Source organism: Lutjanus erythropterus, chromosome 11, assembly GCF_056507025.1.
Source record: "Lutjanus erythropterus isolate fLutEry1 chromosome 11, fLutEry1.hap2, whole genome shotgun sequence".
NCBI lineage: Eukaryota > Metazoa > Chordata > Actinopteri > Lutjaniformes > Lutjanidae > Lutjanus > Lutjanus erythropterus.
In genome coordinates this window covers 38,958,750-39,077,959 of record NC_139327.1, presented here as the reverse complement: position 1 = coordinate 39,077,959, position 119,210 = coordinate 38,958,750, and the positions used below count along the sequence as shown (strand labels likewise).

Sequence of the window (119,210 nt, the reverse complement as noted above, 5' to 3'; positions counted from 1 at the left end):
TGCACAATAAGTGCTTGTTTTTTTCCATTCGTCTTACCATGGCTCTGTAACAGAGACTGTAAGTCTCTTTTTCTTTCATTCAAGAATTTCATTGGACATATGAAACAAACCCATGTAGGAATAATAACAACACATTACCATCAATGTAGTACCATCTCAAGACCAGCTGATGAAGTTCACCATTTGGTTAAATACGTGTGAAACGATACAGAAAGTTTGTGTAAAAATTACAATTTGTGTGGTTTTATATTGGGTTAGTGCTAATATGTTTCTACTGTTGACCATAAATATGGTGTCCAATTGACACACACCTTTTTGCTCTATTCTCCAATGACAGTTGAGCTAGCTTGGTACCTCAGTCAACTTTCTCCTTTCTTGTTTCCTTCAATAGACTAAATTTTAAAGATTGGTTAAAATATTGGGGGTTGCAAGCTGTAAAAGTGGAGAATCTGACAAGTTTTCATAATTTTACTGCTTCCCAGTTGATCATGAACTAAACACAGCTAGAAAGTGGCTGAATGTTAGTATTTAGTCACTTCCTAGTTAGTGTTACCAACATCATTATTGCCACACAAAATTCTTGCAACACACTTGTATGTTGGATGTAGCTGTTGTCTCACAGTAGCAAATGAGTTATCAGATATGTTGTTTTCCTTTGAAATATGGCCTGATTTCTCTCCAGATTTACACAATGTATTGTGTTTTCTGTTGCTGATCAATCAAGAAGTGGTGAAATAATAAGGATTTATCAGATTTCTTAGATTAATATGAAATGTAACCTAGAATACAGCAGTACAGCATTTAAGCGTCAGAGAAAAATGGCCGCTGTGTGAATATGATGAATACTTGGATATTATGCTAAGTAGATTTTAGTAAACTTTAATCAGCTGGTCTTGAGATGATACAACATTGAGCTTCCCCACCCTTGGCGTGACATCAGAGGAAAATGGCTACCGTGTCAATATGGTGAAAGGACTGTACGCACACACACGCACGCACGCACGCACACTTGCACATACAGTACATACAAACCATACACTAAAAATGGATATAAAAATATTCACCTGCTTTAGATGACACATCAATCATCCAAAACATGCGTCTCCCCAAAGTTTCAAGGTTGTGAGGCCATGTCAGAGGTACAGCTGTGCCACAGAATCACACGGTGAACCGTGTTTTTCATTCGCTCCAGTTACTTTAATACCATAAAACAATTAAAGTGAATTCATCTGCTGTACCTTTGTCCTCAGCTGCTCCACTGAGAGCGAGACATACACGCAGAAAAACTTGTTTTTAATTTGTTTATTTGCCTCCAAAGGTCACCCTAATGTTTAAAGCCTCTTCTATCCCTTGGGGGTTATTATTTTATTATAGCCCCGAGCTAGTGTGGGTGCTACTGTGAGCTATGATTAGCTTGGATGAAACTTCAGGTATGAGCATTTGTCCGTGGCCCATATCCGCCCCGTGGCGACAGCTCCCCCTGTCAATACGATGGACAACAATAGAAGTTTTATGGATGATGAAGATGGGTGTGAAGTGTTCAGGCTCTATAAGGCAGGAATATCTGGGATTTTGATCCACCCACTATTGTCTAAACTTAGCCCAGGTGGCTGATGTGGTGGTCAGGTCTATAAAACTGCAGAGGCAGACTCTGAGGTGATCTCTCTCTCTCTCTCTCCTGGAAACTGAGAACGTACTGAGGAACCCGTCGCCATGGTAAGACATGCCTGTCTCCTTCTCCTTCACATCCTCCTCCTTTGTCTGTTCTCCTCACACTGCTGTGTCAGGATGCTCCTCTTGGAGTTGCTGTAAAAACACTGTAAAAAAAAAAAAAATTTTTCCTTTAATTTAAAGGCTTTTTAAGTTGAATAAATTTGAAACAATTTGAGGTAATTTTGAAATTATTTAAAGCAAATAAACTTTTTTAGTCAAATAAACTTGTAACTGTAAACTTGTTAATTAATTTCTACTTTTACTTTAATGTTTATTAAAGGGGTAGTTCACCTAAAAAAATGAAAATTCAGTCAATAACTACTAATCCTCATGCTGATTGAAGGTCAGCAGTGTTTCAGAATCTCCCAAACAGTGGAAGTGAATGGAGGCCAGTTTTCAGACAACAACAGAATAAAAATATAAAAAGCCTCCATACTGCTCGTCTGGTGTAATCCACGTTCACATGCACACTGTCTGAACTGGGTGTGTGTGTTGCGACGGTGTGCAAACTGCATGTCGGGGCTTTAGGAGACTTGGATCACACCAGACGAGCAGTATGGAGGCTTTTTATGTTTGAAAAACTGGTCACCATTCACTTCCATTGTTTGGGAGATTCTGCGACACTGTTTTCCTGTGAAACTCCGGCAGAGTTTTGTGGACTAACAAAATAGTTCGATCCCTCGACTCTGCATGTTGAAGTATCTTTGAGTGAGATGCTGCCCTCAGTCTGTGTGAATGGTTTGATTAGAATGGCACCCTTTGTCATTGGTGTGTCACATGTTGTAAAAGCACTTTGAGTGGTTAGAAGACTAAAAAATATAAATGAAGTCCCATCAACCTCTTGGTGAGTGTGTGGGAAAGATTGTCATGGTTAAATGATATAAATGCTCAGATGCACTCAAGAAAAAAAAAACGAAATGTGTTTGTTTTTAGGCCATTTTCAATGTTTTCGTAAAGTCTATAGATTTAGACGTCCAGCTCAGTGAGTGTTGCGCGTCTCATGTGACTCCTGGGACACGTCGGTGTCATTGAACTCAAGCCAAATACATAAATAGATAAATGTCCTTGTTGGAGCATTTCTTTCGAGTACAGACATGCACCAGGTGACAAATGGTGAAGCACCTACTGCAATGACGCCACCACAACTTTTTTTTGTTTACATTACAAACAGCAGGCAGCTTCACAACAATGTACATGCAGAATATATAAACATAAATAAAAACACATGAAGTCCACAAGAGTAAAAAAACACAACAGTTAGCCTAACAGTTAATGTAGTGACTAGCTTGGTTAGCAAAACTAAATCCCTACTAAATCACAAATCATGAAACAGCTGTAGTGAAGTGTGTGTCTGCAGGTGATGCTGCAATAGGGGCATTTTGGAAGCAGACAAAAGACATAATGAGATTTTTGCTTAGTCACTGATCTGACAAAATGGCCGACGTGTCAGTTAAACTGTTATAGATCTCTGCAGGTGTGGTGGTTGCTATAGAAACAGAATGTTCAACTGTAACCAGCTGTTGGTGGTGAAATAAAGGCGAAATAAAGTCAAAAAATTGCACAGACATTCATGGCCACAAGGAACAGTTTCATATACAAACAAATTCTCCCTTCAGGCACCAAAGAAGGCAAAGAAGAAGACGACCGAGGCGGGCTCCAACGTGTTCAGCATGTTTGAGCAGTCACAGATCCAGGAGTTCAAGGAGGTGAGACGACATCTGGTGTTGTATCATAAAAAAAATGTCTGAGCAAGCAGACTAAAGTAGATTTCTGCTTTAAGTTTGCTCCACCAATTGTACTTTTTCATCTATTATACACAAAAAACATTCTCAAGCAACTAACACTCCCTAAGCCCCGCCCCCTTTTGCTCTGTTCTAACAGTTGAGCAAACTTTTTTCTGCTTTTTCTGTTTTTTTTTTTAAACAAGACATATGGAGTCACATCTTAAGTGAACTAATGTTACTAGGATGCTAGCTAACTTGCCAGCTTATGTTGCCAAACACTAATTAACTAAATAGCTAATGATTTATGTAAATTAGCTCGAATTTTGTTAATTGTAACTGACTTAAGATGTTAATATATGTGATCATTCTTGCTAAACTGTCATTGGAACACAAAGCAAAAAGGGGCGGGACTTAGGAAGGATAAATTAATTACCTATTAAATTATTATGTATTAAATAACTTTGGTTAAGGAAGAATGGGACTTGATGGATCAACATTATTGCAGTTCATCTGACTCAATTCAGAGCTAACAAATCCCCCAACTACTGCTGGAAAATACTTTTATTTTGTCGCATGCCAGGGAGCACAGCTACAATCTTTATGCCAAGATAAGCAAACAACATCCTAACTCCAATTTGTCCTTTTACTGTAATTTTACATTAATTACTTTGTAGATTGACATTTTAAATTATTTTCTTATATGATGTAATAGCTACTTAGTTATTCATTAAACCAGATTAAACAGCATATAAAACCTAAACATTTTCTCCAGTTGGCTAACACAGTAACAACATTTTGCTGGTGGCACCTTTGTACTTTTATTCATGAAAGATTTTGAATGCATTACAATTGCCATACAATTTTTTAACTCAATATCGGCTCAGCAGTTTTGAAAATCAGGTCAAATGTGTCTTAATGGATTAAATAAGCTGCTGTAGTGTTTGATTTAAGTGAAAACATGCACACCAACAAGTGAAGTGACTTATGATATCATATAAAACTGCAGAAAGATGAAACTTGTGTGTGTCTTTAACTGCAGGCCTTCACCATCATGGACCAGAACAGAGACGGTTTCATTGACAAGGGTGACCTGAGAGACACATACGCTGCTTTAGGTGAGCTGCCTCTTACTGTCGCTTATTGTACGCTACAAATCAAAATGATAACGTTTTACCTACTAAGAGCTAACAAGCCGTGCTTTGTACCAAATCAGACAGAAAGTCTTTCTGTGTGTTCTGCTCTGTGTGCAGGTCGTCTCAATGTCGGCAATGATGAGCTGGATGAGATGATGAAGGAGGCTCCTGGACCCATCAACTTTACCGTCTTCCTCGCCATGTTTGGTGAGAAGCTCAAAGGTCAGTCGGGATATTACGTGGAACATACAAACCCCTGCTACACCAGGCTAACAAGAGCAGTGCACGGGCCACATTAATGTAAAAAAGACATTAATCAGATAATTATGGAAATAATCATAAAAAGATGTGTATTTTAATTCTGTTCAATATATTTTGTGGCTTGTTTTATGAAGCTCATAAATTTTGCACATAAATAAAACCATTGTCTTGCTTTTTTGGTGTTAAAGGTGTATGTTTTAAACCTTTTTCATCATTTAGGAACTGACCCAGAGGAGACCATCCTCAACGCATTCAAGATCTTCGACCCTGAAGGAAAAGGCATCCTAAGAGGAGAAGAGTATGTGTTTTCTTCATTTTCTTCACAACAAGATTTTCAGCTGCTTAAATCTTTGTATTTATAATTACACTGAGCAAAATGCTAATGTCAGCATGCTACACTGCTGCTTGTCAAACAATGCAATGCTTTGTTAACTTTTTCGGTAGGAAATAAACAATATACTGTTTTTAGCTACCAAACAATGTAATGTTTTGCTTTTTTTGCTTGCTAAGGAACAGTATAACATTTTCTTAACCTTTTTTGCTAGCTAGCTAAAATGTAATTATGTTAACTTTTTAGCTAGCTAACAAGCAAAGCAATGTTTTGTTAAGGAATACAGAAAAGCTGAAGGTTTATGATTAAACTCTAATTTTGTTTTACACATTTACTTAACTGAGATTAGTTTTTAACTGTGCAACAGAGCTCTGCTTACTTTTAATTATTTTATTTTTAAAAAGTATTTATAGGATAATTCATTTTGTTATTTAAACGTGTTTGTGGTCATGCTGCTTTATTTTACAGGTAAAGCAAACTCTTCGTATTGTTCCTAATGTGACAATATACCATCACATACATATAGTAGGTCATATATAGTAGATGCAGAAATAGTTGAAATTATGTGTTTTTCCACTCAATAAAAATTCTTAATCTGTTCAAATTATAATATATATTATTATACGATTGTTTTCCTTTCACAGCATCAAATACCACCTGATGTCTCAGGCTGACAAGTTCACAGAGGACGAGGTAATGAATGTCTCTGACAGAAAGATGCAGGGACCCTAACCTGATGAAAGGGTTACTTATTAATGGTGGATACACATTTTAATTATATCGTAAACATATTGTAATTATTAATATTGTAAGACACGAGCCAAGGGAAAACCTGTGTGGCGTGCTGCGCTGTGGTAAACCATTGATCAAATATTGGGACACTCACTTATCATTGGAAAACTTTTATTGTGAAGTAGAAACAGGAAATGTTCAGTTTGCAGCAGCAGTAAGTTATCTGAGCTGAAAGTGATGTCTGAAACTGAGAACGGGGACATGGGAGTGAAACCGAATTCCAAACCTCCAATTTTCACTTCCAAGGTACAAAAGCAGTGAGAGGTGAAAACAGAGAGCTTTGCCATCACAGCCACACGTGCACTCATGCTGCATGAACACAGCGTGATTTAGACTGAATATCTAATCAAAAAAACAGCTGGAGCTTCTAATTCTGAGTCAAACAACAGTGACATGTTGAAAATAACAAGAGAGGTGTCAACAAACTTCTAAGAAGTTTCTAGAAGTTTGTCAACAAACTTCTAAACGTGAATCCAACATCACTGGAAGTTACATCAAATAAAATACAAATTAAACACAAATACAATAGATTCAGTTAATTTTAAAGAAGGTATACACAAATTATTTGTATCTGCTTTCCTTTGTAAATCACTCCAAATTCATATTAATGATTAATATGCTATGAGTGCAGGACAATGTGGCGAGTTATATTAATTTATTAACAATAAAATAAACTTACTCTGAGAAGTCTGTGCGAGTTTATTCTTTATTTTACCTCATAATGGGCTAATTATGCTAATTACTCAAATTGCCCAGCATGCAACTCTTAGCAGCTAAGTTGAATTTCATCTCCGAGGCCTATAGAAGACATTTCAATCATAAAATGTTCACAAGAAACAACATAAGATTTCCAGTAGACTAGTAAGAAAGTGAACCTGTGTATTTCCCAAAATGTCAAACTGCTGTTTTCAGGACCATTATGGGGATTTTAAATTGGGAACTCTTCAAACTTGCAATTCACTGTTTGAATGTTTTAATATATATTTTATTTCATATCGCATTTTGCTCTCTGAAAAACCACACACATGCAGCTCAGTGTGCTTTTACATTTCAAACATGCATAGATCAAGTGTTTTTGCTCCCTTCTACTATAAATCTGACTTTTCATTCTCCTTCAGGTAAACCAGATGTTCACAAACTTTCCCCTGGATGTTGCTGGAAACCTGGATTACAAGAACCTGTGTTACGTTATCACCCACGGAGAGGACAAGGAGCAGGAGTGAAAGAGTCGATAAAAAACCCATCAATATCACCCGTCAGTAACATGCCATCTTCATCCAAACATCATCACATTTTGTCTTGTTTCATCCACAGATTTAACAATAAAAGTTTCCAATAAAAGTGACACATCACATCCTCTGTCTGTCATTTTAATACAAGTCCTTCAGTACTGTATCTGCTGATTTACCTTTAAGTTTATTAAATATATATCTGACATGTTCATGTAACTTTTTTCACAATTACACACTCTAATTTTCTCAGTCATAAATGCAGCGAAATATTCGCATCTGTCATTAATTAAATTCATTAACTTGTAATATTTCATTTAATTTACCTTTTTAACTTCAATAAACAAATGTCTGTGTCTCCAGTCAAGAAGAATACGGCGTGTTGCTATGTAAAACTACTATGAAATGAAATTATACATTTTAGAAAAATCTTGAAACAGGTCTGTGGAGAACAAACGGCAGTTATCAGAAACTTTTTAAAGGTATAATCTGCAACATTTTGCAATAAAAAAAAATTACCTAATCCATTTAAATAATCACTTATGATGCACTAGAAGTGCCTGCATCAGCAGAGACCCTGCAGCCCACTGCTTTGTATTTCCTTATTTTTTCCTCATTACTTTCTGTGCTCAGGATGCTTTACCAACCCAAAACATCTGCATTTGATATCCTGATGCATTTACAAACAGCTCGGAGAAATCCTACTGACTGAAGTTGTTTAATAAATTAATCATAGATTAAATACATTAAAATATGTGGCTTCAAGGTAATTCATGCGAATTCCACTGAAGTCGGAGTCTGCTATGCTAGGCTAATTTGTTTTACTTTTTTCACCTCCATTACTGTCTTATTTATGTAGTGTAACAAACTCAGGTACAGATGTTGGAGAATCAAAATTGATTTCCATTGAACAAGAAAATGTGGATGAACTCGTGTAACTCCAAGGGGGTTGTCACCTGAAATTAGGCTAAACTAGGTGACATGCAAGCTTTAATAAAAGATATATTTATTAATCCTTTTTTTAAGGGAGTATTCTGTTAAAGATACTGCACAAACCTACACTTCAAATAAAAACACTAGAAGAGGTCATTCATCAGCGAGCAGCTCTCCACTGAGCAACAGATGATGAAGCACCTACTGCAATGTCACCATAATTGTCATAGGGAGATTTGTAAAGTTCAAAATTAACATAACCTTCACGTATGTTGTCCTGAGCTGAAACGCAATTTCAAATTGAAGCAGCTGTTGGTCACTTGTGTCCCATAGAGGCCAGTTAAGAAGAGAGAGAAGTCAGCTGTTAATGGTACAAGAACGGGACAGACATGAGGTCACAGTGAACTTGACCTTTGACCACCAAAATCTAATCAGTTCATCCCTGAGTCCAAGTTTGTGCCAAATTTGAAGAAATTTCCCCAAGGTGTTCTTGAGATATTGCATTTGCAAGAATGAGATGACCAGACAACATAACGCCTCTGGCCACAGCTGTCGCTGGCATGGAGCATTAAAAAAAAGACTTTGAATCACAGAGATCCACCAGCATACAGACATGAATGTCCATAAAAAAATTAGCCTGATTGCTTCAGTAATATTCGAGATTAACGGAAGTCACTCACGCACACATGGAAGCAGTCACCTGGTGAGGATAATAAAATGTGCCGCCACCATCAAAAGTGAAAGAACGCCGACAGTACCTGTGACCAGTGGCTTCCACTGGAAACAGAGAGAAACAGAACTAAAACCTTTTACTGTGTAAAATCAACCCTAAAGTGAAGATCACCATAAACAATAAGATAAATGAGACAAAACGTGCTGCTAATGTTAGCTACACAGACAAACCAATAGCTGGACCAACCGCTAACATAACCTACACAGACCAACTGCTAATGTTTCCAACACAGAACAGCCAATACCTACACAGACCAAGCACCATCTTAAGCTACACAGGACAACCAATAATTTTGGCTTCACAGAACATCTGTGAAAGTTAGGTGCACAGAACAATCACCAACCTTAGCTACACAAAACAACTGATAACATTAGCCACACAGACAAACCCCAAGATAGACCAACTGCTAACACTGGTTACACAGATCAACCACTAATGTTAGATACACAGAACATCTGCTTAAGTTAGCTACATGGAACTATTGCCAACTTTAGACACACAAAACAACTGCTAATGCTACACCGACAAACTAATAGCTAGATCAATAGCAATTGTAAGTAACATACATAAAAACATATGTTTGTGTTTCTTCTTCAGCTCTCTTGCCCAGTGTGCTAAAGACCTGCTTTAATAAATGAATCACGTCACATTAAAATATCTGATTTAGTTCGACCAAACCCTCAGTTGCTCTGCTAAGCTAGGCTAAACAGCAGTTGGCTAGCTTATAGATGGACTAGCTAGCTTTGTTACACCCCTCCATTATGATTAAATGTTCAGCTACTGTCTTATTTATGCTATATAACAAACTCAGTTTCATGTTGGAGCATCAAATTTGTTTTTTTAATTCCATGAAACAAAAAAAGTTGGTAAATTAGGTTTAGCGAACTCTATCTCAGCAGCTAGCCTTAACTAGCTAACTCTGTTTTCAAGTTCTTGTGAATTTGTTTTCTGCTTTTTTCCACAAAAAATGTAATAGTCAATTCTTCAAGGTAAGTTAAGTCAGATTCATCTTGAACTGAATTTTGACCACTAGCTAGTAGCGTTTTGTCTTTTTGGACAGAAGTGACATATAACCACTGAATAGGACCATTAAAACCATCATTTAGCAGCTTGTGTCTTAAATTAAAACACCAAACAACACAAGCAGTTAATGGGAGTCATGTTTTTGTGTCCACTTCAAACCACACAGAGACTGTGTGTGTGTGTGTGTGTGTGTGTGTGTGTGTGTGTGTGTGTGTGTGTGTGTGTGTGTGAGTTTCAGGGAGGTCTTCTTCTTGAGTGTGTGGCGGATGTGGCGAGGTGTTGAAAGAGGAAGCACATCTTGTTCTGCTGCTGTCTGAAACTGGAGAAGAATGAAGGCAGCTGGACCACTGAAGGTAAAACACAGCAACATTTTCTATCAGATATAAATCTTCTATTTGTGAATAAACAAATCTTTGTTTTAGTCTCACTGAGAGCTTGAGGATGAAGGTGGAGAGAGTTTCCTCTGTAGGTGAATGTGGCTAAATGTAACCATAGTGATGATAAAAAGGAGAAGTTATGAACAAAATCTCATTTCTGTATGAAATTGTAACCACACTACTGAATGATTTTGCAGAAGTTGGATTTTTTTTCTTTTTTCTTCTTTTTTTTTTTTTTTTTTCCATACAGACAGAAAGTTTTTTATTTGGGCTAACACAAATACTCCAAATATAAGTAACAAAGTATTTCAATTCTGAGGTTCTTTACTTTATTACATTTATCTTAATACTTGTAGTGAGCAGTTAAGATAAATATTGTCTATAAAACATGTCAGTTATTATAAATTAAACTGTAGTCAAAGAGTTTAGAGCCTGAAGTTTTTCTCCTCCACAAGGTGAAACATTTTTAAGTATTAACATGCACCTTCATAAACAGATTAGTAATAATTGTCCAAAATAATATTCTGCTGCTGCCTAATCAGTTCTTGTGTAATTTTACTCATAGATAAAGTCATGAATACAGAACTTTAACTTGTAAAGGAATATTTTTACAGCAACATCTGGCTCTCTAACACATTGTAAATACAGAAACAGTGAGTTGAAAATTATATTATGTATTTTAATTTAAGCCAAAAGTTAAAAAAAAAAAAAAAAAAAAAAAAAATTAAAAAATATATACAGCAGTGTTTCCCAAACTTTTTTCCTGGGGACCAAAGTTTTCTGACGTGACAAACCATCGTGACCAAAGTCACAATAATCCTCATCAATAAATTATGTGAATTCTTCATTTGTGCATAAAATCTTGACGCTTTTTATTGAAAAACTTTAGGAATGAGAAATGCATTTCAGAGCTGCTACTAACGATTATTTTCAAAGTCAATTAATCAGTTGATTATTTTCTCAATTTAACTGATTAATAGTTATTTTAAAATGTCTGAAAAATGTTGATGAGTGTTTCCCAAAGCGCAGGATGACGTCCTCAAATGTCTTTCTTTACTCACAGCCCAAAGATTTTCAGTTTACTGTCATAAAAGAGTCAAAAAATAAATAATAATTTAAAAAAAAATCACATTTAAGAAGCTGAAGTCAGAGAATTTAGATTTTTTTTTTCTAAGAAACCAATTAAGTGATTATCAAAATAGTTGGCAATTAATTTAGTAATGGATAAATACTCATTAATCATCACAGCTCTAATGCATCTCATTGTTTTTATTTCCTTTTATCAGGAAAACAATATAGAACATTTTAACCAAATTCATTTTTTACTGTCATCAGTAAAACAATACACACATTTAAATGCTTTATAAAAGCCGTACTGCAGATTGAAATATTAAATTTGCAGAATTTCCTCCACAATAAGTTATTGAAGTGGAGACCCAAATAAAATCTCCTGTGACCCACAAAAACTTTGTACTTTTACTCAAGTAAATTTCTAACACCAGTGCGTTTACTCCTAACTCAGTAATATTTCAGGAATGTAGCAGTACTCGAGTACAGATTTTCAGTACTCTGCTGCTGGCGGGTAAAGAAAGAAGTCGAGGGAACAAGGAGGCGACAAAGTTGCATTTAGGAGGCAAATTAGACACGACACTGAAGTACATATTAAAAATGTATTTATTTATATTTATTTGTTTATTTTATAACAATATACAGATGTATTGTATGTGGGGTTCCTTGTCACGGTTCATTTGCATCCCTCTGTTCCTGGTTGGGTTTTTCAAGTTCAAGTTTCATACAGACAGAAATCAGTGATCAGTGGTCACAGTGTGGTTTGAAATTACAGAGGAGCTAAAAACGAGGACAAAAACAGGAACAGAGGGGGAGCCTCAAAGACCGGATCACATCGTCCTCCAACGTAAAAACAAATGTCTCACTGGGTTATTTTTTAATTTATTTTTAATTTGACACATGTACAAAGTATGAAAAACAAGGTCCATGTTCATTCCTATAAACCACTGGTTCCCAACCTGAGGTCCAGGCCCCCTTAGGGGGGCGCCAGAAATCACAGTTTGTCTTGAAGACTTTGTCTGGTCTGAGATCCTCAAAACCAGATTTGCACGTCTTAACTAAAAACTAAACTAAACTAAACTAAAATCACAAATTCAGTGTTGTGCAGTTTTTCCAAAGTCAAATTTTTTTCCAGCTGTTTCCAGCTGTTTCCAGCTGTGGTAAATAACATGTTTATACAGAAAATGATTATTTCACTTCTTCATCACATTAAATCAGATGTTATTTATCAACGAAAATTATGTTTAGTGACAGAAAGTTTAATGTTTTAAAATGTGTCACCTGTCTGTCAGTAGATTTGACTTCCTGTTAGAGTGACAGATTTTACACACTTTCCTTATTCAATAGTTGAAAATGCCAACAATTGATTACTTTTTTTTTTTTTTTTTAATACATTTCTTTATTAATTTTCAACTTCTAACACATAACATCTCTTTTCAGCATAAATTGGTAACATTATGGGATTCCCTTGAACAACATAACCCTCCCTCCCTCCACCCAACCACCTATGAATTCTGTGACATCATTGAAGATAAATAACAAAACAAAACAATAACAGTTGACAAATAATACTAACAATAATAACAATAAAAATAAATAAGTTAACAATTGATTACTTGATTAATCATTAATAAGAATTAAGATATGAAACACACATTTTCCTCTTTTTTCTCATTTTCATTCTTTTCTTGTTTTTCTTTAATCTTTTTTTCTTATTTTAAATTTAATTTTAAGTTTCCTTATCCAATGAACATTAAACAGTGTCAAATGAGACACAATTAATGCCATTGATTGATTGATTGATTGATTGATTGATTGATTATCAATTATTACATGTTTAACTGGTTAAATTTTATTTGGCAATTAATCAATAAATGATCAATCATTAACTTGCTGTACAGTCTGACTCAGCAAATATCCAACTTGTTTTATTTATTGATCTAAAAAGTGAACTAACTAATCAAGTCAGGGAGCAATTTATTATCAAAGTAATGTGATTACAGTTTCAAGCAGTTACAAACACTTTTCAAAACTTGAAAACATTAAAAGTGTTTTCCAGGATTTTCAGCCCCCCGAACCTACAATTTATACAAAAGTCTGAAATATAAAACTATTACAAAAGATAAGCAGATTTTTTGTCTTCAACGACTCTGTGACTCTGAGTCACTGTCGCACTTTTTGAATGAATGAGTGTCTGAACTTCCCCTCGAGGCTCTTACAAGAAATCATGTTTAGGTTACGGTTCTAACGATGGAAACAATTTACTTGATGTTTATTTTGGACAGTAAACTTTGGAATTAATCACACAAACTACATACAGTCACTGTGGCCTTGTAAAGAAAGAAATTGAAAAGGGAAAGGAAAAAAAAACACAAGAAAACAACACAAAAACAAACAAAACAGACAAACAACAACAGAAAATAATAATGTTAAAAATGCATGAGTAGGTCTCATTGCACTGAGTGTATCATGATCTTTTTTTTTTTTTTTGTATTTAAGTCTGCATTACAAGATGTAATCTACTTAGTTACTTTTAAAATCATAGTTGAGTTCTGAGCATAATTTGAATTAATAGCCAAACCTTTCATCTGCATTTTAGTAGCCAATCAGGTGATCTGATCACAAACAGACTCATTAAAAACCAGGACATATGGATGGAAAAAAAAACAAACAAACAAAAAAAACAAAAGCTGCAGCAGCTCAGGCTTGGAGTAAGGATGTTCGCGATCGATCATTAATCAATTAATCACTATTAAGAATTTAACCAATTAAAAATGTATTCATGGATATTTAATCAGTAAGTGATGGCAGTAAAAAAAAAACAAAAAAACAGTTCATTATCAATGAACACAGTACTGAGTCCTTTCAAAATAAAGGTCTGATATCAGTTTAATGGTCAGCAAAGTGCTATTGACTGTCTTTGCTAGACTTTTAATTTTGGTATTTCCGTGATGACCCCGTGGGCCCCGGGCCGCGTTTTAACCAGACCTGCTCTCCAGTGACAGTTGAGCTGCGTTAAAGGGACACTCCACCCAAAAATGAACATTCAGTCATTATCCACTGACCCGCATAATTCTTACCATTTTTTGTTTCAGTGGCAGAAAAACTAGGATTTAAAGGGTTGAACAGAAATAACAGAATGAGGTTGAACAGGAAAGTAAAATCTAGCTACGTCCATCGATCCACAGTAAATCAAAAAACGTTGGATTCAAATTGAGTTTGTTTGCGGTGCTATTTGGAAAAACTGGTGCACAAAAATCACAAAAAACTGCAAGGCACTTTCCTTTAAAGCAATTAAAATGCCTTTATTGTGATGTTCTGGTCATGTTAGAGCTCCAAGAAAACAAACAAACAAACAAACAAACTTCATCCTCTCTTGACTACAACTACATATCCAAATAACACTGATGATAAAAGGGTCTGTTGTTTCATTTGATGTGTTTGACTCTCTGATGAAAACTTGATGCTGAAACACGTCACAGTTTGTTTGTTTTTAAACTCTAATGACTGATGTTTTATGGTGTTTTAAAAGAGAGATTTTAAAAGGGGGGATTTTTAATTGATATTAAATGTTTTGATTTTGAAAAGAAAGATATTATTATTATTATTCAAATATTTTTGTTGACTTTGTTCAACTGAAAACATAATAAGATGGAAGACATGGAAATACAAAAAGTGATGTACCACTTCAATACAATACACAGTAATTAGCAGGTATTTAAATAATAATAATAATAATAATAATAATAATAATAATAATAATAATAATAATAATAATTACACTTTATTAATTTATATGCATTAATTAGTATTATCTGTCAGGTATTATACCCATAAAACTTAAAATTAAGTCATTATCTGCTCACCTTCATGCTGATTGAAGGTTGGGTTTAGTTTTTTAGTCCAGAAAATTCTGCTGGAGTTTCACAGGAAAACAGCGCTGCAGAATCTCACACAGAATAAAAACTGTATAAAACACCTCCACGCTGCTCGTCTGCTGTAATCCAAGTCTCCTAAAGCTCCAACATGCCGAGCTGACTAAAAAAAAAACACCATGTTTTTATTCTGAATCTTCACTGTAGATCTTCAGCTTGGAGCCATGTTCACGTGCACACTGTCTGAACTGAGTGTGTGTGGTGTGACGGTGTGCAAATGGCATGTCGGGATTTTAGGAGACTTGGATTACAGCAGACGACCAGACGTTTTTTTCATTTGAAAATTGGTCACCGTTCACTTCCATTGTTTGGGATTTTCTGCAACACAGTTTTCCTGTGAAACTCCAGCAGAGTTTTGTGGATTAAAAAAATAAACCTGACCTTCGATCAGCATGAGGGTGAGCAGATAATGACTGAATTTTCATTTTTGGGTGAACTATCCCTTTAAGGAAGAATGAGGAAAAACTGCAGGGTTGAGATGTGTAAGGCTGATCTACCTTCAGGTACGTAACTTCCTCATCTAAGCCTTTGCTAAATGTTTATTGGTTAGTCAGTTAACTACAGAGGCGTGAGATGGAGAATAATTATACCCACATCACACTGGTGCAAGGTTATCAGAAAACAGCAGCAAAGAGAACAGGATATTTTTTAGGACTAAAATTCAGATTATTGGATTTTAGACTCTTTAAGACTTTTTAAGGGCCGATCTAAACCCTGCTGATAGGACTAACTTGGCGTTTATTCTTGGTAAATTAAGCTTCTTCAAAAACCTGCCGGCCAAGCAGCTGCTGCAGAAAGAAAGGAAACGTGGAGTGATTTTAAATGCTGCTGTGACTGAGCCTTTATTGTGTTTCCATATTTAAATTCACTGTTTTCATTTAAAGAATCAGAGTCAAAGAGTTTCATAAATCCTGATAAAATACATCTGTAGATTTCATCACAAACTTCAGATGAACATTGAGATATGAAGTCCATCTCAGCTCATCTCTTGCTTTCTCATGCAGGGTTTCTGCAGATTTTAACAAAAACCTAAGACTTTAAAAGACCTTTATTAATGTAATTTAAGACTTGTTTTACGACCATACTTGCAAAAATGTATTAAGGTTTCAGTGATGTAAGAAGCGGGGAACAGAGTTTGCAACAACTTATATGAAGCACACTAAACTTTTCCCATAAAAATCGTATTTAAGACAATTTAAAGCCTAAAATTCAGATTATTGTATTTTAGATGTTTTAAAAATCTCTTTAGAAATCCTGCTTACAGGACTAACTTAGTGTTTATTATGGGTTGCTTCTTCAAAACTCTGCTGGCCAAGCAGCTGCTTCAAAAAGAAAGGAAACGTAGAGCGGCTGAAGAAGTGGGTCAGCAGCGGGTTCACTTTAGAAACACAGACGTTAATTCTGCGATAGTTTGGGTCTTTTTCCTGAAGTTCCATTCGCCAGGACTCTTTACCGGCCGAGTCAGGACGGGGGCCTTTGTGAAACCAGCCCCTTGCAGAGATGCACAGATACAAATAACTTAATGACTTGTGTGACGTGTGTTCAGTGAAGCTAATCTCTTGTCTGGAGTAGTTTACTACACGCTTGTCTTGATGTACTGTATGTGATTCTTCTTAAATGTCAGTGTATGTAGGTGTCAGCCTCATGTTCAAACGGCAGACCGGGTTTCAGTTTTGTTTTGGCCAACCACATCCTGTGGTACACTCGATCATGCTCACAGGAAAGCAGCAGCTTCTTCAACCATGACAGTGAATAACTCTTCGTAGTTGACCAGTTAAACTTGCGGTAATACCATCTTAATGACTCAGTAATAACTTTAAACATTTGAGCTGGTCATCAGTTATTTAAACCTTATTTTAACCGTGTTTTAACTCATATTGCAGTTGTTAATTTCTGTGTTTTGTGTGTCTTTTAGGTATGATAGGAAACTCCAGTCTGTTGTCTGCAGTCCTGACGGTCGTGTCAGTGGTGTCTCTGAGTCTGCTGTCTCTCCTCTGTCTGCGATGCAAGAAGAAATCCAGTAAGTGTGTTTCTCACAGACTGGCCCAGTGCAGTTGTGTTTGATGTGTGTGTGCTGTAGTCGTGGCAGCAGATAAGATCGACTCAGTCTGGGTCAAACGTGGTTTTGTTTTCGCCCCTTTTAACTTTATTTGCAAGCCGATTTGGGGTAGACAAGTTTTCACAGTAAAATTTCTCCGCTGCTTCTTCTTTAGATTATGGCTCACGTCACATCAGGCTGTGGACGAAATCTTTACATTGATTTGGAGACTGACATGGCTGGATAGCCAGCTAGTCGTGTTGGTAAAGGGACGGTTCACCCCAATTGGTTTGACTCGGCTTTTGGTGCTCATTTGAAAAATTCAGCACCAGTGTCTCTTTCCAAAATTCATGACCCGGTAACCCAAGATGATCCACAACCATTGGTGTGAGCAGTTTCATGTTGGAACTACTTTCTTTCAGCTTGAAAGGGTCATGATTTCTGGAAAGAGACACTGCTGTTGAGTTTCTCAAATGTATTTTTCAGGTTCTTTGAGCATCACTGTTTCATATGTTGGGTCAAACTAAGGCCTCGAGGTCATTGGGAGGCCACAGACACATCGCCTGTCCGTCTAGACAGTAGACGCAGCTGTCTGGTCCTTTTGGTGAAAACAAGACGCAGTCCCTGATAGTGTTGATGTGGCGGCCAAGTTCGGGGACATGTCTCTCGTCTCTCTGAACAGAGAAAACATTACTGTAATCAGGGATTGGATATGACCGACCCTGATGAATGGGAGCATAAGGTTCTGAACTGTGGTCTCAGACTTGTGCAATCATACTTACCTTGTTTTGCAGACCAATACACTAATTCTATATACTTTAGATGTGTTGGGTCTGACTATATTTGGGCACAGAATATTTTATAGCATTATCTATTATCCAAAACTCCAGAATCGAAGGGAACATCAGGACAAAGCGTGTACTGATTATGCTTTCATTCTCCTTGTTTCAGCGTAAGACACATTAAACTCCCGTGTAATTTTCTCCTTTTGATGTATGAGCAAAAGATCAAATCTACAACAACCACAAACTAAGTGCCATTTAGTCCCGTTACATCAGAGAGAAGACAGACATCTCTACGGCTGATATCTCCCAAACAACTCAAACCAAAAGAGTATAGATGGATAAAGAGCGCTACAGTCCAGAGGAAAAATATTCAAAACTGTCCCTTTGGAATCTGCTAGTGTGACATTAGCTTTCATTACCGTCGGGTAAAAGGCACAGAGTTGTTGTATTTAGTCTTTTAATTGATCAAAGAGGTGTTTTACACTTAACATGAATGAAACTAATCAGAGTGTCATCTCCCGTCCCCTTTAGGTGCAGCTGCTCATGGGACAAATGATGCACTTGTAGTGAAGCAGATCTGACATCATTTCACAGATGATTTAATAATCAGAGAGGCTGCATTCAGTTTCATTTCCACGTGTGCAATAATGTCACTGCAGCAAATATCGCTAATATTTCATCAGAAAAGCTTCAATTGTAGCTATAACCAGACAGAACAGATAATAATGTCTCTCCCACCTGCAACCCATCTGCTCTTAATAAGAAAGTAAATTTTTATGACCTGTGGATCAACTGCAGTGCCCTGAGAGCAAAGTATACACACACTGTGAACCCGCCTCTGTGGGAGCATCTTACTGTCCGAATAACGCATCTTTTAAATAGCTGGAAAATACTGAGTCAGTGATGTAAGACCAGGTTTTTGTTGGTAATCACTTTCCGCTGCTTCAAGATAGCAAAGCGCCCCACCATGCACCTCACCACACCTCATTTTAAGTACAACTACATTTGCTTCCCACACGATGTGGGTGATAGGCGTGAAAAATTGTAACTAACACTGAGCATTGTGTGCTGCTTTGCTCTGAGCAGAAGATAGAGCCCTTAGGTCTCTTCAGTGGACATTTAAGTCGATGCTTTATATACCTCATTATTTATTCCCAAAGTCAGTTTCTGTTGGACTTTGTTGCTTTGTTGCAACATTAGTCTTGTTTGTTATTCGAGTTGCTGCACAAATGTGTGCAGGCCCGGCTCTACGAGGGTGTGCGAGCGTTCATTGCACCCTCAGTCTAATATTTTGCACCCGCAGATGAAATCTGAATAACGAATGCCAAGTGCAAGATAGCAGGTCGCACATCATTTTCTCAGCCACACTACGTGCTGTTATTATTATGTTATGCCTTATTGACTACTTTCAGATACAATGTAGAAATGTGAAACCATTGTTATTATCGTCATTTTATTGTTTTTGATTTGTAGTTAATTGGTTATTGTAATTTTTTGCTGTTGTTGATGTTTTATTTTCTTTTCCCATGGATTTTTTCAGTTGTTTTACATTATATTTTTTACAAATAAAATAAAGTCTGTTTATGCGTCCAGCACGTTCTGAGCACATGGAGTGTACGTGTCCATGCGCACCTTCGATTCTAGTTCATGCATAGTCTGTGCAGCAGCCCAACGTGCAAAAAGGGCTGCGTGAATATAGATCTGAGGGTGTCGTGAATATTAACTATTCTTTCTGCCGGCCACATCACTGGTCTCTTGGCTCTGAAACAGCTGTGAGAGTCACAGTTAAATGTCATAACAAGGCGAGTGAATGGAAAGCTTTACATCAAGAAACGAGCAGATGATTCAGAGTGTCTCAACATGAATAACAAGCCGTTGTTTTCCCCTCGTCATCATAAAACAATAGACACATTTTAAATCCTTTAATGCAGAAATAAATCTTATATTTCTTCCATATTCTTTTATTTATTTGGTGATCCAAATACAATCTCATGTGACCCACCCGCGGGTCTCGACCCAGTGTTTGGGAACAACAGCTGCATGCATTGCAGACGGTTGCGTTATTATTGCACAAGTTGAATTATTGCACACAGAGTAATTTCACTGTTCAGTTATTGCACAAGATTACTGTGAGCAGTGTGCTGTTTAAGTATGAATTTAGGATAAATTATGGGGTTATAGTAGATTAAACCAGACTAACACTAGTTTAGTAATAAAACTAATTTATCTCACATAAACATGAAATACTGTTGTGCACAACAGCACTGCAGTCTTTTTTTTTTTTTTTTTTTACAATGTTTAACACCTATCTGACTATTTTTCATCACTGTTGCTGATCTGTTTGTTCATCTGGCAGCTTAGATCAAAGTTTTACTGCAGGTTCAAATGTCACACGCTAACATTTCAGTGCTTTGTGTTTCTTGCAGCGATCATTCAAGAAGAGACTCAAATATACAACCCGCAGACATTGTGAGCATGAAGTATTTGTTATATTTGTTATACGACTATATAATATATATAAAATGACAAACATATTTTAACCCTGTATAAAAATGTTGACATTAAAATGCTCTCCTTACAGCCAGCGTGAGGGGAGCATGTTTGCAGTGACACGATCAAAAACAGGTGAATAAAAAAACAAGATCACCACACCAGCAGTTTGTTTATTCATCATTAATCATTATTAACTAACTTTAACTTTTCTTTATTTTTCAGTCACCAGAACCAATCAGATAACTTCAACCACAATGTACGTTTACACACATCAGCTAATTTCATGTTATCACACGACACACTGATATCAGTCTGTGACACATCACGTCCTCCTCTGCACGTTGTGTAATCACATTCATAACGCTCTGACGAAGCTCGAAGTCGAAACGTGACCGTTCTTCGACGGTGATGTAACCAGAATTAACAAGTGAAACGTGACTATTTTCAGTTTGTTGGAATATGTTCTCCACTCAGAGTCCTTTTGTCGAAGTGCAACCTCGTTTTCTAAATACATTTTCTATTTTTCTGGCTCCTGTCTCAAATTTGGTGCTCTGTTGGGCTCAGTTAGCTTGAGTTTACCAAAATGAGTTCACCCAAAAATCAAAAATACTTTTTTTCACTCTTCCCTGTAGTGCTGTTTAATCTTCCAGATAGTTTTAGTGTGAACGGCAAATTTCACATGTATTTTTGGCACTTTGAACACATTATACTGGAAAAAAAAGGCTCTGCAGCTCACGTCAGAAACTGTCTACATGGATAAACAGCGCTACAGGCCAGAGGAAAAATATGTGTTTTTAATTTTTGGGGTGAACTGTCCCTTTAACACAGATACTGAGTCGAGTTTGAGGCTCATTTTTATTCTCAGGCAGAACTCGACTCGACTTGTGTCGTGGCTCAATGTCATGAAGCAACACACTGCGTTAGCTAATCACATGTGTGTAAACACACTTTCCAGTTAGAATGTCAGTGATGCAATAAAGGGAAAGTTCGTAGTATTTGTTTATTTGTATTACCTACAAGTTTGGAGAAGCAGACAGGAGTGAACAATGTGCTGCAGTGGACAGAATCCGAAGCTAAATGAATTTTAGCCACCTGAAAACGTCATTATCAGTTTAAATGTGTCCTGTATTTATTTTCTTGCCCAGTGCTTTAAATAAAATAATTTAAAATAAAAAAAAATGAAATAAAACAAAATAAAATAAAAAATACTTAAAAAGATGACATCACAAAGATTAAGGTTTAAGCCTCATCTGAGGATCTAAGGCTGCTTTACTTTTCTGTCAGACAGACTTTTTCTGAAGGGAAACAAATCGCTCTTTCTCATTCAACCAGACTCCATTTGGAAAATCAGTCATTTTACCAAACAGACCACAGGAGGCGCTGGTCCACCGCTGCCTCGATTAGTTCGTGTTTTTGTGTTACTGTGTGACTTTGGTGAATCTGAACAAACATTTTAAAACACCAAAGTGGCACAATAACACAAACAAACAAAGCCATTGAGGCAGCGGTAGACCAGCAACTACTGAGGTAAAACTGATGATTTTGCCAATGGAGTTTGGTTGGTATGAAAATATTCAACACAGCCACTAACATTTATTCAAAGGGATTTTGGGAAATGTATATCTATATTTTTTGCTTTGTAACCAACTAGAATATTGAAACCATCTTATGCGTTCATCACAGAGCTGTTGGAACACAGTTAGCCTAGCTTAGCATAAAGACTGGAAGCAGGTGGCCTCAAAAACACACCTAAAACAGCACCTACAAATATCACCAGTTACCACATTTTTTCCTCCTTTGTTAAATCTGCACACTCACAGAAATGTAAAAGCAAAAATTAATGATTTACTTAATTCACTGGAACTACTTCTTCACAAACAGCAGCGTATCCATCCGCCCAGTGTGTTAATTAATGAGCTTTAGAGGTGTTTTGTTCTGCTACTTTATTAATGACTCTCATGTTTTTTCAGTGAAACTCGGGAGGAATTTCATGAAGGTAAGATCCGCCAGTTTTTCTTTAAAAGGTTTCACTTTAAAACTTGAAGTTTAATCTGCATAAATCTGAGGTGAGCCGGTCCGGTTTAAATTTAATCATTTTGTTTTACTGCTGCAGTTGAGGAACAGGGAGAGTATGAAAATATCACAGATGGTAAGTTTACATATGCAACACACTATAAACACATCATATATTTATTTATTATAGTGATATATTTATATATTTATCATTATATACCTGCATTATTGCTGAATCTTTGATATAAACTGTTTCACACTGTTGTTGCAGCTCAAACAGGAAGTCTGGAACATACATACGTGTGAGTATTAAACTATTTTCTTGTCTCATTTTAAATAAAAAAAAATCCAGAAAAGTGACGTATCAAACCAGAGCTGTATTTGCATAGAAAAAACCTAAATGTGGAAACATTTATTTTTTAAGTTAATTAGTTCAATTCTGTGTTCAGATGATGGAAGACCAAGAACATGTTGATCTAATTTTCTTTTAAAAATCACCATTATTTGGTCATTTTTCCAAACAATCAACCGATTGCGTGGTGAAGAGAAGTGCAGAATATTTCAAACAAAGTCTGTTAAAAATGAAGTTGATACTTAAAGGGATAGTTCACCCAAAAATGAAAATCCGGTCATTATCTCCTGACCCTCGTGCTGATTGAAGGTCGAGTTTCTCCCTAATAGTTAAAGTGACAGTTTTCAAATAGAAATAAAACAAACATAAAATGTCTCCATGATGATGATGACACCACCACACACAGGTCAAGTGTCCACAGTGACCACTAGCATCAAACACTGCAAAACAGTAAAGTTCTACCTGAGAGTTGAATATTTTCTGAAGTTTTAAAAGGTATAAAAAGTTTCAGAAACACTCGTCTGATCAGTTATGTGCTCTTGAAATGTACATATCTATTTACACACAGAGCACAATTTTTAAAAATGTAATGTTTGTGTTTTGCAGCGCTCCACTCCCAATGTTACTATATGAAAATGAACAGACTAACGGGGGGATAAATGGTGAGTATTTTTACATGTTCTTCTGCACTATAACCTTAAATATACTGTATTAGGACGACTAACGTGTACAATATTGCTTTTTATTACTTTGCAATATTATTGCCAATAATACTTTTCTATTTTAGCTTGTTTGAATGGACTTATTTTAGTAAAAATCTATCTTATGTTTTTTTTGTTAATCTTTCAGGGACTGGTTTAGATTTATGCCTTATCCACTATTCAGTCCACACATTATAACACTTTATGTTTATTACTCCATAGTGTTCATTCTTATGTTACTGCTCTCAGAGGAGCTCTATAACACCCCTAATAACACGTGTCATATACATGCACACACAGGGAAGTGCACGGTGGCGAGGTCAATTTCAGGGTTACTGCAAAAAACATTACGACTGCAGACAGTTAATATTGTCAATAACATTTCATAAAAGCTAAATAAAAAAAAGATAAGAATGCATTTATTATCACAGGCTGTTTTTGCTGCTTGCATGTCCCCGTCTGTCCTCACTGACTGTCCCTTCACCTCCCTGTCATTTACCTTCTGCATGAGGATTGTTATAATCTGGGCCAAAAGTTTCATTTACAGCAACGAAAAACAAGCAGATAAATATTCAGAAATTATAATTTTATGAGCGAATAAACATGCAACTTGCAGACACACAGCATATGTTTATAATTATCGATTTATTTCAGGGCCGTGATGTTTCCCTCAAATGTCCCAAAGTGAACTTTCAGGGGAGCTCGCGTCCTTTTTAGCTCCCCTGTGATTAAAACCGTGGTTACTTTCATTTTTGTGCAATCTGTGGCACAATAATTTCCTTTGGGGTTATTTTATCTCATCTTGTCTCATCTCTCTTGTCTTATGTCTTATAAAAAAGACTGTGACATGCTCTTTTGTTTCTACAGAGGCCGATCAGGATCCAGGTGTCTACGCAAACATCACATCAGAGTCCAGAGACGGTACGATCAATCAAAGAATCACTTTAACTGTATGTTAGGTTGCAGGAAAGTGAACGATAATATCAGCCGCTAAAACTTCAGACTTCTGTTTCACCTAACAGACGAGGACGACTACGAGAACTCTGAATTCCTGGACCAAGTTGTGAAGGAGCAGAACACAGGTGAGAGTCAACAACAGCATTAAATATAATTAAAAATAATCTAAAATGTCCTGTATTTATGCTGATTTCTTTTGGCTGGATGAGTACGAGAAACTTGAGTTGTGCTTCAGAAAGGGAAACTGTTTTGTTGCAGATTATTTGTCAAGCTTTGGGAGAGAAGACAGAATATTCAGTTCAGATCTGAGCCATGAAATGAGCTTCAGTTTTGCATTGAAAGTGAAAATGTTTGAACACTGCAGCTGTACCTGGTGTCTTATAAACCCATGACACAAAAATAAAAATAAATCAAATCAAATGTAGTTCACCTGAGCGGAGGTGAAACTACAGACTGAATGAACTCAACGTCAGAACAGGAAGTTCATCAGTAACTAGTCTGATCACTGATTTGTCACCTCTAAAGTAAAAATGCCTGTTTCCTCTTTTCAGACTGAAGATTTTCTGCTTTTCTTTTGTTTTATATCATTTTAACTTCAATATATTGACATGACGATGTTACGTTGGATTCTGGTCCTCTATTAAAAGGCTGTAATATAAAGTCCATGTTTTACTGTTTAGCTGTGAAGAGGATGTGTTTTACTTCTTAATGACAAATAATTAATCACATGACATAACCAGGAAATCCTGTTTGCACTGCCTGTTACCATGGAAACATGACACTTCAAAGAAAGCTTTAACAAAAACCCAGTTTAGTTGATATGGACAGTACACACAGGAAACTGGAACTGGCAACAACTAAACTGGGGAGAAAAATGAAAATGAATTTAAAAATAAATAATAACAGTGCAGCCCGAACCCGACTGAGAAATAACCTGTCAGGTCCTGTTGTGTTCGGGCACAGATCTCAAGTTCTAAGACCAAGTGAAAATTGCAAAAACAAAGTTTCAAAATTAAAACCAAACTCTGCATTTTTTCACTAAACAAACAAACAAACTGGACTTTGGGGTCAGATGTACTCGGATCAGGGTCCGGGTCCCTCATGTGAAAGGCCTCCTAAAAAAACTCAGGATTATAAAAGTTCCCCCCAAAAAATCTGCTTTATGTGTAAATGAAGAGTCTGACCACCCTGTTTTGCAGAAGAGGAGCCAGATTACGTGAATGAAAATGGGGAATGAACGTGATGATGATGATGATGATGAAGACGCCGCTGACGGCACCAGAAGGCTTCAGCTTCAGCTGTACTCATTGTTGTATAAAACAGCAAAAGTTGTTTTATTTTATTCCTGCTGTCTGATGTGCAGCTGTGTGAATAAAATGTTAACAGATGTTGATTGTGATGAAAACTAAGGCTGTAAAAAAGGGAGTTTTATATACTATTTTTTACATTTTTGGTACATTGATGTTGCTGTGGATCTAATTTTAACTGCCAACCTTTTAAGAGTGCATCATATTTTATCAGATGTCCACGTTTTTGTCTGTAAAAAAAAAAAAGTCGCCTTATAAACATCTTAATTCTTTACACAGAACTTTTTGCTCTTAAGCCCAGTGCCCAGTCATTTACAGTTTTTTTTTTCTCATTCGCTTTGGCTCATGTTGTCCACAGTTTGGTCAGTTTGGTCAGTTTGGTCAGTTTAGTCTCGCTGCTGGAAATAAATGGATGATTCTCAGTGAAATCTTCAAACTCTTCAAACTTGGAGCAACTTTCAAACTCTTTATCATTTGAGCCGTCACGTGCAAACGTGTCAGACAGACGTGGGACGTTTCTGATGTTGCAAGGTGACGACGATGAGCTCAGAGTCACATGGTGTTTTTGTCTGTGATGTGATTTTACATCAAAGATCAGATGTGAATGAAGGGGTGTAGTGGAGCAACAGAACCCACATAAACTCAGAGTGGAAAGATTGTCTACAGTTTACCCACCTCTGTATTTACCACCACACCCCTGCATCGCTACAAAAATAAATTTACTGTAAACAATCAAATGTGCCGATCCTTTTTTCCGTGCACCACAGTAGCGTACAGTGTCCTGACTTCTCACAGAGGTCTGAATCTAAAAAGCTCAGTTGTTTAGTCTATAAAACAGCAAAAAATAACAAAAACGCCCCTGGTTAAGTTTTTTTCTGACGCAACAATCAATCAGTTTACAATAATGTCAAGATGACGAAAAGCTGTAATTTCTCACATCTGAGGGACTGGAAATGTTAAATGTTTGTCATTTTAACTTTTTCAATCATTCGGTAAACTGACGACCCCCGACTAAGTGATATATTTCATGCATATTTCTTATTATATTCAACATGTGACAGTAACAGCACAGAACAACTGATTAACTGCACAGTGACACAATAACTGCAGGAAGTTCAGCAATCTGGATGAAAATTGAACAGATTATTTCCTGTGAATATTGCATGAGGTGAGATTTCCTGATATATATGTGTGTATGCAATTCTCTTGTGTTATGTTTCCTATTTAATTTTTAATAATTATACAAACATTAAGTCTTATTTTGACATGTTTTGTTTTCTTCTCTGTGAAACGTGGAAATTATTCTCCTTGCTCTTTGACTGTTTTTTAAAAACTGCTCTTTTCTAACGCAGGACGAGGCTGAATGTTCTGTTTGTGTTCAGGTCTTCACTGCGACCCGTCCTGAGATTTTAAGTTTATATCTTAAATAATTAGAATCTAACAATTTCATTTAGATTTTTTTCCTTGAAATGAATGAATGAACAGCTGAGATATAAGCCTGCTAATATATATATATATATATATATATATATATATTTTTTTTTTTTATTTTTCCAAGTTTTCTTTCACTCCTGTAAAATCAAGGCAGCCTGATGAACATCACTGAAGCTTTGGCGCCCCCTGGTGGGAGTCGGGACCCCACAAGTTGGGAACCAGTGACCTAAAACGATTGATTGATAATCAGATTAGTTGACAATTACTTTGCCAGTGAGTTTCTACGAGTTGACAGGTGATCAATGCCAGAATTTAACTTTGATTTAATTCGTCTTTTTGAGAACACAGCAAGGACAAAAAAACAGCGGTGTGTTCAGGTACAGAAAAAGTGAAAAAATGACTCAAGTCTTGTGTAAAACACTGAATTGTTGAAATGTGTGATACAAATAAAAATGCCTTGCCTTAATAAACAGGGGATTTAAGTATCAATACTTTTGACATCCTTCGTCTCAATAAGTGCTGCTCTGTATCACTGAGGGTCTGACTCTGGAGAAAGACGAAACAGTCAGAGAAAAGTTTTTACACAGAGACGGTTTTATTATCCTGAACAGATCAGCTGAGGTCGTCTCAGTCTGAAGCCGCTCAGAACCAGAGCAGACGAAGAGCCGACGTCAGTGTGAGCAGACAGAGAACATAACACACACACAGACACACACACATAAACCGTTTCTATATATATATATACTGTGTGTTCACACACACTGAGGGCGGTGCAGTGACGTTTCCAGGGAGGCTATATGCAAAAGTGACGCAGCAGTACACACCTTCACACACACACACGCACACACACACACACACACAGGAGAGCCAGTGTTGAAGTTTCTCAGGGTGAACGGAGCCGAACGTCACAGCAGGTCCTGCCGTGTTTCAGTCGTCCATTCAGCAGGTCGACAGGAAACTTTTCCTCTGAGCAAAAACAACTTCCACCTCAATGAACCATCTGATCTTTCTGTCTTTACATGGTTGCTCATCCAGCAGTTTGACTTGTAGCAGTAAGGCAGAAGGATCTACTGGTTACAGACGGCGTCGACACGTCTGAGGCGAAAAGGAAATTATCCTCCTCAACTTCAAAAGTAAAGACTGAACTCAAGATTAAATGGCAGGTGAAGTTGTTGTTTTTGCAGACTGAGGAACTTTAAGGAGTAAACAGGAGTCTGGCTGAGTCTCTCACACACACACACTTTCACACACAGACACACACACTCCAGTGGGCTGGTGGGAAGTTTAGACGCTGCTCAGTGCGTCCACACCAGGCAGGACTTTACCTGAGGACACAGAGAGAGACGCACAGTCAGCATCATCATCATCATCAAGGTTCAAAACAGAAACGTGTAACGATTTAAAGGGACAGTTCGGATTATTTGAGCTGCTTAACCGCAGTAGATGACCGTCGACCGAACCTGCTAATCCAGGAGACTCACATTTTTCCCAGTTCTCACACATTTCATGACAATTTTTTTTCCTTTGCGTTGTCTCAGCCTGGCACTTCACAGCATGTTTAAGCCCTACGGCGAGGGCTGGGCGATCAGACATATTTTTTTGGGACGATTTTTAGGGCGATATTTGTCATTTTATTTTTTCCTAACCTAATGGTCTGCAGAGTGAACGCCACACTTCGACTCTTTCACTGTTTTCATGTGGTGAATTAAAAGGTTGGAGTTGGTGATTGTTTGACGAGTGGACAAACTAACAAAGACGGTTTTGGTGAGTTTTACACGTTTTTCTGTCGAGTTTGAATGAAATGTGTTTTATGAGGAGTTGATGAGCCAATTGAGCTCCTCTTAGTTTAGTAAAATATAGAAGGAAACTTCATATGCAGCATACGTAACAGTGAGTTCGCTGCTTGTGCACATCTCACAGCTGAGAGTCGAGCGGACGGGAGGATGAGGGAGGGAGATATCGCCACTTGCTGACAGATGGACCAACAATGGAAAATTTTTACAAATCGCCAAATCCTAGTCGGCAACAAAACGTATTTTACACTGTAGTTAGAATATTTTCACCTGTTGACTCTGCCATCAGACAACCTTTTCCACCAAGAAACCGCTGTTATATAATTCAAATATTACTCTCTGCAAGGCAACCAAACTCCACTGGCAAAAACACTAATTTTACCTCAGAGAACAGGGGAGCAGTCTGCTGCTGCCTCAACCTGTTTATGTTACTGTGGGACTTGAGTGAATCCAAACTAACCTTTTAAATCACCAAAGTCACACAATAACAAGAATAAACTAACAGATGGAGGCAGAGGTAGACCAGAAACTTTTGTGTACTGTGAGGTAAAATTACTGTTTTTCCTAAAGAAGTTTGGTTGGTTTGGAAAGAACGATACCTGGCTTATATAACAGCAGCTCCACGTCGGAAAAGGCCGTCTGATGTTCTACACTTTTTAAGGTGGCTAAAATACATTCAGCTGCTGACCCTGCTGGTTCTCCTCTCTGGAGTGATAACACACTGATCATCAATAAGCAGCTCATGCAGCTTCACCTCAAATAATCCAAACTATATATTTACAGTGTTTTAATTTGTTCTTCATCATCCTGTCAGTTTTTTCTGTCACTCACCCTCCAGCAGCTCCAGACTGGCGCCGCCTCCTGTGCTCACATGGCTGACCTTGTCTTCTGTGTTCCACTTGGCGCAGCAGGTGGCGGTGTCGCCCCCACCTGGACACAAACAAACACAAACAAACACAAACACAAACACAAACACAAACACAAACACAGTCATCCAGGATTTAAGGTTTCATCTTAAAAGGGTTGAACAGCTCACAACATGTGATCTGGGCAGGACTGGATTACCAAATCTGTTTTGGTAGAATCAGGATCACATATCCTGGTTCTGCCCCCCAGTGGCTGATATGTGTCACTTCAAACTGAACTCTGAATTATCAAAACACACCTGCCCACATTAAACATAAACCAGGACTAAAATCATTATTTATCACTGTTAGTGTCCCAACATGCAACAGTATTCTGGACGAACACACAAACTGCTAGAAACAAACAAATAAATAAATACAAAAGCTCCCCTGTTGTTGTCTTTCTTACCGATAATTGTGACGCAGCCTGTCTGGGTCACGGCGACCACATTGTCCATCAGGCTCTTTGTCCCCTTGGCAAAGTTGTCCCACTCAAACACACCGACTGGGCCGTTCCACACGATCTGCTTGGCCCTGAGCACCGCAGCAGCGTAGGCCTTGGAGCTCTCTGGTCCACAGTCCAAACCCTGCAGAGAGAGAGGGGGACATTCAGGAGAAAACTATAACCGAAACACAAACAAACAAACAAACAAACAAAAAAAAGCGAATGTCTCTCTGTCCATGAGTGAGAGAAATCTTGTTCTTCTCACCATCCAGCCGGCGGGGATGCCAGCAGCGACGGTCGCAGTGCCGGTGGCGGCCTTCTCATCGAACTTGTCGGCGGTGATGAAGTCGACGGGCAGCGTGATCTTGACGCCGTTCTTCTCTGCTTTGGCCATCAGGTCCTTGACGATGCCGGCGCCCTCCTCGTCGTACAGGGAGTTACCGATCTGACGGGGAAGAGAGGAGAAAGAGAAAAATCATCACACAGCAGATCTTTGCAACTAGTTTGTCATGTGCTGCACAGAGACAAACAACAGAAGAGAGATCAGACAACACATGAAAACATCTGGTGAGCAAAAAGAGAGCTGGTATTCTTCCTCTGAGCGTTGAGGTTTGGTTGGCAAAACTTTGTCCAACTTTGACCAATTACTATGTTAAAAAAAACAAACTTTTCAGGCTTCTTTTATTGACAGAAGGACGTCTGTTCTACCACAGGGAGAAATACAAAGTTTGATAAAGGACGTGTTGGCGTGAGGAAATATGAGGTATTGAATGTTGGAGGTGTTTAAACAGACTTGTGAAACTTTTATTTTTTGGTGCTGCAGCAGAGATAAAGGAGTTGAGACATATTTCCACACTGTGGCGGTATCTCGCCATGCAGATGGTTTTGTTTTATTTGTTCATGTTGTAGAAGTCGGTCTCTGATTCCACCCCGATACAACAGAGGTGGAGTTTTTTTTTTTTTTTTTTACAGAAACGACTTCCAGGACGTCTCCAGACTCTCTACTTCCACTGGGACTACTTTCTACAGCATCAGTTGTAGTTTTACTCGTCCCCTCTGACTTTAACGTGTCGGGGATGCAGGACACGTATCAACATCACTGTCCTCAGGAGGAGTCCATCTAAAAATATGTTCACCATGTTTGTTTGTTCAGATTTGACAGTTCTGACTATAAAGAAGGAGTATGATGACTCCTGATGATAAACCAGTGTTTTTTCTTAATTACCTCCAGGAGCTGCTGTTTCACCTGCTGACTGTGTTGCTGACACAGAGCCAAACTGTAATAACTAACTTCAAACACCAGCATGCACCTGTCCCTTTTCACCTCACAGTGTCTCTGCCTCGCATGTCTTCTTGAGTGCCTTTGTTGAAGTGATTAAATCGCTTAATTTAAATTTTATAATGCATTGAGTATTGTATCATGGTGGTGGATACAGAAGTCTCAGAATCTGGGGAAATAAAACATTTGGCTCTGCTAGATACCACCTGAGAAGTGAGAAAATATAGGAGTTTGAGTGAAGTGACCCTTTAAACAAAAGCTTATCTTTTCCAGTCTTTCTGTCAGAGGTCAGACTTCGGTCATGGACGTGATTCTCAGTCTCCTCTGTGAAACTAACAAAACAAAGACGTTTCACAAGCGTGTTTGAACACCACCAACGCTCAACGTTTGCGCTGGCCGAGCGATGACGACACTGTACTTGTGAAACACATGAAATTTCACACTTAAGTTTTTCAGTCAGATGGGATTCATTCCAGATACTCGTCACAGAAAAGTAAGTCAGGTTTAATAGATTTTACACCGGCTATTCAGTGGTCACGCTCTTTTAGATTTGTTCTTTTTTTAACCTGCACCTCTGGGGGGAATATTTGACTCTTTAGCTGCTAAATGCTCCACAATGTTCACCAGGTCGTATCAAACTGCGTCTTTTTGCTTTTTGCTGCAGCCTGTAAAACCAAAACATAAACCTTTCACAAATACGTAGTCATGTGATCCGTTGATGGTAAAATAATCTTGACTAAAGCTGCTTCAGGTATGAAGATAATAAAGTTATAATTCTGTCTTTAAATGTGGCGTTTGTGACACTCATGTTCTCTGCGTCGTCTTCCTCACCTCCATGTTGTTGAGGACTTTGAGGAAGGTGAAGGCCATGCCGCCGCCGATGATCATCTCGTTGACTTTATCCAACATGTTGTTGATCAGCTGGATCTTATCTTTCACCTTCGCTCTGAAACGCAGACAGAGAGGTGGAACATGTCAGTACAGATCAAAAAAACACACACATACAGACAGAGAAAGGACATTATGAGAAAAAATAAAAAATAAAACATAAGTTAGACTGACGTGTTCACACAGATCAGATCAGATCTGGGCTTTAATCATTTAAGATTTATTAAAACTCTCCTGTGATGCTCTGAATGCTGCTCCTCGAACAGTTTACATTCTAAACGTCTGCTGCAGCAAACATCAATAATGTTCATTATCAATTAATCTGTCAATCTATTTTCTCCATTAATTAAAGCTGGGGGTCTTTCAGAAGATTGTAATTCAAACTAAAAACTTCTGCTCCTCCTCCTGGTTCAGTTTTTTCTTTCAATGATATTTAACTTTACTTTTCATACATGACAAAGAAAAGCGGTTTAAAAAAAAACACAACTGAGAAACTTTAATTTGTGACTTTTTGACATTTTGACCTAAAAAATAATGAAAATCAAAACAGTTGCTGTAAGAGTAATAAACTTTTTTGTGCAGCTCTTTTCAGACATTAGACGTTTTCAACGGTTGAACCAGGATTAAAACTTTTCAGAACTGAGTCAAAAACTGTAACGAAATATCTCTGACTGCAAGTGAAGAAGACAATGAGCTGGAGTCTATTTGTTCTGTGCTGTCGACCTACGATCCTCTCCTACAAACAAACCTGATGACAATTAACAACAAAATAAAAATAAAAGAATCAACAAGAACATAAGATTTAAAAAACTATAACACAGACGAGGCACGTTGGAAATAAAACACTGTGCTAACTTTAAGAGAAAAGTGTTGAAGTTTTGATTTAAAAGACGTCACTGATCCTGCAGCCTCAGATCTTCATTCATTGACTGATCTATTAATTTATTGATTAATCACTGAAGCCCTGTACTGTTTACTGAAAGATAAAACAGGTGCCGCTGTGATAAAGAGCAGTAACGTTCTGTCTCATATTGTAATAAACTATTGTGGCCTCTGATAAGCTTTAATCTCAACAACGTCTTATTGGCTCCTGAAGCAACACACCTGCACTAGCCCCGCCCCTTCCACCTGAACACCCACTAATTCATCGTTTGGACACAAACAAACAAATAAAACAAAGGTTCAAATGTAGCTGTCACCCACAGGAGCTCAACGACTCTTTAATGAAAATATCTGACAGTTGAGGCAGAACTGAAATCCTCACACACAGATTTAAAGTTTCCCTGCTGCCTGCTGAACCTGCCGGCTGATCATTACACTCTAATGGTCGCCGTCCTCTGTCTGTGAGCTGCAGGAAGGTGATTGGCTGCGCCGCTCGACGCTGAGCGGGAGCGACAGTTGCACAATGCGCTCGGGCTAAAGTGGACTCTGACACGAGGCCAAATCCCACATGTGGCCGCCGGCAGCTCGGTTCAGCTGAGCGGCTTCAGCTCGGTGTTGTTTTCTGTGGGTTCACCCGACCGTGGAGCCACGACTTGGACCAACGCAAGAAGAAAAGATGAACCGGCAAAAATAAAAACCACCTGCAGCTCCACAGAGACATTAAACCACAGGAAACATGGCTGCTTTTATTATATTAAAATGAAATCAGTTTTCTTCAGTCTGCTTTAGTTTGCTGTAGAACATCTGGATGCACTTTATTTTACAGAACATTATCAGATTAGACAAAAACTACAAATAATATGATAATTATTTGACTTTTTATTAGACTTTAATAGAGGTAATTAGACACGTTACAACAGAACTGTAGTGTAAACTAAAGTGTAATATTTTAGTTTCATATTTTGTAAGCTTTAGTTTACTATACTGTTCTGTTGTAATTTGTCCCTAATTACACTCTAATTATGTCTAATAAAGGGTCTACTAATAATAATGAACATATTTCTAGTTTTTGTCTAATTTAATACAAAGTACAGCTTGCTATGTCTTATTACTGTGCTGTAAAATAAAGTGTCTGAATTCCTTCTGGGAAATTGGTCAGATTAGAGAAATACACTGATCCCTGCAGTCCAGCTTGATGCTAAACACTGGCTGTAGTTTCATGTCTGTTGATACATGATCTTTTTATTTTCAGGTGAAACAAAACTGCCCTTTACTGAGACATAAATGAAGTTTTAATGCACTAACGCACACATTAGAAAACATGTTAAAAATGCCTGAAAACTTCTGCTGAGACTTAACTTTAAAACTACATCAACCCTGAAAACACTCGGTGTTTAGCCTTCATGCTAACTAACACTGTGTGACCTGTCATCTCTGCACACTACGAGCTGAGCAGCGATGGTGTCTTGAAGAAAGCAGCGTGCTGTCAAACCACAGATTACATAATGAGCTTATAGTCTCTATTCCTGGACGTTCACCTGCGCGTTTCAAAAAGGACGCTGCTGTGTGACCGCAGGCGAGGAAGAAAGTCAATGCAGACGAGTAGATTTATTTTTTAAAGCGAAAAGGTACCTAAAAAACAAAAAAAACCAAAAGGTTTTGTTTTAGTGTTTGGTCTATAGGGAAAAGACTCCTCCTGTTTTTGGCTGTAAAACAGATTTTAGTCCAAATCCAACCAGGTAGACGATGAAAAAGTTAAAAATTAATGTTAAAACATTCCTGAGAGGTTGAGACAGACTTTGGCCCTGATGCTAGGACTGGGTATTGTTCAAATATTTTTGATACCAGTACAGATACTGGTTCCTGAACAATCCCCTTTTTTGACACCAGTTTTATGAAATCCATTTTTACTGTGTGCACTTCAGTCAACCTGGATGACTGGACTAAAATCTATCTATACAGTACTGGACTATAGAAAACTGTCTAAAACTAAAAACAGTCAAAACTCCTCAGGTAGAGAGAGTAACTTCAGAGTACAGAGAGAAAGGGCCTGGGCGATATCAGTCGATATCGATAATTATTGATCATGTAGGTTGGAACTGACGACAGGTTGTGTACTGGAAGCAGCTGAGGCGATTAAATAAGTAAATATCACAATATTTTTGACTAAATACCTCGATACTGGGACAATAATGTGGGGATAACTCTTGGTGCTTTTAAAGGATTTTAAACCAATGAGATTTTTTGATAAATAATCATCAGCTAGGTGGAAAATTACTATGAAAATTTCAGAAAAGCACATAGTTTTATTGTAATGCAGCTTTTTGAAGCCACGAAAAGACAACACTTAAAGTGTGACTGTGGCGAGGGCAACGTGTCTAACCAGAGGAAACACCTGGTCAACCACAAAATACCTAAAATCTGAAGAGTGTAACATGTGAGAGCCTGACAGCCGACCATGAACCAACCACGGATGATGAGCATGGGATCAACGATTAATTAGCTGGAATTTCGTCACAGTTTTAAATACGACAATGTTGAAACTGAGAAGTTCAGACTTATTTTTAACAACTGAAATTACATTTTTAATACTACAGAGAGAGTAAAGTACCAGTATCTGTTCAGATGAACAGCACCCAACCCTCCTCGTTGATCTAAGTGCAGTCAGTCCGCTGGATTCCAACGCAGGGGCCTTTTTTGTCCAGCAAAAAAAAAACTTGCTCACCTTCTGCTTGTTTCTTGGGTCGATTTTTCAGGTATCTGTACTTAACTCTTCTGTCAACTTTTTACTTTTACCCCCCACATTTTAACACAAATATCTTTCTACTCCTTCCATCTACAATACAGGTTTGTTACTTTAGTTTTGATCCATTTGAGGAGAATTATTGATTATTTTTATTTTGCATCATTGTGACAGATTTCAACCTAAATGGATGGAGCAGTAAGATACAGAAAATACTCTTCCTTGGTGTATCCATCAGAACACACCAAGCACAACTGGCTTAACAAGACGAAACCGACTCAAACGCAGAGAAAAGGCGGCTGGTAGAAATGTCCTTCAGACGGCGACCTTTTACTTTTATTTGACTAAAGAGGTTGAATCAGTAATTCTACTTTTTCTACACAAATATTTGTACTTCTACAATCTGTGTGCTCTTGCCACCGCAGATATTTCTACCATTTACCTCAACATCATTGGTGTGAAAACTTTCCAGCGTTGTGAAATCATGTGTAAAAGTGTTAAACCTGTGTGCATTGGTTTTTTCGCCTGATACGTTTTCAAATTCTGTTTCTCAAACTGGATTTCCTGGACTGTATTTTTGTACACGAAGCGACACGTCCCCACCAGTGAAGTTCCCTGCATTGTTTCGATGGAGGTCTGTTTACAGTCTGAAGTTCAAACTTGATGAATTGCTGAAATGAACTGCTCTCACCCTCCGAGGATGGCCAGGAACGGCCTCTGAGGTTTCTCCAGAGCCATGGCAAAGTAGTCGAGCTCCTTCTTCATCAGGAAACCAGCCGCCTTCTGAGGAAGATTCACTCCGACCATGGAGCTGTGAGACAGGAAGAGGAGGAGGTCAGATATCATTATCATGTCATGACAGATATGTCCTCCTTTAATCACGACTGTATCCAGACGGTCTGCTCACCTGTGGGCTCTGTGGGCTGTGCCGAAGGCGTCGTTGATGTAAACGTCTCCCAGTTTGGACAGAGACGCCCTGAAGGAGTCAATCTGCTCCTGGGTGGCTTTAGTCTGAGGGACAGAAAAGACAGGAAGGAGTTAAATTCACAGCACGTACTTCCTGCAGCTTTGGGTCTCTCTCATGTCAAAACAACTCTCTGATGTATCATCTGGTGTTTCCTGTGGCTCCCTGGAAGTTAAAACAACACGCGACCAAATTTGTTGGTCTATAAAATGTCAGAAAAATCTTCATTATTGTGTCCCAAAACCCAGGATGACATCCTCAAATGTCTTGTTTTGTCCACAATTCAAAGATATTCAATTTACTGTCATAAAGGACTAAAGAAACAAGAAAATGTTGACATTTAATCAATTAATTGTTGCAGCTCCATTGGAGACATTTGGGATCATGTAAATCAATAATCTGTAATCAGAGTTTCTTTCCCGATGTCTCTGTTTGTCCCTCACAGGGAATCGGTTACTATTTGACAACTACTGATTGGAAACTGATTTCTAAGAGGCAGTCTGTCTTTTTTATTCTTTTTAACGGCTTCAAAGTGTTCAGATTTATTAATATGGTTCCATTTTATTCCAGTGGCATTGTTGCATGAAATTCAGGCTTTAATTGATGCATTAATTTCATTGTTGTGAGCTGCACCTGTTGGATTATTATCCTGATGAAAGACTCAAAGGATGCTTCCAATCTGTTTTTCTAACCAAACCAATTTATAATAGCCTTAAAAAAAATACCAAACAGGGTCCATCCATAGCATCAGGTCTGATGGTAAGATCATTTTAGGGTGAAATTAATAATTTTTAGAACAGTGTGTGAGACAAATACGTAACAGAATGAATTAAGCATTTACAACAAAACTATAAAGAATGACACACCCTCTCTGTTCACTGTGATCCTGTCTGACCCTCCTGCAGAGGTACAGATCAAATGCAAAATCAAATTATTTCTAATCATTTAAAGGGGTCATCCTGTATTTGATCACTAGACAACATGCATCAGAATCCGTCAAACTCAGGAATTAATCAGAGCAAATCAGAGGCAAACGTCTCTGGATTCCCACCTCCACCAACTAATTTCCTTAACGTGCATCTGTTGCAGTATGTGTGTCCGTATTATCAGTCATTGTGGATCAGGTTCCTGCTGCACTTTAACAGATGAAGGTCGTGACCGTGTGACTAGAGGCACGAAAAAGGTCAAGAGAGCTCTTCAGTGTCGTTCAAATGTCAGACGAGTGCTGCACGCTTCGTTAGTGCTTCCTACAGTTCACCCTTCAGTCCACATGTCAGATTAGAAAGTTAAAAACTGCCGTGTTTGAGTGGATACTGTGCAGATCTGCTGCATTATAATGTCTCCTATTACCATGTGGACTTTGGACAAACTTTGTGATTCTTCTGCTCCAACTCAATGCTTGAAACATTTAGATGATGAACTAAAAATACAGTCTGATACAGTACAGCAGTACAGTAGAAACCAACCCACCACACCGCATACCAACCAGGCCTCTCAGGACAAGAAAAGCAACACGTCCAGTCGAGACAACCCGCTGACCTTCAGAGTAAATGTCAGCAGGTCAAAGCTGCAGATCAGCTGCAGGCCCCCTGAGACCAACATTCATATTTGTCTGAGGACGGTCCTGAGCCGGAGTCTGTAGCTATATGAGACCATCTGCATCTCATCTGGATGTCAGTTTAAGTTAATTTTGCACGCTGGACTGTTGTGATGTAGCTTTTGTTTGTGAGAGCCGTCCAAGAGTTGATGGTCGGCTTCACTTTTAGCTCATCCTTGTTTTTTCATTGTGTACCAGCGGCTCTCAAGGTAAAGTTACTGATCTAGCTCTTTGAATCCATTGCCCTCTAACATTTTACAAATAAAATAATTTAGCTTTAACACAGTTCACTACAGGAGGCTGAAAATGGGAGGGGATTTCAGACACAGCCTGAGTCTCTGCACCACTCCTGACCATGACATCATCTCCTGATGACGCAGCTGTTTCAGAGGGACACTGCAGCTGGAGTGACTGTGCGTTTTCCACCAGGTGACCCAGCAAAGTCTGCAGGATGGAAACTTGAGAGAAGACAGAGGATCATCTCCAGTCTTCTGTTTTAATTAGAGGACTATAGGTTGTTTTTTTCAGGGCTGAACACCTGAAACCTCGGTTATATGTTGCTGTATTAAAGAATAGCCTCCATCAAGTCTCACCAATCCCTGCCAGTCTCTTCTTCTCCTCTTTAAAGTTGTAGCAGAGTGGACACAGTGACAGTGTCTTTTTGGATCTCTCTGTTAACTGGAGGAGAGCAGGAGCCAGTTAGAGTGAATAACTGAACATCCAAATGGTGCACAGGAGTTAGGGTTAGGCTATCTAACCATATTTACCCGCCTCATCCAATAAAATATTGCCCAATTCGGCAGAGAAATGCCCAGACTGGCGTCACCGAGCACCACAATGACATCATGTGAAACAATTCTCTTCACTCCAATGGATGAGTCAGAGTCCAGGCTGCTTACATTAATAAAATCGGTCCAACAGGCTGAATAAGTTGTAATAACATAAACATAAGATGCACCAAATCCTGCCAATCATCAACATCCGTGCTCAACCAGAGCAGTCAGACTGTTGGGAGACTCGCCTTGTTTCCAGAGGCGTCTTTGCCTTTTCCCTCCTCAGCGACGTGGAAGCGGAGGTTCTCCAGCAGGATGACGGATCCGGTAGCGGGGTTAGCGCAGGCAGCTTCCACCTCCGCACCCACACAGTCCTTCAGGAAGGTGACGTCCCTGCAGAGTCACAGAGTGGACCAGTGAGGAGGGTGTGTGCACAATAAGCAGGAGAGCAATAATTTATGTTGTACTGAACTGTAAAGATAAAAGGTAACTCACACCTCAACATGTGTGGTCTCAGAAAAGAAACAATAACATCTAGTTTATTTTTCTGAAATATTAATACTCTGTAACTCCCTCTCTAAATGGTAGTTTTCAATGTTACTGATCATCAGTGCAGCGTGTACATGACTTGCTCTTGCTGCATTTTCCTGTTCTCTCTGTGCTGTACTCTCGACATCATTCAGATTTTAAATAAGGGTTGAACAATGCAAACCAAACATTTCCTGTTACTGCTGATTCGCATTAAAGCGTTCAACCTGTGGGGTGGCTTTTATTGAGGCCACAGGAAATGCAATGTATCTTCCACAAACATGAAGGATTCCAACTTTAATTTCCTCGATATAAAAATATAAATATTCCAGTTATGAGTTTATCACTCGATTTCTATACTTGAAGAAGTGAAGCCAGTTATTCTGTCCATCAACTCACTTCCCCAGCAGGGTCTTGAGCTCGGCGGCGACGGGCTCCAGGGAGAATTTCTCAGGCACGAAGTTTCCGTCGGGACGGCCCAGATGGCTCATCAGCACGACGGATTTGGCCCCGTTGTCCAGGCAGTGTTTGATGCTGGGAACGGCCGCCTTGACCCTGACAATCAACACACACAAAAATTCACCAAATCAATCCATACACCTTTTACCTAATTCATTAAAGAACATTACGCTTAAAGAAATCTTGATTTACCTCTGGTTGTTTGTGATCTGCTTGTCCTTCATTGGAACGTTGAAGTCGACCCTGAAAGAGATTTAAAAAAAAAAAAAAAATCATCACCAGAAAGAAATAGATCAGGTCTAAAGAGACTTTCCATCTTTCTTCCTTCTACAAACTACATGTCTGATGTTCCTCAGCTGTGAATTGAACATATAGTCTAATGTTATATCAACAGAGGGTGAGGATATTTTGACAAAAAATGTAACTTAAACGCTGTGTATACTTCCTGTATCTGGACTGTATGTCACAGACCGGCAAATATGTCCATTTATAATAAGGACCACATGCACATCAATGCCTCCATTTTGGGACAACAGCCGCCCCTTCACTGTCTTACACTTTTTGATAATGAAACAGGCTTAATTATGCTCTCAAGCACCCTTGTTTTCATTCCCTTCTTAAACATATTTCAGCTTAGATGATCTTAATTTGAACTAAATCCCTTTAAGCAAAACAAGGAAAATGTTTTTTGAATGTTCACAAGCATTTTACCCTGAGATTCTGTTGATTTCTGAGCGAGTGCATCCAGTGTACGAGTCCATTTTGGAACAATATTAGACATGAAAAGATTACTGATTACATGATAAAAGTCCTGAAGGTTTAAAATTTAAAGTAAAGCTAGAAACCATCTTCCAGAGGCAGGAGAAACATGGGTTTGTTTTGTATCCATGAAACTTTCAAATCGTTGATTTCAGTGTGTGTTTCAGCACTTTTTGAACATTTTCAGCACATTTTAACACCATTATGATACCAATTCTGATCATTTTGGTCATTATAATCATGACATGAAATTTTCACAACGTGTCATCTTTAAATAATATCCACACCTTCAATCTCTTACACAATGAACAACCTGTTGCTGAATTGAATTGAGGTGTGATGTGTGATTATTGGGCATCAGTAAAAAAGACAACAAACACAGACTTGTTCAGATACGTCCATTTTATCCAACGTGCAGCATTACAGCCTTTATGTTGCCCCACTGAGCTGGTTGTATATGCAGAGATGGACGCCTGCAGCTCCTGAGAACATGCTGCATCCCTCGTACTCCAGTTAGCAGTTACATAACCTGCTCCCTCCCTCCCCTCCGTCTGAGGACCTGATGCACTGAGACGCATGATCGGCCTGGACACACACACGCGCTGCACCCACTGCCATAATAACACCAATCCATTGTCTTAGCCTGAAACCCAACTGTCAGCAACTCAGCGGCTCAACAGCTCCCGTATCCAGAGAATCAACTAACAACTGCAGTAGTTTTCCGCTCTGATGTCGCTCCATCTGTTGCTCTCAAGTGTGGATCTGCATCACTGAAGGTTTTGTTTCATCGTTTAAACAAACAGACACTGGACTCAGGCATTTCTCAGAGGCAGAGCTGCTCTGAATGCAGAAATAAGCTTTCAGACACCTGCCAGTTAAGTGTGCACTATATTTAGAATATTTTGACCCCTTTACAATGCCATCAGACAGCCTTTTCCAATGGAAAACTGCTGTTATATAAGATAAATATCATTTTATCCAAAGAAACCAGACTCCTTTGTCAAAATCAAACATTTTACCTCACAGAACACGGGAGTTGCTAGTTTACTGCTGCCTGAATTGGTTAGTTTGTGTTATTGTGTGACTTCTACGAATCCAAACCAACCTTTTAAAACACAGAAGTCACACAATAACACAAGGCAGTGGGTGGACCAGCAACTCTTGTGTTCTGCAAGGAACAATTACTGATTTTGACAAAGGAGTCTGGTTGACAGAGAAAGAAAGGCTGTTTGACAGCAAAATAAAGCAGTGAAAATATTCTAAATATAGCGTACACTTAAAGGGACATTTACTCTTTTAGATGAGCCTTTTTTAAGTGGATAAAATTCCTCCATGAAGTTTCCTGCTACTTGACAAAACTTTGGGCAGCTAGTGATATAAGAATTACAGTGAGCATGTGAGATGCCTCTCCAGGAATTTACTTCCTGGCCTCTGCTGGATTTGGCTCCTGGACAGATTTCTGTCAGGCACTACCGGGTCTCTACAGCAACGTCCCGCCTTCCTGCTTTTGAATTCTGGACCAGCAGCTCACACAATGAACTCACTCTGTCTGGAGCTGGAAGTTTGTAACACAAACACACAGCAAGTTATGGCAGGCCCTGTGTGTGATATGAGGTAAGTTATCGTCTAATTGTTGGACTCTACACGGAGCCTAACTCAGCGTGGAGTGAATTTGACCTTTTAACACTGAGCAGTGTGAGCTGGGGGCTGCTGCTGCTGGTGAACCTTGTCCTATGCTGCCTGTCATTGCATCACCAAGCTGAGCAAACCAAAAGGACCCTTTGACATTTCCACAGAGGGTGTCAATTTCAAGTGCTCTTTCATCGTAAATGGCCAGAAGAAGTATCCTGCAACTAAACTATTAAAAAACTACTTCAGGTTCTGTTCAACCAGGCAGCAGGACATCGTTACAGCTAAAGAGATTGTACTTGGACTAGATAGGAAAGGATTAAACCTATATGGACTACACTGTCTTCGAGCAAGACACTAAATCAGCTTGTTGCCTTCAGTGAACTAGTGCTGAATCAGTCAGTCTGTTAGCACTAAACTAGTCAGTTCCTCGTTTGATTGATAACCAATTAAACATGAGGATTTGCTGCCTTTATGCTCCACTTTGGTCTGTTAGTTGGACAAAAGAGGCAATTTGAAGACATCACTTAACGATTAATCATGGAAATAATTGACAGATTAAAGGTGCAGTAAGCAATTCTGGAGAAAGATATTGATTGGTGAGTGTCACTCCTAGCTTGTCAAATACTTAGGCTACCTTTTGGGTACGAGACTCAGCAATCAACTACCTTGACCTGCAATTGCCAAAAGTCTCACATCACATGACAGATTTTTTAAAATTTTAAATCAAGCCAAGAGGAGGAGCTGAAGTCAGGTTTTCTCTCAGGCTACTTGAATACAATATGCATAAAGGTTATTATTGGTTTATTGATAATGAAAATAATTGTTAGTCCCAGTCCAATTAAAACTTAAAATCAATCCACTAGTCTGAAGTGACACTAAAGTAATGATAATTAATCATTTTTAAGTGCTTAAGTCTAGTTAATCCAGGAAAATGACCAAAAATTTGATGATTTGAACTGGAGTTGCAACAATTAATCAATAAACGAATACTAGTTGCTAACTATCGTGATAATAGCTTAATCAATTATCCATTTTTCAAGCAAAAATATCAAATCTTTGGTGGTATCATCTTGTTAAATGCAAGGATTTGCTGTGTGTGGACTTCGTTGGTCAAATTAATTGATTTCTGTTTTGATGAATAACCAGTTATTACGTGTTTAAGCAGTTAATCAAGAAAACCACATAAAAAAATGGTGTTGCAACATCTGAGGTTTCCGCCTTCCTCTTCCTGCATGTGTTAGTCATCGCTTAGGGCCCAGAAAATCAAGCATATTCCATTAATTTGAAGGTTTCACGGTCAAAATTATATAAAAATAATACCTGAACGACCGGAGGGCTTCCTTGCATGATTAATGCAGCATCACACGTACATAGCATTTTATCACACCTATAAACGTTGGATTATTGCAGTGATGCTGCTGTACTTTATTTTTAAGGTCTGACTCTGACTGGATGGAGGGATGCGGTGGGTTTCATCCATGCAGCATCTCCTGACGGGCACGTAGCTGAGTGAACACGGATGAAAACGTGACAACCAGCAAGTTCACTTCCTGCTCTCTGCCCAATGGTCTGAGTGACTCACACTAACCGTTAACCATCACTTTTACCTCCTCACATCAACACTGTGGGAGCGCCGGGCAGTTTGTGAGACATTTACGGACCAGAACATCTCTTAAAATGTCAGCTAACTAGCTAGCTAATGTCAAAATAATCGCGTTTAACATTAGCCGGGTCAGCTAACTAGTTTGGCAATAACCGCTCACCTCATGATGACCCTCTTCCCCTTGACGTCCACCTTGTCCAGGGTGAGTTTGTTAGACAGAGACATGTTTGCTGGTTTTTGCTGGTTCGTTCCTGCACCTTCCTTGCCGGGTCTCCTCCGCTTCCTTCGGCTGGTTAGCTACCGAATGACAGCAGTGACCTTAGCGCAGCGCGGAGGAACAGCGGCAGGGCGGGACGCAGCACACCCCCTGCTGCTGATTGGCTACCGCTGTAGCAAGGCCTTGCGTTCGATTGGACACGGTCCTCTGACGTAAACATCTTGTTCTCTGGTGATTTTTTCAGCCTCAACTTCATTATGGAAAACCTCCGTTTACTCAAGTACTCAAGTAAATTCAACTTTGAGATCGAAGTAGTGTAAAATCTAGATAAATAAATTTAAATTAGACCCACATTTACCAGCTGTGATATTAAAAGTGATGAACACATTAATATGTGATGTACTTGAAATAGGCTGTAATGCAAATTAGTAGTCTACTTTTATTTTTAGTACTTTTTGAGGCTCATGTTGTGCATATTACATATTATTAAAATTAATACTTTGTTCTTAAGTGGCAATACCACAAGTAATATTTTTATTCTACATGCACAGAAGTGTCAGAATCAAAATATGCATTAAGTATTTCAGAACAATGATGATTGAATTACTGGATTATAATCGATGATGCACTGTAAGCTTGTTACGTCACTACCTCAGGTCTGAGTTTTGATGTGTGGTTTTCTATTTCAGGTACTAAGTTTGAATAGATGTTTTTGTTTTATTGTGGATTTTTGTATAACATGTTGTAATTGTTGCGATCAACTATCTTGGCCACGTCTCTCGTGTAAACAAGATTTTCAATCTCAGTGGGACTTCCTGAGATTCATCTGGTGACCCTTAACAGGAAGTCGACCCAAAGGTTGGGAACCACCAAACTACTTCAACTTTATATACAGTAAGTATAAGTGGCTCTACCTCGACCAGCTACAGCAGAAGAATGTTTTTTGCACCTCAGTGAATATAACATCAGTTACAGGGGTCATTTTTCTGCAGAATAAGTACTTTTACTTTAATTACTTTAAAGGTAGAATCAGTATGATTTTTCAGACTTGTTTGTAAATGCACCAGAAAAGACAGATGATTATTGAGGCTTATTGCCAGGAGTTTAAATACAGATGGTTGGTAAAGCATCACAAACACGAAACACGCAAAATAATGAGCAATACAGGTAGAGGGCAGGGTCCTTGAATGTACCACCACCACCACCCTCTTCCAGTGGGTTATTAGCGATGATTGAAATGGTTTATGTTTCCCAGTCTATTTTTTTTTTTTAGGAAAATGTTGCATATTATGCCTTTAAGTACATTTTGTTTATAATATTTTGGTGGATAAAAGGCAGCTGCTGTTTAAAGAGCGGTCACTCAGCTTAAAGAAGAAACAGTGATCAGTAGAATCACACTTAATTTATTTGGACAAAGTAACATGTTGGAATAAACACAGGCATTCATTGTCTGAACACGCAGATATTCATCATTCATCTGTACAACCAGAAGGTTTATTATTAGGTGGGACGCAGGTCCGTCATGGCGGCTCTTCACTCCTCGGCCTCTCTCCACTCTTTGGGCATGACCTTCCCGACAGGTGAGAAATTCCAGGTGATGCCAGTCTGAGTCAGCACCTGCATGAAGACAAGACACTGCTTTTTCAAGAGCAATACCACACATTTTATTCTCTATAAGACTTTGTTATTGCAAAGAAGTTCAACTCAAAATCCATCATCACGTCAAAGTTAAACTCAATACTTTATAATCAACAGTTTATATATCAAAGTTTTTAGCAGTAAAAGACAGTGAACAAACAAATAAAGATTCAAACACCTCTGAGCATCCTTAAGGCCTTTAATTGTGGTAAAACAAAAAAACATTCTTAGACTTTTTGGACCTGTCAGTAACTCTGCTCACTTCGCCCTCCACTGGTCAGTAAATGTGTTCATGAACAATCGTCCTAACAAACATCCTTTTTATTGCCTGTTTTTGATTCAATTAATTCAGTAATTAATAGCTCTGAAAGCAGAAGTCTGGAGAAAATAACAGCAAGCAGACATTCAGGTGTACAACTATTATACTATTGATTTAAAGAAATATATAAATATATATACATATATAAAGTCATATAAGCAGGCTTAATAAAGTCAAAATTAACAAGGGTTTTTTTTCAGTTTGTGTAGCCTACAGGCAAGACTTCAAATACAGTATGTGTATTTGCTTAAAAAAAAAAAATGTCTTTTGGAGATGGACAAATCTAGTGTATACTGACATCTAGTGACTAGACGCCTTCAGTGTGTGGATAACAAAATTGTAATATACTGGGACATGTTTATGGACGCTGTACTTTTGTAAGGCAGCATAGAATTGTACTGCACAAATTACTTCTAACAAAATTCTTTGCAAGGTCCCGAGAGCCACTTAAAATGAGGTGCCGAGTTTGATTAGTCTTAAGTTTGACACCTGATAAGATCAGGACAGACTTTTGCTGACCTGTGCCCAATAAGAAGCTTCAATATTTGTTTGCAATTTTCTGTCCACTTTTACATAAATATAAAGTTTTCTGTATTGTGACCGTAAACTCCAACATCTTTCTTTCCCACCCCTAAAACCCTGGAGTGATATGTAGCATTCACCTCCCTTGACTTGAAAATGTGGCATTTTTGATCTACAATTGTAAGCTTTCACATATTTATAAATGAGTGTGACATGGTCTAAACAGGACAGCATTACTTACGTATGACCACACAGCTACGCAGAACACTCCTCCACCAACCATCACACCAGTGCCATACTTGCTGTGGAAGTCCGCAGGGGCAGTGGATCCATGCCTCACCTGCCTCGCGGCCTGACCTGGACAACAAAAACAACAACACTGTCTTTATGGAATGCTTATTGGACAAAAAAAGCAATTTGAGGACGTTACTTTGGACTCTGGGAAATTGTGAGGAGTATTTTCCATATTCCATAGACCAAACGATTAATTATGAAAATATTTGGCAGATTAATCAGTCATAAAAATAATCTTTAGTTGCAGCCATAAAATAGACTAACTAACTCAACTAAGGGTGCAGTTACAAGAGCAGTGACAGAATCTAATAAGGTCTTATAGCTGGATATTTTGATCAAAGTGTCATTATGATCCATGAGCTCCGTTACACAGATGGGTAACACAATAATTCATAATGTGGACACATGGTGACCTTGCGTGACCCCTCTTACAATGAGCTATCTTTAACTGGCTTGAATTTATCTGGTGCTTAAAATTGTTCAGATTAGGGCTGCACAATTAATCAAAATATTATCAAAATTACAGTATAGCAAAGTGCAATGTCCAAATTGCAGAAGCTGCAAACAGCATTATAAAAACCCCCAACAGATGTCACAGGTTTTTCAGTGAAAACTGTCAGAGAAAAATGATAATTCCCCTAGTCGTGAATCATATCGCAATTAAAATATATCTGTCAAAACAACTGTAATACATTTTCTTCGTCATATCGTGCAGCCCTAGGTCGGATGTAAGTGGATATCTGTGCAAGTCATTGCTTTCACCAAAAAGGTAACATTTGCAATCATGACAGAGAAATGCCATTTCTTTAGTATTGGTCATATCATACCAAAGTGCCACCTGAAAAACGACACTAAAACTACAAGAAAATTACAATTTCCTCTTCCGTTCAAAATGGTTTCTGAAATAGATAGTCAGCTGATGATTGTCCTTACTTGCCCTTCTTTACTCCGTCAGTTAAATTTCAGGGGCATCATCTGTATAGTTTAACAAAGAGTATTATTTAAATTACATAAGGATAATTCCGTAACTACGTGTAAAGGAAATCAACGTTACATATGAGTTAGCAAATCAGTATTTGAGGTTAATCAGGTCTGTGCGTCGTTCAGTTACATCGAGATGAAGAACTAATCAGGTTTACAAAGGCTACTTCGAGAGTAGTTTCACCCAAACTCTAAAACAACGTAGTTTATTTCACGGAATACAATTCGATACATTTGACAGTATTTTAAGGCACATTACGACTCTAGCGGGAGTTGCTAATGTTAGCAGGCTAGCTGTGGGCTGTTGATGTTAGCACGCTGGCCGCGGTCACAGAGCAAAGGCAGGCCGGTCAAACTTGTAGACGATTTAATATTAAACTGTCTTCTAACCTAAATACATTAAGACACGATAAATATGTACGAAAAGTCAATGTTCTTACTGGTGATGTTGACTGCAGCTTTAGCAAACCGGTACATGTTGCCTTGCCTGGTGCCTTCTTCAGATACCCTTGAAGAACGGAAAATATGGCCGCCGCACGTAGACACACAGGAAGTGGGGACTGCGCATGCGCTGGTGTACACCAAACGTTGAAAGTGCGAAATTGGTAGTGAAATATACACATTCAGTCAGTGATAAAAGGTGAAACATACGCACAAGGTACTTTTTACATATTTCTGTTATAAGTACAACAACTTATATACCAATATATTAATTTATGGTCAGGGTATTTTAAACAAAACTCCAACTGGCAGCCGTTTACACCACCGTGTCAGGATGGCCGAGTGGTCTAAGGCGCCAGACTCAAGGATAAGCTCCTTCCGCAGAAACGGGACTTCTGGTCTCCGAATGGAGGCGTGGGTTCGAATCCCACTTCTGACACATCTTTTACACATCGTAAAAACCAATGGTGTTACAAAACATAATAATCCGAAGACATCCAAACACAACATCACAGTCTAAACATTAAAGATATACTGATAAAAGGGTCTTCTTTATCCAAATTATGTGTACAAAGTGTTTAGTACTGAATATACTTGATTTTAAATCTTTTAAACAAGGCAAAATACAATTCTCCTTTTGAATTTAAAGTGGGAGATGTTTTTATAACATTTTGTGAATAGAATACACACAAAACCAAGGGTTAGGGTTATGGTTATGGTTAGATGCCACTCTGCCACAAAAACATAATTATCTGTAGACATCCAAGTATAAAAGATATAATGATATAAACAGCTAATTTTCTTCAAATTATGCACAAAAAGGGTTTAGGACTGTATGTACTTGTCTTGATTAAATCCAATTCTCTGTTTAAATTTAACATCAAAATGAAATAAAATGAAATAAAAACCCCAAACTGCCACTCCAGAAATATTTAAACATGTATTTTTTTCATCTCTTTTGCCTCCTTTTACACTAACCGCAATGCTTTAAAACCAACAGGGTGGCAACAGGTGTTTCACACAAGGCACTGAATAGGCTTGTCAAGTTTAACAGAGCTCACAGTAGGTATTTAAGTACACTGTATGTGATTTCAGCATAAATGAAACTTAAGCTGGTCTCTTCGGTGCTAAATGCACAGCAGGTCAGTCCAATCAGGTCACAATTAATCACATATTCAATAAGAAAATCTTGTGTTGAAATAAACAGAGTGACAAGTATTAATTTTTGTATTTTTCTTTATTAAATCAAAATATCATTTTCAGGATTACAACAGTATTATGACATTTAGTTAATGTATGTACATCATGCATACTGAAAAGGTTCCCTCATTGAATCTATTTAATGGAATGTGGCTGATCTCTCCAGTTTTTACAGGGATGATGGTAGCAAAGAAAAGTTGTCATAAAACTTCAGCATCGAAAATTAACAGTATTTTGTAAAATATCATAGATTTAGCATCAGAAAGAATGTAAACAAACCGTTGGCTGAATGAGGAATTAATTATATTTATAATTTTCTTGTGCATCTCATTTTTAAAATTAAAACAGCAGTTAACTGGCAGCAGCTGGATTTTTTCTGGTGTTTTAAGTGAAGCCATTACTATTTTATTTTGAACTTTCTGACTCTCTTTTTCTCTGCAACATGCATCTAATGAACTGTGAAAACATTACCGTCCTCTTATTAGAGTTTGAAGAGAAGTTAGAAAAAAAACAGTTGGGGCCAATTAACACCTAACATCATGGTAAAAAGAGACTGGGAGTCAAAAAGGATATGACTGGTAGAGGTGGCTGGTAGTTTATCAAGAAAAAGTGCTTCAAATCGATCTGTTGAACAGTGTTTATGTGTTGACATCTTTAATGTCTATGTAAGTTTACATCAGCTCATCAGTGTTTGGTCCAGTTTGCTGCGTTGCGCTTCTGTTAAAGGAAAATTCCAGGCTTTTTACATGCAGTGACAGAGTGGCTGGTATTTTTTTCACCTTGAGAGTTTGTGTGTGTATCATCACAGCAAAACGTGATCCTGCAGACTCTGAATGCAGACACAGAGGTGGCGTTGAGTACTTTTCCAGGTCTGTGTACAGCCTTTGTCACAACCACAGCATCACAAACTGTGCAGGATGCAATCACAAAACCTCACAGGTGTGTGAGCGGAGATCAAATTAAGAGTGTGAGGATGGGTGTTCAGTGTCTCCAGGACCACGTTTTGCCTACTGAGATCTCGTGGGTCAGAGCGTCAGCGTGTTTGACGGGCGTCATGGCTGCTGTGATCCCACTGCAGGATGGTCTGTAGCTCAGCCTGGTTTTTATTCTCATATCTGTGTCCATCAGGATAATTCTGTACTCACCACCTCTGCTGCAAAGACCCCGCAACAAAGACAGATACCGAGGCAGGCAATGCACGCCTACTAAAGCTTTCCAAATAAATTTTAATTTTACATTCATCATTTCAAAACAAAGCTTCTTAAATGCGATTCAGCTTCTTAAATGCGATTATTTGATGGTTCTGTTAGTCCTCTACAACATTAAACTGAAAATCTGTGGCATACAAGATATTTGAAGACGTCACCTTGGATTCTGGGAAACACTGATCAACATTTTACAGACCTAACTAATGGATTAATTGAGAAAAAAAAAATAAGATTAATCAACAGTGAAAATAATAATTACTTGCAGCCTTGTTTCAAAATGCTCGTCTCTGAGTCCAAATGAAAGTAAACACAGAAATTAGACCCCTGCATCTATTTTCAGGGAAACTTGCTAGCTAACCAAACTAGCTTTAGCTGAGCTGAAAGACAAATGATTGAAATTATGTTTGTAAAATTTTATTTGGAAAGCCTAAAGATGCTCGAGTTTGTCTGAACTGGGTCTCTATAACAGGCAGGTGCAAAGAACAACACCCAGGTTAAAAAATAATGTACTTTAACTTAAATCTGCCCTCAGGCACCAGAGCCTCTATATGTTTTTCTTAATTTTCAATGAAATTACTTCCTGAGATAATTTCTTTGAATGCGAGCCGAGCTGAACCTTAGGTGAAAGGAACGTTTGCAACCTGCCATACATCATCAGCAGCGCTATTCACAAAGTGTGCAACAGAGCTGTGGATAAACTGTCGGCCAAACTGATTAAACATGCCGTTAATGAGGTGAGCTGAACAAAGCTGATCTGCTTCTTTAGACTAGCCTCAACCTACAGGACATAAAACCTTCAGTAGCTTCATAACAATGTTGGAATTGGTCCGTTTTTAGGTTTACAGTAACTCATCTAAACTCTAACAACACTACGCAGCTCCTCATCAGAGTGCAGTATATTTAACTGTTAATGCCGTCCAACCTTCAGATAAGATAAAATGAATTCAGTCAGCTTATAAAGTCCATGATTGTGGTGGTCCAAATACACTAGAATGCAAAAAGAAGATGGAAGCATTTTCTCCGAACGGCCCTAACAGGCATCAGGCGTCAAAATTATGAACAAACATTAAGGCATCCATCGATTTTCCCCTCCCGGTCACTTTTCATTTTCTAGTCTGCCTTTTTGTCTTTTCCCTCCTCGTCGTCTGTGTACTCTGTGGGTTCCTCTCCTGGCTTCAGGAGCTTGCCGACGTAGTCGTACTTGACTGTAACGGGGAATAAAAAGAGAGACAAAGTTATCTACAGTCTCGATTGACAAGAGAGATTCAAGGACAAAGCTGGAATTCTCTGTTGACAGGAGGCAGCCAAGGTTTCATGCAAAACAGTTTGTTCTCAAGGTAAATATCTAGACACAAATATCTCTTTATTTAATTCTGTCTATTAACACCAAGAGCCCCCTATAAAACATAATCTTTGGACCATGAGCAGGTAATTAATTGATTGTTTAGTCTACAAAATGAGACACAGTCTTGTATCAATTGACTCTCTCGAGTTCATACGTTTTGAGTCTGAAAGTGGATATTACATTAAAGGGATAGTTCAAATTATCTGATGTATGGTTGTATGAGGACAGGGTCAGAAACAAAATGTATTTTAACTGCTTTCCTTTGCCGTGAGGCGGCCTTTTCTGACAGGAAACTGCAGTTCTATAAGACAAATATCACTCTCTCCAAGCCAACCAAACTCTGTCACTGGAATCAGAAGTTTTACTCTGCAGAACAGGGAGTTCTCATCCACCACCGCCTCGGTCTGTTCGCTTCTTTAAGTTATTGTGTGAGTTTGGGGAATCCAAACTATCCTTTTACAACTCTGTAGTCACACAATAACTAACAGATCAAGGCAGCAGTAGACCAGCATCCCCTGTGTTCTGTGAGGTAAAATTAGTGATTTTGTCTATGAAGTTTGGTTGGTTTGGAGGAAGCGATATTTGGCTTATCTAACAGTGGTTACCTGTCAGAAAAGGCTGTCTGGTGGCAAAGTAAAGCTGTGAAAATATTCTATATATAACGTATATATACTCCTCTCTGGTTCTCCAAACTGGGGGTGTGTTGACCAGCTGTAGCTAATACACTGACTACAGATAAATACCTCATACAACCCCTCTTCAAATAGTCTGAACATTTGTCAGGTTTGAGAAAATCCAAGTCATGAACATTCGATATCGTCATATCTTTACTCACAGGTGAACTGAGCCTCCCACTCAGAGAGGCTCTCCTGCTGCATGGCGTTCAGGTCGGACAGGTCGTCGGGTTCGTCTTTCAGGGCCTCCTTCTCCAGGCAGAACGTGGCCAGACCTCTGGATGCATCTCTGCCAGCGAACACACCATACGGCCCCTCTGCAAGATGGGACAGACACACAGAGCGTGAGGTGAGCTGGATGCAAAACAACAAGAGCAGAACTACAAAAAACTGATCATTAACATGGCACTTTCTCTGTTACTCTGATGCTGAGCGAGACATCCATGTTTCCTACAAATACACACCCAGAGAGAGATCTTTGAAAAACAAAGGAGGTAATTTAAAGCATAAGCCTCGTTATATTCCATCATTTTCCCATGAAAGCATCAAAACCAGCGATGAAGTGATCCTAATAAAACGTGTTGTGTGTTTAGCTGAAGCCTGATATAAACTATCTTGTTCTCCTGTTCCAATAGAGCTCTGTTTTTATTTAAAACACATCAATGAGGCAAACTGTTGCACAAAATGTTAGTAATTACCATGAACCTGGTCACTGTACTTTATTTTGACTCTACTATATATATACTAGACTGGAGAACCAAATGTGTTATTCCACCACTGAAAAAATGCACCATTTCCTCCTGTTAAAGTGAAGTTTGCTAAAAAAGACATTACCCAGATGTTATAGGGAATTATTGAATCTTTTTACAAGATTTTTACAAGAAATTTATTTAAGTAAAAAGTATTTGTGAGATGTTTTTTGAGATTTCTGCCTTCAGTTGGCTCGGGACCAAGTGCCACAGACAAGGTCAGGAAGTCAGAAAGAAACTGAGAACTTGAAAGACAAACTAACACATTTTTATTTATTTATTCATTTATTTATTTATTTATTAAGGGAATTGTTGATAGTAACAAAAAAATAGGATCACTAGCAATTATTTTCCAGAATCTTCAAAAACTCTTCCTGCCATCAAGATAAAAATATATTTAGCCTGTTGCAAGATAAAATATTTTTGTACACACTACATACTATCCTTTATACTTTATTTCTTTTATTTAAAAAAGATACCATATATATAAAAGGGTCTCTTAAGTAAGTAAGAATGACTGTTTGTATTATCAAGGAAAGTGTATTTCTTTCTGCAATTCTTTAAGCAGATATTTCTTGAATTAAATAAATGTTTACCATCTGTAGACTGAATTTTGCTTAACCTTCTTGTACAGTTGCTTGTTTTCTGACACCATTTAATATTTGAGCCTCTGCAATAAGGTTGTCAAAAGCACCGATATTTCAGTATTTTTCAGTACCACGTTGTTTAAAACAATACAATACAAACAGTCAACAGCATCAAAAGAACCGACGCAGTGAGAAACAAAAAATCAGTCAATATATATTTTCAGTTCAGTCTTTATTTTCCTGCCTTCAATTTGATTTGCAGTAAAAGTAAAACCAGAAAGGATTTAGTGACTTTTTTGTACCAGCACTGTATGAAGGTTGCCAATTTAAGAAAAAGAAAAACAAAGTCTACTTTTCTAACTCCCCACCTTTTTCTTGTGATATTGAGCATTGCAAAAATGCAGCAACTGTGTCATCTGTATCTGTGCCAAAACATCCAAAACTTTTTAACAATAACCAGCTCTAAATGTTAGAAGTTTTGTTTAAGAGAAAGTCACCAAACATCCTCCCTTTGGGAAAAAACAAAAAAAAATTAAACCAGCTGAATTCCTTTAATTAAATCAGAACAATTTTCAGCTTCAAATCTGGGTGTGCAGTGAACTGAGAAAGTTTGCATGACAGGGAGTTATCATGTTGGCCAGAGGTTACACGCAACAGAGGTTACTTATCTGAGATAAGAAATAAAACAGAGAGGTCTAACTCTGTGTCTGTTTCCAAGAAATTATAAGACATGATGACAAAGCAGATTCTTGTTGCAAAGAACGGTAGATGATGGAAAAACTGCACCTGAAAACATATTTAATGTGAACAAGATAAGACAAGGTGATACAGAAATGGCAGTAAAACTGGTCAAGCTTCTAAAGTGGGTCATGGTAGTTTTTCATTTTAAAAAAGTGGGTCCCCATGAAAAAAAATCTGGGAAACACTGCTCTACGCTATTGGAAGGGGAGGGTGAGACGGGTGGTATTCTGTGGCATACATCATGGAAATACCAAAAATTAAAAATCTAGTCACTAGCATTTTGCTGACCATTAAACCTTTATCAGACCTTTATTTTGGAAGAGGTCAGAGTTGTGTTCATTAGTAATGATAATGAACTGCATCATTTATATTAAACTGTAACTGTTCTATCAGTGCTGTACATCCTTGTTGTTTATGTTGTTCTTCTTCTCCTTTTGCTGCTGCTATCATTGCAAAACAAAACATTAGCCCACAATTCAACCCGTGGTAATTAAGAAAGGGTGACGGTAGAAGTGCCCTATATGAAACACTTCTGACCATTTCATTATCAGAGATTTGGCCTTATATTAATTGTGACTGTCTCACAGCAGCCTGATCAATTTCTCATGTGCCCGTCCGCTCATGAAAAATAACTGCCCACCCAGGATGCAGACAGACACTACAATAAAGGGGGAAAATGTACTTTTGATTTTCGGGTGAACTGTTCCTTTAAATTCTATCGACCATCTTCTCCATAGATATATTAAGCAATAAACTCCAATACCATTATTCCTCTGTGTCAAGTGCTATCCAAGTCTTCATTAAAACAAAACTGTAAAATAGAGTCAAATACACTTTTTAAAACATGGCAGCGGCCATGTTTTTTTTTTCCACTACAGAGTAAGTCAACTTCTTCCATAGACGATCTGTGGTTTCAAGGCTACAGCAGCCTCTGTTGTGAAACGGGATCTCAGCTAACAAACTAAAGGGGGTGTGGCGTTAGTTTAGTTACAAAACTCTACTCAAACGAAATGCCCGACTAAAAACGACTTATATTTGACAATAATGTCAGTGAATTGCTGTTATTAAATTTTTGTTACAGCAAACCAACGGCCACGTAACGCTAACGTTAGCTGCCGTTGGTGTTACGTTTACGTTCGTAACACGACAGAACAGAACGGACAGTTCGGTCAACGTTAACGTTACCTGGACCGTAAAACTTCTTCCCTCTGGTCACGTCGAACACTTTTCCGTTGACGGCCATGAGGATCCGTGGATTCTGGAGTCCATCGTAGGGCTTCAACTCTGCGAGGGTGAAATCTCTCTTCTTCAGTTTGGGCAGCGGCTGCTCCACCTCGCCGAGCTCCGGGGGTTTGTCCCCGCGGTAGATCTTGTAGAGGAGGAACAAACAGAGGCTGAGCAGGGTCAGATTCAGCGGGGAGGTGAAGATCTCCTGAAAAATTCCACCAGAAGTCAACTCGCTTCCCTCTGCTTCAGCCATGTTGGCTTCTCTCTCTGTGTCCCTGTGTGAGTGTGTGTGTGTGTGTGTGTGTGTTGGGTGGGAGAGCTGATGAACCGTGAACCAATCACAGCTGCAGCCTCAGGGGCAACGGTTAACGGTTTGACCAATCAGCTTCTTCTATCTGCGTGCCAAAAAAAGTGGGTAGCTAGTTAGATGTTGAATTAATTAAAGATATACCTAAATTTATGTTACTGTTCTCAGTTAAAATGAGATGCAATGCCCGAACACAGACAAAAATATGAATATATTTTAAATAAGATAAACGCAGGTGTTTCAATGAAAGGGATTCATTTTGAAGGAGTTTATTTCACAATAATGACCTGCTCACTGCACATTATCCCCCTATTTACACTGTAACTTAAAAAAAACTAACAACGAACAAACAAACAATAATTTAACACAAAATATTAATTTATACATAGAGGGCCATTTTCACCACTGAAGCAAAAAATCCCTGTGGTAAATTATAATTATGAGATTAAAAAAAAGTCAAAATTATGGGCTAAAAAACGTCATAATTATGTAGAAAAAAAGTCACAATTGTGAGATAAAAATATCGAAATTGAGATAAAGTCCTAATTATGGGATTTGATGAATACTGATTGAATATAGATAACTGGATGTGAACATTTGTTTTACTTTCTCATCAGTTTTTCACAATCCTTGGATTAATAATTTCTCTAAACAATATTAACATGAACTACATAGCAGAGCTCTAATGATTAGTTCATTAATTGATCAGATCAGTGTTTCTCAAACTTACACTGCACAGCACCTCAGAAAATATAACGCTCTACAAGTAAGACCATTATGACATTATTGTTCTGTTTTGTAGTATTTATATTTTATATGTTTTTAAATTAATTTGTTCATTTTTAAAATTTTAGGAGATTCCTCAGTGAGTGTGAATACCACAGTTTGAGAACCTAGTATAAAAGAAAACGAAAAGGTAACTGTTTTGATAATTAATTAACTGTTTTGAGATTTCTTTAAGAAAAGATGTCCAAAAAAATTTTTGTTTCGAGCTTCACATAAGAGAACATTTTCTGTTTTCCTGTCTTTTTATGATTGTAAGCAGAGTATCTGTTGCATTGACTAATTCATCCTTCAGAAACAGAACTGAAAAGAAACATTAATTGTCAATTTAAATGCTTTTTTAATGTTTTTTTATGTAATAATAGTAGCATATCAACGGATTATGTAATACTGGTTCGATACATCCGTTGCGTGTCTCCTTTAATTCGGTCACTTCCTGGTTCTGGAAACAGCCTATGACGCTGCTTGGTTCCACCCAAACAAACAAAGCTCAGCTGGAGCTTCTCTCCCCGCAGAAACGTTTAACGGCTCCGCGTCTCCAGCCGGCGGATTCCCGTCATTTAGCTGAACTAATCGAGCTCCTCTCAGCCCGAAACCATGTCAGTCGGTTACCATCTCTGTCTGTAACGGTTCCTAACAGACGACCTGCGTGTGATTTCAGTCGTTGCGCAACAGTGGTGTAACGTTACCCGAGCTAGCAGCGAGTCTCTGTCAGTATCAGACAGCAGCCGGTGAGGCAGGGCAGAGATGACAAGCGGTTTGACTGTTAGCGTCTTTACCTCAAAACTGGTCTGGTAGACACGGATGACATCCCCGGTTTGGACTTAACTTGGACAAGATCAGATGTTGAGACAGATTCGTTAAGTCAAGCTCGTTAGCAGGTGAGTTTCTACTGTTTCTGTCCAGTGCTGAAGTTAGCTAACGTTAGGTTAGCTGGGCTCTAACGAGCTAACGTTACTGTGAAGCTGCTGTCTTAACTGTGTGCCTCATGTTTGTCCCGGTGAGGCAGCTGAACGTTAAACACCTTTCTGTAACTTGATAAAACGTCACTTTTGAAGCCGTTTTCCTCAAAGTACAACAGTCTGCCGGGGGACGTCTGGCTGGTACATGTGGGTACATCTTGTACAAGTTGAATCTTGAAGGTGCGACAAGTCAAAGTCCAGTCAGACAGGATTAAAATACAACATGTTATTAAGATTTTACTTTTGCTTTCAGATTCAATGTTGCTACAGTGGTGTTGAAACGTCAACCACAGTCTAAGTTATGGTCATTCCTATTAAATAAAATAATAATAAATGATCTATTTATCTTATTACAACATTTTATTATTCTTTTTCAGTATTGTTTATCAAGTACAACCACACACACAGTGTAGCACAGAGCTTATTTAACTTTTACTGCTCTTGTTTTGTTCATATTAGTAATGCACAATATGGATATTTGTCAGCCAATACCGTAACAGATAAATACTAATGTTAGAGTTACAAATTGTAAGCACTCCCCTTAATTGATCATTGGTAACATTAATGAGCAATCAATTGATTAATTATTATTTAAAAAGCATGTAAATTTAGCTTATACCAAACAATACCAAATGCTCAATCAAAGCTTTACTTCCACAGGAACATATTGCATATTCTCTGACAGCATTATCAAACATATTAAGATGTAAAGGCCCACATATTAAACACATATGTGCTCAAAAAGTTCATCTGTTTTATTTCAGATCTATATTTGATAGTAGATCAGTTCACTTTTACTTGATTGATCAAGTAGTTAAGGATTGATTAATCCTTATCATCCCTAATGAATACCTTCTCATTGCTGATACTGAAAAGCCAACTGTTAACCTGTAGTTTATGCACACCTGAGCAGCGGGGCTGAGCGATATTTTTTATAAATAAATACATTTTATATGAACAAATATACTGTACACATCAGATTTACTATTTATTGAAAACATTTTTCAAGTAATCATTTTTCTTTGTATTTTAATATTGCAGTCAATATCATATCACAAATATATGGTAGTTTTATTGTATCCTGAGCTTTTAGTACTGTTACATCCGTGCACCTGAGGGTAAGACAGGCTCAGATTTAATGAGCAAAGATGGATGATTTAATGTTTCATATCTCTGACTGAACCAAATCGACCTGATATCATTATTACAACAGAAACAAAGAAGAGTTCTGACTCTTAGAATGTACATTTGTTTTTTTTTTTATAGTGAAGTACATAAAAAAAACTATAAAAATATGCTTTATTTTTATTAGAGCATTTTGCCAAAGAATACAAATCAAATGCTTTGACTTAATCTGGAAAATCAGATTACTGATATTTATCACCTATAATCCCATTGCTGTAATAATAAATAATCCTTTTATTGGCCCAGAAACATCTCATTTCATAATTTGTATCTTTATAAAGTGAATACTTATTTTTTTGGGACTGATGATCAGAAACTAGATATTTAAGACATGACTTGACTGTGTTAACTCGTAATAAGCATCCTAACATTATTTATGTATTATTATTTTCATTCATTATTATTTAAAAAAAATATATATTTTATTATTTTACAGTTTTCTGTTATGAGCATGAAATCTTAACAGAAGTATGATGCGATTCTTTATGATGGTGACTGTAGACTTAACTTAAACTCCAAAGTGTAGAAATCATCAGTTATCTGCAGACACAACAGATCATACAGATACAGATGGAAAGAGGAAGTCAAAAGATTTGTAAAGAATCCCAGAAAGTTTTAAATGTGGTAGTTTCCTGTAGTTAGCAGGGGGTTAAATTTGTGACTATTGTCAAAAAACACACATTTGTCAAAAAGAACAAATTGTATTTCTGTCTTCATCAGTATTGTCACTCATTTGTTGTGTATCCTGTCTTTTCACCACACAGCTCACTGAGCAGCCTTGTAAATTAACCCCCTCCCCTTCCTGTTTGCTCCGCTGCGGTCTCATCCTGGGCTTTTCCCACACCCAGCCACTATGAGTGCGATGCGTGTGGATGCCAAAGTGGTGATGCTGGGAAAGGAGAGTGTAGGGAAGACCAGCCTGGTGGAGAGATACGTTCACCATCGCTTCTTGGTCGGCCCGTACCAGAACGTGAGTGTCAGCTGCTCTGCTTCGATTTCCATGTCGGCCCGTTGCTGATTCCCTCCCCGCCTGCTGCCGGGATGAAAGGCATCATTTTTATATTTAGCCCCGGGGACGTTGTGGTAATGAAGGCTCAAGTCTGTGATCGTCTTCAAGCATCAAAGCACTGATAGAACCTCGAGATGCAGTAATGTTTCAGCATGTTTCTTTAAGCAGATACAGCATTAGACAAGCATTTTTGTAAGACTCTTACATATTAATGTTGACACGCCTCTCCCGTGTCCTGCTTAAGGATTATACACCATGATATCTTTATAACTCCACAGTTACATAAAGTGACACTGTGGCTTTACCTCTTCACTTTCTGAACAATTTATGTAATTTAAAATGGATTAATTAAATGCTTTTTTGGCTGATGAATTCTATTTCAGTTGTTGATTTCTGCTGCGTTGATGCAAATTTATCAGACACTAAAATCTCACTTACATTAAAGGAATAGTTCAGATTATTTGAAGTGGGTTTGCATGAGGTATTTATCCACAGTAAGTGTTTTACCTACAGAGGATGGCAGTCAACATGCTGTTAGACTGGAGAAGAAGCAGAGAGGAGTAGTGGTGTAGGAAGCTAAGCAGTGTGGACAGGGTCAGCAGCAGAACATTTTTAGCCACCTAAAAAAAAAAATCAATATAAGTTTAAGTGTATGCAATATTTAGAATATTTTCACCACTTTACCTTTTGTTGTTTGTTTCACATTAATTTGAGTTAAAATTAATACTGAATTTTTTTTTCTGAAGTAGTAAGGGTCTGTTTATGAGTCGATAATCTTGTAGAAGTTGTAGACGGGTATAACAGTTAAATTGAGCAATTTGTTAATGGAGTCTGGCAGCTGCTAAACTCCAACTCCAGAGCGTGCATTTTCAGAGAAGTGGGCTTTTGTTTCCAGGATAAGCTTTTACATTTAGCTTTACATTAATGGACAATCTAATGTTATTTGTTATTTGGAGGAGGCGGCGGGGGGAAACAGCTCGCTTAGATTGTGCATTAAATAGACATTCAACTTATTTAATATACAGTCTATGGCTCCAACTTACTATTTGGACTGCTGTTCTCATTCTTGGATGCAAAAATGCTACGTAATGCTTCTTTAAACCAAATAAAACTGCTAAATGAAATGTGCTCCAATGAATTCTCTTGCTTATTTGGTGTTTGTGTGCAATATCTGCTAATTCATTACCGGTTAAAAGCCAACTGCAATCAAAATGTAAGTGAAAAGAAGTTAACTGCAGAATCTGAGCAGAGGTTTCATGTAAGCGAAGGACAACACGGCGAGTCGACTTAAATAAAGGAGCAATATTCAGACTGAGAGCATCCGAAGTCCACAGGGACCTGAAGCATTTCCATCCATGAGTGTCTGATGCTTTACTGAATTTGTTTTCTCTTCCTGACAGACTATTGGTGCTGCTTTTGTTGCCAAACCAATCCAGGTGGGAGAGAAAGTGATCACCCTGGGAATATGGGTGAGTTAGAGGCTACCTGATGTGAATTTGAGTCTGCATCAGTGCCGGCTGTAGCCAAGTGAGATCTGAAAAATGTGCCAGAGTAACAGCCTAATAACCGAGTCACATCACATCAGCTCCTCTCATCAACAGTTGAATGAGCTGACAGTAGGATGGCTTTGTTTTTTGTTTTTTTGGGAGGAAACTCTCCTGAAACCAATTTAGGTATCCAGTGAGGACGAGGGGCGTGCTACAGAGGCTCACTTCTTTCTAACTCCACATTTTTTTAATTTTTTACACTTATAGTCCTCAGACCAGATTGGCAAGAACTCCAGTGTCATCACTTTAGGCTCTTTAACAGATTCAGTGCAACATTTTCTACATACTGTCTGTCTGACAGAAACCAAAACTGTAACTTTTCAGGAAATGGGGGAAAAAACCCTGTGTGTTTAAACTAATTGAATGCTGCTAAGACAAAGTTAGTAGCTCTTTAAAAAAAAAATACTTTTCAACAGTTAAATGTTTCATATTTAATTTTAAGGTTGACTGATGCACAAAAGAGTTTTTCAGTCTAACCTTATCAAATCTTAATCTGTATTCACCGTTCAGAACATGGCTGGGATTAAAAAAGATGTTGTTAGCCGGTCTAATAGGGGGTTTACTGATTATCACCTCTGATATTCAGCATTTTTACACTGATCTGTTCATTTCTATCTGATCGCTAATCAAATAAATGAATTTAAAACTGCACTGCTTTGGCTCTGATGCAGCCACATCTGTCTGACTGCTCTGTAGGCTGCTTAATATACTGCAGGGCAGCTTAATCTATAATAATACTTCATAATTGTTGATAATATTTGATTTATATTTTGTATTAAAACAGACTAACTAATGTTGTCAAGTACATTTAGCCAAGTTAAGTAAAAAGTACAATATTTGCCTCAAAAATGTTGTGGAGTGGAAGTTATTCTAAATTTTTATTTTCACTTTTACTGAAAATGTAAATAATTTCCAAATAATGCAGTCATATTCTCCATACATTCAGTTAGTCAGATTGGTGTGACATCATCACCTCGACTGAGCTCTCCATCCATTTACATAAACTGAGATCTCCATCTATAAATCCTGCTGACACAACAGAATTAGTTCATTTATTAAGTTTTTAATCAATGGTCTTTTTGTAGTTTAAGTTTCTAAGAAGCTGTGAGTGGAATGAATTTATGATAAAATTATTAGAACTGATTATAAATGTGGCATAAGATTTGGTTAAAATAAAAAAGTCAGCAGCTACACAAACGGTCTCCTTGTATAAACCTGGAATCTAGAGAGATCATTAAAGGGATAGTTCACCCAGAAATGAAAATTCAGTCCTTCATCTACTCACTCTCATGCCGATGGAAGGTCAGGTTTATTTTTTTAGTCCACAAAACACTGCGCCGCCCAGTTTCCAAATGTGAAAAACAACAGAATAAGCCTGAATCTTCACTGTAGATCTTTAGCTTGGAGCGACGTTCACATGCACGCTGAACTGAGTGTGTGTGGTGTGACGGTGTGCAAACAGCATGTTGGGACTTTAGGAGGCAAGAAGTTGAGTAGATAATGACTTAATTTTCATTTTTGGGTGAACTAACCCTTTAAGTTACTCTCCTGCTTCTTGCAGCGAGGTGAAACTGGCTCGGAGCTGCAGAGCTTGTCACACTGAGGATTACACAGCAGCTAAAGCCTGCAGGCGAGTTGTAGAAATGAAGAGTTTGTGCAGCTGAAACATCAGATCTGACATCAACAACACAAATATGTTTAAGCTGTTTAACACAGAGTTTAACCAGGAGCAGTTAGCAGTGTACAGTCTTCACTCCCTCATCATTTCACCCTGTCTCTGTCTCACTCTTCTCTTCTCCGTCTCTCAGGACACAGCTGGATCAGAGAGATATGAAGCTATGAGCCGAATCTACTACAGAGGAGCGCGAGCAGCCATCGTCTGCTACGGTAAATCCACTTTGTTTTCAGGTGTCAACCTCTTGTTGTCTTTAGTATATAGAAGGGATCTCCAACCTTTACTTGCATTTTTGGGTTTTGTCTGTAGCCACAGCTGTTAAATTCTGTTTTCCTCTGAGACTTTTCTTTTTTTGGACTTGGCATCCATAGTTAGTTTAGGGAGACTTGAGACTGGTCGCTGACAAAGTTTAGAGTAAAAGGCAGCGAGCCATAGATACACATTTTAGTTGACAAAATATCATGTATGACTTTACATTTTTACAGTTGGAGAAAGTAAGAATCACTGAAGACCTACAACAATGCTAAAGTAATAAATTATTATTCAATTTATTTTTATTTATGTGTTTCCATATAATTTTTTGTCAAAAGCCACTCGGAGCCACTGGAAAGAGGCAAAAGAGACACAAGTGGCTCTGGAGCCGCAGGTTGCAGACCCCTGGTATATGGCCAGCAACAGCTGTGAACAGCTGGATTAATTTCTTACATTCATTTTGCACACATTACTGCAATTTCCACACTTGTTTGCATGCACATGTCGTGCTCTTTTACTTTAACGTTAGTACATGTGTTTGTCTCTTTTCTTTCTACCATGTGGTTCGTTGGTGTTACTGTGATGCAGATTTCCCTCTGAAATCTAAATGAATCGAAATTAACTTCACCACAAAAGGAACTGAATGTGCAAGGTTACTTTTGTGTCGTTTTAAAAGGGGAACTGAACATTGTACCACTGATGCTCAGATCAGGTACATTTGTTTAAAAAATGTTGTAACAACAGTATCTGGTTTTAGTTTTTTTTTAATTTTGCACAGGAACAGAATAACATTCAGGTGTAGATTATTTCTGTGCACATTTCACTCTCCTGCCTCTATTTTCTTAAATGAAAAACAAGTCAAGAATGAAAGAAAAGAATTTTCCAATTCAGATATCTATGAGGAAAAAAAATCTAAAATGCTGCTACATGAGACCAATTTAGTAAATTTTTTAATCCTAGTTTTCACTTATAAGTCAGCATGAAGGCATTGTTGTAAAAAAATAGCCTTTGCAATTTTTGTTGGAATTTTAAACAGGAGGGAGCCAATAATACAAAGGTGGTCCACCTTTGAGTGAGACAGGTGGGGAGAAACCCTGTGTAACTGATGTGCAACACCTCAAATTTACATAGTTTCCCTCTTTTAGCTTCATATTACATATAAAATCAAATAAATAAAATCATAATTTTATCAGAATTTTATTAGAATTTCATTGGTTATGCAAAGTGCCAGTGAGCTCAGAGGAGCAGGCCCTTCCTTTCAGTGTGGATTCTTGCTGCCTTTCGTAGGCTGTGGACACGACATGGAAGCTGACATGAGGTGTCAGTCGAAAGATCAGAGTGCAGCTGCCATTTTGATACCAAGATGTCGCTAACATCTACATGCTAACAGATAAAATGAGCGATAATAAGTGGAAGATCAGCTAATTTGAAATCATTCATTAGCAGTTTGAGGGTATTTATTGATGGAAATAATGTGGTTTGGACTAATTTGGATCAGCTGGACTTTTATTAATGTGAAAGGACAAGTTTTAATCAGAGTTTTATTGATCGATTGAAGTGATGCTGGTAGAGACTGTTGATGGTGAAGACGAAACCGTCTCCACTGCAAACCTTTTCCTCACCGCTATCACATTCAATTAAAGAATGTAAACACAGCGAGGCACAACCTTCCCGTCACCGCCGTCACCGCCCTCTATCACGAAGTCAACACGAGACTGTAAACACAGGGACTGTGGTGAGTTAAATTAGAACATAAAACCACCTGATCACCATGATACAGAACTCTTTACTGTTTGACAGTAACCTTCAGCTCTGAACAAATCTACAAGAATCTACTCAATTCTTCCACTGATACAAATGCAGCTTAATATTTGTGACACAACTTTAAAGCCTCTGGAGTCCAAAACTATTTTGATAATCAGTCGTTTTTTTTAAGCAAAACTGTCAAACATTTTCTGCTTCCAGCTTCTTAAATGTGAAGATTTGCTGCTTTTCTTTGTCATTCATGATGGTAAATCGAGAATGTTTGGGATTTTGGACTGTTGGTTGGACAAAAGAAACAATTTGAAGACGTAATTTTGGACATGCCTCTCGCCACCTGTCAGCTGTAACACCACATGCTGTTAAGAGAGAGAAAATAGATCGCTAAAAGAAATGGGTGAATTGTTGACACATCCGGCTTTTCCCACATCTCCGTCCTGTGAAACTGCTCTGCACTCAGCCCCGAAAACAGACCGTCATGTTTCTGATACGGGTATTAATTGGATATTGATCAGAACGATCACACACTGTAAACAGAACTCTGTCCTGACTGCAGAGAGAGGAGGTGTGTACTTAACCAAAACTTAACCAAACCTCCTGGAACATGTAGTTTAAAATCCATTGAAATAAAAAGATGACAGTGCTGTCAGTGAAGGGGTTCTTGAGCTCATCTGATGTTGCTCTGCGGGGTATTTTAAACAAGAATGTGGGATAAAAATGTGTGTTAAAATGTGTGATAAAATTATCTTGATACAATTGCTGTCGCTATTTCCTCTCTAACAGTAACACACAACAGAAATAAGTGTGACAACAGCCAGTCAGTCTGCAGTTTTTTGCTGCATGTTACCACAAAGCTTTGTTTGAGCTTTCTGTGAAGGATGTGGACGTCCTCTGGAAAAAAGATGAAAAAGAGTGAAAGTGAACTTGGGTTCTGAAATTGTTGACAAAAAGGTAACACTGCACCGATTATATAGAAGCAGTTTGGTTGTCTCAAAAGTGACAAAACACAGTTTATCACAGATTATTTGATGCACAGTTCTGCACTGTGTCTTTGATTAATTCCAGCTTGGTGGCCGGTGTGTCCTCGCTCTGAGCTTCTCCAGAAGCCTCCTCTCTCCTCGCTCCTCGTCTCCTCCAACTCCAACTTAAAAGTGCCCCCAAAGATATTTTAAAAAGGCAGATAGAACTGAATACCAGTTAAAGGTCCCAGTTCCCCCAGTATATCCATGCTGAGACCGGATTTTAAAGCAAGGAGACTCGAGAGGTGGATAAAGGCAGCACTCAGCTTCAGCAGTGAAGATAAGATGAATGAGAACAGCGATCAGAGCAGCAGAAAGAAGCTCAGAAAGGATATGAAACCAATCACAGTATGATGTGAAGACTAACAGGCCGTTCATGATGCTAATAAAATGTTTGTCCATAACTTCGTACCTGCAGGACTGTTGCAGTGAGCAGATCTAAAAATTGACCCTCAGGTTAAGTCTTGTTCCATGCTGTCTTTTCTGTCTGTTGCACATAGAGGAACTTTGAGTTTTAGGAAATAGCTGATGGCATTTCCCAGTGAATTACTCACACCGCTGTCATGTTTTATTTAACATCTTCTGTTAGTCTGCCAGCACTCTGACATAGAAGGAACTGGCAGGTCGGTTATGGACTCCAGTGTTAGTTTTGATCTCTCTCTCTCCTTGTGCTCTGCATGCAGGGTCGTGTTTACACAAAGAGCTCAAGAAGAATATGAAAACATCTGTGGAATATTAAACATCTGTATACACAGTGACAGCATTGTTTTGTGGTTTTTGTCCCTCAGATCTGACTGACAGCAGCAGCTTCCAGCGAGCTCGGTTCTGGGTGAAGGAGCTGCAGAACTGCGAGGAAGTAAGAGAACAGTTACAGGACAGTTAGTCTACACCATCATTACATTCTCACCAGGTCATGAAGCTACATTAAAACACAGGAAACCAAACTGAAGTTAAATCTTAGAACAAACATTACATTTGACAAAATGTTCTGCTCAGAGAATGAGGAAACGATGTCATGAATGTGATCAGTTGATGAAAGCGACACATTTCAGTTGACAGAAAAGTACTGAGGTTCCACTAGGATTGCATATTGTTGATTGTTGGAAAAATTAACAATCAGTTAATTGTTAATAAAAAAGCATTAAAAATTTGCTTCCAAATGTGTTTTTTCCCTCTCAAATATTTACTTGTTTCCACGGTGACATGTTGCATGTTCTCTGACAGTCATATTAAACACATATATCAGGTAACATGCAGAGATGAAAAAAAATCTGTTACGTTTCAGATCTTTATTTGATTGTATATCGATTAAATTTTACTTGATCGTCCACAGTCTTAACAATCAATTAATAAATCATCAGTTAACCTTCATCATCGCAGGGTTTCACTTCACTTCAACATAAACAACACAATGTGCTAAATGTGTTTTTTTAACACACAAGATGGACGACTGTGCTGTTTAATTATTGTTTTAACTTAGTAATTAAAGTTTTTAATTACTAAGAGCTGTAAAGAGCTGTTTGCACAAAGCGGTGACGTAGGTTAGAGCGCTGATGCCCCCTCCCGCCGTCCCTCAACCTGGGGGCGGGGTTATATGTAGTAACGTCATCATGCAGAAAATAGTAGTTTAACACCAAAACTTTGGACTAAAATGTGATTGTTCAGAGTTGAATACATAAAGAACACTGCTGGGAAGCTTCAGTACGATACAAAACTTTACAAAAAACAAATTTCTGAATGTGTGTCTGTAACTGTGTGCACTTTACAGAGTCGTGTCTGAATGGACTCATGGTTTTCAGCTAGTTGAAATCATAAAATTTAATGTTTAACTCCTGCGCTTGTCTCTCACTAACCTTGTGTCTGTGTGTGTGTGTGTGTGTGTGTGTGTGTGTGTGTGTGTGTGTGTGTGTGTGTGTGTGTGTGTGTGTGTGTGTGTGATGTTCTCCAGCACTGTAAGATCTACCTGTGTGGGACTAAGAACGACCTGGTTGAAGGAGACCGGAGTCTGCGTCAGATCGACTACCACGATGCTCAGGACTTTGCTGAAGGTAATTACAGTCCTCACTGTTATAAATCTGCCTCGTTGCTGCTCATTACACTGGTATGTGCAGAATGCATGTAAATATAATCCCTCCTTTGTAATATGCTGACGTAGCGTCCTGATACAGAGGCTGGATTCATGTAAGGAGTGGTTACTAATCTACTGTACTGTGTGTGTAATTGATGCGGTGCACTGCTGTCACGCTGCCTTCATTAAGATGTTTGAATTATCACATAAATTACTTCCTTTGACCAGCAGGAGGCTGCTGATGTTTCAACACATTAATGTGGTTATGTCGAGTTCGAGTATGTGTGTAAAAGTCTTAAAAAGCACTGAACTAGTTTCCTCAAAGGCCTCAGAAGGTCAGTTAATAGAACTTTAATTTTAAAAAGTCCTGAAATATAGAAATATTTTCTAGTTTTCTAGTTTTTAGTGATTTTCGGGCTGTCTGGAGACATTATACGCCTTGAAACCGAAACTGATGCAACAGTAGATTGTGCTGCAGGAGGATGTTTAATCTTTATTGTTGATTCATCACCATCAGATCTGTACCACACAGTGTCGCGACTGCTAGCTGCTGTAGTTAGGAAGCTTATTGTCACATAATGGACAAGTTTCAATTACAGCAAAAACTTTAAGTAACTTTAAATTTAATGGGTTTTAATTTGTTGACTCGTCCATCCATTTTCAGCCACTTGTCAGATTTGTTGTATTAATTTAATACATTATATCATCTGGAATAATTGTTGAGTACTGCTGGGAAGTAATGAAAAGTCCAAATCGTCCCTGTTTTCATACTTCAGCCATTATGACTGTAAAACAATCATGACATTGAATTTTATGTGGTATTAAAAAGGGCTTCAAAAGTCTCAAATTTAATTCTGTGAACCCTGCAGACACCGTGTTTAATAAATCAGTTTGAGGCTTTTATATTAACAAGGTAACGAGGCGTATTAATCCTTTAACCTGAAAGAAGTTAAAGGATTCACTCAGACTGACATCATTTTACTGCCCAGTTTGGGGAATAATAAGATTTCCAGAGTGCCTGTAAACGTCCTGAACAGGGATATTAAGAAATTCTGTGATTTGAAGGAACTGCAACACAGACAGAACCTCTGTCCTCTTTGTTTGTCGCAGCCTGACTGACTTTTCACCCGACTGTTTGGGTTTTCTTTCACAGAGATCGGCGCGCAGCACTTCGAGACCTCCAGTAAAACGGGAAATAATGTGGGTGAGTCACACCTTCAGTCATCTGCAGAACACATTTAACCCGGATGGCTGGCTGCCATCACAGCTGTTTACTCATGGTCCGTCAGCTGAGGAAGAGCGTTTACTCCAGAACTCTGATATCACATTACCACTTTAATCACATAAACATAGTTGATGATAGTAAAATAAAAATATGCATCAGTAGAGAGAAGAGCTCAGAAACACAACACAGTTAATTCTTTAGAAGAATGACAGAAAAAATCAACTGAAACAAGAAAAATCAGGACTGGAACTGAACTGAACTGAACTGAACTGCAGGTTTACGTCATGAATTCAGACATGGACCTTCTTAGATAAATGTGATGCTGGTGATGTTTGTCTCCTGAGTGACTTTTATGTGAAAGTCATAACAGCAGTCTTACTAGATTGGACAAGTCTGAATCAAACGCCTTCAGCTCGATCTTAAAAACACAGAGGGATTAAACATGTTGTAAGAAAAACTTGAGCACAAAAACAATGTAACCAATTAAACCAGCTTTGTTTTACTGCAGAGGGAAACACTACAACCACAATCATAATAAAAGCAGTACTTCATTCATGCCAACAGAACCTCCTGTCATTCTGTGCTTGTGCACCATCGGACATCATAAAACACGCAGCAGAGTTTTCTTAAAAAAATGAAGAAATAAATATACTATTATCATATCAAGGCTTTAATAATAAACTATATTCTTGCTGCACATTTCAAAACACAGTTTCATGCTTTACAATAAAAGCAGAACACATTTAAAACAAAAGATTGAAATAAAAGCCACATTATAAAACATAAAGCGTCTCATTCACTAACCATTTTTAAAAAGAAGTTTCTTCTTAAAACCCTTTTTCATAGTTTTCACAAAGATTCTGGCATTCATCAGTGTTTTTTCTTACGTGGGATTTGTTCACTTGTGAGTAAGAAGAGAATCTAACAACACTGAAGATCACACAGACACATCGTCATGTTTGTAAATGCATTTTCTTCACTTCCAGTTGTTAAATACTACAGGATTTAAGTTAAAAAAAAAATCTATAACTGTAATATTTTAATCATTTTCCAAAGCATTGTGGTTTTTTAAAGTTAATGAATGAATATTTGTAGTTTACAATTAATCTCAAGAAAGAAATACATCACAAATCAAACAGATTTCAGTGCATGTCTTTATTTTTTATTGTGTATTCATTTTTTAAGTGTCTCAGAGATCTTGGCAGGTGTTGAGACGTCCGGACACCATCTGAGATCAGACGTGGGGAGTTAAAGAGGGTTCAGCCTCAGAGGACCGTCGCCTCAGCGGCTGTTCTGTAAATAAATGATAAAAATAGAACAAAAAAAAAATGGACACCCCGAAAGCCGTTGTTTTAAATAAGAGCTGCAGTAAAGAGGAGCTGCTGCTGCCGTTGGCCAGTCTGACTTTCAGTCCAGTAAAATAAATGTTTGAGCAGTAGTACATATATGCAAATTAAAGCTGGATCAATAAATTCTGAGATAATAAACATTAAAACGATATGAAGTCAGGGAGTATTGAGGTGTCGTTCCTTAAGCAGGAATCCTGTGACCCTTGAATGATTGTGAAAAGGGAAATTGCACAAAACTTAAGACGTGAGACAAGTTGAGACATTGAAAATATTCAAGAAAAGACAGGAAGTACACACAAGACTTCAGAGGGTGATTAGTGAAGAGTCTGTCTTCTCTCAGAGCTGCGGTGTATTCTCATCAGCACATGGAGACACTTTGAACAAAGTAAATGAGGAGAATTAAGGGCTGCTCTGAGCACAGAAAACCACCCTCAGTGTGGACACTTCAGCCAGTCCAGTCATCAGAATCAGACCTTATTGAACCAATCAGCAGGAGCCTATAATCACAGTAAAAACACCATCAAGGCTTTAATAAGTTCTGCACATCGAAGACCAGTATGTATGTTTAAATACTGAGAGTCATTTCAGTTGACATTAGAGAGCATCGTCTTGTGATTATGTCTCCAATCAACAATACTTACGTCCTGTTATAACCTCGATGAGCATTTCCACAGTCTTAAACATATTAAAAAAGTTTTGAATTTTCATTAACAAAGGTTTAAATAAACAATGCATCATAAATAGATTTCCAGTGAGATTTTATTGAGTTTATTCTGATTTTTTTTTATTGATTTTTCTGCTGTTGTTGGTCTAGAAACAACTTTTATGTATATTTAAAAGATTCAAATTCTTTGAAGTCTTTATTCCTGTTCTGAATTTATTCTTTTTAAAAATATAATATATGGGTTAAGCCTGTTCTAGCATATTCTATAATTATTTTCTAAGTCTTTAAATTCATTTTTTTTTCATTTTATCTTGAATACTTTTGCAGGTATGGCCGTGAAGTTGCCATTAAATTTCATTGTAAGTGGTACTAAAAATTCAAAAAACAGCGGATCAGTTCTTTCAGCATGATCTTTGCATCTGTAAACTTTGTCCTCCATCTCTTTAAACATGTAAAAATTGAGGAATTATACATAAAAGACTTGACCAAGATCTGACCTGTGGTGAATCGATAGTTTCTTCGATAGTTCTTTGCAGTCATTTTTAAAGGTGAAATTTTTAAGAGTTCTCTCCCTGACACCTACATTGGGTGGCTGTTTGCAGATAAGGCAAATTACACCGACATTTTCTTAAATTAATGTATTTTTTTCTGTTTACTTCGCTCACCATTTTTAAATAAATTAAATTTCCTTTAAACCCACCATGGATTTGTTTGCAGGATATATTGGAAATCAAAGTGTGTACAAGCAGAGGACAGCTGCACTATTCAAGCGATTCCAATAACTAACTCTTTTTCTTTCTTTTTGTAAGTGAACATGATACAGTACTACAGTGTGATACTACCTGAAACATACAGTATTAGTTGTGTAACTTGTGATAGTGTTTGTATAAATTTAGTCAGATTCTACTTGTTCTCACATCCTCACATATAACAGTGAAAGTGCTCTTAGCTTAAAGGATGCAGAAGCCTGTGATCAAACATGCTGCTAGTTTGAAACGAGCTGCTGCAGTCGTAGCGTGTGTGTAAACCAGGTATCAGGAATGTGAGTGGACTTGTTTTAATCAGGTCATGATGACTGAATGAACCGAGGGAAACTGACAGGCCTCATTCTCCCTCTGCTCGACAGATGAGCTGTTCCAGAAAGTTGCTGAGGATTACAACAGCACCGCCTTCCAGTATATGACAGGTGAGAGTTTTATTCATGTCACTCTGTTTGTATGAAGCCTTAAAAAGTAGCCACAGGTCCGCCACACAGCGGCTGCAGAGATGACACACAGACAGCGACAACCTTTCCTGCCAGGGTTCAACATTAACCATAGCCTGTGGTCACAAAAATGAACTCTGTGGCCACCAGATGTTCCATGTAGTGGCCCTTTTCCACACAGAGCTGGCCTGGCTCGACTCGGTTTGACTCGGCTCAGCACAGCAGGGGGTTTGCATTTCTGTCAGCAGTAATTTAACACGACTCTGACAGCTGAAAGCGAGTATGAAATGGTAAAATAATGCAGATACCTGAAAGTACAAACAGCGACACAGGAGAGAGGTCTGTCTCGGGCACAGCTCAGTGTGGTAAAGAAGCGCAGCATGATTTGACTCTTTGTGGACAAAAGTACCAGTGTAAAAGCCCCCCAGCTTAGGGGAAAAGTTTAAACTCTGCATACTTACTCACTTCGACACACCCGGCCAGCCTGACTGCTGGATTGTCTTTTGAAAAGTTACAAAAATTGTCAGATGCAGTCCCCGAATTCTGACAGATCTCGAGATTTCAGGCCCTTTTCAATGGTTTGAAACGCACTTTGTTTGAAGCATGAAATGCGTTATAGAGCTGTGTATAATCGTCACAGCAGTGGGAGTTAATGTTGTGTTACTGATAGACGTGGCACAACAGTGGTCCGAAAATGGATCTCTGTGGAACACCGCAAGTGAGTCAGAGCAGATAAAGCCTGGAAACAGGGGAAACAGTCAGCCTGGCTCTGTCCAAAGTTAACAAAACCAACTTAACAGCACACTTTTAGAGGTGACTAACATGTTATATCTTGTTTCTTTAATCTGTACAAAAACCAAAGTGTAAAAATGACAAGTAATGTGTTGTGCTAACCCTAACCCATGAAAAACATTTGGTTGAGAAACATAACAGAACAGTGGTCTGAGAATTGATCCACCATAAGTGAGGCAGAGCAGACGTAGGAGACGCCCCCTCCAGGTTCAGTGGAAAAACAAAAGTGAATATTTTTCATTCATTTGGGAAAATACCCATACTTACTTTTTTTTTTTTTTTTAAACAGAGATTTAGATGAGAGGTGTAAGTGTAAAAACAAGTAATGTGTTAATGAAAAATATCTGAGGGTGAAGTTTCCTTCAACAGTCATCAAGTCTCTTCCTCTGTTTCAGCAGAGGAAACAGGCGTCGACTTGGGGCAGAAGAAAGACTCCTATTTCTACTCCTGTTGCCATAACAACTGATGCTGAACAAGAGGAAGGGAAACGGACGCAGTGACCTTCCCTGGGCCGGAGTAAAACCTGGATATGCTGGATGTGTGTCGGATAACTCAGCTCTGGATCTGGGATCCAAGAAGAAGAAATTGAGCAGTACTGTTTATACCTTGTTAGATTTGTTTATTTCTTTTGTGCCATAACGAACTGAGGGCCGCAAGACTTTATAGAAGAGGATCTACTTCTGCTGTGTCTGGGTGGAGATGGATTTAAAAACCAACACACACACTTTTCACCCAGTGAAGTCCTGTGTTTTATGTGGACCATGGAAGCAAACATACTCCTAAAGCTGCAGCAGTGTCAAACAATCTGAGGCTGCGGTGAGGAAGTTTAAAAAGAGGGATCCCACTCAAACACGGACTGCAAGAAAACTTGATTGAGGCTGTTTTATTGTTGTAGCAACTGCAGTGCTTCAGGAGGGTGAATGGTTTGTTTACAGCAGTTCGTTTTTGTTTACCTCCAACTCTATTTAACCTTGGTGTGGAAACCCATCTGTCAGTGCTGCACATCTTCCATGAAGCCGCCACGAGTGGAGCGAAGCCAACTGGGATGTAATCTGTCAAACAAAACACTCCAATGTTTCCCAGTCATCATAAATGGAAATGAATTCTTCTCATATATTTGCAAATCTGATCTGATATGAATGAAATGATACCAATGATTTTTTGCTGCCTTCAGATGGAACTTGTGAGCTTGTGGTTATGACACGGGGAGTCTTGCACACGTTATGTTTGGCATTGAAGTGTTTAAGTCGTAAGAACGCCGCTTGTTCTCTTGTCATTCTTCACGTCTTTCCACGACATGTTGACTGATGGCTCATTTATGCTTGACATTAGCTGCACGTACAGATATAGACAGAGCCGTCTGAATTCTGCGTCCTTTTCTGAATTTGTGCGTGTTTTCTTAAAGCTCGGCTGAAATGGGACAGTACCAGTGGAAGTCGTGGGCGCCGGTTTAGCCAATAGTTCAAGTGACACAAGAGCGTAGGACACAACAGAAAAGTTTTAAAATTCAGAAAGTATTGGAAATGAAATTTCTGTCATTGGTAATATTAGTGAAAAAAAATCTCTGTTCCACTTGTTGGGATGCATTTAATGGCGGCACAGACCATCTGAGTAGCGCCCTCTAGTGGATGTTTCACTTAACATCCATCCCAGTAAAAGGACACATTAGCAGTTACATCGTTTGAAACAGCCGCTAATATTTTCAAACATAAAGGAGGTATAAATTAGCCCTTTGTTTTTCAACACCGTGTGGAGGACAAACTAAAATGCTAAAACTGAAGCTATGAAGAAAACTTTTATATGACTAAAATAACAATATATCAACTTCATATCCACTGAAAAATGGATGAATGAAATGAATGAATCTTTCAGAAAATGTCCACTCGTGAAGATGAGAATGCCACCAGCGGGGTGTTCATATGGACTCTTCCCATGAGCACCGTAAACACGACCCCATTTGAAGGCAGCATTTATAAAGGCCTTATACCTGCAGGTCAGATGGCAGGACTGTGTGTGTGTCCAAAATCAACTTTCCAGAGCCTTGGCTCTTTAGCGTTTACCACATGATTACCACAACTTGTGCCACGTGACATTCATGGATGTATTAACAGAGCTGGATACGGCGTTGCTGCATTTTTACCCCAGGGGCACTTGTGGTACTGCAGTGAGAAAAATCGACCTCATAAGCATGTCCCCTGTAGACCAACATTATAAAAGAGACGTTAATAAAACTGTTGACAGGAAACTCTTTGTAGAAGGGATCTGTAATCCATGGAGGTTTTATTTTTTGTAAAACTTTCCCCGAGCCCAGAAAAGCTATTTTCGTTTCAGTGAAGTCATCCCAGTGTTGAGTAGGAATTCATGGGCGGAGTCAGCCAGAGAAACACTAATGAGCATGTGCAGTGATCCGCACAATATGGAAGTAAGCTTTTTTGGCTCATGCGAATGAATGGGAGCCATCTTGGAATTCAGTATCCAGTCCTTGTAATACATCCATACTGTCAGGACGTGCAAATTATATCTGAGATGTTATCTTCTGCTGCATAAGCTACGATTCTGTCATAAAGAAAATAAAATAAGCTGGTTTTAGGGTCTTGGTTACTACGGTAAAATACAGTAACTGCTGCTTCCTAAGTCCCGCCCCTTTTCGCTCTGTGATCCAATAACAGTTCTAACTAGCAAGCTAGTCTACATCAATCAGTAGCATTTTGCCACAGAGCACAGCACTAGCTAACTAATCAATTGCTAATTTTAGCAAGGTGCTGGCTAATCTACATCAGTCGTTAGCTAACTAGTTAGCAAGCGTTTTGCTAGCATTAGCTAACTTAAGATGTGACTAAAAGTCTCTTTTGCAGGTCCCTCAGCAACATCTTTTAATCATCTACAGCATATCTAAGAACAGGGAGGAGAAAGTTGACAGAGCTACCAAGCTTGCTCAAAAGTAATTGGAGCACAGAGCAAAAGGGGTGGGACTTGGGAGGAGGCAATTAATTTGCATGGCCCCAGCTGACTGAAAGAAAAATTTAAGGTCAGTTACTTTTCTACATTTAAATGCTAAATGTTCTATTTTGTCATTTCAAATGCAAAGTTGCACGTATAGAAATGTTACTGACAAATTTTCTTTCAGTCTTCACTGAAGCGCTGGAAAGTTTTTGGAAAAAAAACTTGACTCAAAGAGCAAAGTTGCCCTGGTTGAGAAACAGCAGATTTCACCAACACAGGAACAAACATTGTGAATGTTGTAATATGATCCAAACTGTCATCTCAGTGTTCTCAGAACAATATTTACATCTGTATTTAAGACTCGAGTCACTAATTTATTGCCTTTTAAGTTGTGCTGCCAGGAAGACGTGGGGAAATAAATGGACACAATATCAGTTTCCTCCATGTTGCTGCTTTGATGTGTTGATGTTTCACGTGTTGATATTTTGATGCACAATATTTTTTATTGAGGCCTGTTGAAGACAGACTCGTGTAAAGTACAAATATGTTCTGTAAAATTAAAAGCTGAAATAATGTTTCAAAGCTCAAACCTTAAATTTTATAGTGATTTTTTTGCCCTTCTGTACAATATCTGAGCTTTTTATGCATTTGAGTGGTAAAACAATGGCAATATTTAAAACTGTAAAAGCGTATTGTAAATCATCACGAATCTTTACGTTATTGCATCCACAGAAGTGAATTTGTGGCTGACTGAAAGCTTCTTTTTGCGGTCAGTTTGATATTTCCCGCAGCTTTTTCCTTCCACTTACAGAATTTTGCTGGATTCAAACTGGTATCATCGCTGAAAGAAAAAAAATCTTATGATAAAAATAATAATAAAATAATAAAAGCTTGTGCCTCTAGGACTTAACTATCAGTGAAATAAAATCATTTGAAATCAGCAGAACTGGAACTGGAACACAACAACAACAAAGTCATACTACAGACTCTACATTACTGACAGAACTGTCCAGATATCACAATTTTAAAAAGTTTTATAAAAAAAAAACTCATAATAGCTCTTCTGGTACCGTGGCGAAAAGAAAAAAAGTACTTAAATACGGTTTCATTTATAGCTAAAGGATTAGTTCACCCAAAAATGAAAATTCAGTCATTATCGACTCGCCCTCGTTCTGATTGAAGGTCGGGTTTATTTTGTTCGTCTGTAAACTGCTGGAGTTTCAGTGAATCAATGGTGACCAGATTTCAAACAGAGAAAACAACAGAATAAAAACATAAAATGCCTCCATGCTGCTCGTCTGATGTAATCCAAGTCTCCTAAAGTCCCAACATGCCGTTAGCACGCCGTCACAACACACACACACACACAGTTCAGACAGTGTGCATGTGAACGTGGCTCCAAGCTAAAGATCCACAGTGAAGATTCAGGATAAAAACATGGTGGAAATAACTTTTTTTGAGTCGACTTGGCATGTTGTGGCTTCAGGAGACTGGGATCACAGCAGACGAGCAGCGTGGAGGCATTTTATGTTTTCATTCTGTTTCAAGTTTGAAAACTGGTCACCGTTCACTTCCATTGTTTGGGAGATTCTGCAACACTGGTTTCCTGTGAAACTCCAGCAGAGTTTTATGAACTAAAAAACTAAACCCGACCTTCAATCAGCATGAGGGTGAGCAGATAATGACTGAATTTTCATTTTTGGGTGAACTATCCCTTTAAGAGATCGAATTGTCTGCAAACACATGGTATCAAAAAATTATTTAAGTACTACCACCTTAATTTCAAGGTATCTGTAGGTCTTGAAAAGTCTTAAAAAGCGTTTAGTTCAGATCCTTTAAATCTTGTCTCTGCTCTGTTACAGGCAGTAACATCAGTTGGATATTTTTATTTGTGGGCATCAAGGAAAAAATCAAAACCAATAAATTAAAAGTGTTTATCAGCACCATCAGATCTAATTTAGAGAAACTTTAATTAACTATATTTTTAATTGGTCGATCCAATTTTCTGCTGTTTATCAGAGTCAAAGACACTTTAAATAATTAATTATATTACTAGAAATTATTGTTATTTGCTGCTGGGAAGTGCTGAAAAAAAATGTGAAATAAATGTCTAAAAATGAATGTAGTTAACAGAAATAAATAAATGTAGGCCTTATTGGTCCAACTGGTCTCATTCTTTCACCTGCATTAAAATCAGTTTGTTGACCGCAGAAACCCTAAATATAGAAACTTCAAATATTCTTACAAAATATTAAATTTTGTACAAATATAAAAGACAGGCTGTTTTTTTTTTTATTATTTTACCTTCTAAACCCACTGATCAGGTTTGTTTGAGACATTATTGTCAGATAAAGGACTGAAATGGGTCTGCGTCTAAAAGAAGTGTGAAAAGAAATCTGTTGAATCTTCTGCCCACTCACTCGTTTTTTTTTGTTTTACTTGTTTTCTTGTAGAAAAAGCAAAATTAATATCAACATTTTCTCACCACCACCAACACCTCCATCCGGTCTTTTACAGAATTTAAAGTTTTTAAAGACGTGGAAAATCCTTGGTTTCAGTGTGATGTGAAGAGCTTACAGGGGCTGCAACTACAACTACTGTTTTTAAATTAGTTTTTTTTTTTAAATTGTTGATTAATATGTTGATTATTTACTCAATTAATCCAGTGTTTCCCAACCCTGGTCCTCAGAGCTTCACTGTCCTGCATGTTTTAGATGTTTCTCTGCTCCAACACACCTGATTCAGATGATCAGGTTGTTGTCAGGCTTCTGCAGAGGCTTGATGACGAGCTGATCATTTGAATCAGGTGTGTTGGTGCAGAGAAACATCTAAAACATGCAGGACAGTGAAGCTCTGAGGACCAGGGTTGGAAAACACTGGATTAATCAATTAGTTATTTGATCTATAAAACATCTGAAAACAGTAAAAAAAAAAAAAAAAAGATGTCCTCAACCCAAAGATATTCAGTTTACTGTCATAAAGGAGCAAAGAAATCAAAAATATTCACATTTAAAGAAGCTGAAATCAGAAGAATTTGCTTTTTTTCCTTGAAAAATGACGTAAACTGATGAATATATATCAAAATAGATTAATTTAATAATCGATTAATCTTTGCAGCTCTGCTGAACAGATCTCTGAACAGAAAGCTGATTCACAGCGGTGATGGGAGATAAAATGTTAAGATGCTGTTGTTGTTGTTGTTGTTGTTGTTGTTGTTGTTGTTGTTGTTGTTGTTGTTGTTCTGGAGCCGTTGTGAGTCTGAATGTACTGCTTTGTGTTTACACAGTCTGGCTTGTGACTGTTGATTTATTTTGTACGTGAGTTTTTATTTTTGCAGGTTTGAGTGAGGAGATGTGCCGATGCTGCCTTTTCTTTTCCACTTTGGATTATAAAGACTAAACGTCTGGCTGATTTTATTACCTTTTGTTACTCACCTATAGTTCACCTGCACTGTTTTTTTTTCTTTCTTTCTTTATTTTGGCTGCTCAGACCTCCTCATAGTTCTGTGCTTGATTTGGATTAGATCTCCTTCCCTCCCTCTCATGTTAGTTTCATGGCACATTTTTCAGGCGGGACGACTCACTGCACTTTCTTCTTTCTCATGGCTGAATCCAAAAGGCGTTGTTTTGTCTCTGGCAACACTTAAAAGCTGTGAAACATAAAAAAAAATAAATAAAGTTTACCACAGCATCTCCACCTCCTGTTGCTGTTTGATTATCAGCGAACGCAGACCGCTTCCTGACCTTTTGTTAAAACTGATAATTGTTGCGAGACCGTTGAAATTTCACATCTCAGATTTATTCAGCTGTTAAAACAGGTCTTATATTGTGGCTAGTGCGTGGTTTTATTAAATACTCAATTCTGATTGGTCAGTTACAGCATTCTGTGGTATAACAGACCGTTGCTATGAAGAACAGACCTTAGAATGATGTAATGGATAACTTTCAATCTTAATTAAGTCCCCTCTCGTGCATCATGCTTTAATTTGCAGTAATGACCTGCTCATTACATTACGTCTGACGTACTGACGGCTTTTTGTTGGTTAGAGCGGGGCGTTAATTTTAGTTTTCATTAATCATTGTTGTAGGTCTGTGAAAAAGTTCCGACTCAAAATTTCAAGGCAACATACTGCAATAAATGTTTTGAAAAAGTTTTACCAACTACTCATCTTTTGTTGAGATAATTTACTTTTCTTCTTTACATAAACTTGAATCTTTGAAAAAAAAACAAAATTGTATTTAAAAAATTATAGAGTAAATTCTTTCAAATGAAAGTGAACAATGGTTAAATTTTTAATATTTTCAGTTGAAAAGTCAGGTTGACAGCTTTTGAGTTTCTAAAACTTAAAAGATTCAAGTTTATCTAAAGAATCTCCACTGAAGATTGCAGCTCGGCAAAACTTTTTAAAGTTTATTTCAAACCATACGTGTTTGGTCAAAAACTCAAATCTACTGCAGTACACTGCTCTGAAAGTTTTTCTTTTTCAGTGTAAAGTACTTCTTACATTTGCAAAACTTTAAAAACATGTAGCCTATATACAAATTTACAGTTCATACTACTGAACAGCATCTTAAATTACAATAATTTATTCCCAAATAATTTATTGAGGGGTGAAACGGACACGTCCTTTAAGTCCCCTCAGGATCTGCACCCACTGACTGAAGAATATTAGGAGCTGCAGCACTGACCAGCTCAACCACTCAGCGTGGCCCATTACAGTCAACACTGTTCTAACATTGTTCTGCTGTTGGTACGTGTGTGTAGAACAACTGCTGCTGCAGTGTGAGAGGTCAAAGGGAAACAGAGACGGACTGATCCCTGTGTTATTTGACCTATAAACTTATATAACTCCAACAAAACACAGCTGAGGCCTCCGTCAGTGATCCTGACTTTTGCAGCGTGTCATAAATGTTTGAAGAAAATGTCATAAAGATAAGATTTATGTATTATAAATACTTTATAAATACTGGTTTAAAACATTGTGAAATATTGCACTTTTTACACTAGAGATTAGATTTTAACACGTAAAAAGAGAATCTGAGAACTTATTCCGTTGATAACCTGCATGAAAACTGTAATACAACAAAAACAAAAACCGTTAATGAGAGCTAACGAGTTCTGTTAGCTAATCTGAGTTTTTCTGTCCACATTCTGAACTAAAATACTTTATACCAGTTAAAGGTTGACGCCTCATCATTTCAGTCAAGTTAATGATTATTTTGTTAGCAAAGCAACAACATATATTTGAGGGTAATTAGCAGCAACACATTTCTGTGTTTTTATTCTGCTAATTAGCATTTGACATTGGCGTCAGTGTTTTTCTGCCCATATTCTGAACTAAATTATTAGTTACGGACGCTATTTACACCATGTCATACAAGTTTAATTTACTCTGTTAGCATTTAGCGTAAACTTACCCAGTGAAGCTCATTAGCATGTGACATACTGATAAGTAGCAGACATTTCAGGGTTTGCTGTCCTTATTCTGAACTAAAATCTTAATTTAGTCATTGAAATTACAATGATTGTTTGGTTAGCATCAGCAACCACTCATTCACTGAGGCTAATTAGCATTTGGCACAGTGATCAGTCTTTCTGAAAAACTAAATCATGTTTATGGGAATTTCAGAGCATATTCTAAGCTAAATGTATATTATATGTATAATAATGCACTAGATAATATTAATGTAAAATGTATATAATATGAACACCATGTCAGTTTAACCAACGTTCAATTATGAGATTTCATTCAATTCAATTAATTCAAAGCCATGTATGATTAGGATTTGAAAATGTCTTATATAATTTAAAGATTCTACATCAAAAAGGTTTTAATATTTAGCAACTTAAATAAATGTTTTCTACGTAGCTTAAAGCTCCAGTAGTCAACGCTGTTTTGGTATCATTGAGAAATAATTTCATAATAACCTTTCAGCATCACGTAAATCAAGTGGTCTGAGTCAGAAAGATTTCTGCACCTCCTCTCAGCCCGTGACGGTAGACTTAAACCAATCACAGGTCATCTAGAGACAAGCGTTCCTATCAGCTGTTCCACTGGTGCAGCTGTGTGTCCATGTTCCTTCGATGAAACCCTGAATCAATGTCAGAAACTCACTCTAAAACTGAAATACCAGGAAGAGAATCTTAAAAAGAATCCAGCTAAAGAGCAACATGCTCAGCGCAGGAGTTTGTCAGCTCGCCCTGTTACTTCTGACGTCACCTTTAGCTTTGACTTCACCCCGTCTATCATGGGGCTTTACAGAGGGCCAGGAGGACCAGGCGGAGCTGAGACACAGAGCCGACAGGCAGCTGCTCAGAGCCGGAGAGCTCTGCAGGAGAGGGTCGGTGGCAGACTGGAGCTTCTGGAGGAAGAAACACTGGTCTCGCTCTGATGCCTTTATTGGCGGGAGGAGAGCCTATAACCCTCTGCAGCAGCAATCAGGGATCAGGGACCTGCAGACCAGCCAGACAAGAGCTCAGCATTTGTTTTTTAAACTTCTGGGATTAAAAAGTGGATTTATCTTCAAGTCTGCTTGAAAACCTGTTTGCAGCAGCAACCTGTTCACAGTAAGATAATTAGTGTCTCTGTCCATGTTGACTGCTCACCGGAAGAGAAATGAATTTGAAAGTCACAGCATGAGAGAAAAAACAGGAGGGACGTAAAGGAAAACTGTGACTTCTCTCTCACACCGTGTTGTTTTTATCATGCTGAGCCACGCCAAAGATGGACCCGCTCTGCAGCAGGGCCAGAGCGAGCCTGACTCGCCTCCAAGCAGATGTGGTTTTAAAAGTCTGTTAATATTAAGCTCTCAGCACCTTTAGCTTCTAACTGAATCCTACTGCAGCTGTAATGTTGGACCAATAAATAAAAAGAATGAGGCCAGTACAAAGCTTATGTCATAACTTCTTTTTCTTATATATTTATATAGCAGTCGTTTTAACAGGTCAATGGTTGAGATCTAACAGGTCGTAATTACACTGGAATGAAACATTGCTTGTTGGGCAACTGTAAAAAGGCATTAGTAGGGACACTTGGCTCTCACAGGCGCCAAACCATTCCTTAAAAATATCTCCAAAGAAATACACTCTAAGGCATTGGCAGATAACACACGGACAATATTAAGCTTGAAGACAGAGCGAAACACATGTGGCAAGAACACGTACTGCAAGTGCAAGCATCATGGCAAGAGTCCGTCGTTTCAAGCGTCTAATCGAAGACTTTTGTTTCCCCCCGACGGAGAGTCAAGATGACGAGGGAACGAGGACCACTGTCTCCCTCATTGTCATCGTTTGTGCGTCACAGAACAGTGTATAAATAAAGACTACAGAGCACAGCATACACACCGGAGCAAACTTAGTGCTATCTCTGCATTCAGACTGACTATTTGTTATGTTGTGTTGCCCAGTTTTAGATGATGAGCTTCAGGAGAGTCAGCCTGTGCAGTCCAACCTGTCTCCTTATGGAGCTGCTAAATAACCTACGAGACAGCTTTAGTGTCTTCAGTGGCTGAAATGAAGACTATTCTCAGTCCAGGATCCATTTTTTGGCAAGAAATGGCCAAACTTAAGAGAACGTTTCTCTCTGATACTGGAGGCTTCAGTCCAAAACTACCAGTATCTTTAAAAAGAAGATTTTCTCAAGTGTGAACTCATCGTAAGGCTACACCAGGCAGCCAATCAACTGGCACTTTCATATTTTCGTAGATGGTCTGATCTCGACGCACTCAGCTGTTGAAGCACCATCAAATGATCTGAGGCGTCAAGAAGAACCGGAGAGGAAACGGAAGCAACGACGTCGGCGTCCAGTGAAAATTCGTGTCTTTTTCCGAAACTCGTGTGACACCAGCCACCGCCGAACCGCAGCGATGAAACGTGGCCCCCTTTTTGATTCAAGTGTGACCAAGTCGAAGTCATTTTACTTTAAAGAGTTCACGCTACCGTGACAGGAAGCTACAGCGCCGTCTCCTCTAGCATGAAAACACCTACACACTGGCTCTGTGATGCTGCAGATACTATAACTGCCTCCAACTACTGACACAAACAGTATATGACATCTTAAATACGACTGAAAGAAAACAAACCAGCAGGTGAAATTGGTCAAAACGTGAGAAAAACAAGCATATAAATCAGAGTGAAATATGTTTACAAATCCAAAGTTCTGTGTGACAGTTTCTCTTTTTTTTGTTGATTTTGATATTCTTTGTTTAGATCTCTTATTTCAAGGTGCAGGCAGCTCCAGTGTGTGCAAAGTCACTGTGTCATGAACCGTTTTTCTACAGCAAGTGTGTACCGAGGTCCGGGAAAACGGAGCGATTAGCAGGACAAAACTAAATCAAAACTAAAAGAAATAATATCCCTCTGTGTATATATGATTCTATACAGTGTTTATGATGTTTATGTACTTATTTATGAACTTAAAGTGATAGTTTGGATTACCTGAAGTGGGGTCGTATGAGGTCGTATCTGCTGTTGACAGCAATAAAAGGTATTTTAGCCACTTAACTCTTTTTTTTGGGTGAGATATCTCGTGATTTAAGATTCAGTGCTTCCCCGCGGATGGAAAGATATTCTGTCAGTTGCTGTTTTCACTGCCAGGAGGTCGGGGACGCTGCGACACATCATCTGACAGAAATCTGGGGGGCAGAGAGCGCCGTGACCCGGGCACAGAGCGAGGCCGCTCACATCGCAGCCCCTGGGACCCCCGCCGCAGCCGCGGGGAAACAGCGCTCCAGCCCTCGGGCCTCTCGTGTTTGTGAGTGTTTCTGTGGACGTGCACAGGCAACGTTAGCCACACAGGTGACAGTGATAAAAAGTAGTTGCCTTCCCTCTTGTTTCTGGTTTCACTTCCTTTCTCTTTTTCCCCTCCTTTTTTTGATCAGTGACTCTTTTCAGTTGCCCTTGATTAGCGTCCCTCTGGATTTATGCCGCGCTCGAGATATTCGCTGGAGGTCAGAATTTTCAAAACACTTACGAAGCAGAAAAATGAAGGCAAACAAATCCAAAAAGGAACGCAAAGTCCAAAGTGCATGAAATCCAGAGGACGACACAAGGAGACTTGATAACAAAGGATGAAGATGAACTGGCAACTAAGGAGGGAAAAACACAAGACTAATTACAGAAAACTAATCAGGAGCAGGTGAAAATAATCAGTGATCAAAAAAAAAAAAGACGGCAAAAAACGACAAAGGAAGTGAAGCCAGAAACAAGAGGGAAGGTAAGAACTAGAAAAGAAAAAAGGAAATGACACAGATGTCACTTTCTCCAAATCAACCAAACTCCACAGGAAAAATCCATCATTTTACCTCGCAGGTCATGTGAGCTGCGGGTCCACCGCTGCTCGATCTGTTAGTTTGTTTGTGTTATTGTGTGACTGTAGTGTTTTAAAAGGATAGTTTGGATTCACCAAAGTCACACAAAAGTACAAACACAGTAACAGATGGAGAGAGCAGTTGACCAGCAGCAGCAGAGGTAAAACTGCTGATTTTCTGTGGAGTTTGGTTGGTTTGGAACAAGTGATTTTTGACTAATATAGCAGCAGTTTCCTGCCAGTGGTAAAACAGTGAAAATATTCTAAATATACAGTACACTTTAAATGATATACATATTTTTAGGTGGACCTTTTTTTTAAGTGGCGAAAATACCATTTCCTGCTGATCCCGCCCACGGCAGTACATCGCTTAGCTTCCAGCAATCCCACATCTAATAATCCAAATTGTCCCTTTAACAATCTATTTGTGTGTTGATTTAGTTTTGTCCTAAAATGCCTCCATACATCCAGCTGCTCATTGGATACAAACAGTGACAGACTGGGCTACTTGTGTAATCTGATTGGTTAAACCTCTCTGTAGTGACTGCGAAGGCTCGTCGCCTGTTGTGTGGCAGTTGTTCAGTAAATAATAATCCTCTGTGATTCACTCCTCTTCCTCCTCCTCCTCTTCTTCCTCTTCTTCCTCTTCTTCCTCCTCCTCCTCCAGGTATTCCACCCCCTCCTCATCCATCACCTCTCCATCCTCTTCGTGAGAATCTGATTTCCCCACCTCACCCTCTTCCACTGACTCCTCCTCTTCTTCCTCCTCCTCCTCCACCTCTGCCAGCAGCTCCTCCACCTCCTCTTCATCCCTCTCCTCCTCCTCATACGAGGAGATGGGCGAGTAGTGCGGGAGGTCGAAGACGTGCGGGCTGCTGGGAGCGTCACGGCTGCTGGGGGGAGGTGAGGCAGCAGGCGCCGCGACGGGGATAGTGATGGGTACTGGGATGGAAAACGTGGGAAGCGACTCGGAAGCACACAGTCCAGCGCCGGCGCTGATCTCCGTGGCCCTCCTGGTGGTTGGGTTCACACCGGCGGGAGCGTTAGGAACAGCAGAGGGGATGACGGCCATGCCCAGCCCCGAGGTCAGAGCTCTGGGTTCGGGCGTATACTCCCGGATCTCCCCCGGTTCCAGCGGTTCGGGCCCGCAGGGGTCGTGTTCGCTGCAGCACAGCTTGCCATCCAGCTTGGAGATGAAGAGCAGGCCGTCGCGGTGCGTGCTGCAGTAGGAACTCGGGCACATCTCGCAGAAAGACGCCGCATCCTTCCCACATATGTCACATTGGTGCCACGGACATTCCCAACGACCTGCGGCGAACACAAAGACAAGAACGTCAACTGTGACTCATGATCTGACTTTGTTTTCCAAACACTTTCAAAATTCATTTTAATTATGCAGCTACAGTAAATGCACAGGCCTCTTCTCTGAAATACTAATCAGGCAAATTACACTGCCTGACCAAAAAAAAAAAAAAAAAGAAACAGTCACAGACTCTAACATTTCTGTCCAGAGTTGCATTCATTTTCCACCAAGATCTTGTATTGATGATGGAGAGTCGGACCGCTGAGTAAAGTCTTCTGCAGCTCATCCTAAAGATTCTCAGTGGGGTTCAGGTCTGGACTGGGAAGAAAAAAATCCACTGATGTAAAAACCTGATCATTCAGTTTATTCAGGTAGTGAACTGACATCATTATGTTGCTGAACCTCGACCTGAGCAACTGAAGCAACCACAGATCATAACACTGCCCCCCCTTGTACTGTAGGCACAAGGCATGATGGGAGCATCACTTCACCTGTCTCTCTTCTTACCCTGATGCCCCCATCACTCTGGAACAGGGTAAATCTGGACTCATCAGACCACATTACCTTTTTCCATTGATCCAGAGTCTTTATGCTCTCATAGCAAACTGAAGCCTTTTTTTCTGATCAGTCTCACTGATAAGTGGTTTTCTTAAGGCTTCACAGCTGTTTAGTCCCGATCCCTTCAGTTCTCTTCACATTGTGTCTAGAAATGTTCTTACTTTCACTATTAAACACAGCAGTGAGTTCTACTGTTCAAGATTATTTTCCAACCACATTTCTTCCTGGCAGATGATGGTGCACCACTGTCCTTCCAGGTTTTAATAATGTGTTGGACAGTACAGTAAAAAGTACTTTCATCTGTTACTGAAGGCCGCTGTTTAACACGGTGTCTAGAAGGAAACACCAGACCCGCGAGAGACCTGGCGAGAGTGATCGTTTTAACTGGAACCATGAGAAAAATCTTGGGTTCCCTTGTCGACATGACCAGCAGACACTGAGTGATGGACACGATGTCCCACTGCAGTAATCGCAGAGCTGCTAGATGGCAGAGACATTTTCAGACATACTGACTGCATGAAGATGATCATGCCGAACGTGGAGAGAAGCGCTTGAAAAAGAGACTTCACACAGTGTGAAATCAGAGTTTTTGTTGCAGAGGTTGAGACAAGAAAAAAGTGTGTGTGTGTGTGTGTGTGTGTGTGTGTGTGTGTGTGTGTCTTGCGCCTCCACTTTTTCCAAATCAAATTTTATTTGTCTAGCCCACAATCACAATGTGCCTCAGGGGGATTTACAATCTGTACAGTGTGCAGCAGAACGTGTGCTTTAAACCCTCAAAAGAGTGAGGAAAAACTCCCCAGAAACACTTTTAACAGGGAAAAAAAATGGAAGAAACCTCAGGGGAAGACGGGTCCGTCTCTCAGGATGCAACAGATGTCGAAACACATTTAAAACTGACTGCGGCATAAAAAACAGCAATCAGTGACCACAGGATTTGTCCCACTTTTTTTTTTGCAATAACAGATATCTTTTTGTCACCCTTTTAACTGCATTAATTAATGAATAAATCCATCTGAAAGCATCATACAGTCTCCTGCCTGTATGAGAATAATAAAATGAGGCGGAGTGTTTCAGTGTGTGTGTTGTTATTAACGTTGTGTCTCCTGCAGAGGAGAGCAGCCTCTCTGCTGCACCGTCAGCTCTGAGGAAAGACCTCGCCGTCCAGCGTGCAGAGCTGCTGCAGAGTTCAGAGGTGAACAGACGGAGCACCGAGTGATTTTCTTTTAAGCTGTGTGTGTCGCCACGGCGCTGCTCCGCTCCTCGCGTCTTAACGTCTCTGGGCGATGGTAAAAAGTATCCACAACACGCTTCACGTTCGTCTCGCAAACTGAAACAAACATGATTGTATCTGCTGCCTTTTGAGAAGATGATGGTCAAAATCACGGCATGAACTACTGACATCATGACTGTGTTCAGTGTCAGTGTCAGTTCAGAGCCACTGACCTGCAGGCCTCTTGGTGAGGTTGAGACAGTCGGCGTGGTAAACTTTGGGACAGCCTGGTCTCTTACAGGAGACCATCTGTCCTCCGTCTCCGCAGCTGAAACACTCGTCCTCTCGCTCTTTGGTCACCACCACCTTTTTCTTCCTCTTACCGTGACCCCGCCTCTTCAGCTTACGGCCTTTGTCGTCAGACGGAGGGTTGTTCTGGTTCGGAGAGGAGAGACGTTTTAATGATACTTCAGGTTTTTATCTTTCACCTCAGCTGTCTCATCCTCCACCTCGGCTGTTTAACGATAAATCAGACCGAGTAGGATTTCGTTTGCGTCACTCCTCTCACCTTTGGCCTGACCCCCAGGAAGCCGCTGCAGTTCGGTGCTCCACATTTACAGACCGTCTTCCCGTTCCCCAAACACTCCAGGTTGTAGTTGAAGGTAAGCTCCGTCCCTGAACACACACACACACACAAACACACACACATAACTGAAAGGAAGACATACACACTTGATTTGACTCACTCAGAATGCCGAAGCCTCATTTTTAGCTTGTGGGAGGAATAAAGTCAACCGCGCGGACAGGATGCTTGATCAGACGGCTAAAAAAAAAACCTGCTGCAGGAGGTTTTCTAACACACAACAAAGACTACAGAGTTTGTTCATCATCGCTTATATTTAAATTATAAGAGAAAGGAAATAAATGAATATTAACTGTCTACATTTCACTGACATATTACACATGTATACGCACATTTCACATTCCCAGTGTTCTATTTGATCTTATTCATGTTGGATTCTATTTCTATTCTATTTTGTTTCTCTTCTTTTATTTTACTTCTCCTTGTGCTGCTACTTTTTTGTGCTCCTGTGTCAGGATCAAACTTCCATCTTCTTCTCATCATATTTTATCTTATCACACCAATATGGACGGAGGAATCATTTCAGTGGTGATCATTTTTTTCTTTCTGCATATGAGCATGTGAATATTGTTTTAGGAAAAATGCAAACCTCTCCTTTATTGACCATCAATCTACACACAGTATGCATGAGCATAATAAACAAAAGTCGCAAATTTTGTGCATTTTCCTTTAATCCATGGATGAAAACGCTAACAATCGATTAATCATTAATAATTAATAATATACAAAAACACATGTTATTTCTCATTTTAATTTTCTGCTCTTTTGTTCCTCATTTAAAGTTTAAGTTTAAGTGTCTTTATTGGGCAGAAAAAATAGAACGAAGCACCAATAAAAACCAAAATAAAATAAAAGTAAACGAGCAACATAAACAAGAGAAGATATTTAAAAAAATGTAAATGTAAACAAGAGGAAATATATTAAACAGGAACAAAGTTTTCACATTATGTTCATCACGTAATCTGTTTGTTTTCATGGAAGCATGTGGCTTTTGTTTTGTTTTGTTTTTTTGTTTTTTTTTGTTTTTTAGCTCTGAGCGAGTCATCGTACCTGCAGCGACGTCAACGAGAGCGAACAGTCCCACCCGGGTGTCTCCGCTCACCGTCCACTTCTGCGTCTCACAGTTCGGCTGACAGCTGTGGTTCATGAATCGAGCCTCATTCCCCTTCGGCCCGGCATCGATGATCCGATCCTAACACCAACAAACACGCACACGCACACACACACACACACACACACACACACACACACACACACACACGCTCCAGTAACAGTTCTACTTGTGTTCAGTTGAGTTTGATGTCGTGGGAGTTTCATTTAAATGTTCGTATTTTGAAGAACAAAACTCCAAACCGAGTCGTCTTTTGTCTGTTAACTCTTCAGAGTTTAAACACACACTGAGTGTGAGCCGCACCTTGTCCAGAGTCAGCATGTAGAAGTTACAGATGTCGTTCTCCTGAGCGTGTCTGATCCTCGACCTGCACTCCTCCTCGTCGATCACCTCCCCGACGTACTCGCTCACAAACTGACCCTGAGACAAAAACGTTTATTATTATTATTATTGTTGTTCAGTTGAACAGCAACCGGCGGCGTCAGTTCAATAACTGACAGCGGCGTCGTTACCTTCTTGATGTCGTGGACACAGCGGAGCCCCCAGCCTCGAGACAGCGTCCTGAAGATCTCCACCTGGCTGTACTGACGCTTGGTGAACGCCTGGTTGAGGCACCGTTCGCCCGCCGGACAAACCTGCAACGTTCAGAGGGTCACATTTTACAATTTAGGAAATATATCAGTCAGATACGATGTCAGGGAAACTTCACAGCCGCCTGCGTCACAACACGCTGAGCTCTCTGTTTGACAAGAACAAAACATCAGACAGGGACAGATAAAGGGACGAGGAGGTTTGTGATATGGATACTTCGATTTTTGTTGAGAAAAACTTGATAAAAACAATTTTGGTAAACAAAGAAAACATCTGACGTAGTGCAGATTATCAAGTACATTTATTTAGACAGCAATATTTGTGCAGATTATATTTTCCCAAAACGTAATCTGAGGGGAGACATAAGACGAGATGAGATGAGATATTCTTTAATTAATCCCACAAGCAGCAAAGTGGACAGCAGAAATATAAAGAAGCATCAATAAGCCTTGAATCGTAACAGAATGTGTATGAATCTATAAAATGTCATATTTTGTGGGTGTTGATGGAGGTGTGTCTGTACCTGCGGGTGACACTCGTACAGCAGCATGCGGTTGATGCACTCTGAGTCCATCCCGCACGGACTCTCGTCTGTCGCCTTACAGTTGCAGCGCGGGATCTCTGACAGGTCGGCCGTGAAGATCTGAACCTTTCCTATTGGTCGATTCACCTGGATGAGGCAGAAAAGTGGAAGGAAACGTGAACTTCAGAAGAACCTGGTCAGAGCACGGATTCACCCGGAGTGTTCAGAGGGTCAGCCAGCCTTTAACCTCCTTTAACCCGTTAATGATTCACGTGCACAATCCTGGAGTTTGCCACTTTGCCGGCACAGCGTTCAGACTTCTCTCCACCAATCAAACAAGTTTCCCTTCAGCTGTCATCCATCATTAAGCATCAACTAAGGAGACTTTCTTCACCAGCATCATTTGTTCCTCTCAGCTGCAGTTTCTGGAGAAGCCATCCTGCTGCGGCACCAGAACAACACGGAGAACAAACTGCAGAGATCCTCGCCATCATCATCTGAAGTGTGGGACTATTTTAGACAGAGACGCAACAGTTCGGCTCTTTAAGCTCCATAAACTGGACGTGCCAGTGATCATCTTTCCTGTGTGTGACTCCATGTAATAACCAGTTTAAGTCTGAATTTAAGGGTTGACAGTGATCAGTTACTGAATTAATATGCATCACAGCTCATTTTGAATTTGAGGTCCAGTGTTTTTCTGATCAGGCATCTGACATGGAGTCTATTAGACTCACTTTAAAATATACCACTGTTATCATTATTCTAATGTGTTTTATGTGTCTATTTTTCAGGATTATGATTGAATGAAATACTGAAACATTGATGAGACCAGTTTTTGATGATACTTGAACTCCCTCACTTGGGGTCAGGACTCATTCCTCACTCAGAGCAGACAATCCACCGGTTTCCTGGCCTCAGACTTAGAGGTGCTGATCCTCATTTCAGCCGCTTCATGCTCGGATGTGGACCGGACCGGCGAGCGCTGGAGGTTAGTCAGAAGGCCAAGCTCTCGATCTACCGGTCAACCTTCGTTCCTGCTCTCACCTGTGGTCATGACGGTCGGGTCATGACCGAAAGAACGAGATCGTAGATGCAAGAGGCCGAAATGTTTTTTTTTTTTTTTCAGGAGGGTGGCTGGCATCTCCCTTCGGGATGAGGTGAGAAGCTCAGGCATCATCAGGAGGCCACGGAGCAGACCGAGGACTAGGGGGAGTCCCCTGCTTGAACTGTTACCTCCACGACACGATTTGTGATAAGAGGTTGAAGATGGAAGGAGTTCTAACATCTATTTATTCAATTTTTACCCATAAACATAAATAATAACCTCCAAAATGTGAAGAATGTGCACAATGTGGATAAACTTTAATCTGTTCTAAAGCTGCTATTAATATTTTCAGATTTTTATGTCTGTATTTTTCTGATGCATGGAGAGAAGCAATTTCATTGTGCCTGAGTGTAATGACAATGAACATCTTCCTGATTTCTGAGTTAAAGATAAAAAAGTTGGAACTAAAACTGATTCCACTGCATCATTTTTGAAGAAACCTGTAGGAAGAAGCATTTTTCTGACCTTTATGTGTTTGTATGGAGGAGGCTTCCTGTCGTTCTTTCTGTCCTCTTGAAGCTGCCGAAGCTCCTTCTCCGCCTGCAGCTCACGAAATCGCACAGCCGCCTCCTCCAAAGCTGAAGAGGGAGATCAACAGTCACTGAAGTCAGACACGTCAAGTCGTCGTAGCAGGTACAAACTTAAAGAAAACAACCAACAACTGAACAAAACTGTCACTGAACACACTGGGTACCTTTCTTGTAGGTGGCATCGACGCCTTTCCCCATCTTCTCTTTGCTGTTGGCGTCCACGTCCATGTAAGGGAAGACTCTGGCCTGGTACGTCCACAGGTAGTCGTTGGAGCCGAAGAAGTGGACGGGAAACTCTCCGACATCGTGCCTCATCCGCTGGATGTTCTCTGGGATCGTTTTGGGATGACTGACCTCTGCAGGCCACCACCTTCACAGAGCAGGACAGGAAAAAGAAAAACACTAAAGGAAAAGAATTGTACAACAACGGTAAATTAAACCGACCGTTCAAGTCCGTCCCCTTATTTTGCTCTGTGCTTCAATAACAGTTTGGTATCCGAGTGTCTGCAGCTCTGCACTGACCTGTACCGCCCAACCTTCACCCACAGGATGTCCTTGTAGCGAGGCTTCTTCCCAGCCTTGCAGTCGTTGCAGAACCAGCTGCCTTTTGGCATCTCCATGTTCAGACACTCCCGGTGGAACGCAGCCGGACAGGATTCACAGCACAGCAGACTGCCCCCTGCAGCACGGGAGGAGGAACAGCACTGTTTTTAAGGTACAATATGTAGTTTGTGTGTGCAAAAAATGAGCACTGAAATTCAAATAGCAGGTTGTATGTGATTTATGGTTGAAACGAGTTGTTCCTCCCCAGACACGGCAGAGACAGGCAGGTAGGAGGAGCTCCACTGGAGCACAGGATGCATGCAACATCAAAAACTGAAAACAACAAGCAGCTACGAGCCCTCCACTGTGAGCTGATCAGTTGTTTAAACTGTCAGTCGTCTGTCGATGAAAACAAAAGCCCACTGCTCTCAAAACACACTCTGGACGATGAGTTCAGTGACTGCCTGCCAAACTCCATTCACATTTTACTCAATTTAACCATTACAAACATCTTACAACTTACAACTTTTTAAATCTCAAAAACAGACACTAAAATTCAGCATTAATTTGAACTCTGATTAATTTGACACAGACATACAGAAAGGTCCTCGGGTCTGGCTGCAGCGTTCATGTCAAGTGAAGCCAGTATTTCAACTTAACATGTTTCCTTAATCTCTAATGACACACTGTGGTCATTTTATGTATTAATACAATAAATACATTACAGAATTATCCTTTAACTTTTGTGTACATGTTGAAAATAAATGTTTCTACTGATTTAACCAGTAATCTCCTGGAGTTTCTGTTGGTTGTCAGGCGGCTGGTTCTTGCTGCTGATAAGCTAAGTCAGCTAACTGCTGGCGCTAGCTTCATATTCACTGTACAAACACGAGACCAGTTTCAACATGAATGAATTTTTTTATTATTTACCTGTTCAGGCAAGGAAAGCAGAAATCTACTTGCCCAATGTCAATCTCTACTTGCCCCTGCACAAACTGTCTTATTTATTAGGTGTTATCAAATAACAACAAAGACTTAAGTGGACTGTTGTGTTTAATCTAGTGCAGAAAAATGTCCATCAGTTATTCATCTTCCAAGGTGATGTCTTAAAATGTCTTGCCTTCTCTGTCAAAAACCCAAAATATTCAGTTTAATATGTTAATAAATGTAGAAAAGAAGGAAATCTTCATATTTGAGAGTCTGAAAACAGCATTTTCTGCCATTTTTGGATGAAAAATCACTTTAACAATTAATCAGTTACTAAACTTTGTAGCAGCTTGCCTGTGAGCAGGGAAGCAATGCTTATCGTTGAGCTCTGGAGATTACTCTCAATCCTCTCATCTAACTCTCAGCAAGAGAGTGAATATGTATCTTTAATGAATGAATGAATAACCTTTCAACATAAAATAATAAAAAATAAACAAAACAAGAGTAATGGTGGAGTAGTAGAAGTAAAACTTTCTCACTGATTAACTCCTGAATCATAGTGTAACATCATATAATATTACATATAACATATCATGTCATAATATAATATATATAATTCTATTTATTTCCAACCCAAATATCCATCCGATCTCCTGGCTGTGAGTCATATTCAGGCTGAAAGTTGATATGAAGCCACGTGTTCGCTGAAGTCGTACCTTCAGTGCAGACGAAGCACCAGCTGACGTTGACGTGTTCGTGGTTCTTGACGCCGCGGCGCGGGGTGAAGTGGTTGGGACAGACGATGCTGTTGTTGGAGAGGACGACGCAGCCCGCCGCCATGCAGAGGTCTGTGGCGTGATAGGCGACGGGGCAGCGCACACAGCGAACCAGACGACCTGCGGACGAAAAGAAAATGATCAGAGGTGCACAAAACAACGCAGGTAACTTACGGCGAACTGTCCTCTAGTTTTAACCTTTCGAGATGGACGAGCTGTTGGGGTTGGCGATGAAGCAGGTGAGGCAGACGTGGATCGAGCAGCGGAAGCCTCGGTTCACGGGAGCGGTCGGGGCGAAGCTGGCGATACATTCGCCGTGGTAAAACTTCCCACACACGGGAATCATGCAGCGCCGCACGTCCTCGCTGCGCTTTTTACACACGAAGCAGGTGTGGATCCCTGAGAGAAAAGATCAGAAAAGATCAGTTGGAAGTTTCTGATTACAATTTAGGTATGATGGTCATCTCTGATTGGACAGTTTTCCCTGCTATGTTTTTTTTTTTTTAATATATACGGCACCAATTCTGTCTTCCTGTATGAATATTGCTGGAAAATGCAACGGCGGTTAAAGGATTATTATTATTAAATGTCGAAACATCATAAATAATCTCAGTAAAAGTGAATTTTTAGTTTTTGTTCTTTCACAGTCAGAGGTGATATAACTTTCTAATGAGGGAAAAAAAACTTTGTAGTTATTGGTAAAAAGGAAAATTAAACTGAAAACAGACTTTTAGCCACACTTAGCAGTAATGTGATTAATGTTTTTATTTATTTATTTTATTTTTACGCTGCAGATTTAAACACCGACTGACCTGATTTGCACTCCGGACAGACAAACTTCCCTTTCGGGGCCTCGGCCAGAGAGATGCAGGGCAGGTGAAAAGCTCCGCAGCACTGACCCTCACAGAGCAGCAGCTCCCCCGTCTTCTCACACACCTGCAACAACAAAACACAACACAAAAAACACTAAAAGTCATTGAAAGTAGCTGTGAAAGTGGTCCTGTTTGTTGGGTTTCCATTTCCTGTGTGGTCTGATGGGTAAAGTGTGGTATATATTTCAATCTGACACCAAATTCACACAATAATAACCCATAATTACCCCTGACATAACACATAATAACATCCTGCCACCATTCAGCATCAGTCAGTATATGATTGCTCTGACCTACAATCTTTCTATCAGCATCTTTTTCTTGTTATAAAATCAGATCAAATTGACAATTTTTTATATTTTTTTATATATTTTTTTATAAAAAGAAAAGTTTTTGATTTGTTATATAGAAACAATGACAAAAATATGTCATTATAGCGTGAAAAATGTGTTTTTATAACATGAAAACCATCTAGTTTAAATGAAAAAAAAATGTGGTGGTCTGTTGTTACACTTTACTGTCAAACTTTGCACAGCAACTTCACAAAATATCTGAGTATTGATGACATGATCAGTACTGAACATCAGAGAGAACCTGCAGACTGGAGCTCATGACGACTGAATTTATTAACAAACCCACATTCTTAACAGCACTTCAGCAACATGAACTCCAAACTGAAACTGACTGGACCTCCCGCCCCCCATGAATGAAGCAAAATAATTTATTTCATGTTGTGAATTCTTTCTTTCTTTATTTATTTATTTTAGACTTTTACTTTGAAATTTTATTTTGAAAGAGCACACTTGTTTCCATCCTGCTTCCTGCTCTGCTGCAGACAATGTGCTGTCAGGCTCATGTTGCACAGTAACTGGACTCTCTCTCTTCATGATGTCACTCTGTCTAGTCGATGTTAAGTGTATTTATTGGACTCCTTGCTTTGCAAAGCGATAAGCTAACTGGCTAACCCAGCTAGCTCGCCCTGTATTACTGTGAACACACAGTTAATTTAGTTTCTTCAGTGTTCACAGAGTCACACAGGGAGGATGCCGAGTCCTAAAATGCTTCAGTTTCCATCAGTAACGAGTCACAGATCTGCAGTAAAGAGCTGAAGTGCAACTGATGACTCTGATGGGAGACACGTCGTGTTCGACCACCTCCTACCACCTGCCGCGAGATCCTGCGCCAAAGGCTGCTCACGCGTCAAATCAAATCAAATCATTTAATTCATCTTTTTAACCCAGCCCTAAACTCCCATCACTTGAGGATGTTTCTCAAAAAGCTTCCAACAGTAAAGAGGACGCATCTCTGAAGACTTTTCTCCATCAGGTGAAGCTCACCTGACAGATGTTCTCCTTCATGGAGGCGGGGCCTCCTCGGTCTCCAATGATCTTCCTCGAGGGTAAAAACGGGTCGTCACACAGCGACAGGTCGTCCTTAATGGAGGAGAAGCTGTGATCCAAACTGGACAGGTCACCCTGAGGAGGAAGAGAGAAAAAAAATCACAATAAATCAGGACCTGTATTTATCAACCTACCGCTCCTCGTTCCTCAGAGGACTGAGAGTTTTTCATGAAGCTTCTTACACTTTAAAACAAGAGGAGCGATCGCTGCTCAGAGGGAGTCACAAGGTAGAAATTATGATGATCTTTATCTTTATTTAGTTTGCACAAATTAAAACTATCATAGTGAAACAGTAATAGAGCATCGACAGATAAGTTTTGTAGTTTTCAGTTGCTTTTTTCAAATTAAGTTCAGAAACTATCAATGCTTTTTTAAGTGTATATTTTTAGACATCTTTTCAGTAAGGATGTAATGATTCACTCGTGCATCTGATGCATCGGGCTTTGATTCACAGGACCTGTATCAGTAAAAAGCTATTATTGTTGCACTATGCATTTATTATGCGCCATTAAAAGCAGCGTTGACGTTGCCGTCGGTATTGTGGATATATTTCCTCTGAAAACATGGAATAACTTCCTCCTCCGTCGTCCAACTCACCTTTCAACTACATCTCCTGTTGGCTTTTTTTTTTATTTTAAAAATGATTTCTGACGGGGAATTTCTACAAATTAATGAATGATTGAACAAATAATCCTGTCTTGTTTACTTGGAGCCTGTTTGTGCACCTGCTGAGTGATCTAAGATGATCTGAAGAGCTAAAGGAGCAATCTGAGTTATTGGCTGTCACAGAATCGTTGCCGTTTCAAATCTGCATTTTTCCTTCTGTGAAATCCTCCTCATCTTTTAAGAAGCTCATAGTCATCAACATGTCTTTCCTCCTGGTGACTCCTAGCAGGTTAGGACACCACTGGAGCTCCTAACTGTGAACTGACTTTAGATTAATTTCCTAAGTTAAGAAAGTTAATTAAGTGCTTTTATTTCCAGACTTTGGCCGATTAAAGACTGATTTCCGGTTTCCTGAAATCAAATTTGACCAAATAAAAGAACAGGTGGGAAAACAAACTTTCAACAGTTTTGCATAATTACAGTAAATCATTTCTTAACTTGCTTTAAAAGAATAGTTCTCCCAAAAATGAAAGTTCAGTTATTATCTACTCACCTTTTCAGTTTCACAGGAAAACAGTGTTGCAGAATCTCCTAAACAGTTTTCATTTTTGGGTGAACTTTCCCTTTAATGTACCAAAATCCAGGATGAACGGGAGAAAAATATTTCTGTGACATAAACAAAGATGGCTGACCTCTGACTCCACTGTGTCCTTCTTGACTTCTTGAGCTTTATCGTCCTCTGCCGATGCCGTCTCCACCTGGGCGGGTTCGGGCGGGGCGGGCGGGGTGGGCGCTGGAGGGGGGGGCGAAGGAGAGCTCGGAGGGGGGTCTGTCTGGACGGGGGGTGTGGGCGAGCAGGTGGAGGAAATCTCTGTGGTTGTTGTCGGCGTGGAGCTGGACGCTGCGAGCTGTTTACTCTTTGATTTTAATGATGGCGGCGCAGAATCTGGGTCAGAATCAGTTACCACAGGAAAGACGGCAAAGATAAGTCAGAATATCTTAAATTATTTCATTCTAACTTAGATTCTTGGTCATCTTAAATCATTTCAGCTTGTTTGTGACAATTCAGTACAGTGCACATGACGAAGAGGAGGAGGAGTTGGAAAAAGATGGCTGCATTCAGAGGAGAAGAAAACGATAATCTGCAAATCATGTCAGACAACAGTGTTTATAAGTGGTACTAATACTTGGTATACTTGAGAAAAGGTTCTGCATTTTTCACTATTTATTACTACAGTTTTGCGCGGTCAAATTTTTAAAATACCACCATACTCTGTGTCCTAGTCATACAGTTAAGAGTACAGTAACAGCTGACACGCAGTTGCCATATCAGTGTTTTACCCCTGCAGAAGAATTCAGATGAAATTTTCATAAAAACAAATAAACTGTAACCGTCCAGGCCTTAAATTATAGCATGATATAAATTCAAGGCCGCACCACGCAGCCCTAATTTCAAATCATAGTTCAATCATGAGAGGCACCATAATTTTTCGTCTTTCTTGAAAATCAACTGACTTTTCCTTTAATTTTGTAAAGACAGGGACATTATTTCAGCTTGCCTTATTACAAATTATTTATTCTGAAAACAAAAGGAAATTACTCACATATATGTTTGGTTATGATGAATCGCAGTGTAGTAAAATATAAACTGCTGTAAGATGATTCACTGACCTGATTGAGGAGCAGGACTTGAATTATTCTTCAGTGTTTTGACCTGTGACAAAAAAAAAATCATTATCAGAAAATATTCCTGTCAACATTCCTCACAGCTGTGCCTATTTTATTCAGTTTAACTCTCCCATAACACGTATGAACACACACACACACACACACGTCTCACTCATTACAGATGTACCAGATACACCACAGATGAATAAATGTACACACAACTGTCCCTGCTGTACCTTCTTTTTGGGGCCAGTTGCAGCCTCAGCCTCCAGACAGTACTCCAGGATCTTCTGAGTGGGTTTCCTTTTCCGTTTCCTCCCCAGCACAGGAGCACTTCCTGTCAATCAAATGATGACACACGTAAAAAGACTCATCAGTGTTATCACACTGGTATATCAAAGCTTTATGAGGCCTTATTCAACATGAAGGAAAGCCAACAGAACAGACAGATCTGTGTCACTCTTTTAACAAGATAATTACAATAGATATCGAATAAAATCTGGAGCTGACGCCAGTCGATTGTTTAGTTGTTATGCTCTCACTGGTCAGACAGTCACTACTAGTTTTACTCCATCTGACTGCTTTCTTAACTAGTGTCGGCCAGAAACATTTCAAAGTCGATGGATAAATACAAACTGTTCATGACCCAAATTCAAACTTGCAAGCTGCTGAAAGTTTTGCCATGTTGTATGTTATTTTAGTGTTTAGTGTAGTGTAGGTTATCCTGTTTAATTTGACACTAGCATGTTGCTAATGTCGCTACTCACACAGGCTGGGGTGATGGCAGACTAATTTTGTAATATCGAGGGACAGTCGAGAGAAACTGTGAAAATTAAGCCTCATCTGAAGCAACTAAACAACGAAAACAGTAGGTTGAACGAACGTGGAAGTTTAGAAGTAACCTTACACATAATAAGATCTGACAATCGGTATAGTATCGGTATCAGCAGATATGCCAATCTAGAAATTGGATCAGAACTGAAAAAAGACAGAGGACTGTTGTACCAGACAGACTTTGCAGTTAAATTTCAATGAAAGATACACAAACACTGTCTTACCGGTGTCTTTGACAAGGCCTTCAGACAGCGAAGGATCAGCTTCAGGGGGCGGGGTTAGTGTGTCGATGGAAAGCACAGGCGCATCTTGGGGAGATGTGCTTTCAGTGCTGGGAATTTGTAGTTCAGATGGAGTGGCGATTTCCTCAGGGGGTGGTGTCTGTATCTCTGGAAGTAGGTTCAAGGATGGGTGGTCATGTGGGTCTTTGTCCAATCCCGCGGGTTCGGACATGGGGGTGACGGGGGGAGGGGCCTGAGAAAACAAACGATGTAATTTAATCATCAATCACAGGTACAAGTTTCATGTGAAGCTGCACAAAAAGATTCTAAAATTCTTAAAGCAATAGTATTGTGCGTATATAACAATGTAAAATTTAAAAGTTAGAACAGATCTTACTTTGTATGATTTTTACCTTTCCAATCAACTGGAGAGGCTTTTTGGTTTTCTTCCTCGCAGAGAAAATCTGATCGTACTCTTCAGTCCATTCGATCAGTCTCTTACTTGGTTTTCTTATTCGTTTATGTGCTGAAAAAGATAAGGACACACGCTAGCTTTTTTTTTAAAGTCCTGTTGTTTACTGTGTTATAGTGAGAAATGACAAATGACACATCATGTTTTTTATACGGCACTTCTATACTTTGTGTTTGGAACACCCTAATCCAGAGATCTGGAGAGAAAGACTGAGAGGTGCTCAAACAACTTATTTACATGTTTACAAGATCTAAGAACAATACAATCTAGAGATTCAAACAGAAGACAGAGACAGAGTGAGAGAGATTCACTTGCACTTTGAGAAGAACCAACCTTTAGAAAGTTTCAGAGAGAGAGCGTCAACGTAACCACAGAAACTCACTACACCTGAATTTGCTCTCCTGTACCGATCAGCATCCTCCTGGGTCATGTCTAGAAAGTGAACCCATGAGATCAAGGTTTGGGTTAGAACTCTGGTGGGTCTAGGCCTCTCTTGTAGACGTGACCCTCCACCTGCCTGCCAGTACGATGCAAGAGAGGGAGACGACGAGAGAGACCCCTTCTCTGTTTGCAGTGTAAGTCACAAAAAAACTCTCGTCGCATTTTGGAAATAAAGTTGCTAAGAGGGTCTAACAGGTTGCTAAGTCAGGTGACAAAGCGGCCATGTTGGCAACACTGGCTGCACAACCCATCCGCTATTAATCAGAATGTTAATTTTTATGACCTAGCCCGCACGATCCGGGGGTCAACTACAGGTCCATATATATATATATATATATAACTATGATCCAAGCATCACTAGTTGACATGTTCTGTTCTGCTTGAAAGTCTGGCATTTTTCAGCTGGTCTTTGTGCATATCTGTGCAGGGATTTGGGTCACATTGTACTTCAGTATTTTGGACAGACTGTCCTTACCTGTTGGAGCCTTGTCACCTTCTCCAGCATTTCCCATCAAACTTGGATTGGTCTCAGTGCAGTCTGCAACAAGGCCATTTGGCTGTTCCACACACAGCTTAGTGTTGCACCCCCTCTGCTCCAAAGGCAACATGTTCAACAGAGTCTCAGTTACTCTGTTCCACCTATCCTCCTCCTCCTCCTCCTCTCTAGCCACTCCTTCACCACCTCCTGTCTGCCTCTCCCACTTTCTGGTCTGCATGCCCAGCAGGGTCTTGACTCCAGGCTCCACTCCTAATGAAGAGTCCGTTGCTGGCAAGGATTCAAGTCCTGGGAAACCAGGTCCAGACCTGGCAGGACGACAAGGCACTTTGCGGTTGGCTTTCTTTTTCACCCCGGTTGAGCTGCCCCTTCTGGTATAGGGCCTCTTGGACATCTGACCTGCGCTGTCTTCACTGTGTGCGGTTCTGATTTTGTCTGGACTTGAGTTCGAACTGCTCTTAACAAGTTCGCTTTGTTGATCTTGGCCAGCAGGTGTAGCCTCCCTAGGCATCACTAGAGGTTCCTCCTTAACATGTGCACTTGGTGGCCCAATTTCCAGTTCTAAGGGGGTCCCGTCCCGCTCTCTAGTGTCATGCAAATCCTTCAGCATCATGAGAAAAGTGCTGAACTTGTAATTTGTGTCTGCTTTGAAAGAAACGGGTTTACCATCGCCCTCATTTGTCAGAGACTGGAAGGATACCTCCTCCACGTTTTTAAAGGCATTCATGAAAGAAAACGGTGAAGGAGGTGATGACGAGGAGCCTATTGCAGAGGAATGATCTTCCTTCTTTGCTGTTACCCTGGAAGTAAGAGGTATGAAGTCCATTGGTGGGGTTGAGGATATCGAGAGGTCCTCATCTTCACTCTTGACATCAGCTTCAAATTCAACTGAATCAGAAAGCATTAAAGATGAGGTGCTACAGCTAGAAAAGGTGTCCTGATCATGCTCGCCATTGTTATTACAATGAGATTTAAGGGATTTTATTTTAGTGCAAGAGTCCCGTTTGGCCTCAGGAGTCCATGTGGATTTAGGTGCAGAAAGGCACACAAGGTCCTCAGTTTTCTTGTGTGGATCTACAAGTTCTTTCTGCTTCGCCTTCTTTTGGGATTTTTCATGCTTCTTCTGTTCTGCTTCCTGCATGGCTTTCAGGGCTCTGGTCATCAGCCGACTGCTGGCCGGGAGGTGAGCCGGCTGTTCTTGTAGTATGACTTGACTCACTTTTTCCAGAACCGGCTTTGACTTGTGGACAACCTTCTTGGACTTCTCAGAAGACGGGCCTTCGGATACATGAGCATTCCTACAAGCTGAACTCCCATGCTGGTGAGAAGGCGTTGTAGAAGTCGTATTAGAAACTGCAGCAGCAGTAGACATAATTTTTTGCTCAGAGCTACCTAAACGGTCAGAGGACGTGCTTGTTTCATTGGAGACAGAAGTCTTTTTACCTTCTGACTGGTCTGACTGGTTTGAGGATGAGTCAGTCACATTGTGTGGGTTTACATCTAAAACTGGTATCCTTTCCACTTCTAACTCATCAGTAGCACTTGCCATATTGGAAGCAAGGACGGTTTTCCCTTGAGATGATTCTGACGAGAGACGAAGAATGCCAGTCCCACTGCTTGCTTTTAACTTCTTTACTGATACCTTTACAGATTGTACACTGATTGATCCATCTATGGAGACACTTCCCTTGCCATCCACACAATCTGATTGTTTAGTGGACACTTTAGTCCCATTAGTATCTGGTGTTTTTTCAGTTTTTGTACACTCTGGTTGGTCATTGTGACTAATTGTTACACTGGAGTTTAGGAACTTCTTACCCTTTATATCCTTGCGTATTAATTTGACAAAAGGCAGCCTACACTTAGAGACCAAGCTTGTTTGCTTTTCTAGCCTCGCTAATATGTCAGTAGTGGCAACATTTAAACTGGATGCTGGAGTCTTATTACTTTCTTTTTCTTCTGCTTGGAGACAAAGCCTGTCAGTTTCTTGAACCTTTTTATTAGACAAAATGTCTGAAGGTTCGGTTCGACTGACATTATTTATGTTCTCTGAAAACCTGGATTTTTCATTGAGACTGCTGAGCTCCAAAGCCTTTTTAACATGTGAGCTACCTAATTGGTCAGACGCTGTCCCAGTCAGATTGTCAGTTGTATTACTGACTGTCTGTCTACCCTTTGAATATCCACACCTGTCAGACGGCACACCAGTCTCAACGGAGACCGGGGACTTATGCTTGTCTGACAATCCTGACTGCTCAGAAGGACCACCTGTTGTATTAGCAACCAGGGTGTTTTTACACTTTGAGTGTCCTGACTGTTCAGGTGGCGGAACTGTTTCAGCAGGTCCCAGAGTCTTAGGCTTGTCCGACAATCTTGGCTGCTCAGTGGGGCTACCAATTGTACAAAAAGTCCTACTGGCAACCAGGGTGTTTTTACCCTTCAAATGTCCTGACTGTTCAGGGTGCAGAATTGTTTCATCTTGTAGGAGAGTCTTATTCTTATCTGATCCTGACTTATCAGTGGGACTGCCGGTTGTACCAGAAGTCGTATTAGCGACCAGAGTGTTTTTACACTTCAAATGTCCTGACTGTTCAGGTGGCAGAGTTGCTTCAGCAGGTACCTGCATCTTATGCTTGTCTGATGACCCTGACTGGTCAGTGGCTCCACCACTGGAGGAGGAGGGGGCGCCAGGAACCAGTGTCTTTTTACTTACAACAGATGAGTTCTTCTTCTTACAGGGCACCTTACTAAAGAGAGTGCGGTCTGGCATCGGACTGGTTGTTTTAGGTCGTCTGTCTTTGCTTGATTTACTGAACCAAAGACCAGTCTGAATCTCTGGCTGCTTCTTTGCCTCTTTGACAACTGCAACAGATGGCTGAGTTGGAACTAGCTTAGGCTGACGTTCAAGTGCTTTAGGACACAAAATCTTAGGGACTGAGTCAAGGTCAGAATATGGACACTCTCCATTGTCTCTCTCTGATTGGTCAGGGCTATTACGCATCGTTTTTTTAGAGTGTTTACTACTCATGTCCTTTGATTTACTTGGTTTCTTCTTGCCAGAAGATTTCCTTAAAGTGCTTGGCTTTGCTGGAGTTGTTACTGGGGATAAAATTATTGGGGGTAAAACAGATCCGTTGGTCATGTGCGATGTCGCAGGAGGGGTAGGTGAAGTAGAGGGAGGAAATGTTGGATGGGGCTTGTTCACTTGCTCCGGTGTGGAACTGTCGTGAAAGCCGTCATCTATCGACGAAGGAATGGAGGAAGCCATTTTGGGTCTCTTGGGGAGAACAGATTCAGCTTCTGCCACACTGGACTTCCAAGAGTTCTGAAAACGCTTTGCAATCTGCAGGAAGACAAAGGCAAACACTGTTCAATCTTTGCACATAAAATATTTTAGTTTACACAAGAATTTGATCACAAACAACACTGTAAAGTTATTTCTGAGCAAGTCTTTTACAAATAGAACCCCCCCCCCCCCACTTAATTTATGGTTTTCAAACTTTCTTATAACGTCTAACACGATGATTTAGACCAGTGGTTCCCAAACTTTTTCCCTTAAGGTGAAATATTCATCACCCAACTACCCAAACTCACCAAAGCTCAGGCAGGTTGCCTGCAGGTTGCAGGGGCACTGAACAACGAGTGACAACGAGTTCTACACTTTAAATTGATCAGCTTTTTATAACTCTGCCAGTTGTCTATCAATAAACATCTATGATTTATTAGGATTCAAACAAACACTATCTCATTTGGCAAACATTTAATCTAATTTTAGCAAACAGACGTTCCACACCGAAATGGAAATTTGAAAGGAGGGCATTCTGGATGTAGCATTGTCGTCGGCGAAGCCATTATTTCAACCTAGCATGCTTCCTGGATCTCTGATGACACATCATGGTCATTTTGTGATTTAACACAGTAAATCTAACACATATTTTCGATTATATTTTGGGTCGTTTTGGAACTTTTTATACTCCGTTTTTTTGAACAATCATACACTTAATAGGCGTCTCTTTTGACAAATTCAGTGTTTTCTTCTCCCTGACGCTTCCCTGTTCGTCTATTAGGTCTTTGGTTGTTTTACCTGTGTGCTTTTCTAATGAAGGATGAGGCTGTTTAGCAGAGACAGAAGGCTCTGCAAACCTGTGAGAGTTAGCCTCAAATACTCGAAGCTTTGATGGGTGGACGGATCAATACATTTGAGACAGCCCTAACAGTCTGTGTTCAGGTGTTCAACGTGCCCTTATCCTGTAAGATCTTTTAAGTTTATATCTTAAATAATAATCTAAAACTACATTAACAACCCTCAGATTGGGATCCAGTGATTCACACCACCTTTTTTTTTATTTGAGCATGCAAGTAGCAACTCATCATTCATAAAATAGTGATTACAGTGTATTTGTAGTTCTGCTCCCTTTGCTTCCCCCTCCGGCGCAGCAGGGGGAGCTGTTCAAATTCAAAGCCTCCATGGAAAGTGTGAGTTGCTTTTTCCTCCACCCAGGTCAGCTCCACAGGCTCCCCAAAGGTCCTGACATGGTAGAGCCGACAGGGCCGGTCACTGGGCTCTACGACAACAACAAACATCAGCCTCAGTTTCATGAGATGCAGATTAAACCAAGATGATCATCATCCTGCATATGAAGGACAGGAGTGAGTCTACAAAGCAAAGGGAGCTTTAAAACTGCAAGAACATTGACTACAATCAAACATGCACATAAGTGTCAGCATCTTAAGCATGGCATGCTGTTACATGACCAAAATATTAATAATCAGTTAAATAGAGTTTGCATTTTTTCTCAAACTAATAATACCGACAGTTTGTGGCATTTACCTAAACCTGCTGAGACATCAGGACAAACCAAATGGATAAAAATACTAGACTGTGCAACAACAGTGGTCATAGGAATTTTCAACACGTTGTTGTGACAGAAACAAAACCCACGTGCAAAAACTTCATCCCAGGACTCTGCAGTGCCTTTCTGACAGAAAAAACACTACGTGGACACAGCAGTGTTTTCCCTATCCTGGTCCTGCATGCCCTGCATGTTTTAGATGTTTCCCTGCTCCAACACACCTGATTCAAATGATCAGCTCATTATCAGGCTTCAGGCTTTCAGGCAGAGGCTTCGTGACGAGCTGATCATCTGAATCAGGTGTGCTGGAGCAGGGAAACATCTAAAACATGCAAGGCGGCGGGCCCGCAGGACCAGGATAGGGGAAACACTGCACAGGTCCTATTATAGTTTTTGCAAGCAATATTAGAAAATGTGATATTTACACTTTTATTCTAAATTAGTTTCACATTTGATAATGTTTTGAGAACTTTTCTAAATGATGGCATATTGTAGGTAATGGAACAGTTCATAATTATTCTCTAGACAATATTACTATCAGCTTTTTTTTTTTATATATTGTGAATTAAAACTAATGAAACAAGACAGCTCTGCTATTACCAGCTGGGAATATCAATTAGCTGGTAACCAAAATAACCCATATCAGACAGTTGAAACAACCCATACACAGTGCATTCCTCTAGGTTATCACAGTGAGTTAACAATACACCAGGCCCACCTTTCACTCTGTGATACATTCCCTGCACGGGGTCAACGATCACCTCACAGGGCCACCAAGGTCTTCGGTTGAACTTCGCCCAAATAACTTCACCCTCCAGAAACTTCACAGGTGGTAAAGACTTTTTCTTCAGGCTGTTCTGCTGTTGAGAAACACAAAAAAGGAGAAAAAAAAAAACTGCAATGAGATGTGAAACGGAGTCAGGTTTTGTGTTTTAAGAGGGTTTGTGTTTTTTTTTGACCTGGCTTGACCAGTCTGGGTTTCTCTGGGTCTGTGCCGGAACTGTTGTGTCACAGGAAATGTGAACCGACTCTGAGGTGTAAACACAACGCTGATTATTTAGCAGTTCCCTCCAGGAAGCTGCAATGTTGAATTCTTGGAATATTGTCCAGTCACCACAACTTTTCCACAAACTTGACCAATCATTGTAGTTTCCTGCAAGTTCCAGCAATCATAGCAATCCCTTATGGTAAAATCATCCATGTACATTTCAAGGAACCAACTCAGTGTTTTATCATTTACTATTTTGTTGTGTTATTTTATTTTGTCACAGGTATGAAAGAGGTTTATCATCGTTACTGACATTTATCAATGCTCTGTGTACTTTTGTTTTTTTTTAATTTTGTTCTGGTTTTGAGTTTGAGCTCCACTAAGATTTTGTTTCTTTGTGGAATACCATCCAAGTGATCTTCATTTACATTTAAAGCATATCTTGTTTGATTTTTTTTTTGTCATCTTGAGCCTTTAAGTTAAGGCTTTAATGAACTGTACAAAAAAGTGATTAAAAGAATTTAAAAAACTCAACTTCTTTTGTAATTTCCACTTGTTTCTCAAATTTCTTTGCAAAAAACACCTAAAAGCATCACAACATGCAATGCAATTTTTCAGAAAAGCTGCAAAATTCCAGAGGGACTGATTTAGCTGATAGTCTGGATAATCTGAGCACAAAGATTCATAATATCTTTCTGCATTCAGTGCTGAATGAAGGCCATGACATGCAGCCGAAAAGCTATTTAGCTATAACTTTTTGTTGTTTAGATTCTCTTCACCATATACTGTTCCCAAAGGTCAAATATAAACATTTGTGCTAGAACACTGACTCTCTTTTGATCAGTAATTTTCATTTGATTGAACAAGAATAAAATATAGAAGAGTAAGACAAAGGAGAGGCAAAGAGAAAACATAATAAAAACCTAATATTTTGTCACATCTGTGGGTTCCCATTTTTTCCACACACACAAAATTGCATGAAAAGAAAATTCTCTGCCTTTTATGTTCTGTCCATGTTGAATCTAAGTGTTCATTTGCTGAGCGACGATTTTCTCTACAGGCCGTTTCTGAGGTCTAATCTTAGTGCATCTTCTGTTGTTCCATAATTGAAACCGCAACACAAACCACAGCGAAAATATATCACAACCTGTTAGAACTACTGTCTACTGTATCCTTTGTGTCAGTGGGAGGAAGTGCTCGCAGCAGCAGGCTGAGTGGACGGTCGGGGTACGCGAGCCGGCCTGAGTTATGACTGGCATGTAGCAGGACTGGCCAGAGGGCCGATGCTGCCTGCTGCTATGATGTAACCCTGACTGGAGTATTTTAAAGGACTAGTTCAACGTTGACAGAATTCCATTTAGCTGTTTCAGTTTCAGGGTCTCGGGCATGCTGGCTCACTGTTACACTGGCTAAATTTACATGCACACAATATTCTGTTTTTTGCCAAAATTTTTGTCACTGTTAGGACAGATTGAATGATAAATGATCATGACAGCTGATGGTGATTGACCTCTGAGCCATCTACCGTTGTAACATTGTGATTTCCTGTTTCCGAGGAAGTGTGTCCCCTCAGAGCTGCCATAGATGCTGACGCCTGCATTTCGTAGTATTCAAAAAGAAGCTGCACTACGTCTCTATGTCATATTTATTGTTTTCTTTTGAAACTAAACTAAGTTGCAGACATTTTGTGCAGCGACAAAGACCCTTTAAAACCCAGCAACGACATCATCATCCGACATAATGTTTCACTGTGGACTCATATGCCAATTTGGTAAATATCACTCAACTATAGTTCAGAGGAACTTTAACTCCCTCCATTAACAGCCACTGCTGCATCTGCAGCTGTGATCATGTAGATAGGCAGCCCAAATCATTCATTCCACAATAATTAACTTCCTGTTGTTTTTGGAACACCGGCATGCATCACTAGTTCTCCTGACAGTCTGAAAACCTCTGGAGCAGATGAACGTTATAATTTAGCCTTCTGTAAAAATAAGACAACCATGTTTTATCAGTTACTGAACCGTGTCTTTGTCTGTGACCAAGTATTATCTATAATGACCACTACACTGTTGTGACGGGTAAAAGCAATTGAGGTGTTCAGTGTCCAGGTCATGCACAGGTTTTGTGTGTGAAAAAGTTTTGCAATACAGCTATACAATATGTATTTTCTAGTGAGGTGAATGTCAGTCTTTTGATAAAGGGCCACTTTGAAATTGTACTAGTTTCTGTCCCTCTACGCCAGAAAGAAAGTTAAAGGGGACCTGTTACGCTGATTTCAAGCTCTATGTTTTCAATCTGGGATTAAACTAGAGCAACTTTGCATTGTTATTCAACCTCTGTCTGAAGCTAAGCCATTTTAGCTCCTGTCTCTTTAAGCTCCCCTCCCTAAAATCCCGCTCTCTTCTGATTGGCCAACTTCTCCAAAGCCTGCTGAGGAGCAGCACTGTCCCCCAACTGTATGAACACAACTTTGTTCATTCATTTAGGTGAAAGTGGATTATATTTCATTGAGAAAATATTTTCTGCGATGTCCTCAGGCTGCTCTGCCTCAACTTTCAACGATTTACGCAATAGAGTTTAGTTTTACTTGCTGTTAGCGTCTACTTTAGCTGCTAGTTGGCTAGTTAGCTCAGAGAAAGTTCTGGCTATGCATGACTACAACATCCAGTGCCTATGAGCAGCGTCTTATCCTGGAAAATACCAATGTGGGACACTGCATTTGATTTACTGTTTACCAGACCATGAATTAAAATTAGAAATTAAGACTGGAAAAACAATAGAGGCAGCAATTTATACAATTTTACAACTTTATTCACTGATTTTAGGGAAACTGGATTGAATTTCACAATTAAGTACTTCCTGGTCTACCCTGTGTCTTCCTCCGGCTGCTCTGCCTCAACTTTCAGTGATTTATACAGTTGTCTTAATGTCCAATAAATTTGTTTATCAGACCACGAAAGAGACAAAGATTAGGTTAGAAAAGTGTTTCCAGGGGCTGATAACTGTAAACAAGCACTTAATACAATTTTGCGGCTTTCTTCACTGATTTTGGTGAAACTGGATTGTACTTCACGAGAAAATACTTTCTGGTCTTCCCTGTTACTTCCTCCGGCTGCTCTGCCTTAGCTTTTGGTGATTTACGCTGCAGTGTTTTCTTATTGTCAAGCAAATTTGCATGTTGTTAGCAGCTACTTTAGGTGCTAGTTGGCTAGTTAGCTCAGAGATAGGTCTGACCATGTAAAACTACAGCTCCCTGAGTGCTTCTGAGCAACACCTGAGCATGGAAAATAGCAATATGGTGAAATGACCTTGATTAGTTTGTTTATCAGACCACAAATGAGACAAGGATTAGATTGGAAAAACAACAGAGGCAGCAGAGTATTCTGGGGACTGATTACTGCACACAACTTTACGACTTAACTCTGATTTTAGTGTAATATGACCCGGCTTTTTAGTGAAGCCGGGTCATATTATATGGAGTAAATTCTTTCTGGTTTCCCTCTGATGTCCTCTGGCTGTTCCGACTCAACTTTTGGTTATTTATGGAATTTCTCGAAGCACAAAGCTTTACTTGTTGTTAGTGGTTAGCTAACTTGTAGTTAACTCAGTTAGCATTCATCCAGCTGAGGCTCAAACACCAGGGGAGTGAAGATACCTTCCCATTCAAAACTTTGTTAATCATAGACAGCTGAGCAGCTGGAGGACATCAGAAGAGAAACCCGGAAATATGTAACTTTACTTCAAAACCTAAAAAGCATTTTCTGTGAGACACACAGAGTGAAAACAATGGACAACGGTCACACGAAGACTTAGAGGGTGGGTATGTTCACTCTGCTGCGCCAAGAGCAGATGACCATATAAAAAAATCCACGGTGACTTGACGTCAACCTGTCATGTCAAGTCATCGAAAGTAGTAAAAACAGTTGAAAATGTTTGAGCGTTTTGCTCTCAGGGATTACTTTTACATATATTTGCCTCATTATTGAATATTCTGCCATGTTAAATATGAATATGACAGTGTAACATTATATATATGACAGAACATAAGAAACACATAACAGGTCCTGCGGAGCAGCTACTGCTTCTAGCACTGCTAACGTTAGCCACACTGTGTGGCAGCTAATGTCAACTCCAGGTAAACAACTCCCAGATACTGCGACTCTGTTTGGTCTGAAAAGATGAAACATTTAGTGAGTTGTTGTCATGTTTTGTAGGTTTATGTGCAATGTCCATATTGGACAGCATAAAGTGCATTACACATTATCAATGAATAAATTGTGTTTAATTTTAACTGCTTTCCGAGTGTATTCTTACTGTTAGACTAGTCGACTAGTCTAAATTAAAATTTGTGTTTAGTTGACTAGGAACGTTCCTAGTCTTAATGCCCGGTTGCAATGCGTGTTCCTATGAATGTCCACGTCACTGTGGTTATTGTCTAACAGCGCACGTTGCTTTAATACACTCGAACAATCTCCCACTGACTCGCTATTTTGTGATTAGTGGCAACTTTAAATAGGGAGGATGAGAGAAAGAGGATTGGAAACTTCATGGACACAGAGATCCGAAACTGTAGAGCCGACACAGAGCCACACTGACAGCCAAACAGTCAAATGTGGACTGTGCTCAAGTACACACGAGAATACCTTTTCGAGTGGACCTGAACATGGATCAACGAACCGTGACTGTGTAAGGTATGCAGTGTTCACGGTAATCAAACGAAGTGGACTTTGAGGTGAAGTGTACTTAGATCCAGGCCTGCGTCCCTGATGTGAAAACCCCCTTAAAGCACTGCAAGAAAACCTTTTGTGACAGGTTTACTTTATATAAAAAAGAGTAAAACTTGCCACTGAATGCCTCGAGGGACTATCTCCAAACAGGAACAGCTCGGTGTCACTCTCCCACTCGTCATCTGAGCCATCCCAGTATCTCCTGCGCTGACCCGAGGACTGGGACCGGGTGACGACCTTGGCTGATGACAGGGTAGCATCCTTAGAGTCCGAATTTAAGTCTCCAGGAGTCGACTGAAGAACATTCCCCGCTGTCTCGTGTTTGTCTCGCAAGCCTCCCATAGGTGACACAGTGTTCCGCTCTTCCTCATTGTCATCATCCTCAAACAAAGAGGACTCAAAGTGGAGGAAGCCGTTAGCGAAGGGGCTGTTGCTGTCGAGAGAGAAGGCCGGGCTAGGTGGGCCTGAGAAACAACCTTCTGTCTTCTTCTCTGAGACGACGACAGGGTCGCTCTGGTTGGCTGCCGGTCTGTCTCGACTTATAGTTTGGACCACTGGTTGTTTCTGTCCAGCAGCAGAAGATTTACTAAAGCTCTCCTCCTGGCTTGTGTTCTGGTTGCCAGAATAATCACTGCTAGTGCAATCGGCCCAGGAAGCCTTCTCCTTTTTACTCATCCCCCACTCCCAGCTCCTCTCCGGCTCCCTCATCGGCAGGACCAGGTCAGGCTGGCTCACCATGGTGGTGAGATGCTGCAGCTTCCTGAGAGGACTGTAGGAGGAAGAAGACGAGGAGGAGGAGGAGGAAGAGTGGTCCCTTTGTGTGAACCCATAGACGGATGTATGCTTGAGGGAGGAGGCGGCAGCAGACATGGTTAGTCCGATCCTGTGTTCATGGTGTCTGGAGGAGCAGGAGTGGGTGGAGAGGTTACGACCGGGGGTCAAAGGGCAGCTGGACTGATGAGTCTCCCTGCCAGGGCCTGTGTAAGGCCCACTCATGCTGGCATGGTTCCTCCCTGAAACATAAACAGAAAATATCGGTGTGATTAATCCCCCCCCAAAAAATCAGAAACATCAAAGTTTTGATGACTTTAAAACAAAAACTTGGCAGATACTATCAGCTGATGTTGGCCTATCACAGCTATATCTGTCTGTATTACACAGCTTTGTTAAATACTCAATTCTGATTGGTCAAGTATGACATTCTAAGTTTTTATTTACATCAATTAAATCATTTTCAAATTAGTATTCTGTGTCAAATTGTTGATTTTTTTAGTAAGTATCTGTGTAATTAGTGAGTGACTGTACAATGTTCAGGTCATTATGGCAAAATATACCTCTTAAAGGTGATGCAGGTCTTGAATAGAGGTTTATTTTGCAATTGACCCTTCCAATGTCATGACCCTTTTTGTTCTGTGCTCCAATGACATTTGAGCAAACTTGGTACCTTGGTCATTTTTCTCCTTTCTTGTTTCCTTTCCTTAGATATGCTATTAGCTAGGCTCATTTTTGTTGAAAAGAAAACCAAACTTTAAAGATGGTTAAAAGACTGCTAGGGAACCTGTAAAACTGACATCTTACTTAGCTAATGTTAGCAAAACACTAGCTACCTAACTAGCTAACCTACATCAATCATTGGTGTGCTGGTTGGCTAGTGTTTTGCCAACATTATCGAGCTAGTTAGCTAGTATTTTTCTTACAACAATTGAAAAGGATACCAAATTTTGAAGGTGGTTGCAAAATATTGCTGGGGAGACCTGTACATGTGATATTCACACCTTAAGTAAGCCAACATTAGTAAAAAAGCAGCCAACTAGCTAGCTAATTTACGGCAATCATTAGCTACTTAGTTAGCTAGTGTTTTGCCAACATTATCTATCTAGCTAACTAACGTTTTTCTAACATTAGCTATGTGATGCTACATGTTGTTTTACAACTGCTCAAGTTATTAGAGCACAGACCAAAAAGGGGCGGGACTTATGAACTGTCAACAAGAACCTGCTCACTGTACAATGTGCCTGAAATATTGGTACCCGCTTATATGTTATGTTATGTTGACGTGCTGATATGAAAACATTTCTTTGACACAACATAACGCACATTGTCTTTATTTTAACAGACACATTTTATGTTTATTAAATCCTTTTTAATTCAAGTTATATGTTATATCTGTATTATATTCACGTTTTTCTAAAAAAACAAACAAACAAATATTACCGGTGCACGTTTACTGTTTCACTGACCTGATGTCATTTTGGACAATAACGTTTGTTGATAAACTAAAATATCATGCCTCCACTACATATCTTTTCAAAATAGGCCAATATAGCTCCCCAATCGGCATCTGCCTCAAAAATCCGTCATTGGTTGGGCCCTAATGTCTGTAGGGCTTCCATCCATCGCCTGTAGAAGTCAGTTGTGGTTTTCTTTGAATGTTTTATATCTTCTATAATCCTACAATAATATTCTCGTATGAAATGACACTCTTGTCATGTTTTCATGCTTCACATGTTTCTACAATCGGTCTTTCATTGAGTAACGTTGCTGCAGCTCATCTAAAGTTATCCTGGGCAGCCTGACAATGAGATATTTTTTAAAGGTGACAAGGGCTCCGACATCAAATCCGTGAAAAGCAACACAATCTGCCTTCATGTGATGTTAAAATAAAACGTAAACAGACTCACTGACGACGAGCGGATCGACCTAATGTGACATTTCTGGGAGAGATTCTGCGCAAAACACTGCAAAGCCACAGCTCTCTAAAGCCCTTTTAGGAAAATTATCGCGATATGATGAAAATGACATCAAGTACGATAAGGTCAGCAGCCTGTAAACACACAGACACACATGCATGCAGTGTGGACACACAATGGTTATAATTACAGCGCGTCATGTTAGAAATCAACACGCCGGCGCTGAAACCACCAACTGGAAATAAAATGGACCCGTTCGTGCGTGTGCATGCCATGTGTGCGTGTGTGTGTGTGTGTGTGTGTGTAGGTGTGTGCAACTGCATGTGTGTGTGTGTCCGTGTGTCGCTCGTGGTTTGCAGTGGCTCCACAATTGCATGAGAGACAGAAACACAAACGCTACATAACATGAGACGACGACACAAGTTCAAATACACACACACACTAACACTGACACACACGGACACACACACACTTCCACAGGCTTCCCTCCGACAGATGCAGCTATGTGTGCATCAAACAACAAAATCACGCAGAAAACGCCAAATGACACGGGATCTGTCGCGAGAATCTTACCATTCCGGTGTCGGCCACTGCGAACGTGACCCTCAAACGCGTCATTTTGGCGTTTAAATGTGCCAATTTCCAATTTTTTGAAAGCGGATGAGGAGAGTCCCAGCGGCAATACTACTAGGCCTGGATCCTGTGAAACGTACTCACTCACTCTCCCCCCTCCAACCTCCCTCCTCCTCCTCCTCCTCCCTCCTCCTCCTCCTCCTCTCTACATGCGCTAAAGCCTGGTCCAGCGGCCCCTGGAAGAGAAATTCAGGCGTTTTGCGCGGGTTGTGCTCCTCCAGCGACACTCCCCCTCCTGCTTTGTGATAACTACAACTTTATTCTGCGCCGTATTTTGGATTTCTGCTTGTTTCCTCCTTGAAAGTCAGCCTCTCTCTGCTCTCTCTGCTGTGCGCACTGCCAGGCGTCACCACTGCCTCCCTCCCCAAGCCGGTCCACAGCATGGAGCACAGAAAGGGGGCCGTAAATCTCCCCTCAAGAAAAAATAAAATAAAAAAAATAATAAAAAAGACAATCTGATGTGACAGCCTCCAAAAAACGCACCAAATGACCGCAGACACCTCCAAATGACGCCCCGCCCCTCTTTCTTAATTAAATACATCAATTATTACCCCAAACCGGGCTGCCATCATCAATGACATGTCACATGCCAAACTTGTGCCAACAAACTGGCATCTCCTTCACCACGACACAGCACACATGCGCAATAAAAAAAAAAAACATATAAAAAAATGAAGTAATTCAAAAATGTCCACGTCTAAAGGAGCAGTGAAATGGTGCAGAAGGCTTATACCCGGAAAAACAGGCGGGTTTCCTTCCCTGAACCGAGTTGTTGCTGTGTAGTCTCTGGCTGCACACCCGGTCCCTTCAAAATGGAGTCCTCCAGCCTTAGAGGAGGAAAAAAAAAAAAAAAACAGGCCACAAAGTGTTAATAGGCTACATGCTCGATATAAAGTTCACCCAGCCACGGAGAGACTGAGCCCTCAAAGCGCACCTCTCCTGCGCTCTGGAGGTGTCTCTGGAGGTGGTTTGAGTGTTCAATCAAAAAACCACGACAGGAACATTTCTCTTTTAGATGCATTTGCCTCCCAAAGTCTCCTTCTCCTTCTTCTTCTTATGAGCGTTTCTTTTCTGCCACGACATGCAGGGGGGGTACTGAGGCACAGTTATCCTCTGGTGTGTGTGAGTGTGTGTGTGTGTGTGTGTGTGTGAGCAGCAAAAACCACAACATTTAATGGCACTTTTAACCGTCGAATTTGCTTCGTTTTCTCATGAAGGCAGAAAACACACGGTCAGCTTTTTCCCTTTTTCAGAAACGAAGGGGTGAAAGCTGGAAAACAACTGCAGCTCTCGGCCGGAGCTCAGCTGAGACACATGCGAGATCTGGTGGGGTTTGATTTTAAAGGGTGAGGAGATGAGAATATGTGTAGATGTGGACACGATGTGTCAGTGAGGACAAGGGGGGCAGTTTCAGGTGTAAAAATACCCCCCTCATTCATGCATACACACACTCAGACACACACACACACTCCTCTCCTGTCACCGGGAGGCGATGTGGGAAACGGCGTTCATGATCGACACGGCCGCCAAACAGTCCACCCCTCCTCTGCTCCTAGAAATACTGGAGGGGTTTTCATTATGAAGTGAAATAAAACCCCCACAGGAAAAAGGCGAGTCTCTGCGGGATTGTTCGTGTGAATATTTGACGTGAATATCAAGCGCCTCACTTTCTGCGGTGTTTCTCTTTTTTCTCCTCTCTGTCTCAGTTT

The 119,210-nt window shown here is 39.5% G+C and overlaps 7 protein-coding genes, 1 long non-coding RNA gene and 1 other non-coding gene across 10 annotated transcripts; 5 read left to right on the top strand and 4 right to left on the bottom strand.

Moving 5' to 3' along the window:
- The first annotated feature begins 1,647 nt into the window (after nt 1-1,647).
- Nucleotides 1,648-7,299, top strand: myl10 (myosin, light chain 10, regulatory). The gene is made up of 7 exons (XM_084730076.1): nt 1,648-1,716; nt 3,330-3,419; nt 4,477-4,552; nt 4,688-4,792; nt 5,051-5,129; nt 5,807-5,855; nt 7,073-7,299. The coding sequence occupies exons 1-7, from the start codon at nt 1,714-1,716 to the stop codon at nt 7,175-7,177; spliced, it is 507 nt and encodes a 168-aa protein (XP_084586202.1). The 5' UTR covers nt 1,648-1,713; the 3' UTR covers nt 7,178-7,299.
- Nucleotides 7,300-15,667: 8,368 nt separating this feature from the next.
- LOC146319500 (uncharacterized) lies at nt 15,668-22,861 on the top strand. Its single transcript, XM_084730461.1, has 7 exons — nt 15,668-15,755; nt 17,168-17,272; nt 20,502-20,544; nt 20,657-20,700; nt 20,791-20,824; nt 22,539-22,564; nt 22,682-22,861. The coding sequence occupies exons 1-7, from the start codon at nt 15,707-15,709 to the stop codon at nt 22,822-22,824; spliced, it is 444 nt and encodes a 147-aa protein (XP_084586587.1). The 5' UTR covers nt 15,668-15,706; the 3' UTR covers nt 22,825-22,861.
- Nucleotides 22,862-24,365: 1,504 nt separating this feature from the next.
- On the top strand, nt 24,366-26,011 carry LOC146319499 (uncharacterized). Its single transcript, XR_014771592.1, has 3 exons — nt 24,366-24,555; nt 24,657-24,716; nt 25,791-26,011. It is a non-coding gene; the product is annotated as an uncharacterized LOC146319499 (long non-coding RNA).
- Nucleotides 26,012-28,543: 2,532 nt separating this feature from the next.
- Nucleotides 28,544-44,902, bottom strand: pgk1 (phosphoglycerate kinase 1). Its single transcript, XM_084730075.1, has 11 exons — nt 44,743-44,902; nt 40,781-40,831; nt 40,529-40,684; nt 39,850-39,994; nt 37,175-37,278; nt 36,959-37,078; nt 32,586-32,700; nt 30,741-30,920; nt 30,440-30,617; nt 29,957-30,055; nt 28,544-28,657 (listed from the first exon to the last, which is right to left on the bottom strand). The coding sequence occupies exons 1-11, from the start codon at nt 44,805-44,807 to the stop codon at nt 28,617-28,619; spliced, it is 1,254 nt and encodes a 417-aa protein (XP_084586201.1). The 5' UTR covers nt 44,808-44,902; the 3' UTR covers nt 28,544-28,616.
- Nucleotides 44,903-46,182: 1,280 nt separating this feature from the next.
- On the bottom strand, nt 46,183-49,152 carry cox7b (cytochrome c oxidase subunit 7B). The gene is made up of 3 exons (XM_084730074.1): nt 48,994-49,152; nt 47,520-47,635; nt 46,183-46,416 (listed from the first exon to the last, which is right to left on the bottom strand). Exons 1-3 carry the CDS (start codon nt 49,028-49,030, stop codon nt 46,333-46,335), a joined length of 237 nt encoding a protein of 78 aa, XP_084586200.1. The 5' UTR covers nt 49,031-49,152; the 3' UTR covers nt 46,183-46,332.
- A 170-nt stretch (nt 49,153-49,322) lies between these two features.
- trnal-caa (transfer RNA leucine (anticodon CAA)) lies at nt 49,323-49,433 on the top strand. The gene is made up of 2 exons: nt 49,323-49,360; nt 49,388-49,433. It is a non-coding gene; the product is annotated as a tRNA-Leu (tRNA).
- Nucleotides 49,434-51,717: 2,284 nt separating this feature from the next.
- On the bottom strand, nt 51,718-57,024 carry pgrmc1 (progesterone receptor membrane component 1). The gene is made up of 3 exons (XM_084730073.1): nt 56,684-57,024; nt 53,583-53,738; nt 51,718-52,607 (listed from the first exon to the last, which is right to left on the bottom strand). The coding sequence occupies exons 1-3, from the start codon at nt 56,976-56,978 to the stop codon at nt 52,513-52,515; spliced, it is 546 nt and encodes a 181-aa protein (XP_084586199.1). The 5' UTR covers nt 56,979-57,024; the 3' UTR covers nt 51,718-52,512.
- Nucleotides 57,025-58,637: 1,613 nt separating this feature from the next.
- Nucleotides 58,638-75,775, top strand: rab24 (RAB24, member RAS oncogene family). Of its 2 annotated transcripts, none has more exons than XM_084730071.1 (9): nt 58,638-58,696; nt 60,727-60,932; nt 62,372-62,440; nt 64,327-64,405; nt 68,014-68,081; nt 69,174-69,273; nt 70,447-70,497; nt 73,658-73,717; nt 74,926-75,775. In XM_084730071.1, exons 2-9 carry the CDS (start codon nt 60,816-60,818, stop codon nt 74,991-74,993), a joined length of 612 nt encoding a protein of 203 aa, XP_084586197.1. In that variant the 5' UTR covers nt 58,638-58,696; nt 60,727-60,815; the 3' UTR covers nt 74,994-75,775. The 2 variants fall into 2 exon arrangements, with proteins under 2 accessions (XP_084586197.1, XP_084586196.1); XM_084730070.1 differs by having other exon boundaries at nt 74,923-75,775.
- An 11,375-nt stretch (nt 75,776-87,150) lies between these two features.
- Nucleotides 87,151-115,194, bottom strand: nsd1b (nuclear receptor binding SET domain protein 1b). The gene is made up of 23 exons (XM_084730069.1): nt 114,299-115,194; nt 109,179-109,320; nt 108,000-108,172; nt 103,587-106,950; nt 102,612-102,724; nt 102,202-102,451; nt 101,380-101,480; nt 101,147-101,189; nt 100,168-100,421; nt 98,807-98,944; nt 97,410-97,533; nt 96,796-96,996; nt 96,538-96,717; nt 94,874-95,030; nt 94,516-94,721; nt 94,287-94,399; nt 92,717-92,863; nt 92,115-92,237; nt 91,906-92,022; nt 91,542-91,683; nt 90,417-90,523; nt 90,082-90,283; nt 87,151-88,085 (listed from the first exon to the last, which is right to left on the bottom strand). Exons 1-23 carry the CDS (start codon nt 115,172-115,174, stop codon nt 87,382-87,384), a joined length of 7,977 nt encoding a protein of 2,658 aa, XP_084586195.1. The 5' UTR covers nt 115,175-115,194; the 3' UTR covers nt 87,151-87,381.
- Between the last annotated feature and the right edge of the window lie 4,016 nt (nt 115,195-119,210).

What these genes read in the sequence shown, in the direction of transcription:
- LOC146319500 (XM_084730461.1), top strand. Translation starts at nt 15,707, where the DNA reads ATGAGGAAAAACTGCAGGGTTGAGATGTGTAAGGCTGATCTACCTTCA. An exon ending in GCGATGCAAGAAGAAATCCA is followed by an intron (nt 17,273 to 20,501) that starts GTAAGTGTGTTT and finishes TGTTTCTTGCAG; the next exon opens with CGATCATTCAAGAAGAGACT. An exon ending in TCGGGAGGAATTTCATGAAG is followed by an intron (nt 22,565 to 22,681) that starts GTAAGATCCGCC and finishes TTACTGCTGCAG; the next exon opens with TTGAGGAACAGGGAGAGTAT.
- nsd1b (XM_084730069.1), bottom strand. Translation starts at nt 115,174, where the DNA reads ATGAGTGGGCCTTACACAGGCCCTGGCAGGGAGACTCATCAGTCCAGC. An exon ending in GTGTCCACGACATCAAGAAG is followed by an intron (nt 92,023 to 92,114) that starts GTAACGACGCCG and finishes TTTTTGTCTCAG; the next exon opens with GGTCAGTTTGTGAGCGAGTA. An exon ending in CCTCACCAAGAGGCCTGCAG is followed by an intron (nt 88,086 to 90,081) that starts GTCAGTGGCTCT and finishes TGTTCGCCGCAG; the next exon opens with GTCGTTGGGAATGTCCGTGG.
- cox7b (XM_084730074.1), bottom strand. Translation starts at nt 49,030, where the DNA reads ATGTACCGGTTTGCTAAAGCTGCAGTCAACATCACCA. An exon ending in AGCTGCAGTCAACATCACCA is followed by an intron (nt 47,636 to 48,993) that starts GTAAGAACATTG and finishes TTTGTTGTCCAG; the next exon opens with GTCAGGCCGCGAGGCAGGTG. An exon ending in GCGTAGCTGTGTGGTCATAC is followed by an intron (nt 46,417 to 47,519) that starts GTAAGTAATGCT and finishes GTCTTCATGCAG; the next exon opens with GTGCTGACTCAGACTGGCAT.
- rab24 (XM_084730070.1), top strand. Translation starts at nt 60,816, where the DNA reads ATGAGTGCGATGCGTGTGGATGCCAAAGTGGTGATGCTGGGAAAGGAG. An exon ending in TGATCACCCTGGGAATATGG is followed by an intron (nt 62,441 to 64,326) that starts GTGAGTTAGAGG and finishes TCCGTCTCTCAG; the next exon opens with GACACAGCTGGATCAGAGAG. An exon ending in TGCTCAGGACTTTGCTGAAG is followed by an intron (nt 69,274 to 70,446) that starts GTAATTACAGTC and finishes TTTCTTTCACAG; the next exon opens with AGATCGGCGCGCAGCACTTC.
- myl10 (XM_084730076.1), top strand. An exon ending in AGATCCAGGAGTTCAAGGAG is followed by an intron (nt 3,420 to 4,476) that starts GTGAGACGACAT and finishes CTTTAACTGCAG; the next exon opens with GCCTTCACCATCATGGACCA. An exon ending in AGACACATACGCTGCTTTAG is followed by an intron (nt 4,553 to 4,687) that starts GTGAGCTGCCTC and finishes CTCTGTGTGCAG; the next exon opens with GTCGTCTCAATGTCGGCAAT.
- pgk1 (XM_084730075.1), bottom strand. Translation starts at nt 44,807, where the DNA reads ATGTCTCTGTCTAACAAACTCACCCTGGACAAGGTGGACGTCAAGGGG. An exon ending in GCATCCCCGCCGGCTGGATG is followed by an intron (nt 30,618 to 30,740) that starts GTGAGAAGAACA and finishes CTCTCTCTGCAG; the next exon opens with GGTTTGGACTGTGGACCAGA. An exon ending in AGGCTGCGTCACAATTATCG is followed by an intron (nt 30,056 to 30,439) that starts GTAAGAAAGACA and finishes GTTTGTGTCCAG; the next exon opens with GTGGGGGCGACACCGCCACC.
- pgrmc1 (XM_084730073.1), bottom strand. Translation starts at nt 56,978, where the DNA reads ATGGCTGAAGCAGAGGGAAGCGAGTTGACTTCTGGTGGAATTTTTCAG. An exon ending in GAAGAAGTTTTACGGTCCAG is followed by an intron (nt 53,739 to 56,683) that starts GTAACGTTAACG and finishes CCCATCTTGCAG; the next exon opens with AGGGGCCGTATGGTGTGTTC. An exon ending in GTGGGAGGCTCAGTTCACCT is followed by an intron (nt 52,608 to 53,582) that starts GTGAGTAAAGAT and finishes TCCCCGTTACAG; the next exon opens with TCAAGTACGACTACGTCGGC.